The following is a 143533-nucleotide window of genomic DNA, read 5'->3' as shown; positions in this document are numbered from 1 at the left end:
TGCTGAAGTATAGTGTTGAGATATACGATCTTCATTCATTTTGCCATATGATCCAATATGGCGCACGTGCTCTTAGGTTGTGTTTTATGGTCATTTCTTGGCCGTTTCTTTCAAAGCATTTACGCGAACATCACAACTTTTCACGTGATTTACCAAATGATCGATAAGGTTTCCAGACAACCACGTTTTCAAGACAATTTTGAGACTATATCTACATTATTATTATTATTATTATTATTATTATTATTATTATTATTATTATTATTAAAAACTTGTTTAAAGCGCACTACACATACGTCTCAGCGCGCTGTACATGACTAAGAAAACAAAATACATGACTAAAATGAGAGCAAAGGTAGTTTTTAAAATAAAAAGTCACAAATATCGCAAAGAAATTTGGAAAGGAAGTAAAAACAGCGTAAAATGAGCAAAATGGCTAAAAATCACAGTTGATAAAACTCAGTAAAAAGGTAAGTCTTCAAAGCACGTTTAAAACATTCAACATTTTTTGCAGAGCGAATCTCTGATGGCAATGAATTCCAAAGGAAAGGAGCATGAACAGAAAAGGCCCTATGGCCATAGGACTTATTATACTTCCCTTTAGGCGGGACTAAACGTAGGACCGGAGATTTCTTGCCGGAACATACAACTCAATTAAGTCGCTCAAGTACATGGGTGCAATACCATTAATAATTTTATAAGTAATTAACAGAACCTTGAATCTTATCTTATCTATATGAACCATTATTTAGATAATTATGATGCGGTCGCTTTCAACAACGTCTGAACAGTATACGATATAACGCAAATCTATCCTTTTTGCCTGTTAAAGATCTACATTTCACGCCAGGGAACGAAACGGTATAGACAGCTTAATATATGAGGGTGCTTTAATCTATCCACGAATGCAGTGCGTTTGCCATTTGAAGTCAGGAAAGTAAAGTCATTCTTAGTTTGAAGTCCCTGGGTTGAAACCACAGTCACGCAGCGGCTTTCATCCACGCTTCGCAAAAAAGACAATGAAGTCTGATTACGCATTGCTCACATGTTGGTACAGACATTTCACGTGCATGTGATGCAATTTCATTTCAATAAACCGAGTCGAAGTAAACGAGAGTGAGAGATGTCATTAACAGACATCTGTCATCGAGGTCAGTGCAAATTAGATGGAAGGGACTTTGAAATCAATATTGCCTCAGCAAGAATCTGATCAGAACAAACGTTGTCTCTTAAGTCTTTTGATGTTTGGATACCAGACTCTTTAATGTAAGACTGATGCTTTATTTTCAGATATTTTAGTGTATTACCCCACACCATTGGTAATGGGAATGATGACCAAGACCTGCCTATATATGTAAACGGAAATTCTTGTGTGATAACAATGAATTTAGAGGCACTTAAAAAGATAAAGTATACATTCTATACAATAATGGCATAACTGTTTTCCAGAACTAAAACGTCGACAGAATAGGAAACAATCGACAAGCTAGCCATATAACAAACAAACTACCAACTAACTAACTAACAAACTAACTAACCGATTACAGAGAACCTAATTAAACAAATGAATTACACATAACGCAATTCCACCCATCTATCAATCTATCTACCTATCTATCTACGTCTATTGCTCCAGAAAGGCATGTTGCTTGCTGTTGGTAATACTTTAAGTCGGGGAAATTCGCTACGCCTTACTGATTGGAAAGCCTTTTCTAAGCCATTCTCTTTTTCCTCATAAATTTTTCATTTCTCTTCTTTGAATGCCCCGAGGTGACATGTGTTTGACAGCACACGACAACGCCTGACGTCTTGTTAATATTCTGACGAATTAAGCTCTCCGTTGAATGGTTAATGGACGGAAGTTGGTGCTGACATTTTCTCCTCATTTGAATAAAACACAAACAAGCAAAACTACTTCTAGCATTCGCATGAACTGAAGAAATATCTCTCTGCAAATCATAGACTCAGCATATGTTGAAGAGAGGTTGATCGATGCCCTCTACGACATGGCACGGGAAAATTGTTCTTCCACTTTGATGCCAAATAAGGGACTGGTCAGTTTCTTCGGCCTGGGGGCTGGTGGATTCATGGGGTGGTCACCCTGTTTTTGACTTTGGTGATAGGGGGATCACCATGTTTGTTAAATGCCCAATAGGGGGATCAGTGCGTTTTTGAATTTCGACACAGGCTCATCATTGCCTAAAATACATTGTGTCAGCCTCAAATTTCATCATTCAGTTGCATTTTTCGGCGCGCCCTTCGGGCGCGTAACTTTAATAATCAGACATATTTTTCAGCACGCCGAACTTTAACATATCAGGCATACATATATCAGAGATATCTGTATGTTCAATATTTTTCAGCATGCTCTTCGAGCGCATTACTTTAATATATCAGACATTTTTCAGCACGCCCTTCCTGTGCATGACTTTAATATACAAGATATATATATATCAGAGATATCAGGATGTTTCATATTTTTCTCCGCGCCCTTCGGGCGCCATACTTTAATAAATCAGAGATATATGCCAGAGATATCTCAATGTTTGCTAAGTGAAAGTATACCGTTATGAAATCTGCATTTCATATGATAAGCAAGACAAATTCCTGATACTTTTCTGTTCTCTCTATGAGAATTCAGTATGAGAAAGCAACAAGCACAAATATATCACAATGTATATTTGATACAGTGACTTATTTTAGAGATAGAAAAATGACAAGATATCTTTCGTTCTCATTGATGCAACTGTTTTCCTTTGTGTCTCAGGTTTTCTGTAGAATGATGCTTTTTTATTACCAAAATAACAGTTAAAAAGGCAGTTTTTGTCATTATTAACTGTGGTTTTATTGTTTCAATGTTACAAGAAAAGGTCATCTCATTCTCAGACACTGCACACATCAGATTTAGCTAAAATGCCTCTCTATGGCTCCTCAGGAGATTTAATTGGATGGCTGGTAAGTCTTTACACCCATCAAAATTTTTGATTTATTGCTTTTTCCTCTTTGATATTAATGATTGACATCCATTTCTGTACAACAGTTCAGGACATCTGGTTAAGCATAGAAAGTGTGAAATACATTCACAGCTCATTCAAAATGTACTGTATTCAAACTTTAAGATTTACACTTTGAAATTCCTATCTTACAACTGACATGTCAACAATTTCTTTAAAACACAGAATGACTGTTAAAATATAAATGTATGTAAAATATTATATATAAAAAATTGTGTCCACCTTTTGTTTTACAGTTGTCGCGTGCGGGGGGGTCACCCTGTTTTCGAAATTTGGAATAGGGGGGTCACCCTGTTTTCGAAATTTGGAATAGGGGGGTTTGCCACTTTTTGACGTCGGCAAAAAATAATCCACTGCCCCCCCCCCCGGGCCAAAGAAACTGACCAGTCCCTAAGCTGTCGTGCGCTACATATTGGGAACAGCATGTCAGCCTACGATTTGAACTGATCCCTTAGCTTAGTTTTTAGCTCATCCGAACTGTATTCGTCGGACGTGGATTTCAATTCTACATTGGGTCATTTTTTCAAGCGTCGAAATATTTAGTGAAGAAACGATCAGATATAGTTGTGTGAGTTTTCTAATTCATTTATGTAGTGGACCTACTAATTTCAACGCTACGATACTCTTGGGAAACATACAATATTAGTATTCATGTAAATCATGTAAAGTTGACAAAGGTGTAAAGTCTGCTGATAGTTTGTCTTTAATTATAGAAAGGCTGATTTTGATCATTTTAGAAAGCAGCTGCAATTGATTCCCTGGAATATCTTAAATTCATTCGAGGTAGAAGACTGCGTGCAGATCTTCTATGATTTTCTGTACGCAGCAATCAAAGACAGCGTTCCTATCTCCAGAATTCGTTCACGTAAATACCCACAATGGTACACGACTGATATGATTCTCTTGCTGCGCGAGAAAAGTAAAGCTCATTCCCGTTTTAAACGTACAGGCAAGCATTCTGACTACCTGACCTTTTCTCGTTTACGTGCCCAATTCAAAGATCTACAGCGTGCTACTTATGCTGAGTTTATCAACAACATTCAGGTGTCGATTATCGATAATTCTAAACGCTTTTGGTCATTTGTTAAATGCAAACGTAAATGTTCTTCTTTCCCCTCAACTTTATGCTACAACGATTCTCATTGTTCGACCATCGATGATATCACGGAAATGTTCCGTTGTTATTTTTTGAGCACATATTGTGCAGATTCTGATCTTACCGATGTCCCATCCTGTCAGGTTTTCAAAAATGACACTTTTAGTAATTTGCACTTTACAGTTGACGAAGTTTCTAGGGCTCTGAAGACGGTCGATTGTAGTAAGGCATGCGGCCCAGACAAAATTCCGCCCACAATTTTATTACAGTGCACAGATGAGTTAAGTGTCCCGCTCTGCATTATTTTTAATAAGTCTCTCAGTGCTGGCTATTTTCCGTCTGCCTTTAAAATCGCGAATGTTGTTCCGATTTTTAAGTCTGGTGCTAGAAACGATGTCACAAACTATAGACCTATATCTCTTTTGCCACTTTTTAGCAAGATTTTTGAGGGTTTGTTCATAAGTATATTTACAATCACGTTAAAAGTACAATTCACGATTCTCAGCATGGGTTTCTTCCGCGCAGATCAACAGCCACTAATCTTCTGTCATACAACAAGTTTATTACTGAGGCTGTTTCCACTGGTCTTCAAGTAGATACCATTTACACCGATTTTTCAAAAGCTTTCGATTCAGTTAATCATAAGCTTTTGGTTCACAAATTAAATTATTACGGCATACATGGAAACCTACTCTCTTGGTTTTATTCGTACCTAGAGGGTAGGAGACAAAGGGTTGTCATCGGTGGGCACGAGTCTGCGGAGATGTGTGTTCCCTCTGGTGTTCCTAAAGGCTCACTACTGGGTCCGCTTTTATTTATTTTATATATCAATGACCTGTCCCATGTCTATCCATCATTCGACCATGTTTCTGTATGCCGATGATTCGAAATTTTCTCGGATCATCAAAACTGAATCGGATTGCAGACTATTGCAATCAGATATCTCTCTTGTTGGTAATTGGTGCAAAGCATGGAAAGTGAAACTAAATCTTAAAAAATGTTTTGTTATTTCATTCTCGAACAAGCGTATTCCAGTTCATTCCAATTATAAGCTTTATAAGCAATCAATCACACGTGTTCACTGGTTGATGTCATCAAGGATCTTGGTGTTTATTTCTCCAAAAATCTAAGCTTTGTACATCACATCAATTGCACAATCAAAAGAGCACATCAATTGGTCGGTTTTATTAAACGGACTTGCTACGACTTCACTAATACCACTGCCATCAAAAGTATTTACATTGCACTTGTTAGGAGTATCCTTGAGTATTGTTCAGTAGTGTGGTCTCCACACCAGAAGTCGTACATTGACAAAATTGAACGAGTTCAGAAGAAATTTATTAAATTTCTTTGTTTTAAGGAGGGTGTGGAGTACAATGTTGATAATTATTTTACATTATGTTCTTATTTTAAACTTTCGCCTCTTTTTATTCGTCGTCAAGTTTTAGATCTTGTTTTATTCACAAGTGTGTCAATTTCATTACCGATTGTCCAGATATTAATAGCTCCTTCACTTTCTTTGTGCCCCCAAGGCGTCTCAGGTCTTCTGACCTTTTCCGGATTCCAAATCACCGCGTTAACCTGTCTAAATATTGTTTTTCGTCTCGGGCAATGTCACTTTTAAATAGTGTCTATCGTTTTGATATTGATTTGTTTACCAGTCTTAGTGCTTTTAAAACACAAGTGTCATCTGTTTTATTATCTCTTGCTGATAGTCATTTTACTACCGAGAGTTTTTGATGTTTGTCAGTCTCTGTTGTTACTTGTTTAGTGCCTTTTTTAAATTAGTTTCTGCATGTTGTAATTTGTCTTTTTCATGTTTTAATTTTTCTCTGTTTGCATCCAGTTATTGGGCTATGCCTGTTGGATGTCAGAATGAATAAATAAATAAATAAATGATTAGGATTCCTGAAAATAATGACTCTGTGAAATAACAATTGTAAAATGTGAGGTCTCTTTCGTGGAAAGAACCTCAACGGGACCACACACGTCTGTCAACTTGGACTGATCCGTTAGTTCATTGGGTAGAGTATCTCAACTGAATTCGGGAGACGTTGGATGGCAAAACCTACATGATGGTTCATTTTTTAAGCCAAAAAAACATTTAGAGTGTAGAAACGATCAGATGTAGTTGCGAGATTTCCTCATTTAGTTTATACAATACTCTCAACGCTGCGTTGCACTTCAGAAACCAGTCAGTCAGAGATAGATAGATAGATAGATAGATAGATAGATAGATAGATAGATAGATAGATAGATAGATAGACAGATAGACAGATAGACAGATAGATAGATAGATAGATAGATAGATAGATAGATAGATAGATAGATAGATAGATAGATAGATAGATAGATAGATAGATAGATAGATAGATAGATAGATAGACAGACAGAGATAGATAGATAGATAGATAGATAGATAGATAGATAGATAGATAGATAGATAGATAGATAGATAGATAGATAGATTACACAGCACTGAAGTCATGTAGGCACAAAAATTTACTTCAGTATACAACAATTGACAAATCAAAAAGCGGGAACAGCAACAGGAAGCAGGGCATCAAATGGTCATAACTTCCAAAAGGATATCAAAATGTTTTGCATTTTTGTTACAGAAAGGAAGTTGAAACTGCGGTCGACTGAAAAACACGGCCTGAGCTATTAAATCGCACAACAACTGCAAGAACGCCTATCGTCAAAACGGAATCGGAGAGTTAATATACAAGACGTAGGAACATTCTGCAGATATCAGATTCCATGTCTGTATTTTCACTGTTACGAGTATTGGACCATTTGATGCTGTGTGCTTCCTGTTACCATTCCCGTTTTTTGATTTGTCAATATGCACTGAATTTGATCTCTGTGCCTACTTGACGTCGATGCTCCGTAATGTGGGTATTTGTCTATCTGTCTATCTATTTATCTGTTTGTTTATCACTCTATCTGACTGACTTGTTTCTGAAGTGTAACGCAGCGTTGAGAGTAGTGTACAAAGTAAATGAGAGAATCTCGCAACTACAACTACGTCTGATCGTTTCTACACTCCAAATAATTTTTGGGGCTTCAAAAATTGAACCATCATGTAGAATGTGAAACGTCTCTCAAATTTAGTTGAGATGCTCTACCAACTGAGCTAACGGATCAGTGTCATTTACAAGGCTGAAGTCTCGATAGGAGTCAAACAGTGAAAATGGAGAGATTTTACGTATAGACCTCACCACTAACGCCATCAAGACATGCTTCTACTCATCACATGAAATCTTTTCGTAACAAGGTATATGAGAGAACAACACTGAATTATCAAGATTTATTTCGACTCTCAAGAACAAATGACTACAGGCACTTGATACTTGATGGTCCAGAACATCAAAGGCAATGAATAACTCTTATATAAGCGATACAGTCGACGCGAGTCCGTGCGAAAATTACACTAGATCATGTTCAATTAAATGACCTTCGTTACTCTCTGCACTTATGCAAGTAAATTATGGTCGCTTAATGAGGCCACAGGAGTATATTTATTTTACTTCACACTAGTAATTTTTTTCACGCCAGTAATTTTTCTTCTTACCTGTCATTTTATTTCATACCTGTCACTTTTTATGTCTGTCATTCTTTGATGCCGGTAATTGATATTCGTACCTGTCATTTTTTCATGCATGTATTTTTTCGTACGTGTAATTTTGTTCAAGTCTGTAATTTTCATTTCATACCTTTTTCTTTTTTTAGCTTTTTGACCTTTGAACCTACTACTACAGATCGATGTCAGCCTGGGTGAGAAGCCTCCTTTTCGCCCGAATTTTGACATTCTTTAACTCAAAAAGGATCTCTATCTACATGCGCTACTCAACTGCCCTCAGAATCGACAGTATTTTTATTCACTTCAGGCTGAAAACTTGTTTTCGGCAGGGTGCTATATAAATGAGTAATGGCCGCCATAGATCCTTTATAAACTGTCGTTATCGACCCCTTTTCAGCAAATTTCAAATTTCAGACATGAAGTTAATAAAATACTGTCGATTCTGAGCACGTTTAAGAAGTGCATTAAGACAGAGATACGATTTGGGTTCAAGAATGCCAAATATAGGGCGAAAAGTAGGCGTTTGACCCAGGCTGACTACTATCTGTAGTTGTAGGTTCAAAGGTCACAAAACTAAAAAAAGATTACAGACATGAAAAGCGAGTTTTGTATTTCCTGCGTGTAATTTTTTATGCCTGTATTAAAGAATTTAAATTACAGTGATGAAATTAGAATTACAGGTATGAAATCAAATAATTGCAGGTATGTAAAGAATTACTCCTGTCGCCTCATTAAGCAACTGTAGTAAATACCAAACGAAATACCTGGTAAATATTTTCAGGTGAGCCACGATCTTCAAAAAGTTTTAAAAATTGAACAAAATATTTGGCTTCATGGTCACAATGTCGCGTGGTACACACAATTTTGGAAGTTCAATTATTTGCATGCTCTTTGATCATGGTTCGGTTATAAACTTGCTTTCCAAATGAGTGTAGTTCTACGTCAAAAAAAAACGATCTGTAAATCACTTATCTTGTGCTTGTTCGCATCTTCTGCCCACTGTTTTCGATTTCAAAGGTCGATATTAGCCACTTCAGTGTACGTGGGAAAAAAACCGTGTCGACGAAGAGTGGTTGATACCTAGCCGAGCAAATAACGAAGAGTTCTGTTTGAGGTCAAGGATTGGACTGTCAGTTGACGCCAGCCGCCGGTTACCAATTACCTTTCTGACGATAGCGCCCTAGGACGAATAATATAACCTACTGCACGTCTGATCCAGACGAGACGTTACAGCTTCGCGATGTAATATCTTAAGGGTTGAAAATTAGACAGCTTCTTCCAAGAATGGTGTCGTGTTTGTCATCAGTGTAAGCAATATAATTAATGCAAATGCCCTTTGAAAGTAAGGAAAGGACCACATACTGGTAACTGTCCTCATATAATTGTTATTGATTACGCATGTCATGTCATCATTTTCCCCTGCCTCCTCTGATAATGAAGCAAACTTTAGTATTTCAGCCCCCCTGAAAATTCGTGTGTGACTTCATGTTCACTAGGTCAGTTTATGACCAGTTTTCCCCACTCATGTTCAGATTACTGTAATGAACGTGTCAATTTTTGTCCGTCTGGTGTTTTAGTTATAAAGTAATGAAAGCAATATGTTTTAATAAAATGCTTGTAGTTTTCATGTTTCGGTAAAGTAAGGCAGCTACTCAAGTTGCCCGTTCCCTTCACAGCGGACCGATCTTTAAATTGAAAGGGTTTATACAAGATCGACTGCTGTCAGGCACAACACACTCCAAACGCTATAGATTTATTCTGAAAGCGATCTGAGGTAGGGGTAGTCAGAAATCTCACTCGGTCGCTGTAATTCATATTTGCAAAGAACTCTATTGTCCCGAGTCATTGATTGGTGTTACGTGTGTGTTTGTTCTGTTTCTCTTTCTCTCTCTCTCTCTCTCTCTCTCTCTCTCTCTCTCTCTCTCTCTCTCTCTCTCTCTCTCGTTTTCACTCCACTCAACTCAACCTCCATTAAAACCTAAGCTAACGCCTTTGGCACATAGTCTCAAAAGAGTGTGTTCTAAGTCCACGCTGGGAATTTAGCCAGGAAGTAGGCCATCCATCGAGCCACAATTATGCGAAACAGTCACTAACTTTGCGACGTTCTACGTTTGACAACCAGCTTACGGCACTCGGATGGGCTGAATATGTCAATTTTCGTGGATCGTCAAAAGTAGTATTTTATTAAAACAGGGCACGTTTTCCGCTGTCGCAGTACGTGTGGCTGTACGTTTTGCGGTTCACCAAGACCTTCTCATTTGCTCGCCTCTCTCTATTTTTGATCGCTTAAAATTGAATTTACATCAGTCCATCGGCATTGATCTATCTATCCTTTCATCTATTAATTCCATTTCCTTGCCTCTTTAAGTTGCCTTTGTGCCTCCTTATTTATTCCTTATTTGTCTCGGGTATATCCCTTGGCTTGTTCAACGATCGCATGTTGCTGAAAATTGCGCTGAATTCAGCTGCAGGTATATTGAGGTATTGAGTTACAATCGTGTCGGTAAGAGTGCCACAACATATCCTCGTTGCAACCCGGATCAGAGTTTATTCAAATCCTTGAGGCTTATGCCAGCCTTATGGCAGACAGGTAATTGGAAGGAGCTTGCACCGTATCAATCAGGTGTTAGAAGTTTCATCTAACCGACAAGTTGTTTGCGCAAGTCACCTGTGACTTGATACTGTAACAGCCTTGGGGTTTTTTTCTTCCATCTGACCATTTCGCGATATAAATATACTGATTGCACAATAGTCGATGATCTGTGGATAGTGGAAAATAGCTCACTTGCGATAAAGATTCTTCACTTGGGATGAAAATTCCTTACTTGAGATAAACATTCTTCACATAGGATGAGCCTACATTACGTGGTGAGTTCAAGTGCAAAGACAACCCAACTTTTTCTGATTTAAATTGTTTTTATTATTTAAGACATGAAGAAAAGGGAGAATCTTAAGTTGCAACTGACATAGTCACTCTAAGAATTGTTGCTGTACCAATGTTGCATTTCGGTAGACATTGTGTCGTCAGAATTTTGTTGCCTTTTTGTTTCCATTTTATCGCGATCTTTGGGAAAGTCAAGTGGTAAACTATCAAATGAAATAGTCATTTGAAGAAAGCTTTAAACAAGAAGGTATTTATAAACATGACTAAAGTTGCGTGAAACAATGAGAATACCATAAGGTCAACAGTTGTGAATAGGTCAAATGACATTTAGTACGCTTGTACGCATGTACACTTCTATGTATGTATGTATGTATGTATGTATGTATGTATGTATGTATGTATGTATGTATGTATGTATGTATGTATGTATGTATATATATATATATATATATATATATATATATATATATATATATATATATATATATATATATATATATATATATATATATATATATATATATATATAATATATATAAAAGAAACTGTAGGAATTCAGGTGATCCCCAGTGGAGCGTGGAATGGGGTGAAGATAGAAGAAACTTGGGTTGAAACACACTACCACACCTGGTTGTTAGGTTCCAAACGTATTTATTATACCTCAAACACAACGTTTCGCTCTAAATTTAGACCTTCTTCAGGTGTTTTCTACAGTAAAAAGTACGAACATGAAAATTACAATGGTTGAATTGTGTAGGAAAACGAGCAATGTAGAGTTATAAGTCTGTGAAAATCTGGAAATGTACATGAATGACAGGAGAGACTAAAAAATTACAATGGTTGAATTGTATAGAAAAACGAGCAATATGGAGTTACAAGTATCTGAAAATTTGTAAATGTACATAATATATATATATATATATATATATATATATATATATATATATATATATATATATATATATATATATATATAATTCCTCCCTATGTACATTTTCAATCTGTTCTATCTCTGAAATAAGCGTTATTGTGTAAATTATTTTTTTATATATTTGGCGCCTCGTATAAGTACATTGTCTGCATCTTTCATATTGATGAAAATGTGTTAAAAAGACTGAAGGAGTGAAAAGCAGTTTGGTCAGAACAGGAATAAAGCCATCGAATATTTATTGTATGTTTCTCTATCGTTGTTCATGTCGCAAGGTGAGCATTGTAGGTCACTTCTTGTGCTTTTTCAATAGCAAAGGTGAGGCATTTCGTGACTGCTTACGTACTATCACTCTTGAGACATTGTGACGTTGTCTCCTTTTCATCTTGCGTTCTGTTTTGATGAGTTGTCGGTGATTCTCCCCAAAGATTCACGCATGCACTGATTCTTTTCCTCACGTCTCCGGTACAATCCGTTCTACTTATGCTTGAGCTGTGCGTTTTGACACTTCGCAATGCCAGGGGTCAGGAAACCAAGCTTCGAGAAGCATGAGGTTAGAAAAAACAAATCACGTGCAGTAGGTTAAAAAGTTGGAGAGTGGTAAACTTTTAAAACGTTTTGGAGCTCACGCTTCCGTTGAAATTCCTTGACAGTAAATTGTGCTGATTTGTTCATTATTGACATGATGATCGTGTTAACTGTAAATCAGTTTATTATTAACTAGTCGTTCTTTCTTTTTCATTCTATATGTTCATTACCTTGTAGCTAGGAATAGGTTTTTATTAAAGAAGAACGATATCTTCTTTGACTCATGTTTTGTAGTGCTTACGTCGTACATTTGTTTTCACATTTATTGTTCGATTTTTAGGGGTTGCTTTATTTACTGTGCCTAGAAATGATTGCAGAGTTTTTTCATGTAAACATTGTAAAGCCATCGATTCAATGCCGGCTAATGCCATGTCATGTGATACTCACTTTCCTCATTGAAATTCCATGCAGTTGTCAAGCTGGCAAACGTAACTCAGTCGCCAATAAACATATCCATTTGGACTTGTTTTGCCACTCGTATGTATTCATGTGTCACCATGCTTAAATATTTACTTTATGAATCCTCCATCTGCCCAACACATTCCGTGAGTCATTTAGTTGTATATTTGGTGGGTAAACTAGAAGCGGTTTTAATTATCTTGTATCTTCATTCTTTATTAACTAACAATCTTCAATATTTTTGGTGAAGAGTAACTCTCTCGCGAATAATGAGGTGTGTTCAGTACAGTACCACGGTTGAATTGCCGACACGTGTTCAATGCAAGTAACAAAGTCGAATATCATATTGTTACTGCTTGATAAACCGTGAGGAAGCATCATGGGCCAGTGGCTAGTGCAGTGGACGCACGATCACTGGATGGTGAGTCTCTGAGCAAGGCACTTTATTGCTCATTGCTCCTCCCCACCCAGGAGTGATGGGTACCTGGTAGGACAGTGGTTGTAATGTGTGCGTTTAGCTCTGCTGCACTTATTGGCTGCACATCATGTGAGCTGTTGTTTGCTCCCCAGGGAGTTGAGTGGTATTATATTAGTGACCAGGGGTAATAATAATTGTAAAGCACCTCGAGCACATGTACTTTTGGATATGAGCGCTATATAAGAACCAATTTATTTTAACAATTTAAATCATGGTCTTTACTTAATGATCAATCAATATAGTCCATTTCAAACTTGTCACACAATTCTTCGTTCGTTACACAGCTTCGAATCTCTGACCTACAGAGCCTTCAAATTGCCACAAACATGTCTTGTTATGCCAGCCTCACGGCAGGCGCGTTGCCATGCCGCTCTTATCCGTACGCTTTAATTGGTAAGGACGGATACATTGTATGCACCTTTCATATAGGTGACACTGTGTCAAACAGAATGGATTTGTGAATACAGCCATCGAATATGTATTGTATATTTCGTTATCGTTGTTCATATCACAAGTTGAACGTTCTGGGTCATTCCTAGTGCTTTTCACAATAGCAAAGGTGAGGTTTTTTGCGACTGCTTACACAACATTACCATTGAGGCATACTGTGACGTTTCAAATTCCCTCGGTATCTTACATTATTTGTTGATGAATTCGCACAAATACTCCCCAACGATTCACAAACGTACGGATTCTTTTTATCATGTTTCCGGTACAATTCGTTATTTTCACTCCCTAGCTTTCTGTTTCGACAGGGGGGTTTCAACATCATTACGAAACCAAGCTGCAAGGAGCATGAGTTCAGAAAAACAAATCAAGTGCAAGAGGTTAACGAGCTAGAGAGTGAATGAATAATATGCAAGGAGCTAGACTTTCAAAATGGCTTAGGGCTCATGCTCCGTTTGAAATCCCTTAGCGATAAACTGTGCTGATTTTTAATCGTTCACATATTATTTGTGTTCATTCTTAATTGGTTTTGTCAATTATTCGTCAGTTAATTGTGTTTCAATGTATTTTTCTCTAATTCGTGTAGAATAAACACGATTGGAACTAATTTGAGATAATGGGATGGCGAAGTAATGTCGGTTTCAGCTGCAAATGTTATGTCATCTGCTTTTCCCTTTACAATATACACTTGTTTATAGCAATTTGTAATGTTGCAACAATCAGCTATAGGGCATATAACACTTTTGAGAAATTTGAAAAATATGAATGTCAAATTATACCAAATTAGTTCCAGTTGTGTGAAGGTTTTTTTTGTTAACAACGATTCCTTTCGTTACTCGTGTTTTGTACCGCTTGCGTCATTCATTTTGTTTGCACGTTTACTGTTCACTGTTTTTTACCGTGCGTAGAAACAACTGCAGGACTGGTTTGACAAACACGTTGGAGCTATCGATTCAATACAGGTTTATATAATGTCATGTCATACTTACTTTCCTCATTAAAATTTCATATAGTTGCCAATTTAGCGCATGTTACTCAGCCACCAATAAACGCCTTCATTCGGAATTCTTTTTGCCCTTTGGATTTGTTTATGGGTACTTTATGAATCTTCCATCTGCCAAACTAATTCCTAGAGTCATTATTCTGTATCTTTCTTGGGTAAACTTTCCTTTAATTGAAGCCATTTTTGTCATCATTTATATTATTTTCTTGCGAACCATAGTCTACAAGATGTTTTTGAAGAGAAACGTAACTTTCATTTCGTGAAGGAAGAGGATAACCTTTTTAAGGTTATAGGCATCTGGAAATAATAGCTTTCACAATGTCGCTCAAACTTCCTTAAGGTAGAACGCACCTCGGGGACAGAAATTCAGGCCTTCAAATTTTATTACTTTTCTTCTGACCTACCACTTGTGGGGGCTCATTTTGAAGCTCTTGGCGAAAGAAAAGTTTTCACCGTCTTAGTTTTTCGAAAATCGAAAATTTTATTTTTTCTCATAGAGTTAACACAGGGATGGCGGCCATTTTGGATTTCAAATATCGAGAAATCACAAGTTATTTGTCTCTCTAGTACCAAAGTTCGCACGGTGACCCCTGATTTTTATTCTTGCTTTGGTAAGAGAATGGTTGAAAGTTTCACTGAGGAAAGTTTGAGCAAAAGTTTAAGTCTTTCACTTTCGAGGTGCATATTACCTTAAACAACCGTTAAACATGGTCTTTCATTATCAAACATAAAAATAAATGGTCACCTGCAAAGTATTGGGTGAGAAAAAAACCTAAAATCACCGCTGTAGTCTGTGCTAACCTTACAGGAAAAGATAAAACTTTCAGTTTCAAAAAAACACCATGAAGAATTTAATTACTCCATAGGCTCAAAACTGTGTCCACAAGAAAAGTTTTGACAAAAATTGAGTCGGAAAACACGTCCCCACGGTTCATTCTATCTTAACTATCCACATTTTCATCGATACGGAATTTGTATCGATGTATTCTTTCTCCTGAATACGAAGTGCAATTCGGATGGATCATAAAGGCACGGTCCCTCTAGGGAAAGAAAACACAATATTTGCATATTATGAGACTATAAATGGGAAATGATTGGCCAAATGTTTAGAAACCGGGTAAATAAAACAATCGCTAAATATATTGCCTTGTGTTCAAGTTGCCATTACAGTCTGTGTGTGCCTATAATGCAAAATGTTGTTCTTGGTGACTTATGTCTAGTCCAGACAAAAATTCAATTTTCAGCAAATCCGTCGCATGTTGTATACGATCTTTTGGGGGTTTACAAGGTCGGTTCTCTGTAAGGTGCTTTAAATAAAATTCTTTGTTTACCGTCCGCGTGCTGGTTGGTTTTGAGAAAAAATTAAGAAGACAAACTCAATATTAACACTATTACAATTAAAAAAGAAACCGTATAAAAATGAGTTAATACACTCGTGTTTTTGTCTGTTTTTGATCTTTTCCGTGCCTGGCTGATAGGTTTATCAAAGATCCAAGGACGGCAAACAAAGAATTTTCTTTATAGGTATGGCCTAAGCCAATGTGTTTAAGGACAAGAGTAGAAAAATGCATTGTGATGACATAGATTTCTTTCTTTGCTTCAGGTATATCCTTCCATTCCCGCAATGAACAACAAAAAGGCATTAAAATATAACGTGTGATTATTTCCAAAACTATCAGACTTATATTTCATATGCATGAAGCCAATCTTCCGCTCTCATTCGTAACTTATGAACTAAAGTAGTACACGTCCCAAAAATTTAAAGACTTAAACCTTTCCTCAATCTTTCCGTAATAAAACTTTTAACCATTCCCTATCAGAAATCTAGAATAAACCTCTGGGGTCACCGTGCAAAATTGAGAACTAGAGAACAAATCTAATTTTACCTACATTTGAAATTAAAAATGGCCGCTAACCCTTTTATAACTCAATGGGGAAATTCTATTTCGATTTTCTCAAAAATAAGCCGGTGAAAGCTCTATTTCCTCCATGAGCTTCAAAATGAGCCAAGACAAAGAGTAGACTAAAAGGTTTGGTAGAAGTTTTAGAGTCGAAATATCTCTCCCGACTGGCAATCTACGTTAGTGTGTCTCTTCGGAAGGTATGCTTTAACATAGACATTTAGGAAGAAAACGTAAAATGCACACGTCACATTCTTTTTTACTTCGGGGGCAGATATTTGGACTGTAAAACTTTTCAAATGCTTTTCTGATATACCATTTTTGGAGGTTCATTTTAAAGATCTTGGTGTAAGAAAAAATTTTACCGTCTAGTTTTTCGGAAATCGAAAATTTTATTTTTTTCTATAGAGTTAACACAGGAATGGCGGCCATTTTGAATCTGAAAGATCGGTAAATCTTGGGTAATTTGTTTCTCTAGTACCAAAATATGCACGGCGACCCTCTATTTCTATTCTTGAATTTGAAAGAGAACTATTGAAGGATTCCTTGATGAAAGTTTGAGCAAAAGTTTAAGTCTTTCACTTTCGAGGCGCATACTACCTTAAGACAAAGAAACTGACATGGTTGATTAGTTTTATCTTATCATCGTAGTGAATTTCTCGTCATAAGGAGTTGATTGTTATTCCATTATATAACAAGCTTTCTGGAGAGTGCTTCCCAAGGACCCTCTCCCAACAAATCATTTTGATTTAATTATCTCTCCCCCGTGCGCTTGCGCTCAGACGACCAGCATGGGTTTTCCAATTCGTTTTCTTTCAAATCCGATAATTCGCCGAAGAACATTCCTGCATTTGTCTGGACTGTATTAACACTCGTTGATCACTACAACTGCAAACCACAAAGATGTACCGATTGCATGAACATCAGTCAGTCCTCGATAGATACGTTGTCAAAGTACTTGCTTGTCCTCTGACCATCTCTTAGTGTTGACCCCAAAATAATTTTCAGGGGGAACCAAATTAGTTATCGTTTTATTAAAATACTCTTCGGTCTGCCTTTGTCCGCTTAGGCCAAAAAAAAGCTGTTCAACGGGCGGGATGACTTCAAAGTTGGGTAGGTAGGTCGGATTTTTTATTTATTTATTTATCTATTTTTTTTTTTTTTTTTTGATTTTTTTTTTGGGGGGGGGGGTCTTAAAAAGAACATATAATATAAACACTATACCAAATTCTTGGCAAACAGATATAGTGAACCCTAGATCAACATCATTTGTTCTGGTATCATCACTACCACTGATGAATAACCTGTTTACCTGCCAATCTGTGGCATCTCCTATCACAGCAGTAACTGTTGTAGAGAATAAAATATATAAACCACAAATCAGCTTCTGTTACAATTATTATTTGATGCGATTATTTTATTGCTGAAAACATTTCAAGTATCCTTGAACCTTTGAAATAAAAATGTGCTCTACATTTCCCATAGTCTGACAGGATGAAGCAATATTGAATGTATCAATAAACAGTGGGGTCATATTCTATCTGGTGTAAAAAGAAACCATTGCCTATTTCATGAAAATGGAAATTTATATTATAAAAACGAAAGGTGGGCTCATTCTCCAACCAAAATTTAACATTCATGATTGATAGTTTATTATTCGGCCCAAACAGGGGTCGAACATCGGTATCAGCGCACATGAGTATTATCATGCCACAGTTTCACTACAATCGTGCGCAGTTATTCATCTGACTTGCTTGCAAAGAAATCTTCATTGAGTTCTGTAATCGAGCGACCATGAATTCATGATCGGTACACATCAGTGCTATATACAAGCACATGTTATTGATTTCAACAAGTTTTCATCGCGACCATCAAATTTTTCCAACTCATTAGATTAACGCTGTATCCAAAAATTCCACATACCTTTATCCAAAAACATCGCCAAATGTCATAGATTTTATATACAGTCCTAAGATTTTACAAGAAATCAGCACGCTTTGTCGATTTTCAATAACAGTCACCGACAAGTACAGCTCAGACACTGCGGAAGCCATTTTGCAATAATGAATGCTAACCTGAATTTGACCGTTGAGGGCGCACTGTCATTGTCGCATACCTGGAAACTCTCAGCAAACTAGGATGTGTAAAGATTTCGGGAAAAGAATGGGTCGGTCGGTCGGGCCCGTTGAACAGATAATTTTTTCATCTAGTGCAATTTCCGAGGTGTAAAGTTCTATGCAAATGAGAACAAGTGTAGCGAAGTGTAGCGACGCTAAATTAACACTATACTTGAAAACTTAATGTGTTAGGAGTGTTGGTTTATATTTTATAAAGCATTCTGTAAAATTTGTACATTCAGTTTCTTTGATGTAATGTCAAAATAAAGCCAAGAGTGGCGTACTTGATTGTTTGTCATGGAAGGATATGCCTGTGTAAAGCGGACCTACTGTCACAAACGCTAGGTGACCCCCGTGACCCGAAGATTGTACGAGGAATGCCCAGGCGGAACTCGCCGAAGTCACTTCATTATGCGGCCCCGCGGTCGATCGCGTATGAGTTGCGTTTGTTACATCGTACTGCAAGTCTCACCATTGTAGGGTAGCAGCTGATGATCACGTATTTTCCTCGACTGGCGAAGTCCTTTCTTCCACGTAAGTAACAGTATGCTGCCGCTTAATATAGCTCTCTGCCTGGCATAGCTCCCGGGGCATAGCTGCAGTACAGTAAGTTCGAGGTTTTGCCTGGGTATTTGGGTCGGACGGCAAATCTGGTTTTGTCGTCCAACCCAGATACCCAGGCAAAACCTCGAGCTACTGTACTGCAGCTATGCGTGGCACTGCTGTAGCAGTGGTGTGTAAAACTGCATAGTGGCTCGAGGTTTTGCCGTCCGACCCAAATACCCAGGCAAAACCTAAAGCGCGAGCTGCTGTACTGATACTGCAGCTGGTCAGCCTCAACACGTACAGCATGCCACGCAGAGTTGCTGTATTGATATTGCAGTGAGATCGCACTGGTTTCGGTGTTTTGTCAATCATCATGTGTTGTTACAACATACAGTCACACGAAACGTACAAACGTATACTATATTGTCAGTAGACGCCTGCAGAGAAGACCACTTTATTGCTGAACCGCCGAGAAACGAAAGTTCTGCACGCAGAGGTTTAATAATCACAGCATGGCTATAACTATAGCTCTGCGTGGCAGGGCGCTGTATGTGTTGCCGGCCTTTTACGGCCGTATAACGCCGGTAACACACCCCAGGGCTAGAAATTAACTTTTTTCTCTTGTAGTCCCTTTGCATTGGGCTACCATTTTCTTAAGTTGGTAGCCCAGTGACAAGGTCTGGTAGCCCATGCATGAATGAAGATTTTTTTGTGAAGGATATTTTTATTTATATCTAGACAATGAAAGATTTATTTTTCATGATTCTATTCAGGAAGTGAATTTTCTAGTCATTTGACATCAATACCCGTACCCGCAGATCATCATAGCCTTAGGAGAACGGTGACGCCTCAAAGTTTGACAACCTATTCACACATACGCAGAGCTTGTATGCAATTTTTGCAGTGCTGTGGTGGGATCTGGAGGCTGTGTTTACAAACATCAGGGAAGGTGACAAGCTGCTATTGTAATTTTGAAATTTACTGATGCTACACAGGACTGGAGATTCTCATGATTCATTATGATAATTGTACCGCTGTGATTCCCCGGGGAAGGCAAAAATATCCCCCATGTTTAGACAGATTCACAGACTGTTGTAAAAATTCTGAAAACATGTTTATAACACCATTCCTCTCTATCCCCATTTTTAAATTAGTTGGAAAATTATGCTTGAGTAAGATTGAGATTATATGTCATGCATATTTATTACCTGACGTCATATGAATTATTTATCGCTACTGAAACCCTGCAAGGTTTACAAGTCTGTGGGGAAAAGCATTCACCCCACTATCTGAGCACCAGCCCACCACCTAGCCTTGCAGTCTGCAGAAGTTTATTCCTTCAATTTATTAATTTTTGATATTTATATGCCCACAGACTTGGAGCAAGTCTACAGAGTGCAAAAATGTAGTCAGTTTTGTATTGGAAAAAATTGTTCCTTGTTCTATTGGCAGCCTTGTATACATGGAGTGCATTTGGGGAAATTCCAAAATTTAATTTCTTGTACATAAATGCCCTTATCACACTTATGTTAACCATATTAATTAATGATTAATGTAATTAATATTTAGAAATAATGGTGATGCCCTCACCATTATTATTCATTTAGTATGGCCAAGGGCAAGCGGAAAGTCAAGAATTAACAAGGCTTGGCGAGCATGCTTATTTTGGCTTTCAGTCTTGCCCAAGCGTATAGATAAATGTTAATGGTCGAGGCAGAGTCTTGTATTTTCATGATATTATCAACAAACCCTAGAAAACCATCAAGATTTACAAAAATTTCCCATGTGAAATAAAGCACACCTAGCAATGGTATACCACGAGATTTTGACCAGTTCACGACATATATGCACGAGCGATAGCGAGTGTATATATGGAGTGAACTGGTCAAAATCTCGTGGTATACCGTCGCTGGGTGTGATTTATTGCTATTATATCATAATAGTATATTGAAATTGTGGTGTGGAACGTCAAAAAACGGATTTTTGCTCAAGCTGAGAGCTCGAGCGTGTGCCAGCCGTGGTATATCGCCAATATACCATGGTTCTTTTCGCGTCTCGACCAATCGGATCGCTGTATTTACACCATCAATATACTGGTTTGATATAATATAATATTGCCTAAATAAATGGGTTTATGTGCCCGAGAACAGGTGACAATATTCCTGACGCCAGGAGGGCAAATTGTCTCCTGCTGCGAGGGCACATAAACCCATGTATTCAGGCAACAATATTTTTATTACATGCCTCTTCATGGTTACAAATGCTATATGACATTTACAATGTAGTTATATGCAGGACATTTTCAAACAATTTTACCATTATCGACCAACATCAAACGGATTTTAACGAAAGTAAAAAAAAAGTGTGTGCATGTATATTTTACATCTATCATTAAGCGTCTACTTAGATGTAGAAAACATTGAAGTGCTTCACTGGCCTGGGTCACCATGGAAACCAGTCAGTACATCGTTAACCGACCACTAACTACCCAGATATTCCTTTTCAAATCAATTCACTGATTTACACTCACATCAAGGCATGTAATAGGCAATGCACGGTCATGCCCACCCTAAAAATTTGGCAAATCTGGAGATTTTTTTAAAAGTATAATTTGGCCCACAAGTGCTTCATTTTGTTTTTGTAATTGATTATTAGCTCCCTATATGCATATGTATATATGCAAATGGGAGGTATTCTTGTATGGTGGAAAATTTCGTCTGTATGTATGTATGTATGTATGTATGTACGTATGTATGTATGTATGTATGTATGTATGTATGTAGTATGTATGTATGTATGTATGTATGTCCGTCCACGTCAAAACTCCAAAACCGTAGCACCTGCTGTCTTAGGAATTTTGAATTTTTGGGGCAACTTTGTGAAACTCTCAGTTTTACTGGGATATCTTTCATTTTGTATTTATAAGATTTTTTTGGTAATTTTATACCTACTGGAACTAAGAGAATATAATGTGGTTATTTAGTAAGCATTTGATATGGTAAACTGTATTTGGTGTTGAAATGCAGTAAAAAAATCCTGGCAGATTTTGAAAAAATTCCAAACAAATGCCAATAAAAAATTCAGCCAGAGAAGGTTTGACAAAAAGAAAAGGTGGGAAGGTGGGGAAAACAGAATGTACAATGGATCGGATAAAAAAGATAATGTACCTCATCAGACACCATCCCTTATCAAATGGTCCACCCCGATGTATTTTTGCACACAATTAACCATGCAGTGTATTTTAGTTTAAGATGTCAAGTTAATTAAGGATTTGAAAGGAATAGTCAAGTTCACCACAGTTTAACTTTATCTCTTGTGTCATCATCCTTGTGTAATTGGTTAAGTTTGTAAGTTGTTCCATATGTGGATGCACCAGCTGTTCTGGAAGAAAACAATGTTTACTTTTCCCTGTAGGGTTTCTGAGTTGATGATTGTATGTTGAAATTTCTCCATGTACATGTATCTGGTGTATGGGCAAAGTGTAAACATTGGTTGCATGTTATGTATTTCAGTCTATGTCAAATATTGTAAATGAAAAATCAAGAACAGTTTGCTGTGTGCTTGTAAAAGATAGCATATTTGTCAATACATAAACTGCCTTGCAGATTGATTTTCTTAAAGATTATCACAGAAGTAGAAAAGGAAAAGAAACTAATCAAATTGCTGTAACATATTCACTCTCAGTGCCTGAATAGGCCTATACTTAACTATTTTATTATTACATTCAGCTGTTTGTTATATCTTTATCACTCTCCATGGGCCAAGGCACACTTGGGGTCATGTCATCACTCTGTGCCAGTCTGTGTATGTCAGTCTGTCTGTATGTATGTCCATGTTTCATACAATTGTTGACTTGTTTTGATAACTTATATGGGAGCGAACAGTGATGTTATCAGTATTTTGATCTTTGTACAATTGACAATTTACATGTTTGCTGAAAAGTTACAATGTTAGCATTATCATTCATTTTCACGGACATAAAAACAAACCATTGCTGTGTATTTGTGGTCATCACATGGTTCAGCTCGACCAATTAAATGAGATGTATATAGCATGGTAATACATAATGAATGAGTGAATGATTTTACTAATCATTTGACCCATATATTCATGATTATAAAGTTGAGTATCCATTGTACAGACAGTGAGGAATAGGATTATCTGCAAGATTCTAATTGTATTCATTGATACATGTATTTGCCTACAGCTGTAAGTATACCTCATGTACCCTGGTCGTAAAGCCTCAGAGGTACATGTATGTGAAACTTAGAAGGAACAAGAAGCAAAAGATGGATAACTGATCTTTAATAAAATCCTTCATCAGGTAAGATTTGTTTTAAATTTTTGATTATTTTTTATTTTTAATTTCCTGCACATGTCTCATTCATTATCAGTTAAGCTTTTCGCATGCTCTGTTTTATTTGGCGGATACTTTCTTCAACATCAATTGCTTTGTACATAACTTATGTAATACATGTAAGTATTTTAGAATATGCGTCTTTAGTGTGGTCTCCTTGGCAAAAAAAACAACAGGACAAAATAAAGCAAGTGCAAATGAAATTCATGAAGTTCCTTTGTTTCAAACATAGCATCCTTACAGCCGAAATAATTATGAAGAATTCTGCAAGCGTTTGAACCTTTGGCCTCTTTATCATTGGAAATTATTTATATTTTTTTAGAATATAAGAATAATGTGTATGATTGTCCCCAGTCATGTTTCATATTAATTTTGATGTTCCTCAGTAAACTACATGTACTAGAACCCGCATTGTTTTTTAAAACTCGCAGTATAAAACTCAATGTATTTAGGTACTTGGCTCTTCAAAGATATATGGCTACTCTAAATGAATTGTGCATTTCCAGCCCTGCCATTGACATCACTTTATCTTGTCAAAGTTTCAGATGCCTGGTCAGAATGTCATGCTTAAATATGTACATATTTTTAATGGTTTCATATAGTTTGTTGTGTTGTTTATTGTTTTATTGTACCTTATGCATTTATATTTTTATGTATATTTTATGGAGCCTGTTAATGTGACTTGTTCCTGTTGGTCTTCCTTTGAAATAAATATATAAATAAATATATTGCTACTTGCTTGAATACACGTCTTGACCTACATTATGTACCTGTTTCCTTTAAAAAGGTCCACAATCACCAGTGAATACAATGGGTTTGGGGCAAAGTTATAGTTTAATTAAAATTACAGAAGTCATAAACAATCAAGTTGTCTTATCTTGCATATAAAAAGCCATATTTTAGAATGAACTGATGTAAACTAATGTCAGCAACTTGCAGGAGATAATATTTACATTGCATGCTTCAAGTTAATGTTTTCTTTTCACCTAATCAGATTCAAGATCCCTTGCTGAGACAGTGCACACTGGGCAATGACAACCAGGTGAAAAGCAACATAGTGACAATACCATCCTCCATTGCAAAGGAAATACACAGTGTGTGGCTATGCAAACAGCCAAAACTGAACAGGGATCGTGGTGTTGACATCAATGCAGAGCAAAAACCTGTGGAATTGAGGGAGTCTTTCATCAATATATTTACTTTCCTAAGACAATGGGTCCTTGCTGTGGCACAGGTTTGTACTTACACTGTTCAGTGTTTCCACTGGCTAAATTTTCCCCTAAGCCATTATGGCTAATTGAGACCAAATTGATTAGCCAGAACTATAGCCATCAAAATTACATGTAATTGCATTTATGATTTTTATCCAACTGACAGTTGTATACTCAGGTGGGTCCTATCAGTTGCTACAATGGCAAGATGACATTAAACTAGTCCAATAATCATTTACATTCAAGGTAATACATTACCAGGTCCATTTGTGATTTAAAAATTTAAGTAGGACCATCCTGAACGACTGATAATCAGTGGCAATGTAAATAAACAACTATTTTTTATGGAACAAACTGCTTTCTTAACAACATTCACAACAAATTTTATTTCCTGTGTGCCAAACACTTATTTGACTTGCACTTTTGTAAATGTATCAAGATGTATCACAAGTATTACATCATTGACAGGGTAACTTCAAGATGTTTCCTTTGAAAGATCCATAGCTTCTGCCTCAGTCATCAAGTGCTTTCAGTTCTCCAATCACAGAGTCTAATTTTTACACCAACTGTTCACTTTAAGAAGGTGTACTGGTAATTACATTTTGTACACTAGGTGTAAACAGTCGCCTCTTCTATTGGTAGTCCAAACAGTGAATGCTTTAGTTTCAAAATCAAACTGGGTGTATATGTTAAAATGTCCTGTCTGGCTACATGTCTTACAGAAAAAAAAGCTGACTCTTCTCTTATTCAAACACTAGCCATGGAAATTCAACGAACTATTCCTGGCACACTTTCTTTTTTTTGTAACTACTCCTACCCTGCAACTCTGCAGCCTGTGCAATTATCTTTTTTGCTTACTTGTACTCGAACACGACTTAGCATGTCACAGTGTGCTGCTTGTTGTTCAGCATTGTAAACATTCAACTGGACAACATCCTAGTTATATCTTCATGCAATTTTATGACCTATGCCTATCCACAATACAGTGTTATATTCAGTACTTTTACACATCATGGCAGAAAGTGACCCCTGCCTATATCCACAAATACATGTACACGGTATGGAAGATAACCCGGGCCTATCCTCAATCCAAATGCATTCACATGGTATGGAAGATGGCACAGACATATCCACAATACACATAATATATAAAATGCAATGGAAGATGACCTAGGCCAATCCACAATACACATACATGCACACAGTATGTACATGTAAGATGACTCAGGCCTATGTAGAATACAAAATGGGAGATGACCAAGCCTATCATCAATACAAACAGTCTGTACCTGTATCGTATTCAGGATAGGCGTGGGTCATTTTCAATAAAATATGTACCGTTATTGTATTCAGGATAGGCCTGGGTCATTTTCCGTAGCAGGTACCTGTATGTGTATTCTGGCTAGCCCAGGGTCACCTGCGATGCTGAATAATTGTTTTGTGGATAGGCCTAGGTCATTGTATTTGCATAGGTTATAACATTTACATGAAGTTAGGCTCAGGACGTCATCCAATTGACAGTTTACCATGCTGCACTCATTTATAGCTGCCTCTGAGGTTGCCACAGAAGTGTTTTAAGGTGCCGGTTTTTGAAACACTGGTTTCATTCTGTTCACCACCCTTGCTGTCATTGGCTGCTGCTGTCTGCTTAGTTTTTTGAAAATACACTGCAATCAGTGTTTCCTGACTATGATAGAAGCATCGTTTACAAAGCACTTGTCATCATAAAATAACAAGGTCATTGCATGCAGCCATCTGAAAGCATGGCATATCACTTGTTACTGAATATAACAGTTTTCTGAGACTGCACACTAAAGCGAGGAAAGAATGACCACCCAGGGATGTTGAAAAATATCTCTGCCTTTTAACTACACTCTCGATCAGCCCCCCTGAAAAATAGCACTAACCAGTTTTGCGAAGGATAGTTGAAAAATATTTCCCAATCTGCAGACATTTCATTTCCCATTTCACGCTCTTGCGAGTGTCAGCGGAAACACTGCTGTTGTCATACACAGTTGTTTAATCAGTAATTTTGTTGTGATAATCATGGCTTACACATTTTTGGTGAAGTTATTTTCTCTTTTTTAGCTGAATTTGCTAAAAAATTTTCTTTAGACTTGGCACTCTATGAATTGCCTAGTGAAATGCAGATGATATGATAAATGCACATGACTAGACATTCAATACATGTAGCTTCATTCGTAGGATCCATAAAACTGTTATGATGAAGTATATTCCAATGAGAGAATACATCTGGTATGCACACGTGATTTATAACGTTTACATGTGTGTAATGCTTATCATCATGAGGGTTAAGGACATACACAGTGTTTACAATTCATCCCAGCAATACATCCCATCATCAAATGTATTTTAATCATTCCGGTTATCATTGTCATTTAAAGAGTTATAAGTAATCATGAGTCTATGTGTTTACAATTCAGGATCAGCAGTGAATGCTGCAATATCAAGGATGAGAAATATCATTGACCTTGACAAAGAGCGTTAAAGACAAAGTGGAGGGCTTTGAATTGGACTTGGACCATGACATTATAACGAAAGATGAATGGAAATGATCAAACAACAGGTAAATTTTTTCCATTTCAGTCCTTGCACCCAAGTATATGTACACAAGTGACTGTTGCAAAGATGTGCTGGAAGTGGTATCTTGTAACTTGCACAAAGTGTTTTATGTTAGTTGTCTTTATATAGCTACACATGTATAGCATCTTTACAATTACAAGAATACTAATTAGAAACACAGGTTCACAAAAACATAAGTGATACATTGCTGTATTTTAATTGACATTGCCAGCAGCAACTATGCAGGTGCATCAGCTTAACACTAATCCATCCAGAATTATACACAACATGCATGTGATAGCAATCCTCATTCTTAAACTGTGCAGGACATTGGTTGTAGCCAATCTATTACATATGACATGAGCAAGAAGGAAAAGTGTGGTTGAGATGTCTAGGTTAGAGAAACATGCATATAGCGGAGACAAAAATAAATTTATTTGTTCTTTGTACACAAGAATTCTTGGATATGTAACACACAAATAAACTAACTTTTTTGTGAAGAGAAATTATTATCTTCCATGATTGGTCCATGATTGTCTTCCATGAGTTTATTATTATTTCTATGTTAGGGAACAGGTGTGTATATCCATGCAGAAGAGGAAGCAAGATAAATCCAAAACCGACTTCAAGGCAGCATTTTACCACACAAAGAAAGGAACCAACTACCAGGGACAGTTGTCTCAAGATGAAGACAGTGGGATTGCATCTCCATTTGGTAGAGGATTTCCTATTAGTCAGTATGGTGGACAGACGTGAACCCTTACACTGCTCAGCACACAGATTGTATGTACATGTATGTTGGGATCAAAAACTCCTAAACCACTACACCTACCACAGACAAACAGTGGGCAACTTAACAGATATAACCCGCAATACTAAGCATCATCATATTACAGCTAGTACACAGAACTGTTTAAGGTAGTCCAGCTCAAAGAGAGGAAAAATTCAACTTTCAGAGCACTGAGAAAACACAATTATTATTTCATGCCTCCCCTCAGTATCATGGTGATCTCTGTAGTAAATAACAAACCTGTAGGTAATTGTCACTTGTGATGATTGTTTATAAACATTCCATTATCACTTTTTCTGCTCCAGAGGTGTACATGTCAATCAGGACCCAGATTTACATATACTGGTCAATAACATTGCAATGTGCACATGTATGATATATATAGGTACTTTGTTTCCCAGTAAGCTTTCAGAAGAAGAACAAGAAACTAGAGTTGATATTATAAAATTTGTGAAAAATTCATCAAAAGATACAGCTACACTGCAGCCAAAATTTCATTGGAAGCTGTCATTATTTACAGCCTAAGGGGGTGGGGGTGGGGGGGGGGGGGGTGGGATGTTGGAGGAATTTGTCGGAAACTCTAAAATTCCAAGTACCCCCCCCCCCAAAACCATGATGAACTTGAGTAACCCCCCTCTCTTACATGGAAATTTTGACTGACCCCCTCCCCCTCACTTTTGAAAACTTCAATTTCAATACATGTATTTTATATAATTTACATAAATACAGCAATAGTAAAGACCATTCAATCCTAGTGTACCCTGCTAGATAATCATTGGTTATCTCATGACGGTTGAAAAAGGTGAAACCAACAAAATGAAATTCCAAGTCACAACAAAACATAGATGTCAAAGGTCACACTATAACCAGTATACAACCACATACAGTATTGTTTAATATGGATGGGTATCATAACAGGGTCCTCACTGGGATATCTGATAGGGTAGACTTTGAAAGTACTGATTGAAGAACATGCGGAAGGCTGATGGGGAAAGTGTCCGACGGGCTTGCTCATCTCCCTTGCATGGAAAAATTTGAGAAATTGTAGTGTGCATTGGTACAGTTTGGCGTAATCTCAGAGGTGTTTTCAATGTGTATTTTACTGAGTAAAAATTTTTAGAAATTGATGTGTGAAGTGGTGCAATCTGAGAGGTACGTGTTTCAATACATTTTGCACCAACGTTTCAATACATTTTGCACCAAAAATTGAGTAACCGCCTTCTTTCTCTCAACATTTGAGTAACCCCCCCTATAGCTTTCAATATTTTGAGTGACCCCCTTCATATTCCTCTGACCCCCCCCCCCCCCCCCCCCCCCCCCCCCCCCCCCCGGCTGTAAACAATGATGGCTTCCAAGGAGATATATCTTCAAGCTTGTGCGATATGGATTTCAGGCAATGTCAACTTGTGGACAGAGATTTATGTTGCAGATTATTGCAAATTGGACTAACTCGTGAATACAGTACATGAAGTCCCATTCCATTATCAAGAACAAAAGCTGAAAACTACATCTGAAGCTTGCTTTGGAGATCAAAATTATTGCTTGTAATAAGTTAAAATTCATGTTATCAGAAAATCACAAGCACACCTTTAGCAGTCTGACAAGCTTATGAAAAATAGAGATTTACAAGTATATATGTTATCATTACTTGTGTTTACTTGTATTCCAAGGAATATAACTTTAAAAAGAACAGGAATCAAATGGTTAAATTCTATTTTAGCTCTGCAGTTAGTGTGAATGAGCTTATTTTTAGCTACTATAGTCTATAGAAGCTATTGGGATGGGTATACATCTGGCGTCCGTCTGTATGTATGTATGTACGGTATGTATGTATGTATATGTATGTCTAATTGTGAGGCGTCCGTCCTCTCAAATATCTTGAGAACCACCATACTTACTGATTTGATATTTGTTGTGTAGATGAATAATATGATTTTGAGAAACCAATTTTTTCAAGTTTTTGATATTGTTGAAAATATCCAAATTAGTGCCAAAAAAGGCGTTTTTGGTAAAAAATCTTCTTCTTAATAACCGCTGGTCAGACAGCTTTATTATTTGTTATAAAGATCCCTAGGGATAACCCAACTTAGATTTGTTCAAATTGTGATGATATATGCAAATCTGTATTTTTAATGAATTTTTTGTTATTTTTGGTCAAAACCACTGCATGAAAACCCAATAATTCAGATAAATTCACATTAATGAGTTGCCTGTATTATAGTGTAATACACGTGAATTCACATGAATCCACACGAATACAGGCTTGCTGAATACAAAAAGGATTCTTGACTGTATTCATCTGTATATGCACTCTTCAGCTAAAATACAGGCAATAATCCATGTTAATACAGTAAGTATTATAGGGTTTTTATGCAGTGAACTTTATTTCATCAAAACCGCTCATCTGACAGGTTCCTACAGATAAACTGAATATGATATATTGAATATATGAACAAATCTGCAATTTTGTTTTTTTGGTGCTATTTTTGCCATTTTTGGTCAAAAAATGTGTTTCTCAAAAACTACTTGTCTGATGCCTTTGATATCAGGTATACAGGTTCCCTAGGGATTGTCTTAGTGTGATATATTGAAATTTGATGAAATCTTCAATTTTCGTATTTTTTCGTCAATTTTTGCCATTTTTGGTCAAAATATTTGTGTTTCAAAAGTTACTCATCTGATAGCTTTGATATTTGGCAGACATGTTCTTAGGGATGATCTTAATGTGACATTGTGAATTTTTACAGCTGTCGTGAATGAGCTAGCAAAGATTTCCACCCTCTTCATCAATAAGTGTCAGAAATAGTCTCTTACACTCTACATAACACAGCTGAGCTCTATCCACTGCCATTTCCTTGCTTACGATGAACTTTTAATGCTACCAATATGTCACAAACCATTAAAAGAGAGGTTCCATGTTGTTCAGAAATGAATGTATTCATGACATCAATTGTCAATTGGAAAAGCCCTCCACTATTATGCCTGTAAAAATATGCAGCCAAGTATTAAAGCTGTGTATTGTGAAATTCTCTTGTTACACAGTAAAGACTTTTATCACAATACTTAATGCTGATTTACATGGGATAATGATCTCATCCCCAATTGGCAGGATTGACATTGTATCAGCTGTACACTGATGTATACTTGAAACTTCCTCACATATGTAAGATTTAATTGATTCCTCCAGTAGTTCAAATTACATTGCATTTGTAACCTTTGTAATTGTGGAAAATATATGTTAGTTTTTCCAAGGCCTGCATATGTAAAACACTTGGTTGATTGTGTATCACTCTTTTACAATGTAATACAGATATTTAATGGTAAATAAAACCTCCTAACAAGCTTTTATACAGCATAACATGTATTTCTGTCTCTATCATATCGTAGGATGATCTACCGGGTATGTGTGTCTCTAGTGTTTTTTAAAATGTATTGAAATATATTCAAATAGATGTAAGCCATCTTGAATATCACATTCATACACTGTGCCAAATGGCAAGTTGATCAATCTTGAATCCCACCAATTTCAATGTGTCAGAGATATTATGCGTATTTTATCATAGAAAGCATTAATGTTTTCAAGAAAAATTTAAGTAAACGTTTACGTGTCATGAAAATGTATATTCTCCAAAAAAATATCAGTTATCTTCTATAGTTACTCATGTTAAAACTATATTTTCTATATGATATTTTTCCAAAGAAATATCACATATTAGAGGTCTTGTTGCATTGTGTACACACATTAGTCCCACGGAGGTAAGTTCAGAGAGGGACTTATGGTTGCATGAGTCTGTGCATTTGTGCATGCAGGTATCTCAGACGTGCCTGAGCCAATTCTTTTCATACTTGGTACAAGGACATAAAACTATGAAATACATATGCAAAACCATTGTTTTTGGCGTGGCGTGAATAATTAGTACTAAATTGCATGATTAGTGAATTTTGAAAAAGCTAGGTTTCTAGAAAGATGGTGACGAAATTTAGTACTGGTGTTTCTCACACAACTCTGATAACAGACAAAGATTTACATCAGTATTTTGTCAATTAATTGCTAATTTGCATATTTAATGAATATTTATGATAAGTTTAATGTAAGGAATCCTGCATCAATTTGACTAATGTGGTACAGATGTTGATCTCCTAGGACTACCATAGTGTGCAATGGCATTTAGCAGTGTTAAGTCAATTACTTGCTAATTTGCATATTTGATGAATTTTCATAATTAAGATGATGTGTTTAGAAATTCTGCAAAGTTTACAAAATCTAGTCCTGTAATAGTGTTCAAAGACATTTACCGGTATCATGATAATTAAGGTCTAATTTGCATATTTAATGAAATTTACTTATAAGCGTAATTAGTTAAGAAATACTGCATCAAATTTGATAACACGTCGTAGCATAGTTCCTAAAAAATGATGTACAGATGTAGATCTTTCAGTGTGGAATTTCACTTGTTGAATTTTTCAATGAAAACAGGCAAATTTGTTGCAATTTTTCTAAGATTTTCAGGTTTTTTTAAATTCAAAAAGCCATGGTTTTCAGGAAACAGAAACATTTTTACCTCACATTTGGTATATATATAAATCAATGAGAGGCTATCTTATAAAGATGAATCAGTTCATTTGCATATCTGTGTATGTATGTATGTATGTCTGTCTGTATGTGTGTTTGTGTGCGTGTGTGTGTGCGTGTGTGTGTGTGTGTGTATGTATGTATGTCAATTAAGATTAGAAACTCCTTAACCGCAGCACCTACCATCTTAGCATTTCACGTACAGGTGCACCAAGGGGTGTAGTTGAGAACATGTTCAAATGTCAGTGCCAAAAATATGCAAATTAGGGGAATAAAGGAAAAATGCGGCAGCTTGCTAAAACTCTGTAACCTTAGGTCATATTGGGTTGAAACGTGGTGTACGCAGGTTCCTTTAGGTATACTAAGTAAGTTACAGAGTAAGGAGTGTACAAATTGAGGTGAAACATGTATGTTTGCATTTTTGGGGTTATTAGTCGTCCGTGGGGACTTATACATTGGGTCATGTCTGTCTGTCAGTCTGTCAGTGCGTCCGTCTGTGCATCTGTGCGTCAGTCCGTTAACGCAGATATCTCAGACATGCCGTGGTCAATTTCTTTCACACTTTGCACAAGGACAGTACCCTACCCCATACAGATGCACGTCGATTTGTTTCACAATGCGATCATTTTTGGCCGTGTTAGAGGACTTTTTAGTTTACAACTCCATAGACTCCCATGTATAAGGCAGCTCTCCATAGACTCACATGTATAAAGCAGTTCTACATAGACTCCCATGTATAAGGCCAAGAAAAATAAAAATTTAGTTTCTCATCGTATTCATATTGCAAAAAGGATGGAGTGACACAGTTTTTAGTCCCCCCGGATGAAGTCAAGGGGGCTTATAGATTGGGTCATGTCAGTCCGTTCATCTGTTCGTCCATCCGTTCACGCAGATATCTCAGATATTTTGACAAAATGTCACGTGACCTCAGTGACCTTTGACCTGAAATATACATATTTGTCCATAACTTAGTAACCACAAGTGCTACACCCTTCATATATGGTGTGATGGGACACCTTATGACGCCACATATTGTACCTCATTAATTATGCGCATATCTAATTTTGAGCGAGCCAATAGAGCTTGATGTCTGATTTTTGGTAAAAAGGGATAACTTAGCAATACAATTTTTTTGACAAAATGTCATGTGACCTGAATGACCTTTGACCTCAAATATACATATTTGTCCATAACTCAGTAACCACAAGTGGTACACCCTTCATATTTGGTATGATGGGAGACCTTATGACGGCACATACTGTACCTCATTAATTATGCACATATCTAATTTTGGGCAAGCGAATAGAGCTAGAGGTCTGATTTTTGTTATGTAGGGATTAATTAGCAATACAATTTTTTTTGAAAATGTCACGTGACCTCGATGACCTTTGACCTTGGTTATACATACACACACACACATATAAATATATATATATATATATAAATAAATATATATATATATATAACTCAGTAACTGCATGCAAGTTCTATACCCTCCAATTTTGATAGGATGTTAGACCTTCAGATGTCACATCTTGTACCTCATTTATTATGCACATATGTATTTCTTGGCTGGCCAATACAGCTAGAGGTCTTATCTTTTTCCCGATTTAGAACCACAACTTAGACATGCCTCATGTGTTTCAAATTGGAACAACGACATAGACCTATGTGCCACTAGATCTCAGCATATACACCACAGTGATACTTCTTAATGACCCCATTCCCCTGCCCCATCAAGACTAATACTCCTTTTACAAGTGGGGACTATGTCATTGTCAATGACTTGTTTTTTTTTTCAGTGTTTAGTCAAAAAATTTTCCCTGAGACGGCTTGTCCGATTGCTTTGGAAGTTGGTATCCATGTTCCATGGGATGACTATAGTCAAGTTTATCAAAATTGTAGTGAAATTCTCTTGTTGGTAATATTCGGGGATTTTCTCCAAATTTTGGGTCAAAAAACTACTCATATGATATCTTTGATATTTGGTATAATGGTTCATAAGCTTTATCGAAATGTGATGTATTGAAAGTCTGATGATATCCACAATTTTGTATTTTGGGGAAATTTTTGTCATTTTTGGTTTAAATAATTGTTTCTCAAAAGTACTCGTCTGATAACTTTGATATTCAGTAGACATATTCCCATGGATGATCTTAATTTATATGTCAAAATTATGATGACATATGTAATCAAGTATTTTTGCAGCTATTTTTGCTATTTTTGGTCAGGCTAGCCTGCAATGGTTGTCAAAGATGTCCTCCTCCATCAACACATATGTCACAAAGAGTTCTCTATATAACATAAGAGGCTCTAGCTTCAGAGAAATATCTTCAATTTTGTGTTTTTGTGAAGTTTTTTTCGGAATTTTTGACGGGAAAAAATACAGAAATAGTTCGTTGTATTGATTGGAAATTAGGTTTGCAAATCCCTACAAATGTTCTCATACATACATTGCATGTTAGAATGAGATAAACAATTCTGATATTTTTATTATTTTTCTTTGTCGATCTTGGTAAAAATATCCCTACAACAATCACTTCCGATGCTGGTTGAAATTTGGCATGAAAGTTCCATTGAGTGCAGTACCATTATATATTCAGATTGTGATGACGTGAATAAAATTAATAAATACTGTGAAAAAACTTGTTCTTATTTTATACCTTCAGGAACATAGAGTATACAATGTGGTTATTTAGTAAGCATTTTATATGGTAATTTGAAACTGTATTTGGTATTGAAATAGCAAAGCTGAAGGTGATTTTAGCAGGTTTGGTCTCCAAGAAGTATATTCCATAGGTTTTTCGATTCTCTCTCTCTCTCTCTCTCTCTCTCTCTCTCTCTCTCTCTCTCTCTCTCTCTCTCTCTCTCTCAGGGATGACGAGATCGATGTTTATGTGTATCAAGGTTGTAAATAGTTTACATATTTTACATTTTCTGCCATTTGAAATCATAATTTACATCAGAGACTTCCGAGTGCAAAGATAAGGAAAATACAAAATTTGACTTTATTTAATATAAATACGAAAGTTAACAATAACAAATGAAATCTAATCGAAGCCTTTTTTCTTAAACTTATCATTTAAAAAACTACGTAACTGCGCTTTGAACTGTGGCAAACTTTCGGTATTCCTATATAGATGAAGGAATACTATATCCGATTGTAGAAGTACGTTATACAAACTACATATCTTGCTGCTGTCTGAAAAGTTGGAATGTACAAATCAGCGTTGCCAGAACTCCGAGTATTGAAGTGATACATCTAAAAACGTGGAAACTGTAAATAATCACGTGAAAAATCATTCATTATTTTAAATGTCTGAACAGCGACAAAATAATTAATAAGTAAATCCATACATAGCCCATTGACGTGAAAGAAGGAAGCGAGAATAAGAAACCGTAACATGTACTACCAATATAACCCTCCCAGCTCTCTTCTCAAGTTTGTATAACAGTCGTTTATTTCCCATACTGTAATAGTACAACAATAAGTAAGTACAGTAGGAAATTAAAAGTTCCATTATTCCATCTTTCTCCTATTCCTCTTCTGTAAAAAGAATAATCTCAAGTGAGGTTCCATGAAAGGAAATAGACGCATTTCATTCTATAAATAAACCCATTGAGTCCTGACAGTTGAACAGATGAATGAAAACTCGTTGCTTGAGCCAACGTTACAGAAACATTGACGCTTTTATGGGCGAAAACATTGGGGCTATATCCTCCAACTTGAATAACGCAAGAAACGAAATATTATATTCGCCTTATCCCTTACACACAATGCGTATCTGAGGGTGTAAATCTTACATGAAAAAACGGAACAAAAGCCGTTTTATTGTACAAGTAAAATAGCAAGGTTGCTTGTCAACTCGAAAGAACGGAGACCATACTTCGTTTTTCTAACCCACTGACGATGCTCGCTAAACGCAAGACTAGACTCTGAGTGTATAGGTTTGAAAACCATTTAACGGCTGGTTTACTGTGTATTGTGTTAAACGAAAGAAAGAAAAAGGGCAAGCGCGCCGAGTATCGAATCCGTGGAACTTTGCAGTCAGTTCATTTTCTAATGTAGCTATTCAATTAAAAAAATAAAATGAAGGGTAATTATCAAAGTTTGATTTAAAATATTTTAGGCGAGCAGATGAAGAGGATTTCAGCCTTTTTCTAAATATATTAAATTTTGCCACAAGTTAAAGTGTGAGAAATAGGGAGGATGGTACATTGCGGCAAATCAGAATTTTGCTTGGAAAACTTCATTCAATATTTGAAAATCATATCATTTCAAATGCTGCTTAGCTAACACCTGATTATTTTCTTACTTTCCAAAAGTCAACCATATCCTAATTTCTATTAGAGTTTAGGCGTGGTCTATTGGGAATTCCCTCCGGAACGTAAATAATGGACACCTCGAAACAGCCAATCAGATTGAACCAAACAGTGACGTTGACATATATCACTAATAATATCAACCAGTGTGGTGGCTATCAGGTGTGCTTGGATCTAGTGTGGTGTCATCCGTTTTGACTACAAGTCTGACCTCCCGCAAGTCAATTAATGTTTCAACTTTCGCAGACTTGATTTTTTGGTGAATATTACCGCTCAGTAGATGATAACAGCGGAGTGTTGGCATCTCAATTTCGACAGCCAACGGTTCAACGTAAACCGGGAGGAGCAGCAGGAATTCAGTCAAGTTGAACATCTTTACAGTCCCGATGATAAATATCTTGACCGTCATGGCATTTCAAGATAGGAAAACTTCCTGTGGCTGAATAAAATTATTTAAATTAATGTTCTTGGAAACGGTAGCCGACTGGTTTTGTGTGAGGCCGAGCAGCTAAGGCGATGTTGCCGTGAGTGTGTGGGGGTTCGAATCCCATTGGGTTATAGTAAAAAATATATTTCTAAAATATGTACAATTTATTAGTTCCCTCATCACAGTAATAGGTTACGAAAGGAGCGCTAGTATTTTAACGAAATGATAGACCGCGGCCCGTTGATCAACTTCATATATTAATTTTGCACCGGAGAAGTTGCATGAGCATACCGGTGGCGAAAATGAACAATTCAATTATGTCAATCCTTTCATTTATATCGGATATACTTCCAAATACGTACACTGTCGGGAATAGGCTGATTCATAATTAGGTGTCGAAGAGCCAGGAATGTACAGTGAAACATTCATGAAATTGTGATTAGCTTAATCGTAATATTCGCGGGAATGCTTAGACATCAATCTAGTTGTCATGATAACTCGTCTCGTGCTCCGCCTCTTCTTAGCATAGACCACGCCTAAACTCAAATAGGAAGTCGGAAAATGGCAAATTGGAAATAAGGTCCCACCTGCAGTTTTGAAAGGTGATCGGCATCACACAAAGTTATCTAACATCAATGAAAATAGGCACTTTTCTAAGATAACTATCATTTACAATGACATTTGTATATGAAAATACTGACTGTCCGCAAAGTACCATCTTCACAAGAGTTTTTACCAATTTCTCAAAGTTTCACCGGCGTTGAAAACTTGTTCATTTCGAAAAGGGCCAAAGCGCGCTTCATCAACGTGAAGAAACGTTTGAAAATTGATGATTAGCCTAATTTCTAATTTCTATTTTCTATTTGTATAGATTATATCGCCTTTTCTACGACAAATGCGACATTGCAGACGCTCGACAGCATGACTCATTATCAAAGAAGCTGGTCAACCATATAACTTACCGGTCGATCGGTTAATCAATGAATGCTACCGAGGTGTGAAAGCTGTCATCTCACATATATTCAATCTGTTTATGAAATGGTTTATTTCAGAGGCCGAACATCGCCCTAGTCGTAGAACGGAGTCATATTCGGCACACCACGGGTATTCCTGTTCCTATCCCTTCCATTCCCTCATTTGACATGGTCAACCCACCTTTATAATTTCAAGTTGTACGGAATTGAGTATGTTTTCAGCCCCTTTCAGGATCAAACTAAATTTTTTGGACACCAAAAGATGAAAATGCTGTTTGCAACGACAGTTTGCTCATACGACATTAAGACTACAGCGAAAATACTTTCTTATTTTAGAATTTTTTATTACTATTAGGATTATGTTTGTACAATTGCCTATTAGTTATGTCATCAACTTGGTTCAGCAAACTAGCACAACAACAACATAAAAACAAATGACAAACATTTTAAAGTCATAGAGCGATCACTCCCTACGTTTATTTGTATACCAATTGATCAACTTGGCTTTTCCTTAAACAACTTAGGTTTGCCACCCAGTAAGGCTATATTTTGGGAAAATGTGAACAAATCTTGTGGCTTTTTTTATTAATTCTTTCTTGTTCGAACTCAATTTCATATTTCTTGAGCCATAACATTAATATCTCAGAAAAACTGTCATAGACCAAACCTGCATGTACACTTAAAATTAAATTTCAAGCTATTGAGTGCTGTTGTTTCAGAGAAAACAGACACTGAGCAGGTAAGGAAACACTGAACAGCTAATACCGATCCGTGTACCACCTTCCGCAATGTTTATGATTTTATAGAGAAGTTTCATCTTTTGGTGCACGGCACTCTGATCTGAGGCTTCTTGATGTTTTCGTTGTTTTACTGCAAAACAGCTGTACATGTATTTTCCTAATTTGTTCAGTGTCTGTCTCTCTGTCCATCGTCGATGTTGCATTCTCATTGTCATTGTTTGAGTAAATTGCAAATGAAATATATATTGGAGAGCCGATTCATGACGTATGAGTGGTATTTAGGAAATTTAAAGCGCAGTGGTCGTCGCGCTGCCCGTGCGCGATTTTTTTGTTGATAAACATAAATGTTTGTAAACATAAGTCTTGCCAACTTCAATTGGAGTGAGATGGGGCGGTCCCTCACTTTGTTAACGCCTTTGTAAGACTCAACATCATGCACTAGTAAAATATTAAGATCGGAAACGAACTTCAGTGGTGTATTTCTATCTATAAACTCATGTAAGGCTACGAACATTGAGAGACTCTGCACATTATGTCGCCGAGTTTACTGCACGCAGTCACAGTGAACAAATGGGTTTGATCACGCGGTCACGCTGGTTGTACACAATGCTATGTACAGCACGGTAAAAATACATCACTAAAATGATCAACACTGTATATATATGAAGACCAGGAACAAGCACAATGCTTAAACACAAAAATTACACTCAAGACCACGATCGGCAAGCCAGAGCAGCATAAGGGAGGTGTTGTTGGCTTCGATAATGGAGAAGGTCACCGCGTTGACGTTTACTCAGCTCCATGGCTCGAGCGAGGCCCATTCAACTGATTCAAGGAAATCATGATCAAATGTGATCTCAATCCAGCGTGTAATTACTGTTCAATATTCAGAAGATATTTAACTTAGATTAATTGACCTTTTATTGCGTGTTAGATTTGGAAAGGTGGTATGCTTGTGACAAATCAGCCGCCATATTATCGACAATATCGCAAACATACCAATCAACCCGTAACCTCATGCGGCATTCTCGGATATGTTGTCAACGGGGGGGGGGGGGGGGGGGGGGGACCCTCAGGAGCATGCGCAGTGCGACGACCACTGCGCTTTAATTCAGTTCCACTTGTTGTTCTTGATAAAGACGCCATTTCTTTAAATACGCGGTTTACTTTGATGATTTTATCCTCTTCAAGTTAATCACTGTCACAGTGCAATAATACAATAATATCCTTTTCAAAAGCTGCTCTATGTCACAAATTTTGATGAAACTATCAGTGTTTTCTGACAAAAATATGCCTTATTGAAAATGCTCTTCCTGATAATATAAGGGCATCGATACTTAAGAACCAATTTATGCACTTACTGTCGGAAGGCTATCTGTTTCACAATTTACCGATGTATAAGTTAGTTGCTGTGTTTGTATTTGCGTACTATATGAAGTGTTTTTGTTAATAATTACGCATGTGCGAGTGCTCGGTGAGCTTCACAGTGCCATGCCTTCGCGAGGTTAAATAGCTCCGTACGAAGGTTACAGAATTTACCTAGGATCGAGGGTTTTGATCGAAGAAGAAAGAATGACGTTTTGGGGAATTTTCTGTTATTTGAATAATCTAAAAAAGGTTCTATATAGAGGCTACAGGGCACTATACAAGTGACAATTTTTCAAATTAAATATGTTCGAGTAATTTTGTAAACATTTTAACAACACTCTGTAACTTTTTGTTGTATTACTTGAATTAACATCATGCAAACGCAGCTACATTCTTAAACCCCCTCTCCCTCCAATGTTCAAGAAAATTAAATTCTCCACACTTGGTTAAACTTTGGTAAAAAGTGACCATCTTACAGCCCCTTACACCTCGCTACACTTCGTTACGTTCGCTACACCCCCTTCTCCAATTTTCACAAAATTTTACTCCTAGACTTGGTTACACCTCGCTACATGTTCTTAACTACGCTACAAGATTGGTGTCTCTCTGGCGAGTAAAAAGTGACCATCTTACAGCCCCTTACACCTCGCTACACTTCGTTACGTTCGCTACACCCCCTTCTCCAATTTTCACAAAATTTTACTCCTACACTTGGTTACACCTCGCTACACGTTCTTAAGTACGCTACAAGATGGGTGTCTCTCTGGCGAGTAAAAAGTGACCATCTTACAGCCTATTACACCTCGCTACACTTCGTTACGTCGCTACACCCCCTTCTCCAATTTTCACAAAATTTTACTCCTACACTTGGTTACACCTCGCTACACGTTCTTAAGTACGCTACCAGATGGGTGTCTCTCTGGCGAGTAAAAAGTGACCATCTTACAGCCTATTACACCTCGCTACACTTCGTTACGTCCGCTACACCCCCTTCTCCAATTTTCACAAAATTTTACTCCTACACTTGGTTACACCTCGCTACACGTTCTTAACTACGCTACAAGATGGGTGTCTCTCTGGCGAGTAAAAAGTGACCATCTTACAGCCTATTACACCTCGCTACACTTCGTTACGTCCGCTACACCCCTTCTCCAATTTTCACAAAATTTTACTCCTACACTTGGTTACACCTCGCTACACGTTCTTAAGTACGCTACAGATGGGTGTCTCTCTGGCGAGTAAAAAGTGACCATCTTACAGCCTATTACACCTCGCTACACTTCGTTACGTCCGCTACACCCCCTTCTCCAATTTTCACAAAATTTTACTCCTACACTTGGTTACACCTCGCTACACGTTCTTAAGTACGCTACCAGATGGGTGTCTCTCTGGCGAGTAAAAAGTGACCATCTTACAGCCTATTACACCTCGCTACACTTCGTTACGTCGCTACACCCCTTCTCCAATTTTCACAAAATTTTACTCCTAGACTTGGTTACACCTCGCTACACGTTCTTAACTACGCTACAAGATTGGTGTCTCTCTGGCGAGTAAAAGTGACCATCTTACAGCCTATTACACCTCGCTACACTTCGTTACGTCCGCTACACCCCCTTCTCCAATTTTCACAAAATTTTACTCCTACACTTGGTTACACCTCGCTACACGTTCTTAAGTACGCTACCAGATGGGTGTCTCTCTGGCGAGTAAAAAGTGACCATCTTACAGCCTATTACACCTCGCTACACTTCGTTACGTCCGCTACACCCCTTCTCCAATTTTCACAAAATTTTACTCCTACACTTGGTTACACCTCGCTACACGTTCTTAAGTACGCTACAAGATGGGTGTCTCTCTGGCGAGTAAAAAGTGACCATCTTACAGCCTATTACACCTCGCTACACTTCGTTACGTCCGCTACACCCCCTTCTCCAATTTTCATAAAAATTTTACTCCTACACTTGGTTACACCTCGCTACACGTTCTTAACTACGCTACAAGATGGGTGTCTCTCTGGCGAGTAAAAAAGTGACCATCTTACAGCCTATTACACCTCGCTACACTTCGTTACGTCCGCTACACCCCCTTCTCCAATTTTCACAAAATTTTACTCCTAGACTTGGTTACACCTCGCTACACGTTCTTAACTACGCTACAAGATGGGTGTCTCTCTGGCGAGTAAAAAGTAACCATCTTAAAGCCTATTACACCTCGCTACACTTCGTTACGTCCGCTACACCCCCTTCTCCAATTTTCACAAAATTTTACTCCTACACTTGGTTACACCTCGCTACACGTTCTTAAGTACGCTACCAGATGGGTGTCTCTCTGGCGAGTAAAAAGTGACCATCTTACAGCCTATTACACCTCGCTACACTTCGTTACGTCCGCTACACCCCCTTCTCCAATTTTCACAAAATTTTACTCCTACACTTGGTTACACCTCGCTACACGTTCTTAAGTACGCTACAAGATGGGTGTCTCTCTGGCGAGTAAAAAGTGACCATCTTACAGCCTATTACACCTCGCTACACTTCGTTACGTCCGCTACACCCCCTTCTCCAATTTTCACAAAATTTTACTCCTACACTTGGTTACACCTCGCTACACGTTCTTAACTACGCTACAAGATGGGTGTCTCTCTGGCGAGTAACGACGCGACTGCTCTTTTACAACTTTACCGTTCTATTCCATACTTAATATCTACATGCATCACCTCAACATATCTTGAAAATTATCATGTTTTAGCTTTCATCAATCACCAACGTACCCTAGTATAGTTCTTAAATTATTTGTAGGGGTCCCCGGTCGTTCAAACGAAGTTCCGATGACCCTCTCTCTTTTACTACTCTCAACTTTCTTTCTCTTCTTAAAGGCATAATTATTCACGATATGTAAATCGATGGCAAGACCGAGCTGTTCCATACCAGACTCTCTATGTTAAAATAGTCCCATCTAAAAAGGCTGCGCATTGATATATTTCACTGTAATTAGACTTCTTTTCCTAGCCTTCGCTACACTCGCAACACTTAAATACGTAGCGAAGGGGTAGTCTATAAAAAGTTTGCACCTCGGATCTTGCAGTGTATAAATTTTTTCTTTTTTGCCTTACAAGAAAACATTAGTTTTCCCGATTATACTATGTAACTACCAAGCAAATAAATAAGGGCGTCTGCAACTCGGCGCGGGATGCGATAGCCTAATGTAAATTAATAATTTTTGAGGGGTGTTGTTTGATAGAAAAATTATCTTAAAACAAGCAACACAGAAAAATCCTCAATGGCTCTTTTACGCACGTCTTTTAACATTCAACGTAACCCATTTTCCCATTTCTTTAAGAACGTCACCAATAGCTGAATTTCCCAGCTCGTTTGACGAGCTATGATTTTATTTGACATGATACGAAAATATTCCACTACTATAGTGTATAAGAATTAGAAAACCCATGTAAGAAATATATCATGTCACAATACAATAATAAAAATTCCAACGTGCAAACATGTACATACATGCTCGCATACAAAATACATATTATATTAAAATACACACATAGTTTCATACACAGCTACATAAATACATACATACTCACATACATACATACATACATACATACATACATACATACATACATACATACATACATACATACATACATACATACATACATACATACATACATACATACATACATACATACATACATACATACATAAAGATAAAAACACGTGAGAAAGCTTCCATTATTTGCAATATACAATTATTATTAAATATGTAAATAAAGACGTACAGCCTTGGATGATATGTGTTTTTCGAAATATGACTTACAATCTGGCTAAAACAAGTATTGTTTGAAAATAACATCGAACACTTGTTAATATAACTTTCTCGAATCACATTAACAAATGAATACTGGTCAAGAATTGCATTGTATAGGATGGCCCGTCCTCCCAGTAGCACATCATTAGCAGGTATAGATATCATTTTATACAATTTTGCAAAATTAAAAAAAAAACAAACAATATAGATACATAGGAAAGAATGAACACATTGTTAATTGGTCAACTACAAACAACCTGTTATAAAAACTATCCTTCTAAATATTACTGATTACTGATCTCTCTCTCTCTCTCTCTCTCTCTCTCTCTCTCTCTCTCTCTCTCTCTCTCTCTCTCTCTCTGTATGTTCGAATGTTCATACAATATGTGTGTGAGCATTTGCCATCAATGTATCTTGAAATTGAGAGTGATTTCGTAAATTATAGATGTGAGAAATCTCACAAAGTCGATCTCCACCAAAGTCGCAAAGAAATATATTGTCCTGAGCCGTTTGGCGACATATGTGTAAAAAGATCGTTACAAATTTCCCTCTCTCTCTCTCTCTCTCTCTCTCTCTCTCTCTCTCTCTCTCTCTCTCTCTCTCTCTCTCTCTCTCTCTCTCTCTCTCTCTCCTATGTACGTTCACACATGCACACAGGATGAGCGTCCGGCGGGTGTGCTTGTATGTATAGTACATTGCATATATGAGTGTATAGTCGTGAATATTTTTCATATTCATATTCATACGTAGAGATAAATAATGTTTGTGTAATATTACAAGGCGAATTATTCATTATTTATAGCATGTTACACCCCCTCCCCCTCCCCCTCTCGATCTCAAGTGCACTGGCTTACAACCACGTCGAACTACCGATTTGCTAAAAGTAGGACAACATCAATTTGGCTAAGTAGCTCAGCTGCCTGCCGTCAATTAGGTTGACGGCATCTTCGCTTGCCAAGGTCTCTTGTCCAGGTAGCTGGATGCTTCCCGAAATGGGGAAGTAACGGACCCGTGCGAGCGGACGTTGAGTTGACGGGAGCTGCGTTGAAAACTGGGGGACATTTGAAACCTAACGTAACGTATGCTTGATTACATACTCCTCTGTCTTATGGAACCGGGCAAACACGGCTCTATTTATCCTTCGTGATAATAGTGTGCAAAAAGAGCAAAATGGTAGATTTTGATCTATACCGTTCATCTGATTCACAGATTGCAATACTTCAAGCAGTCGAAATCCATGTGAACAAGGTGAATAAACGTAGCAAGACTCAGAGAAAGCCGCAGTCACGTTATCTCGTATCCTTCATAAATGAGAGTTCTATACGACCCACACTTGCATGGGTCGCCAGACGTATCTCCCAATCGTTTGCCGCCTAACTGCTGCTATACTCAAATCCATGGTGTTGTCTGAGGTCCGATTCCGTCACAATATCACTTGCAGCGGGCATTTGAAAAGTACTGAAAATATTTCGGTAAAAAGAATCGTGGCCAACGGTTGATGGCGTAGTGCGCCCATCATCCACGTCTGACGGAAAGCTCGCCTCGGCCATATCACGTGACCAAAAGATTTCCACATCGGAGACGTCATACGACCCATAATTACTCCCGCCAAAGTCACTCATCTCCAGAGAAGGCGCTGTGCCGGTCCCGCTAACAACTGCAGAATCCCTTGTGCTCCGTCGGCCGACCATCCAGGTTCGTTCGAGCGCCTGCACTTCAGCGTCTTCATCTGTTGAGCCGATTTCTTCGCCCTCAAAAATCTGAAAGGCTTCGTTGAAATATGGTTGCCAACTCGCGGAGTATTCAGATTTTCTGAAAGAGAGTATTGGATCAAGTTATTGTGGAATACCATTTGTGAACAGACGGAGTGTTTAAAGGGGCAGCTTATTTATCAGCTACATCTAAAAACATATTAAACGATTGGATGACAATTTCAATGGAAAAAGGGCTAGCACCATGGTAATACTCAATGTCAACAATGACTAGTGTGAGAATCCGGGATTCCGGACTGCCCCTTTAAGGTGAAGTACTACGAATTACGTCAAAATTAGGTTGTGGTGTCATTTTCTTGAAACTTTGCACAAATATTCTTGGAAGTTGTGCAAGTGCAAAAATGAAATAAAAAATGGGGGTCACCTAGCTCGTTTCCATGGAAACGGACGTTAAAATGGCGTCGTTAGAAATAAATAAAAATGATATAATTCACTTAAACTAAAGAAAGCAATTATAAAACGCTTAGCAAATGAGTTAATTTTAATATATACCAAGAATTAAGATCCATATCTATTGAATGTATAGTTTTCATGATGTTTGTAAAGAAATTTTAACATAAGTATCGATTCCAAAATGACGATATCGAAATTATATCACTACATAATTTTCGAACTTTCTTCCTGTCGCTTTGAATGGTGTCATTTTGACCAAACTTGGCGAATAAAATCCTGACATAATACCATTTAGTTTACACTTTTAATAAAAGGGTGTCACCACGCTACTTTTTACAATATCTCCAGGTGAATGGGTAATATGCGCCATGTAAATGGGAGAGAAATGTTAATTTTGCGCTCATATTGAATAAAAACCAGCTTCCTAGGGGGTCAAAATATGACAAGGTTAAAGGTCACATGTATTTCTAAGAGACTGGATCAAAAAATTAGGTAAAAGCGCAATTTCAACAATGACAGGTGATGTTAAATACATGCGCTACAAAATAACCCATTTGCGGCAGGCTGGAGCTAAAACTGCGCAGAAACGTTCAATTTCTAAAGCGTGTGCGCGTCCGAATTCGTCGCCCTTTACCTTAACACAGTGTTGGCTATATACATAATCCTACAAAACTAATGCATCGTATCTTGTTGGTTGGGATTTGTGAAGAATTTTCCATTCTCTAGTACTTTTTGTCAACCACATTTTTTTCATTTTACTATTCGGACCAAATTGGAACTAAAATCATCGATTTACCTGACAACAAAATTAGTATTTAAATATTATTGCTTTCAAAGGTTGATAAGCTATTTGATACTCCGAGCGAAAGAATTTGTTTCTATAATAGTGACCATAATGACGGAAGGTAAATCTAAGAGAATTATCAGAGCAGATTTTCATGGCCGCAGCAGTCAGATTCTTATTTATCACTCACTTCTGCTAGTTTACAGTCCTACCTGGTCTTTCCTTTTTTCGCAGCATACTCGGCCTTCACCTGTTCGATGTCCTTCTGTCTCCGTCTTAAACAACAGACAACAATCACGATTATGGCCAGAAACAGGGCTAGTACAACACCGCCGAAGATGGCGAAGCCGTACCAACGATACCATAGTTGTTCACACTGACTACCGAAGTAATACCATCCATTACCAGAACGGCATCTGTGAAATTGATTTAGAGAAATCGCAATATAATAAACTAGCATTTGTACAATGTCTGATATGTCTGATATGTATGTATGTATGTATGTATGTATGTATGTATGTATGTATGTATGTATGTATGTATGTATGTATGTAGTATGTATGTATGTATGTATGTATGTATGTATGTATGTGTGTGCGTATGCATGCATCTATGTATCTATGCATCTATCCATTATCTATCTATCTATCTATCTATCTATCTATCTATCTATCTATCTATCTATATATATATATATATATATATAATATATATATATATATATATATTATATATATATATATCTTGTTTTAGTTTTTCTATTCATCTACATGTATGATGTATCTTGGTATCTGCGTATTTTAAAAAATGACATCGCACAGCTTCGATCAGCCATATTGTTGTAGATCACCAATAAACCATGACAGTTTGCAAATGAAGGGTTTGTCATCAACCTTAGCAAGCCAACGGGAGTTTTGACCGATATGATTGTGAACTACTTTAATTAATGAAGTTATTCGCTAGAGAATCAATCAGTATAACTAGAATAGCACGCCACCACACCAATGCGTGTAAGGACATGTTGGCAATTAAACCGCTGTCCGTATTATTTTGATGAAATCACACCCAAAAACGTGACGTAATTGGAAACCCCGAAACATCGTAATTTGACGGTGTAATATATACATAATATTAGAGAGTTTCCACATTATACGTACGTGCACGCGATGCCTGAATCGGGATGTTCACATATACCGTCATTTTGGCAGTGTCCATATAAACAGTTCGATTCGCAAGTACAGCTAATTCCAGTGTCCTTAGGAGTCAAGTCGGTTTCGCATACTGCGCTCCCGCACCAGTCAACTTCCAGTTCTAGCAGAACAACATCAAAACATCATCAAAACAAACACAGGATAAACAGCTGAAGTCAGAATATACTTATAAACATTAAAAAGACAACAAATCCGAGCACAGCAGTATGGCAACGAGCGGTAAGATACTTTTCGATGAACTGACGTCGCATTATCGTTATTGAATCAGAGAAAATGTGTCTCTTGCTATGGAACCAATTTGATCAGATAATACTCTACTAATTCTCGGCACTTTCCATTCACGTCTCTTCCATTTCTCTTTTGACCATTTCTGGTCTTAGTAAGGTCATTCTCTTGAGGTAGAACGCCCCTCGGGGACAGAAATTCGGGCTTTCAAATTCTATCAATTCTCTTCTGACCTACTTCTTTTTGCGGGACTCACTGTAAAGCTCTTGGTGAAAGAAAAGGTTTGACAGTCTTTGTTTTCAAATATCGAAAATTGTATTTTGCGCCATAGAGTTAACACAGGGATGGCCGCCATTTTGAATTTCAAATACACGAAATCATAGATAATTTGACTCGCTAGTACCAAATTTTGCACAACGACCCCTGATTTTTATTCTTGCTTTGGTAAGAAAATGGTCTAAAGTTTAATTGAGGAAAGGTTGAGCAAAAGTTTAAGTCTTTCACTTTCGAGGCGCATATTAACTTAAGGAGCTTGGCCAATGAAGAGCGCGGCCGCGACACTTGGCGTAAAACACAGAGGACCCAAAGGGTTAGACGTTGCCTTATAAAATGGGCAAAAGTACTTCCTTTTTCACGGAGTTTCCGTGAGGATCTGAATGCAGGTCTGACCGTAGACTGTAAGATCCGTCGCTCGAGGGCGCTCTCTACGCTCCCCCTCAAGGGGAGGGAAGCGTAGTTAATATATAGAACGTCCTCAGGCGACGGATCTTTTAGTCTGACTGATAGCAATCTCCAAAATACTTCCAATTTTGAACGATCCAGCATCACGGTCGCCGTTCTCTCCACTTACCACCGCACTCCGAGTCACACGGCTGTTGAACCACAGTGAAATTTCCCTCGATGGTGCCGTTGTCGAGATCTTCTCTCAAGCCGGACATCTCGTAGATTTCATCCGCTCTCAAGTCAGCTATTTCACTTGTGGCGTCGTAGATGACGTCATAAGAAACAGACACGTTCTTACTGGATTGCAGGCTGGCGCTCGATCTTGCAAAAACACTTGCTGACGTGACACTTGGGGAAATAAATCGAAACTCATGAAAACCTTTAATGAATTATCAAATTACCCAACTGAACACTCTATTGTCAATATGAACAAAAAACTAGACACCAATCTCCTTCATGCCAAATGTCAGTGTCACAGGCCTTGCAAATTTTGAGAAGAAGATTTTTAAAGCATTATTTTTCATATTTTTCTGTGACCTTGGACCTTCCCTATGGGGTAAACATCTGCAAGCTATCGGCCAAGAACAGCCTTCGTAGTCTTCTAATCCTCTGAAATATTTTTTCTTCTCCACTCTCCCAAGTAATGCATTGTTATTAATGACATAAATTATTGATATAAAAACAGATGCGCCATCACACAACACATGACTTTGCTAACGACTGAGAAGTTATAATCAAAAATTATTTTCGCACAGAAACTAATCACAGCTAATTCGCTACGATACGTTCCGTCACTAAAGAGATTTAGTTCGACCGCTATGTTTTTTAATCATTTCGAGTAGTTACTTACTTTGTGACAAAGCAGTCAATAAAGGCCTGCAACTCAGCTTTATATTCTTCGTAATAAGGGCAAAACTAGAGAGAGAGAGAGAGACAGACAGACAGACAGACAGACAGACAGAGAGAGAGAGAGAGAGACAGAGACAGAGACAGAGACACAGACAGAGAGACAGACAGACAGACAGACAGACAGACAGACAGACAGACAGACAGACAGAGGCAGACAGAGGCAGACAGACAGAGACAAAGAAATAACAGAGGAAAAGCGTCAAAGTAGAGGTAGATACACGGGAAAGAAAACAGATAAGCTAAGAGGTATAGAGCAAAACGTGTGAGCTGAAGAGACAGGGAAACAGTACTAGTAGTCGAGACGATAGGAAAGAAGATGTGGGATTATGAAGAAGTGTTTACAGCCAGGTACAATGTCTTTGGCGCCCTTTACCCGTCGTGATGCGATACGAGACCCTTTCGAATGTCGATTTGTGAAAAGTTTCGACGTTTCGATTATGAAGAAGGGGTTTTGCACATTTGAAATCACAGAAAATGTCTTTGGCGCCTTGGGACAGCTCGTGATGCGATACCAGACCATGTCAACAGTTTCTACATATCCAAGTTAATGATACCCAGCGACACGATTAGAATTTTATCTCAGCAATGTTTTGACCTCATGCTACAATGGTTGCAACTCTCCTTCCTTGGAGTTTTGATTTGTACGTACGTCATTCAGGATTTTGCACCTTAATACAACGCGGAATCGGCAAAACTGTATCATTCAGTTAGCATTCGTATAACAACTAATTGCACACATCCACAACAGGCGCGTTATCTAAGGAATAACTCATCGCATTGGAATCAAATCTTCCACATATATAGGTATTCCCTCTTCATAGTTAAGGTCATGTCTGAGTCGGTCCTGGTTTTAAACTACCAATGAGAGTGCGAAATGTCGTCCTTAGTCGGCCCAGTTAATATCTAATTTGCATATTCAACAAGATTGAATTGAATTCGAAGCTATACGTAATCTATTATATGATCGCACCAAATTTGACGAAACTTGGAACAGATATTGCCCATTAACAAATTGAGTAAACAGGTAGAGATTTACAACGGATATTTCAACAACTTATGAACTTTTGCCTGTATCTCTTGAATGAGATTTGACGAATTTTGCTTGTGATGTTGGTCATAAGAAAAACATTTTGAATTTTTCATGCAAATTGGTCATTAATTGCATATTTAACGAAATTTTAACATCCACTTGTGACAATAATTAAAATGTCAGAGAAAACGAAACTTTCACTTTACAAACATACTGCATACACTTCATCGGCTGAAACCGAAGAGCGCATTCAGTTCACTTATGTTGCTAAAAGAGGTTGTTAATTAAAACCCAAACTCACAATTTTTTCGACGTCTGTCTTCACTTCTTCCTCGCTGACATCGGCGGCATAATTCAACACCATGTCATAAAAATAGGTCTTCTGTGGTTCCTCTCCCTCTACGGTTACAGAAAAAAAGGTTTAGTTTAAAAACAGAGAAAAGAGTAGACCCAGTTCCAGATAGTGTTTATTGCTTCTGGTGTGTACTTTTTCCTCATTCGGCATTTTCAACATCTGCGCGACCTCTTCGAAATCTGCGACGACATGAAAACATATATTTGAAGCCATCGCAAAATAGTTTCAATATCAAAATTTTCAACAACACTACAATCAAAGCAATATAATATGAATAAATCGGTGATTTTATTTTATCCTAACTATGTTTCCTTGTAAGTCATTCCATCAGAGTGTACGTGTCATGTAGTTCGACTGTCTGCAATGCTGAAATTATTCCGACTTGCGCTTCCATTACGGGAATCCGATGTAGCTGGTACGTAACCGACCGAAATCATACTATTGGAGGCAAGTTTCAATCACAGTAAGATTATAAGGGCAAGGGAGTGCATCTGAAAACAGGGACAAACGGGACAAGACAAAAATCCATGTCAATTCACACATTACCATTTTCTCTCGTTCCGGCTTGGTCAGGAGGTATACTCACCAAAAGTATCTCTTATATGCGACTGGATCAAGCACTGAAATGACTTATTTGCATTTTAACTCACCCCCCCCCCCCTCCCCGGGGGGGGCATTTTATATAAACTTTGTAAAATAACGTAATCCTCAGTGTGCAAATAGTTGCTCGTGGCCGTCTTATACATGCTCAACTGTGGATATTCACCCTTTAAAGTGAGTTGAGATTTTGGCCCAAAGTGTCATTGAACTTGGCAGTTACCTGGATAATCTGGCTCCTCTTCAGGCAGTGGCCCGATCACATGCGCTCGTGTCGTTCTTGCTACTGTTGTGACCCTTCTTGTCGTTGCTGGAGAAGAAGATATTTTGATGTCAGTTGTCCTGTGCGTGGTGTCACTCGTTACCGCTGAGGTCGCTATTGATGCCGTCGAGGAGAGCGAAGTCATTGTGGATTCCAACGTAGGGGTCGCTGTCGACTGTGTCGATGTTGGCTCTGTCGGGCTGGATTCCATCGTCGATGACGCTGTTGCTGTCCCTGTTGTCGTCTGGTCTGTTTCCATATCGGTCGTACTTCGCGAGACAGTTGTCGTCATTTCTGTACCAGTAGGTTGTGTCGTGAGAGTCGCTGTTGCCGTTCTTGTGGTCGTCTGGTCTGTTTCCATGTCTGCTGTACTTTGCGAGACGGTTGTCATCGTTTCTGTACCAGTAGGTCTTGTTGTCATGGAAGCAGACGTAGTTGCTGACCCTGTGGGTGCATCTGTCGTGAAAGGCGCCGTCCGCGACGTTGTTACGTCAGTTTCCATATCATCGGTGGTGCTATACGCGGTTGTTTTTGTGACTTCAGTGCCGACGCTGGTGAATTCTGTCCCCATTGAAGTTGTAGTTTCTCTCGGTGCACTCGTCCATATTTCCGTCCCGTATCGCGACGTTGGCGTTGTTGTCATCAATGCGGACGTCACATCAGTCTCGGCGTATCCTGTTGACACATCTTGCGTGCTCGTCATCATGTCTGTCCCAGTCGGTGGTGGCGTTGTGCCGCCGAAAAGCGCATTCACATTTGAAATCTTTGATGAAAATTGTAATTGTCTTGTGTAGTCTCTCTTGATCCTCCTTCCCGTTCTTGGAGGACTATTTTCTAGAATTAAGATACATATGAGTGGTATTAGACGATATGTTTAAGTAAGCGTTTACTTTTTATCAAATAAACGAACAGGTAAGCGCATAGGTAATAATTAAGAATATATCTTAATCTTCATCCAAGATCTTACATTAGTTTATTTGATTTGATGTCACTTGCTTTGATATGATTAAATTTCGTTTGATGTGAGGTTTGTTGCAGGGTAAAATGCGTCACAAATGTACTTAAATTAATTAGCAATGGGAGGACGACATAGATGGCGTTTTCGCGGTTTTTCTATATCATTATGTCTTGGTTCTCTCTTTTTTCAGATTGGCCACAGGCAAGGAGTGGATTTGCGGGGCTTTGACAAAGAAGACGCACTTTCTTATGATGTACTAGTATCTGTCATGATACTACCATGTTGCAACATGACAAACTGTCTATTTGCATGAACTTTAAAGTTGAAGCGCCTTTGGTACATTATATTCGGACTCTCAAATTTTTACAATACTTTTCTGATCTACCACTTGTGGGGGCTTATTTTGAAGCTCTTGGAGAAACAAAAATTTCACCGTCTCAGTTATTCGAAAATCGGAAAGTTCATCCCCCTTACAGAGTTATAACAGGGATGGCGGCCATTTTGAATTTCAAATGTCGGTAAATATTGGATGATTTGTTTCTCAAGTGCCAAAGTTTGCATGGTGACCCCTGAAATTTTTCTTGACTTGGTAAGAGAATGGTTGAAAGTTTCATTAAGAAAAGCTTGAGCTAAACTTTGGCATTATGTCAACTTTCGAGGCACATACTACCTTAATAGGTCATTTATGACAAGTGTAAGCACTTGCAGGCACGTGTTGAAATGTTGGCCTTCATAGTACCAATCAGCGAAATACACTCCAATTTGTCGTTCGCGAGTCGTGTATTCAAACGAATGTGATTTGAGACAGCTTTCTACGTGCATCATGTTGTAGAAACCAGGAATCTATGATATTGTGATTAGATTCAGCGTCGAGATTTCAAGTGCACCAAACTTACGATAGTGCCAATGCAAAGTATAGACATGGAACACTGCGGTACGTGAAAACGACCACACGTTTACGTGCTGACGATTATATACTGGACCGATAGTACTAACCCAATTTTCATATTTAGTTAGTATTACATATTAGATTTATTATTTACATATTGGGAGTAATACACTGAGTCCACAAAGTGATGACCTTTAACCTTGCGATCTAACCGTGATACAGTCATTCATGCATAGAGTGGGCAGCAATTCTTTTACTCAGAAGTGACAGAAATCGTTTTTGTTTGATCGCATATACAAACAAAATTTCTGAAAAAGTTGACAGCTTTTTAAAAGTAAATATGATCCCTGCTCCGTTCGGTACAGTGGTCAAGTATGCACTCAAACTTAAGGTAGAACACGCCTCGGGGACAGATAAGATAGAACACGCCTCGGGGACATATACTCGGACTCTCAAACATTTACAATTCTTTTCTGATACACCACTTGTGGGGGTTCATTGTGAAGCTCTTGGTGTAAGAAAACTGCTCACCGGCTTAGTAAATCTTAGGTTATTTGTTTCTCTAGTACCAAAATTTGCGCGGTGACGCCCGATTTTTACTCTTGATTTTGAAAGAGAATAGTTGAAAGATTCCTTGAGAAAAGTTTGAGCAAAAGTTTAAGTCTTTCACTTTCTAGGCACATACTGCCTAATACTCTATTTAAGTCGGTGATCTGTAAGGAAAAGTACATTTGATTTTGTTGTAAGAGGGGAGGGGACGAACAAAACTAAAAGAGTTCAATTTAGAAATTGACACATATACATTAAGATTACCCCTTTACCTGGTCATTGAAGGCTAAGCTAAATCTTCGCAATCAAATATTCGTACATTCCCGCGACGCAAATAGTGTATTATTTGTTCATGGTTGATATTTTTTAAGATAATCTGAGTCAAAACACAGAAACTGCGATAAGAGTTTCGCCTTTCATTTATATTCAGAGTTTGAGTAAAATATGCATTTCATCGTTTCTAAAATGTCATTATTGTCTCTACGAAATGCCGGAGAGTTTGCATGGATCCTATCGTAAGTGACATGACTGACTCTATCAAAAACATAAAATTGTACCGACAATGACGACAACGATACAAATGATATACAACAATACAAACAATACAAATATAACAATCTTGCTCTCGAAATGTTCTTCATCTATTTATATTAGGTAGGAACACTTCAGATACATATAACTACGCACCTCGAAAGTGAAACACCTAAACTTTTGTTCAAACTTTCGTGAATGAAACTTTTAATTATTTTCTTGCCAAATCAAGAAGTAAAAATCTGTGGTCAGCGGCGAAGTTTGGTACTAAAGAAACATATTACATTTACTGATATTTAAAATTCAAAATGGCCGCTATCCTTGTGTTCTCTACATGGGAAAAATTTTCGATTTTCGAAAAACTAAGACAGTGAAAACATTTCTTACTCCGGGGCCAAGAACATTAAAATGAGCCTCAACAAATAATGGTAGATCAGAAAAGACTTTGAGAGTACGAATATCTGTACCCGATGCGCATTTCATCTTAATGCAACGCAAAACTTTATTGAATTCATGAATGCATACATGACCTGAGCGAAAGATTTTGAGCCTATATGACAGGAAAGACTTAAAATGATTCGTTTTATTTGGTAATTTAGACATGTATTTTACAGGTAGCGAAGAGTGTCAGATAGACTGTTAATCTTGTTTTGCGAGTGCAATGTATGAGAATGGACATGTTCATAAATTTTCAAATTAAATGCAGAAGTATTCTGGCATTAAGTAATGCGAAAACGTCAGAACCTTTTGTCTTAAGCTTCCGAAGCTGCAGAGCCGTGATTGCAATAATTTGGGCTTGTGAAGAAGATAATTTGCATACTCGTATATTATCATTGATTATCATGGATTATCATCCATTCTCATTGACACATTGATAATCATTGATACCTCCGCTGCACGATTTACTGGGACACGCGCATAAATCCCGGTATATAGTAAATCACCTTATATTATTCTTTCGTAGTATTTTATCTTGAGGATTAATAGATTGGTTTGCGCTTGTGAAAGGAGTCGTTTCTTTTGGTCGAAATTACAAAATGCAATGCGAATTTGAGACAATGTGAAAGTTTTCACCGCAAGATAAGGACATATCAAATCCCAGAACGCTGAGGTATACCGTTGTCTTAGTTTCTGTCTTTCCTTTTTAAAAAGAATTTATAAAAAAATAATGAGCATATTATGTTATGAGTTGCACCATAAGGTCAAAAACAGTTCTGTTTCGTATCCTTGCGCGCGTCGATCTAGCTGACCATCGTCAGACTATTTTTCATGCTCATTTGCCAAAAAAATAAATGCAAAAACATGAAAATTACTCTACACACGGCAGGAAAATGGTAATATCTGTTTGATCAGGTATACACACTTGTACAGTTCTAGTTCTGAACAGTCAATTTATCATCATCAACTACAGCGTGTCAGAATTACAATGTCGACATTTGTGTGTTTGTTCTTATTTTCCTGTCTGTCTTTGCATTTCTTGACCTCAAACAAAAAAGCGTGACAACGCATCATTTCTTTACTGGAATTTAGAATGAGAACTTTTTTGCCTAACTGTCTTTTGGCCTACTGCACTTTTATCCTAAGTTGTAAACTTTTTTCTTTACCTGTAGCGGTCACCCTCGATGAGCCAGTGCCGGTCACTTTGAATACGTCAGCAGAATATGAAGACAGATACGTTAAAGTTTCCACAAAGACTGGAGTGCACACTTTACCTTTTTTATTGGTCTACCTTAGAGCATGATTTTCACGAAAGCAGCGATAAATTTGTCTCATTGATCAAAGTCTTGTTGTATATCGCGTACTTTGGATTTGACGAATAAGCTTAGAATGTCTATCTCAATTTTACAGGTTTAAAATCAACCATGAACTGAAAACAAATGTTTATACATGATGTGAACGTAACTCAACGATCTTTGTAATCTTCGGTCATATTTAAGGTTTGTCAGTGCAGCAACATTTCGGATGCAAAACATGAATTAGATTTAATTTCCACTTCTTGATCTGTTCTGCCATTGGGCCGTATCGAAGGTGTGTTTGGTCCTCCACTCTTTCAGCAAGTTTCAGAAAATGTAACTCGATTCTGAAATCACATTAGACTGATTAAACTGATATCCAAAGCAGCGACCTTGTCCCAATGAAGGTCAAAGTATCACTACAGGTTTGCCCTTATGACATTGAAAATGTATCTATTCACGGGCGCAAAGAAGACATAACTTGTTCACCAACCGACAGAAGAGGTTCAGATTTTGAAATCGTCTGTTCGGAATGCATTTGAAAAGGGAGAATATGACACAGTCGTCGTTATTCTTTCCAACCGGATTTGATGTGAAAGAAGTACGCAACAGTTCTGAAAACTAGACGTGGTGATATTATTAGAGATGAATGACGTCATCGCAGTGTCTCTTACTAAGTCTTAAGACGGAAAGTTGTATGTAGCATCTAGCTGCGTGTCCAGCATGCCTGCGCGCGCACATGCTGTCGAGAAATGTCACTTCGATGGATCTTTTGATAGGCTATCTTTACGAGTGAAATCAACATCAAATATATTGCTTGAAATTATGTTTTCCCCCGATTTTTTTTCAAAATTAGAAAGCAATTTATGTCAACCAGTGAACGAAATGTTCTTCACTGTTGATGTTGCCATACCACTGTCGCACTGTTATATGGCTGACATATTCTATCACCATAAGAAACACGCCGCGCGATGGCGTGGTGTGTTTAGCCGAACACATGGAATGTCAGTCAAACAGTTACATGGTTGACTTCTGAAAAACTCAATTCCCCTTTGAAGTGTAACATTTGGTGCGTTTACAAGCGTTTTTTTATTTGTACAAGACTCTATCTTATTCTACGCCCCAAAACATGTCAAGTGACTCGTATTCAAACTGAGAAAGCAGTCTGTATGTGTACGTGCTCGATGTCATTGTTGTAACTGAATTTCAGTCCAATAACAGTACGGCACACCATACTTGTACTTCACACTTCTGGACAAGAAAATACCCATGCTTTGTGTGTAAAGAAACAAAGGCAATATTATGAAAAGTCAATGCTATGGTTCTCCTTGAACTTGGCGGCGGACTATGACATACCAGTTAAAAAATCGATAACTTTAGCTTTTTATGATATTTTTTTTCATTATTTGTGTTTTATGTCAAATGCAAATTCTTGTTCTGTTCCCAAGAGCATTTTGATAAAACCACCATTTAGCAAATACAAGCACAGCGTCTATATATGTAAAATGCACTGTTATTGTTTACATTTGAATTCTAGTCCGGACCAGAATTCACTTATCGAGAACAACACTGCAGTCTGATCATTCATAGGCTGAGTTTCAAAACTGAATACTGTTATGGTTGATATTAAAAAGGAAAGGGTGAAAAATATCATCAAGTCAGAGTTACTGGCCTCTTGACGGCAAATTAAGCAGGCAGTAAGCCGGGCTATTAGCCAGTGAGTTCACTGACGACAGTGAGACTAAGGCTCTCGTCTAATTCAACATGTTATCAGACAGCGGATATCGCTCGTTGGATGAGTGCCAATGTGTATGCACAGTCGCATCTTGGACACGAGTTTATTTATGCACTACTAGTCATTCCCAAAATAAAGCTGATTGCTACAAGATGAACTTAATCTGAAGAACTGCAATTATGCAACCACTGAGTTACAGAATCGCACACACATTGCCGCTCGGAATTTGTACTGAACGCTCAGTGCGTTGATCTTTGTGAACTATACATTTTAAATTTGTTCGGTTATATTTTGTTGTCAAGGAGAGCAAACAGGAAAGTATATGCACTTTTATTGTTTCTATAATTTACTGTTATTACTCAGAATGTATTTACATTATTAAGTAATCGTTGGTTTCGTTGCTGTATGCCTTGCAATTTCCTCAACCCCTACCCCTAGGTAGTTTACACACTCTATCATAAATGGTGACTGATTGTTCAATTAGCACGCATCGAGCGAGTGTCGCCAGATCCGCTGCCTGATTTCATGTCCAATAATAAAGTTCTTCGACAATTACCAATCAAAGTCACAATATAGTTCGTAGTTCTAGTAATGGTAACCTTTACCCACCAATGTTTAGGACAAGCATGGGTCAAAGATCATTTGTATATCGAGCTACTAAAATCTGGAATTCCATTCCCCCAACTATCCGTGACTGTGAAGCCTTGTCGACGTTTAAATCAAAACTGCATTGTTATCTTTTCATGAAATATTGTAATGAAGGCTCTGACTTAGACTAGCCTATTTTTCCTTTGTCTTCGACATCTTCTATTCGTCTATTCCATACGTTTTTGTTTAATCGATGATTTGTTTGTGTATTTTGCTTTCTTTTCATGAGGGCTCTGATGGAAATTACAATTACTTTACTGTAATCAGATTACCCTCTTTAAATAAAGTGTAATAATAATAATAAATAATAATAATATCGTCAGATATATTGGAATTTGACCTGGTATTCCCAGTGACTCTTTTGCCTGCCATTCCCTTGCCCTTGACAACTCAACTATCCCAAAACTTGGCACATGATTTATTAGCGTCGTGTACGGCAATACATCAAGAGAATGTATTGGTAAATATTGGGTACTGATCATCTTGTTAATGTTTGCTTTAACTTTGATAAGCTTTTTGTGTTCCTGTTCAGTGTTTGGCCATCGTTGTCCGGAGCACTTGACCGAAACTTCTGGGTGTGGCCCCCTTCTCAAGTCCAAGAGTCATGGGTTAATTGGGACGGGAACATCTGATGAAGCCGACCGAGCCTTATCTCAAACGAAACGGGCATTACTGATGCATTCGGTCGCGTCGAATGGCGACAAAAAACAGCGTTACAGTCTTTGGAAGTGCAGTTTTGGTGCCACGCACCCCTTATTGATGGTTTTGAGCAAGGGCGCTCCGCCGAATTATTGATTTGACGGGCATTCGGAGAAGTAACTGTGAACGAATCGTACGGGTTGTTACCTGTGCTGTGTTTATGTATTTAAGGTTGTATGCGTCTCGAAAGTGAAAGACTTAAACTTTTGCTCTAACTTTCCTCAAGGAATCTTTCAATCATTCTCTTTCAAAATCAAGAATAAACATAGGGGGTCACCGTGCAAATTTTTGTACTAGAGAAACAAATTACCCAGGATTTACCGATATTAGAAATTCAAAATGGCCGCCATCCCTGTGTTAACGCTATGGAGAAAAATAAAAATTTTCGAATTTCAAAAAACTAAGCTGGTGAACAGTTTTCTTTCACCAAGAGCTTTAAAATGAACCCCCACATGTGGTGTATGAGAAGAGAATTGTAAAAGTTTGAGAGTCCGAATGTCCGTCCCCGAGGTGCGTTCTACCTTAAAATAATCAAGTAACCGGGTCAAAATCAAGTACCACTATAATATAAGTTTAGTGCCATATCATCCAATAGCACTTTCTGTAAAGCATTGTCCGTCAACTTGACCCAGAGGTCTTTTCGGGACAGCACAAATCTGTGCCATCACACGTGCCCTTGCTGCCCGGTAACTGTAGCGTGCCAGGCGCTTTCTTACTGCACCCTAAACGATCAAATTGGCGCTTTATGTTTAAGCTACACATATGGGGGGTTTTGGGAATTTCATATCAGCGATTTTTCATGCTAGGTTATTTGTTTTCAGGTTGGAAATTTTGATTAATCTTCTTCTCAGACAATAAATGCCCACGAATTTTGATGCGTCACGCTGTGATTTTTTATCTCACGGGGCCATGTCGGAGCCGGGTGAGAACAATAAAGAACTCTTGTCAAAAGACCATTTATCATAACGAATAGATTTCATACAAAAATTATACACATAGTTCGCAAAAGTCAATAAGTCACCTTACTGTAGGGTCCGGGATGGTACTCGCGAAAGGTTTATAGGAATGGGCCGATAAATTATTATAACACGTCGACGGGGATTTGAGATGAACTTACTTAGGTATTTGCCACTAATAAAAATTGCAGGAAAATTCCTCTGGTCCCCGGTAGAACAAGCAAGTGCCACAGGTACCATAACGATTCATGCTGACATCCAACTTGACAAAGGCAAACGCCACGTCGTCTCTTGATGTATGTGGTACGGCTGATTTTGATGAGATGCCATTTTGATAACTTTCTGAGCGACTTTTGCCAAATCTCCTGGCTCGTAAAAAATGTCGGCATGGGTGTGATTTAAAGGGTTGGCTTAATAAAGTCAGACCTGCATAGGCTGGTACGGGCTTCTCTGCTGTCCAGCTTGTCGTCTCAAATGGGCATATAGTTCCATGCATAGATTCCTTAAACTGTCATTAAGTCCCCATATTGGTTGACATAAACTCCCTCGTTTGTGACTGTAAATATGGCTGGGCCCTCATTTTGCTAGAACGCGCCTCGGGGACAGACAAGCGGACTCTCAAATTTCTATAATTCTTTTCTTATCTACCACTTGTTGCGACTCATTTTAAAGTTCTTGGAGAAAGAAACTCTTTCGACGTCTTTGTTTTTCGAAAATCCGAAATTTAATTTCCCCCCATAGAGTAAACACAGGAATGGCGGCCATTTTGAATTTCAATAATTGCAAAATGTTGGGCAATCTGTTTCGCTAGTTCCGAACCTTGCAAGGTGATCCCCGATTTTTATTGTTGATTTGGTAAGAGAATGGTTGAAAGTTTCGTTTAAGAAAGTTTGAGCAAAAGTTTAAGCCTTTAACTTTCGAGGTGTATACTACCTTAACTCAAATATGATTGAGAGCCAATTTTTTGAAGTTGGAATGGCAGAATTCCAGCAAATAAAACTGAAGGTCGGCGTAATATTGATATTACAACAGCATCGGGAAATATAATCTTCATTTTGTCGACCACATTTACCTCATCAACGTAAACTACTGGTTTGTACAAGGGGATTTTACGAAAATACGTTTGTGTAATATTCAAACCTCGGTTCGGACTACCGATAGACCTACGAGTAAAGTGTACTCGCCTACGTGTGGGCTAGCTGTCTAAGATGTCCGTCATATTCTATAAGTAATGTGTTTTATCAGTGGGAATAGGCGTATACACTACAGTTCCTGGTAATTCTCAGCTATCGTCACTGCGAAATTGAATGGTAGTTTACACGTTTCGGGGATTGAAGTTGGATGTGTCTTTTCCGTCTCTGAGGAGAATTTTCCACAGTATTCCCGTTAGGCTGCTGTCTTCATTCATTGACAGGACCTGATAAAAGGTCAGTCCTGAGTACTGACTCGATATCGGATGGCGATACGATCGTCTCAGCTGCTAACATAGTGAGATACCGGCAGCTGTCGCATCTATCTATCGCTGGCCAACCCTTCTTCGAATCCGCATAACTCATGTCTGTATTGTCACGCTGTACTGTAATGCAGGTATAACTACTACCCGCACACACGCATGAAACACCAAAACTTTTTAGGTCATCACTTCTCCTGAACTACAGAGTACATTCAATCAAATAATTATATTGAGTGTTCAGAGACCTACCTGAGCTTTATGTTTGATATGTGCCAGTGTTGGTACGTGAGTGTGATTAGACTTACAGTTATAAAAAATAAGTACATACTGACAAGATGGCGAGGAATACACTTATTTACCTTGATTGTCCACGGCGTCTGCTGTGAGGATGGCCAAGCTTAATATACACCCCAGAGCCAGAAAGTTCACCGAGAATGGATTGATTTTCATGATAGAATAAAGATTGGTCCGTTGAGCGAAACGGTAACTGTCATGAGACGTGATCCAGTCTTTTACTCGGTACGAGGAACAAAATCACACGACTCGGAGGGGAGCATAGCACAGGGTGTTGGTCGTATCCGGGCGTGAATTTCGGGGTACTTTGGCCCAATTCCTCATGAGCGCACAGTGGCGTTCTGCATATAAGTTGGGCGTGGTTAGGTTCGCTCAATGTGTGTAGAGGTTACCAGGAAACACACCAGAACGCGTACATCTGCAGTGCATATAGCACGGCAGTGCATATAGCACGGCAGTGCATATGTGTGACAGGTGTTGAATTGTTGATTAATTAGGGAAGGATGCGAAATTATAAAGGAATTACAGTTGCTAAGTCCATAAATACTCGAAGACGCTCGAATATCAATACCGAGTCCCATCGATTCTATCTTGAGAAAGATTATTTAGCAAATTAAATTGTTGAGTAAAAACAAAACTGGGCTAGGGAAAATTCGTTAAAGAGAAACTCCGTAAAGGAGTTAATAATGCTACTCACATTTAAGGTGACGTTGATGAGGATGATGATGATGAGGATGAGGATGATGATGATGATTATGATGATGGTTATGATGATGATGGTATTGGTGGCGGTGGTGATGGTGGTGGTTGTCATAGTGATAATGATGAAGACGACGACGATTACGAGTGCGACAAACAATAACAACAACAATAATCGTTACAAAATCATCATCAGTGTCGTCATCGTTTGTATCGTCAAAGCAATTACGCTAAAAAGCAGGCCAGTAATGAAATCGCTATTCTCGGGGACAGCTGCGTGAAGCATCGGTTGATTAGATTCCAACGAGCTGCATCTTTTTGATGATGAGTTCAAATAAAACAAATATCTGGCAAACTCACATATTGTTTGAATTTTACACATAGAACGAAGCAGCCGTTCACTGCACGACGAGACCTTTCAATTGTGACACGATCGGTATGTGCACACTTGAAAGATCTCACTCCATTTTAAATTTACCGCTATTTTCAAAAACATTGTCATGAACAAAAGGGCCACAATATTCAAGTGGAGGACGCCCAGCGCCACTCTCCAAAGATTCCAATGTTTGTCTACAGCGTGCATGCCATATTTGCATGCAGGCCGTCAAATTCAATAACGAAACCCGTTAATTGGTTTTCTTGTTCAAACGAATTAATACATGAACACATATCCTACGTGTGGATTTAAAGGTATACTGTCACCTGATCCAAGTTTTGCCACAGTTACCATGGAAAGAGAAAATCTAACCAATCACTGATATTAAGCGGGTGGCCGCTTTTTAAAAACAGCGCCCTCACATGGCATTTTGAATACAAAGGAACGCCCCTTTTACCATATAATGGGCATATTAGATTACAGGTGACTGTATACCTTTACATAAAACTGAAACAACGAAAGCAATATCAAAATTTGCTGTTGATGAGCTTCTAATATTTATAGAACACAAGAAAAATACGACATCGCCATTTGTAATATAGTCATCATTTATTTATAAAAAAGGTTTGATATGGTCTTAATAAATGTTAACACTGGTGTCTGTAGTATATCACTTGGACATCAAAAATATTTACAACAGCCCCTTTGTGAAATCGCGTTTTCTTACCGCAAAAAATACGTCAAAAATAAGTCACGACGCGCACTTTCCAATTTAATTCAAAGGATGTAAATACCTGATTTCCTGCAATGATTGGGGACAATGTACAACGCCTCGCCTCAACGCCTCGTTTGTACGTATACCATTCGGGCACCTGGTGAGCATCTGTTGGCCAACGTTGCTTCCGCGAAGCAATTGCCCATGTCACAGACCACACGGCGAGACCGCCTCATATTCGTCTAAAATCTCCGTTCGTTATTAGAAAATGCTCAAAATATTAAATATACAACACCATCTTAGAAATTTATTCACCATGCCATATCTCTTAACACCTTGAACTTATTTAAAGATTGAATATATAAATAAATATAAAGTTGCAGCCTCGTCCCTATTGGCTAATATCATATTCCATAGACAGTCTATAAGTTCATATTGAATAAAATACTAGTAATCATAACCATCTCGGCGAAATGCCAGACTACAGGCGTTAGAATGGCTATTCAGAAGGCCAATTACAAGAATGAGAACAATTTAGCTGACAGTGAAAGTTTGAGGACTCTCATTCGAGTGGAAATCGTCCGAGTCGAACGTGACGTCAACGATGACGACAAAGGCTGGGGTACATGTGTGACTTCGTCGCACCGTAGAGTTGAGTCGACCCAAGGCATTCGTGAGATGATTTACAATTTTTTTGAAAACATGATGCAACTTGAATGGATTTTTATCCCAACCGCGAAAATTATTGCCAAGAGCGGAGGTAAAGGTCATTTTGAACGACAACAATACGTGGATGATAGGTATTTACATAACCCTTTTTAATCGCTGAGTATTTCACATCCGGGAATATCCCCTATAGGGTCCTTCTGCGATCAAGCTAGCCTTGCACACACATTTTTACGTCAATACAGGTGTTGACGACATAAAGGGTATTGTGAATTTTCTCTTCTACTACTGACATATCTCTGTTGACGAAGCTTGCTTTCTTGTAGTAGGTCCATATTTTCCTTATGGTCGGCAAACTGAACTTCGATGCCTGTCCCCGTGTTGCGATACAATGATATAGGCTTACGAAAGCTAGCATTATTCGGTTGTTATCATTAATTAGGTCTTTGTTGTGTACCGCTAATGGGCAAAGTGCGTGTATATTCTTTCCCGTGAATACCATGTGTAATGTAGGTCCACGGTAGTCATCTGAATTGATATGGTTACATCCGAACAGGAATCAGATACTGGCATAATCAGGATTCACGGAATAGGAGGTTGAGTTTCAGGATATTGTCCGCCGCTGTTGGCCTCAGTAGTTCTGCGGCTGTTGTCTCACAGTGACACTTGGTCTTTGAATACGAATCTGAAAGCAAAAAGCGATCAGAGAGTGAAATGATATCCCCGTCACCTTTCAAGGGGCAATTCATGCAAGTATCCCAAGTCAACAGAATTCCGGTGTAGATGGATTAACACCTGGATGATCATCGCTTTGCGTTCAACTTGGAAGAAGGTCGCCTGAACTACTTGAACTGGTTTTAATATTAATCCCGCTTTTAACCTTTGCATCAAGCACTTTACCCTGGTCCGATACTTGCTAGCATACATGTATGCATGCATGGTATAGGTAGTTAGGTAGGTGGTAAGTAGGTAGGTAAGTAAGTAGATATTTAGGTATTTAGGTAGGTAGGTAGGAAGGTAGGTAGGCAGGTATGTACCTGCATCTGTATGTATGTACGTAATATGTATTATGTAAAAAACGTGTGTGTGTGCGTGTGTGTGTGCGAGCGCGCTTGTTTTTATATATATATATATATATATATATATATATATATATATATATATATATATATATATATATATATATATACGCAAAGATACCACTACATATCTCTTAACACCTTGAGTTTGGCATATATATATATATATATATATATATATATATATATATATATATATATATATATATATATATATATATATATAACAGATAAGTCGAAATGTGTTTACCTCTATGTGCGGGTCAATATTGCTCACTGTTGGTTTGAACTCAAATCGTTGGTTGCTTTTCCGTCTACTCATGGCAGACCGTTGTTTCGATCTTGTATCGTCACCATCATGATTCCGTGTCACGTGTCTCTCTCCGCTGTCCCATCCATCGATGATGGAGCCCGTACCGTAGACAATGTTACTGTGTCCTTCAAAAGTGCCGAGGCTTGTTTCGGCGAAATCGCTAACGCCCCAGCCACCGGTGTCAGGGACCTGGGACGACTCAAAATTCGTTGAGCATTCACTCATTCCGACTGACGACAGCTCACCGCTCGACTCTTCGTTGCCGCGTGAACCTCTCTCATTACTCCCGTTTCGTAGCCACGTCGCCTCGACGACCTTCGTTTCGTCGGTGTCTACCGATTCCGCCGGCGACTTGAACGTGGCGTTGAAATAATCCAACAGGCTATCTCGTGATTGGCTGAAAGTTAAAAGCAATTTTAATTATTCTGACCAATGTTTTTATAATATGCATTTGATTCATTTCATGTGTTCTGGAACCAAGGCTGTGAAACTGACATTTAACCGGCTGGAATCATGATTCCAGCTATTTTAAATTGTGATTTATCTTATGCAATATTACTCGGGACCTTTTTTTAACCCGGGGGTTAATGGTACGCGACGTCATCCGATTATAATGACAATACAGATATGACAATCACGCAGACAAACAAAGTCTTCTTTAAACTGGTATTAGCTCATTCTCAATTCCGGTCGGAGTCAAACGGACTCAAAGGATGCCAATAATTGACCTTTAGACTGAATGTTCGGGCAGAGAAGAGGGGAAATCCCTGATGGGGACAATGGTTTTATGTTTCCAAATGCACACCGATATCTGATTCATTTCTTTGATTAGACGTCCGGTAGCCAAACTCACGGCAGTGTTAGCGATATGGTTGGCCGTCCTCTAACCAAACACACCGACGACCCGATGCTCGGTTCTCGGACTTACCGTAAAGGCCATGTGTCCCCGGTCTTATCAGCTATCTTTGACTGTGCGCGCTTGACGTCCCTTCTCCTCCTCTTGATGCAGAATACCACGATGACAACGACTACAATCACCATGGCAACGGAGATGGAACTGAGAATGAGAATGGTGTAACTGCGGTACCAAATCTGTTCGCACTGAGGGCCCAGGTAGTTCCATCCATCGCCGGATCGACAGCTGACGAGGACAAAGGAGAGAGCAAAGGGAGAGAGGCGAAACGTTATCAGAATTCAGTGGTGGAACAATGCAGACTCCCTGACTTTGGAATGATGATGATGATGATGATGATGATGATGATGATGATGATGATCAAGATGGCGATGACAGTGCCTGTGTCGCTTATTTGTTGAGCGCAACAGCGATATTGTCTTCGATGGGAGACATTTTCACTTTGCATTGAGAAATTTGATGAAATATGTCCAGGATTAAAATTATGAATGCGCGCTGAAAATATAATCCCGACAAAACATGCACAATTTTCAATAAAGTAAATTCAATACACATACTGGCGCCAATAAATGGCAATGGAACATCCTTTGTTTATCTAACAACTCAATTTAAAATGAGTGACAATCGTGGAGTCTTGACAAACAGCCGAAGGGATCGAAGTCTAATGCATCGAGAACCTTACAAAAGTTGAAAACTAATGCTGTTTTATGCGGGCATTTGTGATTATATCATCCGTATTATTTTTAACTCACAAACAGGACATCTACTGATAAAACCCGGACGTCACGCATACCTGCAGGAGACGCCCGAATCTGAATGTTCACAAATACCATTGTTCTTGCAAAATGCGTGCTTGCAGTGTGACTGACATACACAACTGGTTCCAGTGTCCAGCGGTGTGAAGTAAGGCCCACACATGGCATTTTCACACCAGTCCACTTCTTCTTCTGCAATGGAAACACAGAAGTAAATTTACTTATTTACATATATATATATATATATATATATATATATATATATATATATATATATATATATATATATATATATATATGTGTGTGTGTGTGTGTGTGTGTGTGTGTGTGTGTATGTATATATATATATATATATATATATATATATATATACACATATACCTCTCCACATTCTGCCTGTCTATCTACCTACGGCCTACTATCTTCTATCTTCTAGTCTATCCTATCTATCTATCTCTCTCTCTAGCTAGCTATCTATCTATCTAGCTAGCTAGCTAGCTATTGTTCTATCTATTGTTCTATCTATCCATTTATTTTAACTACAAATGTACAGAAGAATTAGAGCAATTGTGTGCGTAGTATTTTACCGTATTTCTCAGGAACATTTCCATACATGTCATACTGCTTGTGACTTGCAACAAATATGGTGTTTCTGACTTTATGAATAAACATTTTCAGTAATACGACGATGGTGCCTAACTGACATCATCGGATAAATGGAGTGTCCACATGAGTAGTTACGTACCACCGCAGCCCTCTTCACACGGTTGCTGCAGGACCGTGAAATTGGCCTCGATCGTTCCGTTATCGATGTCATCTTTCAGACCTGATTGCTCGTAAATTTCTTCCGCTTTCAGTTCGGCAGCCTCGCTGGTTGCGTCATAGATAACATCGTAAGATACGGACACATTAGTCAGAGTGTCGTCACTTCTACGGAATCTTCCGGAAGGTCCATCAAACCTGAGGAAGAAGAGCAAAGTGCAATCAAGATATGTGAATAAGTTGATTTGGAAAGGAACATCAACGTTGGCGGCGCTATTGAGAGGTCGAATCAAGGGACAGCAGCTGACACATGTTAATTCATTTCGTTGACTTTTACTTCTTTTGGCTTGTTTTTGTATATCGCTTTGTTTTATTTTCACCTTTTTAGCAGCTGTACATCTATATCTTTCCATCCACTAAGAAGTGAATGCTGAGCTATTTATCAAATGCTGTATATTTACAGAGTGCTGCGCATGTGTAGACCGACATACATTCATTTTGACAGACTCAGTAAACTTACAATCATACTCAAGAATCTTGCGAACATTAGATAATCGAAAGTGTTCCATAGGTTAATTCCAGAAGTACACTAGGTTAATGAATAGAATGTAATGAACTGTAACAAATCCAACGAGATATTGTCAATCGATGGATTTCCAAAGCCGATTTTCATCAAATAGTTGTGCATTCTGGCTATTGGAATTGGAAACGGAATTTTGGAAATCAAAGAAATGACAGTTGAGGTCGACGTCTCACGTTTTAGTTTCTCTGTATCTTCTGATTGCACACATCTGGCAAAAACGAAAGCCTATCCTTTGTTGCGTGACTTTTATAGGTTTCAAAACAATAATATTGATCTTCAACGGAATAAACCAACCTTGAAATTTCTTGAAGTTATCATTTACATGACTTGTAAAAAGTGACAAAGCAAATATATGTTCATCCCCAATTTAAAATATTATAATATCCGTACATACCTAATTTGCGAAGCTTTGCAGCCGATAAAAGCCCTGGGGAAGAGTTTCCTGTAGTAGGGACAGAACTAAATATACGAGAGAAAGACAGCCAGACAAACAGAGAAAGAGACAGATAGACAGGCGGGAAGACAGACAGACAGATGGACAGACACAGACAGAGAGGCAAAGATGTAACGTTACAGGTTTCTGGTGAGCTGCAAACTTTGCTAAAAGCCTAGTCTCTTTCAATAGATTGTTTGTGAACGCTTCCTCAGATGTGCAGAATACAAGTCCAAAGGTCAAAGATCGCACATACTGCAAAATGCTTGAAAAGTGTTGTAATCCACGCGGTGGCAGTAAAATCAGCACACGTTTATGAAGTTATCGATAACAATCTGTTATGGCAAAGTGCCTATAAATTTGCCAGCCGGACATGCGGGTATTTGGTTTTCAAACTTAGATTTATCACATGCCTTTTTTGTTTTTCAATTACAAGAGCTTGTCCAATACATCAGAAGAAGCAGTGCATTCAATATAGTCACACATAAATATAATTCAATAAAGTCACATATAAGGAATCAATCTCACTTGCGTGAAGGGTGTAATAGTGTACCATGGCAATAGACTGGGGGCATATGTATGATTGACATTTCGAGCCAACAGGAATTTTGAATATAACACATGGTCCAGGTCTAGTCCATGATAGAGAACATCTAACGCGTTGCGTCGATTAAATTTATTGATTTGTTTAAGCCGTTGCCGCTGCCACGTCCATCTCCTGACAATCCCGACATGCTGTGGCACTGCACCCGCAAGAGATATTAGAATTTATACACATTTTGGGACTACTCAACGTTAAAACATGTAGCATACTCACTATTTCCTCGATGTCTTTTCTTATTTTTTCTTCCAAAACCCTTGCCAAGTATCTCAATATCAAGTAGTAAAAGAATTTCTTCCTCGGTGGACCAGCTTGACACAACGATAGGGAAACAGTACAATTAGTGTCACGCCAAGTATTACTAGGTGGTGAACTTGAAATTATCAAATAAGCAACATACGATAAAGACGGTGATTGTCTTTCTCGTTACCGTGACAAAAAGCGAGGAATTGTTTATTAAGAAGAGAAAGTTCATGTTTCTTTGTGTTTCTTTACAGTTGTAAGAGATTTGACTGATTACTGGCGACGGGACAAGTTTTTTCCCGAAAATCAGAGCCCTGCATGGTTAACATGGACCGTGCGAGATTGTTTGCCAAGTCACCGTCAAAGCATCAAGAAACTCAGCAATTACTTTGTGACGAACAGTGTTTTCAACAGTACATGCTACAATGGAGCAGGTTTGTATTGGTCTACATGATAATCACGACTTCGTTTCGGCGAAAACGTGTTGCAAGATTATTAGTTTTGTGACGTTGTCGAGTCCCCTTGAGGGCGTAACTTACGATAAAGAATGGAGTATGGCAAATTCATTACAACTAACTTGTAGTAACTTCTAAAAGGTAACGCTTCTTTACTCCTATTATTGAATTGAAGAATTGTGACAAGAGGATAAATTCTGCACAAAAGGGAAAGTGTTTGAACTTTCGTTCATGAAATTGTATTCTTATACTGCTCATACCTGGGTAGTCCGGCTTTTCGTCTCCGGGTAGCGGGCCAATCACATTTGGTACAGTCGTTCCACGCATGGTTGTAATTCTTTTGGTCGTCACTTGAGTCGTGCTTTCAAACACTGACGTTTTGTCTTGTTCTGTTGTCGTTGGAGTCACCGTCGTGGTTTCTTCGTCCGTGGTCGTGATTACAGGCTCCGCTGTGGAGAGAGGTGTTTTCGTTGTTGGTTCAATCGTTGGCGTCGCTGTTGTAGTTAGGTCGGTGCTCTCGCCCAATGTGCTTGGCGTTGCTGTGGTCACAGGCCCAGTGCTGCTGTCCGCAGTTTGACGAGGAGACGTCGTTGCCACCGGTGAGGTCTCCCCCGTATCAGCTGTTGAACTACCGGTAGCGAGGGTGACGAACGTAGTCCATGACGATTTGGTAGAGGATGATGTTGTTGTCATCTTGGTCGTTTGATCAGTTTCTGTGTCCTCGGTAGTTGATGCCGCCGTTGTTGCCATGGTTACGGGAGTCGTCGATCTGACAGCTGTCGTTGCCGTGGTTACAGGAGAGAACGTGGAGAGAGTTATCCTGGTAATCGTTACGTCCGTTTCTGCATCGATCGTTGTTACTGGCAACGGTTGCGTACTCGTCGTCACTTCAGTCTCTGCAGATTCAGTTGTCGGGAGTACGGTTGTCCACGTGACTCCCCTTGGTGTTGTCTCTTCCGTTGAACTTCCTTGTGTAATTGTCGTCACTTTTGTCTCCGTAGGTTCGGTCATCGGGTGGCTTGTCGACCCAGTTACATCTGGCGTCGAATCTGTTTCTGTGTCTTTCGTAGTCGATTGTTGTGTACTCGTCATCACTTCTGTCCCAATAGGTTTAGTTGTTGGTCGACTGGTTGTCCTAGTGACATCGTGAGTCGAGTCTGTTTCTGTGTCTTCCGTAGTCGATTGTTGCGTACTCGTCATCACTTCTGTCCCGACAGGTTTAGTGGTTGGACGACTGGTTGTCTTGGTGACATCCGGTGTCGAGTCTGTTTCTGTGTCTTCCGTAGTCGATTGTTGCGTACTCGTCATCACTTCAGTCCCGACAGGTTTAGTGGTTGGACTACTGGTTGTTCTGGTGACATCAGGAGTCGAGTCTGTTTCAGTGTCTTCTGTTGGATATTCTTGAGTACTGGTCATGATTTCGGTGCCTGTAGGTTTGGTTGTCGGACGTATGGTTTGCCTTGTGACTCCCGGCGTCGAGTCAGTTTCTGTGCCTCCCGTAGGCATTTGTTGTGTTGTCGTCATCACTTCTGTACCAGTCGGTGGTGAGGGTGTTCTCGGTATGACGGGAGCTGATAGAACACCGGCCTCCCCGTTCTGTTTCGATTCTTTCTCACGGCCCCCGTTTTCTTCGCCGACCACGCTCTCGACCGCATCGACGCTACGTCTAATTCTTCTATGTGGTGTATGGTGAACTCGGTTGGCAAATTCTTTACGGAAAAAAGATAAAATACAAAATTACATGTAACACGAGGGGGTCGATGAAACAACTCGTACCATCATTTTCGGTACTTACTAGCAGTCTCTGTTTCATTTGATTTGATTATTTGTCACAGTATCAACCAAGTCACATACTAACGATCACAGTGAACTTGATATATAAGCATCACTCTGTCAGGATAGGCCAATAAAATTACAAATATTTCCATTCTCATCCCATAAACATTCACTAACTTCCTTGAAGTTTGAGACCAGACTGGAAAATCCGTCGCTGAAAGGCGCTCTCTACGGGAACGTAGAAAGCGGCCTCGAGCGACGGATCTTTCAAATGAGTCCCTTTCAGAAAATTGCGCTGCTCCGACGAGCTACATTACGTTTTGCAAATTCTCATCGGGGTTCATTGAACGAAAAGCGGTGTAAAAGCCATGTTTTGTCCGAATTCCGTGTGTTGGCTTGAAAAGAAGTCTACGACTACGGGGAAGGGATGTCGAAAAAAAAGTTATTTCGAATAAAGTGCTCAATTGCCTTTCATGATCATGGAGTCGGGTCTTTTTTCTGCTCTAGTAACATGTTAACTGAATGTTACAGATAGAATTGAGAAAAATAATGACTAGTATGCGTTTAAAGATCATATAAGTCATGATATTGTAACATTTACCGGACATATAGGCATGTACGAATTACTTCTCCACAATGAAAACTGAGAAAGCTCTCGGATAAATTGGAAATAAAGAATCATGTTCTATCAATCACTTTCAAACCAGGTTCAACTTTCCGACACTGCTTCACGACTGCCAAAGGATTCCTTGCAATGCGGCAGATTTTCCCAAATACGCGGCTTTTCTGTAATGTTAGATTCCCGAACATTACGCCAAAAGACCAACGGTCATGGTCCATCATTGTCCCTCGCTATTATGGCACATAAGTCAAATTATAATGAGATTTATTTCAGTGTATTTGTGTTTCGTGAAAGCAACCGTAATGTTACAGCAGTTTTTATTATCAGCATACTTTTGTTTGGCATAACATTAAAATACTTGTAAATGACCAAAATTTTATGTTCAAACGGATTCAAAACTCTATCGCCAATAAACTGCTGTAACAAGAAGCCGGAACCTGTATGAACAATATCAACGGAAACCATCCTCCACGTATATCCATATACATTTGACAAACTTAGGACATACTTCGCTTACCAAACGATGATTACATTTTATCAACGACACACAGAAATGTTTGTATGTTCCCGATAGAGGAACACGTCTTTTAAAATTTAAAGAGTCAATAAATCACCCGGTAGCCCTCCTTGAAGTGAACAAAGTGTGTATTACAACTACGACGGCCACGGTGAGATAAATGAGGGCAGCAGTCTCATCAAGGAGCAAGCGGTGCAGCTCGCTCCAACTGGCATTGACAGTAAACTGTTGCTCTCATGGAGCGAGATATGTTATGAGAGATATATAAAAGTCTGCGGTGCGAGAATTCTAACCGTGCCCCGCTCTGCCACACCCTTTCGAAGTTCATGATACCCGTTGCTGATAAGTATCAGATCTCTCCGGCAAACCTGCAAAGGTTAAGTTCGGGCTTGTCAATATTTGTCATTGACCTACATTGGCCCGGTGATGTCGATTGGCAGAACCATAAACCACCAAACTCGGAGATAAGATAGCAACGAAAACGCGTTGCCTTTACTTCGCAATGGCCGCAAAACTGCATCGGCGTACTTTGTCGTCAAAATCGAGAACGCTAAAAACCTGGCCATTTACCTTGCATGGTTTTACCATGAATGTAATAACATGTATTATCAGAGACGAATAAGAAATCTGTGTTCATTGTCACAAACTTTTGGAGAAATTTTCTCAATCGTGAAAAATAAAAAGTGTGGTCTTAGCGCCTGACAAATGAAATCCGACAACCAAAACATATTTCGGCACTGTATCATTATTTTGAGCTATTTATGGTTTAATATATGATGTTGAATAAGATTTACATTCCTTTCATATTTGAGTGTTTTGATTTGAGAAACGAAGAATAATAAATTGCTATTGTCCCATTTGAGGTTGCATGTTAAGAGTTAGGCTGAGATTATTTATAAAGCTATGATTCATCTACGGATAAACTTATCAATCATCATCTCAGAGAGAGAAATTTTCACCATTCTTGATGAGAAATCGCTGATTTAATCAATCGAATTAGCTGTCTCGTCATCGTCTTTATCGTCATCATCATCATCATCATCATCATCATCATCATCGTCGTCGTCGTCGTCGTCGTCGTCGTCGTCGTCGTCGTCATCATCATCATCATCATCATAATCGTCGTCGTCATCGTCTTTATCGTCGTCGTCGTCGTCATCATCATCATCATCATCATCATCATCGTCGTCGTCGTCGTCATCGTCGTCGTCGTCGTCGTCGTCGTCATCGTCGTCATCATCGTCATCATCATCATCCCAGCAGCATGCTTGAGTCTCAATCTCGCCATTCTCTGAGAGCGAGTCCACAATCCCGGGATCTCGAACTTGCCATCCCCTCGGCAATCATCGTTAAACTGCAAAGTGCAAAATCAAGTTTACTCTCCCGATGGTTGCAGACACTATCGGGCAACTCAGCCACTGCAAACATGAAGTTCCTTGAGTTTGTCTCCAGAAACAGAGATCAGCCGCGTGTCCACGTATCGTCCGTTCTCTGTCCCTAAGTGTCATAAAAGTTCAGCTATTTGTTACAGCTGGCCGGATCAAACAGTAAAATACCCCATTTTTCATTGCAAACATATAGTGAAACCACAGTCACTCGTTGGCAGCAATGCCGCTCTGCACCTACGCGGCCAATAGACGTGTGTATTGACGTGTATTACAGTATACACACTATGGGCCGCGCAGGCGCAGAGTGGAATTGCTGCCAACAAGTGACTGTGACTAAAACACATCTCCAGACATTTAAGCTAAAATGATCTTCGATAACAGCGCAAGATGAAATGTAGCAAGTTGTTAGTTATGGTCGCCGAAGTGCCTTCAATATAGTTACTCGTGATTCACATCTCCCATCTATTGAACCGATGAGCAAAAACACGTTACTTCCCAGTCGTCCTGTTGTATTTGTGATGAGTTCAACATAATAAGCAGTGTGTGAAAGAGAGCCGTCATTATTTACTGCCTGGGGGGAGGTCGGAGGAATCTGAGGGAGTCACTCAAAAATTTAAAGTTATAAGGAAGGATTTTTAAAATGTGGAGAGAAAGAAGGGGGGCTACTAAATTTTGGTGAAATATAAATTGAAACACCTCTCAGATTGCACCATTTCACACATCAATTTCTCAAAATTTTCCATGCGAGAGAGGGGCATCCTCCTCTTGTGCTCTCCTCCTTTTGACGTCCTAAAAGTTTTACTTAGTAAATAAACAAACAAACAGAAAACGCCGTTCAGATTGCACCAGACTGCACGATTGCACACATCAATTTCTCAAATTTTATCAAGCAAGAGAGGGGACACCACCTCTGGCACTTCCCACCCAGTCTCTCGTGTGTTCTCCCCCGTTACTTTCAAATTGAGCCCAGTCAGATATCCTAGTGAAAATCTTGTCATGGTACCCATCCAAATTAAACAATACTGTATGGTTGGATACTGGTTATAGCGTGAGTTTTTATATGTCATGCTGTTGTGACTTTGTTGGTTTCACCTTTTTCAACCGTCATGAGAAAACCGATGATAATCTCGCAGGATATTCCAGAATTGCTGTATTTTTGTAAATTTACAAATGCATGTGTTGATATGTAACTTTTCTGAGTGTGTGTGTGGGGGGGGGGGGTTCAGTCAAAATTTCTGTGTTAGAGTCGGGGCTACTCAAACTCACCATGGTTGGCAGGGGGTTAGTCGAAATTTTAGTTTGACATGAAATTACTCTGATTCCTCCATGGCAGTAAATAATGATGGCTCCATAAGGAAGATCTCTCAAGGCAGAAAGCGCAATGGGGACAGATATTCAGACTCTCAATTTTCTTCAATTCTTTTCTGGTCTTCCACTTGTGGGGGCTAATTTTGAAGCTCCGGAGACACCATCTTAGTTTTTCGAAAATCCAAAATTTATTTTCCCCCATAGAGTTAACACAGGGATGGCGGCCATTTTGAATTTCAAATATCGCCAAATGTCGGGTAATTTGATTCGCTAGTTCCGATCTTTGTTGGATGACCCCCGATTTTTATTGCTGCTTTGGTAAGAGAATGGTTGAAAGTTTCATATAGGAATGTTTTAGCAAAAATTTTAAGTCTTCCACTTTCGAGGCGCATAATACCTTTAAGCTGAAAAAATAGTTAGCAGGATTTACTGCCCAATCTGTTGAAGCTATTCGACTCAGATTTCATTTGCGGTGCTTACAAACTATATGAGGATGACAAATTGAAGAAAACCTGCACTATGCAGTGTTTAAACAAGCCTGAAAATACTCCAGTATCGATGCAACAACAGCACGTAATGGGACCGTTAGCTGCAAGATGGTAACCTCTGAGACCGCTGAGGCACAGATTGCCACGCCCGCAACGGTGGTATGTTATGTGAAAACATTTGCCCATATTTCAAATCAACTCTTTATTACAGGCTAGTGCAATAAATAGATAAATTTAAAAGCGGGACTTTGTTCGGCCCTATACGACAACGCCTCGTTACTATTTTTTGTCACATTTATGTATTTCTACCTTGTCAAGTAGCTGAAATAGCGGAGTATACTCTTTTCATTCTACGATACCTTGACTTAAAAATTTTGCGAGTCTGTTAGGTAATCTTATACATTTTCTCAGTGTCTTCTGTTTGATTACTTGCCATGCTTTATTTCTTGGACTTGTCTTGCAAGACGTACATCTACGCCGAAATAATATTTCAAGACTCTTTTCATTTCCCTGAGGGCATCAGACCAAACAAATCGTTCAATCAAAAAGAGAAACGTTTGTACAAAAAAAGCAAATTGTTAGATCTTGATGCTGTACATTTTAAAATAGTAAACAAAATCACGGAATTCCATTTACTATCCATGTTCAAATGTTCAGGGTCAAGGTTCCAAACTTGGAATGACTCCTAAAGTGGGTCATTTTCGTGTTTTAACATTTTGCTCATATATCTAAACTTACTTATGGAATGATACAGTTAAAGTTTACTAGCAGAAATCTCTAACTCCCTCCCTCCCTCCCTCCCTTCTCCTCCTCTCTCTCTCTCTCTCTCTCTCTCTCTCTCTCTCTCTCTCTCTCTCTCATATATGTACCTTTCATGTTACTCGTTTGAGTCCCTCAATTGAATGTAGAACGCTTGGAACGAGTAGAAAACACCAAACCACAAACACAATATCATAATTGATATTAACAACAGAGAAGACGATACCATCGACGGCTGACTCACAGAGAAGGGCAAACATCATAGACGGAATGAGCAGAAGATATGACAACCACCAAGGTCAGAGTCAATAGGCCAACAGAGAACAAAGACAGAAATTGGAAGTTTTCGAGGCGTTTTCGATTCTTCGTCAGCCTTGCGTCACTGATGTTGGAATTTTCGAGGGGTTTACCGAAAGCGCTGTCTTTTGTCACCCGCCGATTGGCAGCAATTGAAAAAATATTCTGAACTTGCGTATTCATTGTGTACATTAAATCGTGCACTACTTACTGTGAACTGTCAAGGTCGTGAAGACAACGGTACACAGAACGACAAGCAGCAACAGGTAGTTCAGCGTAACTTGACCGCTCTTCATCCTCTCTCGACGGGTAATATTTTCGTTTGACGATGTGCGCATTTTCTGCTCGGGAAAAATATCCACACTCAATCCTCAGGCCACAGATTCTCGACCGTCCCAACACCGTTTATGACTGACATCGACTGGCACCTCCAAATTCTCTGCACGCGCGTGATCTGGGCGGGGACTTTACTGACTGTTAAACTTATGGAAAGTTTTGCAAGCCTCCGGTCTTGCGCAGAAGAACGTGGCAACGTCAACAGTCTTAAAATTCAAACTAGCTGATTGCCAGCACAAACATTGTATCACCTGATAGCAATCGACGAATACTCGCATAGGCGTGTCATAGATTACTGACATTTTATGGCCGTGAAGGCCAATGTTGAATATTTTCTTGCAAGGAATTGCCACAGGGGAAAATATACTCCTTCTTTGCTATACAAGATAAGCCTAGCAAATAGAAACTTAATCATTATTTATTCAAGGCACGCCGTTCAGCGATAAGAATTTCTAGAAATTTGTTCGACTGAGTTCCGAGTAATTTTGTATATACATGATCTGAAAGACACGACTTTTGTAACTGTTTACTCTTCCGTCAGATTCCTACTAATTTTGACATCCATTCTTGTATGACTCACTATACAAAGTATTTCGACACATTTTGTAGGCTGACGTCGTCTTGAGTATAGTTTTATTCCATTTTGCATGGTAATAAGAATGCTGATAACCACTGTACTGATGAAGATGAGGATCGCGATAATCATCACCATCGGCGCCAACATCGTGTGTTCGAAATTTCCTCAGCTTTAACCGGCTAATATCAAAAATAACATTCAGTAATTTATTGTGTGATTCATACATAGCCTTGGAAGACATTAGGAGGGGATAGGATAATCTGTGAAATTACGTACAGTCACCGTATTTGCACGAAATTTTCTACGAACCGATCGAGGACATGTCCACAGGCGAATTGCTTCGTCGAAATCAATCTGATTAAAATCAGTAGAGTAGGGCGACGTCTATTTATGCGGTATTCTCTTGCTGTCGCCTGGTAGTGAGAGGCGACAGCAAGAGAATACCGTGTACGCTAAGTAGACGCCGCCCTACGTCGTAGACGTCGCCCTACTCTAACATCTGATTGCGTCGAAATATGCATGACGGGCCAATCTCCACGACGCAGCCGTTGGTGTCAAGATATCTATCGCGGACATTTCATCCGATCTTTGGATCATGAGAAAGGAAGCAAATATGCCGCTAGCTAGATATACAATTTTCAAACATGCGTTTACCGCAGGGTTCTCGCTTGGGGAGGTGACAATTTCCCATATGCACATACCATGCTTTACCATCGTAACTTAATTTCATTTCAGTACAAGTCTGATTTTAATTTTCACTGGTTGTCGCCGGCCTCTTCAAGTAGGTTGACTATCGAATTCCTTACATTTCGGTAGTTCAGCAACACTGCACAAGAATTGCCATCAGATAATCTACCCGGTTACGTCTAAAAGGGCTCTTGTCAGTCTTTTGTTGCTTGGTTCATATTTCGTTCTTCAGAATAGTGGGTGCGGTCGTGCATGGTCATAAACTATCTGACACACCCGTTCTTAATAATGTGTTGGAGTGTTTACATAATTACATTTTGTCTCATCAACACCTAAAAGATGAAATAGTGCCTTTCAAAGTACACAACGGACGAATTATAGCCATGTTTTTGGGACTCTTCATGTGTTTTACACTGGTTTTACAACACATGAACGTTGCGTGATTTCGAACCCGCACGTCCCACAACTAGACAGCCATAATTGTACTGCCAGGATTTCCGATCCCAAAGCGTAACACATCACAACTTCTAACGTAAGCTTATTCAAGGCCGAGCATACAGCTCGATATATAAAGATGGCATCAACAGTTACACAAGATCAGAGTTCCGTAACCCGTTTGCATCGTGTCACATCCTGGTTTCTATAGGCATGTAGTCTTTCAAAAAGCACCCTAAAGGTGTGCTCTGCGGACAGTTCGAAAGCACAAAATATATTTACAATTTTGCATAAAAACAAAGGTTGGTTCAGAAGTCTACTTTTTTTGCCAAAAGACTGGCGTCAAACTCTCAATTTTCTATAAAATGGTAGGTCAAAATCGTGCTTGAGGCAAAATGTCGGAACAAGAGTCTACATTTTATCAACATATATTCTGTCAAAAATCTACATGAAGCGAAAGGGGAGGCGGGGCGTCAGCGGCTGTACCATGGGGGCCTCAGGCTCCGATGATGATGATGATGATGATTAAACATTTAAAAATGAAGAAAAATAAAAATATGTTTGGACAAAGTAAAGTTGTTGTTGTTGTTGTTGTTGTTGTTGTTGTTGTTGTTGTTATTGTTGTTGTTGTTGTTGTAGTTGATAGTATTTGCAGAAAAGGACAAATTATGCGCTGCAAAATTCAATACAGCCTCACTGTGCACATGGAGGTAAGCTACCTCCATGCTTGCTGCGAAAACGAGCCCTGCCACTCCTTGACATGTTCTTTCGGAGTGGGGCCACTCCAATGACCAAGCTACCCGAGTGGCAAAGGCTACGGATTCGCAGCAACCTCCATGCTATACACATGCGCTGCAAAATTCAATACAGCCTAACTTTTGCAGCGCATCTATTAGGTCATCTCAACTTGAAAGAAATCTATTAGATCAACTTCAGGCCAATCAGGCCACTGACGACCAACGTCTCGAAAAATACTTCATCGGTTTCTGAAAAGAAGGTTTCGGTTTGATTGGTACCTGCGATATTGCGGCGAAGTTGACACGAATCATTGACCAATATCCGCCTTGGAGACACACGTCAGTGCTTGGTTTGGGTGATGATGTTTACACAAGGTGTACGCAATAATTTTTCAGGGTATTTACGTAATCATTTCTACGAAAGCAAAGGACATTTCTTTGTAACACTCGGCTCAGGGACAACTTGAAGGGAGGGTGTTCGATACTGGTGTTGTGCCGAGGTCGCGAGTTCATTGAGTCGGCCCATCTGTCTCGTTTTGACTAAGACAATTTTTCACTCCTCTAGTCATATGACGGGTTCATATCATAACACATGACACACTTTGCACTTTACTCTTATCTCTGCCATGTGACAGTGAGATACACCATATGTGCAATAATTAGAGAAAAGTTTGAATGCGCCTCGGAGAACGATACACTCTCTCAATTTTTTTAATACTCTTCTGGTCTACCGTTTGCGGGGCTCATTTTAAGGTAAAACGCACCTCGGGGACAGACATTCGGACTCTCAAACTTTTACAATTCTCTTCTGATATACCACATGTGGGGGTTCATTTTAAAGCTCTTGGTGAAAGAAAACTTTTCACCGGCTTAGTTTTTCGAAATTCGAAAATTTTTATTTTCCCCATAGAGTTAACACAGGGATGGCGGCCATTTTGAATTTCTAATATCGGTAAATCTTGGGTAAATTGTTTCTCTAGTACGAAAATTTGCACGGTGACCCCCTATTTTTATTCTTGATTTTGAAAGAGAATGATTGAAAGATTCCTTGAGGAAAATTAGAGCAAAAGTTTAAGTCTTTCACTTTCGAGGTGCATACTACCTTAAAGCTCTCTAAATAGACAAAAATATATTGTCGTCTGAGGTTTTGAAAATATTACAAATTTTTCCCCACGGGGTAATAAATATTAGGTGATTTGTTTCTCTCGTACTAAAATTTGCAGGATGACCCTGATTTTGTTTCGTGATTGCGAAAGAAAATGGTTGAAAGTTTCGTTTAGGAAAGTTTGAGCAAAAGATTAGATAAAGTTGTTCACTTTCGAGGCGCATACTACGTTAACGGGTCAAACCAGACTGGACACAGTGGGCAATGGCCCGTATATACAAGACTCGCCCGCGCCCGTCTGACTTATTAAGTGACCAGTAGGTTTGGCAAGAAGGAAACAGCTGAACTCCAATGACGCACAGATTTGACCTTGTTCATACTCAATTCATATTCATAATTTACTGTAATATTTTTCTTGATAAACTCTCATGGAACGAAAGACATCTTATGGACCTGTGTATTTTATGACGTCATCAAGATATCTGTAAGATATCAATTTCAAATACTTTTGTATCGTATCGAAATTTCCCCGAAAAAATTTAGTTTCTTGATCTCCGGTTCTTGATATCCGGTTTTAACCCTTTTCAGAGACGACAGCTTTAGTTTTAAGGGCATAAACTGACGTCATCATTTGTAATGTTCAGTCACAGCACAAACTTCGAAACGCACGGGGTGTGTGTTCTGTTATTGCCAGTTCAAATAGGTTATCAGTGCTCTGATAACAAAGATATGATAACAGATCATGTTGCAATCCGCAGGCCTGTTCAGTGAACAACGCGGAGTGGAACAGACGGAAAAGTACTGGCTAAATTATGACTTTACTCCTTCTCTGTCAAGAAACTGACAAATCCCTAAAAGCTCATACTATAACCAGTATCCAACCATATAGTATCGTTTAAGTTGGATAGATATCATGACAGGGTTTTCACTAGGATATTTGACTGGGCAGAATTTGAAATTACAGGGGGAAGAACACGCGAGAGGCTGAGGGGAAAAGTGTCCGACGGGGCTGTCCCCTATCATGCATGAACAATTTTGAGAAATTGATATGTGCAATGGTGCAGTCTAGGCCTGGCAATCTGAGAGGTGTTTTTAATTTGTTTTTTACTAACTAAAACTGTTAGAATACCCCAAGGGGAGAGCACGAGAGGGAGGTCCCTCCTCTCGTTTCGAAAATTTCGAGAAATGGAGCAATCTGAGAGGTGTTTCAATTTATTTTGCACTCGGTAAAACTGTTTGAGAATGACATTGAACACTGGTATTTTTATGCATTTGTTGCGTGATCAGTGTTTGAGTCACAATATTCAGCAACCAAACAAAGACAATACATTTTGTAAAAAACAGTTTTCAGTTTGCCGGAGATCGAAGACCGAAGAATCTACGGGAATGGAAAATATGTGACTTAGTTGTGTCATTTCTCCAGCTGCAAGTTTCTAATGATAAGCGTGAATATGGTATGGTCAAATGTCAAATGTTTATTGAACTGAAGCCAATTAAAATATGTTTCCGTGATAATAAAATATGGATTCACAACAGTTTCTGTGAAAAAATTGAGAAATCGGTAGGTGCAATGGTGCAGTCTGGTGCAGTCTGAGAGGTGTTTTCAATTTCCGTTTTACTAATAAAACTGTTAGAATACCCCAAGGGGGAGAGCACGAGAGGGGAATGTCCCCCCTCTCGCATTGAAAATTTTGAGAAATCGATGTGTGCAATGGTGCAATCTGAGGTGTTTCAATTTATTTCGCACAAAAAATTGAGTGACCCCCTTCTTCCTCTCCACATTTTGAGCAACCCCCTTTGAAGTTTTCAATATTTTGAGTGACCCCCTTACATTCCTCCGACCCCCAGGCCGTAATTAATGATGGCTCCCTTAACTAGTAACGTTTCTATGTTTCACCTTCGTCCCTCTTAATCTTTATGGTGTGAAAGAGAAAGCTTTTAATTTTCCATGAGAGAAAGTAGGCCTATAACCATTTCACCGGCATAGTTTGGCCCAAACCCGTTGCCGCCAATGGGGAGTGTGGACTTATTCACTTGAAATGGGAAAATCCTTCAGTTTTCAGTGTAGTGTGTTGCTGCAGTTTCGTTGCCCCGCAACTCCCCTCCCCTTGAAGACTCCCCCACACAAACAAGTCTTCAAGTTCAAGGGGAGTTGCGGCGCTACGACACTGCAGCAATGCAGTGTGGCGCTTCCTATCTTACAGTATTTCAAGTTGCTACCCGTACCGTCTCTTCTCTGCTAAGCAAGCCAACAACCAGACCGCTGGACATCATATGATTCAGCACCGTGAGCAAATGTTTGTGCAACAGTCTGGGCAGCCGGCCGTACAAGTCTTCGGAAAGAGCGGTGACATGCGCAGTTATGTCTTGTGACGTCATACGGTGGCGCTGTTCAGAACCGAAACGCCGCTGGAATACATGTCAGTCAATGTAGTGGAAGTGGGTACATTCCGTGACGATTCTGGCGTTTTGAGACCCCTTTCACCAAGGTCAGTAATCTTATTACTGTGCAGGGGTAACATTTTACCTTTTAAACGGATCTGAAGACCAAAGTCATTCTCTAGACCTATTATTACAGGTGCAATGTTACGGATAGTCGGTAGTTGTTTACCTTGGAAACAAGAGTGTCAGTGCAGCAGTACTGGTGCTATCGCCGGGCGAAGCAAAGGACTGCGGATGAGAATATGCAGGCGATTGTACCTACCATGTAAAAGTCACACATTATGTGTGGCTGCAAGTCTGGGAAAAATGCGTAGACAGTTGAAAAAAGCGCGCTTCTACTGTGTTTTACGTGTTCTGGTCCTCACACAATTTGGCAGTTAGCTCTACCGTTTTTAAGTGATAAATCTTTCGTTTGTTTTCCACAGGTACTCTGTCTGTGCACCATGGTGCTAAGCGTGCTGACTCTACCTTAGCTTTTCGTCCGAGGGAGTTGCCTGTGCTTAGGCGAACGCTGTTTACTGAACAGACTGCCCGTTATTAATCTGGAGATTGTCTCGCCGACCATGATTGTTTAGAAACTTACACTAAACCGAGTCACCATGCTTTCGAAAAAAGAAGCACAGAAGATACTGGACTCTGTCGAGTTTCCAGGTAATGAAACCAGTGTCGTTTACATGACAGCATGGAGCTAAAAAAAAGGACAGCACATATATGCATGGATGGGTTTCTAGACACTTTGCACCATGCCATCTCATCTCATACCATTTCCAAAACCACCTTGCACCAAAACAACCTCGTACAAAAAAACTCTTCCCAGCAGGAGTCACATTACCCAAAACCATTTTGTCCCCAAAATAATGACAGTTCAACCAGTAAAGCTGAAAATAAGCAACCACTGCCCTCGATGATTTCAACACTTATCTATCATCCCAGGATTGAGGTATTGAAAGTGTACACACTTTGATAAAATGACATATAACGTAATTCTGTGCAAGGCAGCAGTTGTAGCTTTAAGAAGTTTGCTGCTTTTTTCTCACTCAACCATTTATGGTTTTGTGCGAGAATAAATGGTTCATGGCAGTCAAAATGTCATGAAACAGTAATGCTTCCAACTCGCGTGTGAAAAACGGCACTATGATACATTGCCGTTATAGGATGAGTTAGAAGTGTGATGATATTATATTTGTGGCAATGTGGTTTTAGTACAAGGAGGTTCTTTGGGTGAGGTGGTTTTGGTACGAAATGGTTTTGGGAGGGAGTTGTGTGGGGCGACATGGTTTCCTGTACGAAGTGTCTGGACCCTTATGGATGTACTGTCCACAGAGCAAAGACGGAGAGTATCTTTGCATGGCAGGGCTGTGTATTATAATATTACCAACTGTGCTTCCAACCTCATGTGCTAGGCGGCACAGCTGGTAACAACACACAGCCCTGCCATGCAGACTCCACGGGGACAATTACATTGCTATTATTGTTGGTCAATAGTAAGGCAAGTCAGACTGTGATCCCTTCTCTTCCACATTACTTTCAGTATTCAAAAATATTGCTGGGCACACAACAGATATAGAAATAGAATGTCCAGGTATGACTGCAGTGCTATGTCACCATACACGACTGACTTTTATGTTCATTATGATATCATGATTGAAGACATGGTACAGATGGAATGACCATTAGACAATTTTTAATGACTTATACAGAAGCAAATGTAAAATTTACACTCTTGTCTTCACTGAGCATAAAATAAGCATGCGAAGCAGAAAGCAACAGGTTGTTCGGAGATACAAATGTAATATACGAGAACCCTTCAAGAATTACCCATGTCTTGTGTTGGTCCAACAGGAGAACTAAATGTGGTTGAATTTTGTATATCAGCCATACTGAAACAAACTCAAAAATATTACTTGAGAAAACTCAGTGTTTCTGTTGTGGATGGTAAGCGGGTAAATGTTACTGGGATTGCCCTTGGTAAATGAATGCAACCAGATTAATAGGGGACAGCAGAAATGTTATCAGGGTTTGAAATTCCCAATATTCCCCAACCTTTAACAAAACGATGAAACTGCTATCAAATGTGAAACAACTGAGCCATTCAAATTATACTGATAATGTACAGTACAGATATCAGGACAACCAGAGACACCATTGTTAAGTGTTGTTAGGATTAGGATAAATCCATGTTATATGAAAATGATAATCATAAACATGTTACTTTTCAATTATCTGAACAGTATGCAGTGGTGATAATGACTATTGGTGACTGACTAGTATTTTGCATGCTCTTGAGTTGCTGATACTGACATTGAATTTTGTGAAATTTTTTTATTCCCTCATCAGCGTCGCAAACTGGCAGTGAGGACACAAGTCTGCGTGATTCCAAATTAGCCGCTGCACCCAAATCGCTGCGGAGAACCCTCATTCAACAGAGTGGCGGCAGTTCGGAGAAGAGGAGTGCAGCTGCAATCGAGGTACAGAGAATCTGGAGAGGGTATTGGGCAAGGTAGGATTTTGATAGTTATCTTTTTGCACAGGCAGCATTAGATGGTGTTCTTTCTGTTGCATAAAAAAGTATTTGTGGATAGAAAGGATTTTCAACAGTTCTGAGAGGTTTCCCTTGTGATGGATAAACGTAACTTTGGTGAAATTAAAGCTAAGCAGGGACTATATCTACAATTCACTGTACCATAGGAAAAATCAACTCAATTTCTCAAGTTTTGCAGCTGACCACCCATAGGAAGTCTAAATGAGTGTTGAAGTTGCAAAAACTTGTGAAAGCATCTTAGGCAAATGAGAAAATTTAGGAAAGACAATCACAGAATCTTCTGATGTGATCATGTCTGAAGTGATTTAACACAAACTGTACCGTCAACACTGCCCTTCAGAGAGGTCCTTACTCATCTAAAAAAATGATTAGCTTTTGGGCAAACCATGGTGGTTCAATGTACCAAACCATGTTCAAAGTCGTAATCTTCAGTAAAAAGCATATTTACGCTGCTTAAGGAATCACTGCATACTTAAAATCCTACTTTCTGTTTTTTCATTTGTTGAAATGGTATTCTAATATTCTGTTCAACAGATGTAGGGTGTTTGCAATTGTTAATCCTCGAGTGAGCCGTCAAGCGAATCCAACGTTCAGCCAAGTCAAGATAAGTCAGCAAAAATATGACAAAACACCATCCACCTCACCTGTTAAAGAAGGCCATTCACCAACGGTGAGTACTTTCACACATACATACCTCAAAGATTATAAACCCACACATCAACATTACCTATTCATTTGATACCTTCTGAAAGAATCTACTGTTCCTTTAGCCATGTACACCGATTCCCTGTAAAAAGGTCCATGATCACCCTTGATAACATTGAGTTTGGGCCAAACCATTGTGGTGAAAGGGTTAACCCCATGACTTTCTTGAATGCCCGATATTTCCGATGGTACAATGATTTACTGTATGAGGAATGAGCACTGAAAAATTCCAATTAAAGAGTCAGTGGGTTTCATGTAAATTATATGCAAATCATATGCAAATTCACCATCCCCTTATTTTTTTATCCATGGAGAACACTGTATATGTGTTCACAGTTTGTTTGGTATATCAATTTTACCACATTGCGGTAGTCTAGAAGTTAATGCTTTCTTTGAGTCAACAGTCTTCCTCTTTTCGCCATGACCAGAATTTGTGTAGGTCTCACAGGGTGTAATGTGGTGGTTGGGGAAAGTTGCTATCTTCAATCATAGGCCATAGTCTACTGCCTATGCTTCAACCCTTCATCTTCGCCACCTAGTCCATATATTTTAGTTGAACCCAGTTGTTTCATTTCACTGGCTGGCCATATCTTCCAGAAAACACATGTGAGGATAAGAGGTTTAAGTCATGTGTTAAAGGGGCAGGTCTTGCATCAGCTTTTAGCTCTAAAGAAATTAATCAACTGGACACAACCCTCATATGTCAAAAAAGGAGTTCAGTAATGTAAGGCCAGGAAGAATAATTAAATTGTTCCTTGGAATCGCCGCTTTTACTTTTACCAATTTTGATCGATATTTTTTTTGAAATTGTGGCAAATACATGTATGCATGGATACTTCCGTATTGCAGCTTTAAGGGCATCATAGTTGTGTTCAGACTTAGTTCCGTCAACACTGCCTGTATACGCAATGCCAAGACTCCAAGTCGTCAGTAGCAATGTAACTAGTGAGAGAAATTCTATCAGGCCCACACACAGGCAGTGTCAAGTCTGTCAGAATTGCTTGTTCTAAAAAAATGAAAATAAAAATTTCACTCCCTGTCTTTGTAGCTTTGCCAAAAACATCCAAGGAACAATTTGTTTTTTCTTCTCTGACGTAGTAGCCAATGCCAGCAAGTCCTTATTTGAGAACCTAGTATTTAGAACTACCACTTAAAAACATTGGCAGGCTCTGTTTTGAATGGGGCATTACATATTCATATATGGAGTCTGCCCGTGTGGATGCTTTTACTGGAACATGGCAAAAATGAGTCAATAGTTTGCAAAATTTTCAAGACGTTACAATTATTTTTATTTCAGAGGTCTAGAACTGGTGCACGAAAGTCAAACTTGCAAATGTACTATAGAAGATATTGTGAAACCAAAGAAAAGGCTGGAGAAACTGATGTGGTCTCGTAAGTGTAAACACATTTTCATTCTTTCAATTTGTACGGGAACATGTGTTCTCCACGTACATGTACTTGAATAGGACATACAAAGCATGCTGATCTTGTCTGTGTGTACTGTGTACATGTATTTTGCTGTATATTGTCAGCTCTGCGTTTGCTACCTCTGTGACACGATGTCTCATCTTTACTCCATTAACAGTAATGATTACCACATGCAATAGTCATAATCTTTGTCCTGTTTCTCAGAAGAAGCTCGATTCTGAATTGTGAAAAAAAACCTACACTACTGCTATATGGTAGTGCAATTGAAAAGTATACATTTGTTTTTATAGCCAGTGGAAAAAAAATATATCCATAAATTTCGTATTTTGGTCAAATTGAAAATGGCAGATTAGTGACTATCGAATGTAAAGTTTTTTCACTCGCATTCATGGGACAAGTCTTTCGTTCTTTGTGATATGAAATCTTTCTATCGTCTCTTCACAGGTTTGAAGAGTTCTGTGCAAACTACATTCAGAACTGGTGGAACCGAGTCAAGCACACAAGGTTGAAAAGACCGCCGGGTTCCAAGTCCTCGATCCGATCAGGCCCATACACAGGCAGTGGAAAGTCTGTAAGAATTGCCAGTCAGCCAATGATGGCATCTCGTCAAGGCTCAACTGCCGTGTCTGAACCCGTCTCCAAACAGTCGACAGGTTTGAGAAAACCACGGACAGAGCCACCAGATAGACTAGAAGCTGCAGTCATCATACAGAGAGCATGGAGGAGACATATTGTAAGGGATCAACCATCAGATTTTGGCAGCGATGGTCATTATTGGAATAAAATCTGCATAGCAACATTGTGAAAAACTGTTGATGCAGCCATGCCATTTTAGTGAAAAATATTTATGTGAAAAAGGAAAAAAGTTGCAAAGTCTGGCAAAAAATTGCACTGTCTGCCAACTCCTGGTTTATTCTTGATTTCAAAGAGAATTGTGAAAAGTTTCATGAAGGGTAGTTTTAGCAAGTCTTTCACATTTGAGGCACATGATACCTAAACTACCACTTAAAAGGAATTAAAGCTATCAAGACAACCTACAATAAATTGGTATACTAGTATTTGAAAGATTTACCTATACACTAATAATAATCATCATTTGCATTACAGTTATACTATTAATAGTAGCACTTCCCTCAATTCTGTGTGCATGTTCCAAAGACTATATTTTCCTCATGTTGTAAGTTTGAATCCTATTGAGAAATTACTGAATTTATCTCTATTCTATTCTAGGATATTCAAGTGTACAGGTACTACAGAGACCTTATTAACTTCCGTAACCGTGGAAACCCATCCATGATGTTGCGCTGTATCAACCCAAAGGAGGCCCAACTACTTGATGCAGCGGCAGGGGTCCATATCCGATTCCGGCTGGCCGGGGTAAGAAAAAAATCCCATTTGTGTCAGAGTTCCAGAACCTTCAGAATTGTTCTCTTGTAGCCTTATAAGCTGTAAACCTGGAAATCTCTCCTCAACATCATATTTTCAAGACCTAACTAGGATTATTCAGAAACGATTTACTTTCCGCGATTTGCATTTTCAATATACACATAGGCAGGAAACGATCTCCTTTCACATACTTATTGAGCATAACTTCTGTATCTTGGTATATCAAGTTTGTACATTGAAGTCCCAACATATTATTAAATCAGGAAACACAACAAAAATGGGACTGTGAGAACTGGATAAAGTTATTTTCAAGTGAATATTCCCTTAAAATTTGTCAAAAATTCATGACTGATAAATATATCAACGGTTCGTACATTCCACTCATGCTTAGTGCATAAAGAAAACTAAACTCATAAAAACAAGCTGTTTGTCATTACTGACAAGCTATGTCATTGGTACAATCAACAAGACCTAAATTATTGTTCTTTGCAGACAATCAAAGTGTTCCACTCAGCCAATAGTAGGTGTATTTCAGTAAAGGAGTGTTCCTTGTCATGCCTGTACTTTTATTGAGGGAATACTGTTTTTATTCTCTGTATGCACATATAGATTCGGTAAAACCTGCAGCAGTGCAGCTGATCTATGTTGTTAACCTTTTAAGTTAGTATGCACCTCGAAAGTGAAAGACTTAAACTTTTGCTCTAACTTTCCTCAAGGGTTCTTTCAATCATTTTCTTTCAAAATCAAGAATAAAAATAGGGGGTCACCATGCAAATTTTGGTACTAGAGAAACAAATTACCGTTAGAGTACCCAAGATTTACCGATATTAGAAATTCAAAATGGCCGCCATCCCTGTGTTAACTCTATGGAGAAAAATAAAAATTTCGAATTTCGAAAAAACTAAGCCGATAAAAAGGTTTCTTTCACCAAGAGCTTTAAAATGAACCCCACATGTGGTATATCAGAAGAGAATTGTAAAAGTTTGAGAGTCCGAATGTCTGTCCCCGAGGTGCGTTCTACCTTTCTAATAAAACAACTTTTATTCCATTATCTTCAGGAGAGGTTTCCACCAAATATATACTACAAGATCTTCACTCACAGACCGATCGAAGACATGTGTGCGAATAGTCCCAAGGACTACACGCGACCAGAAGCCAAGCGCAAGGCGGCTAAAGACATGCACAACAAAACGGGCAGGAACAAATCATCTCGTAAGATTGGTTGGTACGAGAGAACTGACAACAATGGGTGGAGACTTGTCTCAGACAGAGTAAGCAAAGTTTTCACTGTGTATCTTTTACCCCCAGATTTCAGGATTTGGAATGACATCACCAGGTGTGTCGAGTTAAGGTAGTACATGTATGTGCTTTGAAAGTGAAAGACTTATTAACTTTGCTCAAACTTTCCTCAACAAAACTTTGAACCGTCCTCTTACCAAATCAAGAATAACAATCAGGGGTCACTATGCAAAGTTTGATACTAGAGAAACAAATTACCTATCAATTACCGATATTTGAAATTCAAAATGGCCGCCATCCCTGTGTTAACTCTATGGGAAAAAATAAAATTTATGATTTTCAAAAAACTAAGATGGTTAAAACTTTTCTCACTCCCAAGAGCTTTAAAATGAGCACCCACTAGTGTTAGATCCGAAAAGAATTGTGAAAGTTTTAAAGTCTAAATGTCTGTCCCTGAGGAATATCCTACCTCACTGATTGATATTCAAAAGAAGAAAAGAGAATTTACCAAAGGCAATTTTTGAGATCTTGCCCAAAAGCTTGCATGATGGCTTGAGGACTTGATGGCTGGTCAACTGATATATTAATCGGAAATGCAACATTAATACTACATTGGTCATTCACCCTCCTTCTCCCTCAAAAAAAAAAAAAAAAAAAAAAAAAAAAAATATATATATATTATATATATATATATATATATAATATATATATATATATATATATATATATATATATATATATATATATATATATATATATATATATATATATATACATATATTGAGCGCCAAAGTTTTTTGTCGCCTTATATATATATATATATATATATATATATATATATATATATATATATATATATATATATATGAGCGCCAAAGTTTTTGTCGCCTTTACAAAATATTACCCATCAATTTTTCAGATTTTTGCCAAAATTTTGATAAAAAACTCTATGCAATGAAATGTGATGTCTACATGGTACAAAATTATAAAAAAAATGCAGATAAATTGGTACAAATTGATAAAATGTTGCACCAAAATTTTGGTCGGAAATATTGCAGCTCTCAAAGGGTTAATCAGTTTCAAATAATGAAATATAGGTTATGTGATTGCCACATCTTTCGTGTACTTAAGATTGTCTCCTAAAACCATATACCATGTTGTGCTGATTCCAAATAATGTCTCGGTTCCTTTGTTAATATTCAAAAATAAGTATGCGTCCACAATTTTTTACAAGATCTTCAGAAATTACAACAATTAGTAGGGTGAAAGCGGTACTTTGTTGCCACCAACTCTATGATTTAGACTACCAGTATAATGGCCAATGTCAAAAAATGGAACCACAAGTTATGGTACTGGTAATAAACATCCATTTACAAAGATGCAGTGGTTTGCCTTGAACCATTGGCTGTAGAAGAACTAGACATACCGGTACTGGCTAAATTGAGGAGTTGCCAACTGTGTCAGACATAATTATCATCTAGGCAGTAATAACAGTCGACTGCTAATAAATTAACTCTGCAAAAATTGAAACATTATCTGGAAGGAGGTAACGCATAGTCAAAACAACACCTCACAGACATCACTCTAACTGTCCAGAATGCATAATTTGCAAACGTTTGTGCGGATCTAGTGATGCTGTTTCAACAACGACTGGCCTCCGTCCAGACAATCAACTTTCCCAGAGTCAATTTCTCTATGATCGACTGTTATAATACCACTAGACATTTACACCCGACAGTATTGGCAACTCCTCAATTTAGACAGTGTCTACATGTAGTTCCTGCATTGCCAACGGTTTAAGGCAAACCCCTGTAAACTCTGTCAACAGTTTTGTTCGCAGTAACCAATGTTACGCACATGATGCTATATTTAGTAACAAACCTACGTCTGTGATTAGGACTCGCATCTCCACCGCATTCACACTTGTCACTTTGTATCAATTTCACCCCACCAGCTGCTACAGAGGATCGACCAAGATCCCATCACTTGGGAGAGCTCACACAGAAAACAGGTTTTCCATCACGACAAGCTCAAGAGGCGACAAGATGTGGAGAAGAAGCGAAAGCAGAGGAAAGTTCAATGGATGCAGAAGATGTAAGTCTTTCTTTTGGTCATCGTTCCATCTCATATACTCTATATGTATTCTAGCAAATACATATAAGTGTAGAGTCAAATTCCAATGCTGTGTAACTGTGAGTGTTTCTGTCCTTGTTTGTGTGGTTCCCCCACCAGTAAAAAATCTTTCCTTCTTTACTGAAGACTTCAAAAAATTTTGATTTGTATAAATTCGCAAATGACTTTCTAATTTTTTTATCAAATCAAACCTAAAAATGTCATGCATACACAATATTTAATATTTTTGATAAAATTTGGCAAAATCAGACAAATGATTAGTAGTATTAGTAGATAATCAAAAATTGCAGTGAAAAAGCAAAAAGTGAGGTGGCTACCACTTGTTTCCTTCAGATATGCAAAATCGTAATTATGCGATTTTTTTTGGTTGTTTTCTTTCACCTTTAAAGTTTCAAATCTCATATTGCTTTATCACAGGTATCGAGAGGGCATGTTGAAAGCCCGAAGCAATGACAAAGAGACCATAGCCCTGATAGAGGGCGCTGCACAGGGGATGGTGGAAACCGTGGAAGCAGAGGGTCCCGAAGCCCTGGAAGAGTGGGAAGTTGATGAGTTACTGGACTGGACCAATGCTCTCAACTTTGATGAGTGAGTACTCAGAGTTGCCTCACGTTCCCAGGTTGCTTATGCAAAAACAAATTTGTACCATATGTCTGCCAGGATATAATTGATTTTGAAATCTCTGTATTGAGTGTCCAGTTACTTTGGAGTCAAGCTGGAGATTTTAAAATGACATCCAGCCCCCATCAATCTTTCCTAATGGAATACACAAGATGTAGTCTGTTTTCAGTGAGTGCTCAATCTGTTTCTCACAGTGGGCAAAATATAATGTTTCAAATCTTTTTTTGGTGTGAAAAGGCGCATTATCATCCGTATGCTGTTCAGATGTGTAATGGTGCTATTTTAAGACCGTAAATGAATGTTGAAGTTCACTTGTGGTGTTCCCGTCAAAAAGAAAACATATCATGTTCACAACTTCATTTGTGAAATGTTATTGTACGTCTTGGTTCCCCTTCACGGCATGGGGTCTCCTTGTCTGTTCTAGGCCCATGCCAGCTCTGTGTAAAGCTCATTGTGCCTGTAAAGAACATTGCCAGGGCATATTCTTCATCATCAAAACACTGGGGGTTTTCTTAGGGGACCTCCTTGCACCTATTTTAAGCAACTGGACCACCTAGGATGGTTTTAATTTGTAAAATTTCCCAGTGTGGGTCCAGGATTCTTCAGTCTCACCGAAAAGCTGAGTTTTGCGATATACGGATGAGCATCTCATTCTAACCGAATTCAGTTTGAGTATGTCTCTACCCTCATTGTACAGAGGGGTTACGCCCTTTCTTGATAAAAATACCTCCATGGACAGAACTCAGAATAACATCATATTTTGCATTCTATATTTAACTTGGCTACAAATGATGTCGACAGGGGTCCCAGCAGAAAACACAGATCGCCTTAAATTTTCCCTTTCATGGTGTGTAGCTTGTTTCCTGGCAACAGAATCACCGGTATTGACCTGTAGTGGCCAGATGACGTCATTACAGTGTTTATTTTCACCATCGCACAGCTGAAAGGCAGAATTGAGGACAAGGGAGCGAGTTTATCAAATGTCGGATCATAAAGTTTCATGAACTGTAATTCCATCACAGGGAAGGTCCAATGCACCCTCTGTTTACGGTTTAGTTCCTCCAGTGAGGCGAGTCAAGAGTCTGTCTTGCAGATGTCCGGTACCAGAGGTCAAACAGAGATTTGACCTTTCCCATTACCAGATTATGTGACAGTGTGCACACAGAGACGGCCTGGCAAGCGGCCATGAATCCATCCTACGATTAGAATGTGCTGAATAGCTTTGCAAGAAACTCTCAGAAAATCTAATTTCCCATGTACCGAGACTAGAAAATTCTGAACGTCCTAGACAGTTCATCCTAGGCCAGTCAACCAGGGATGAGCAAAATTTTTCTGATCAGAAAAACTTCATGAATGCAGCAGCAGTAGACTTGAGAAATGTCTGGCACAAACAAAAAGTGCGGTTCACAAATATCATGTGAGATTTGAATTCATGTCAACCACTTTTTGTATTATCAAATGACCTTTTCTGCCATAACTCGGGCAGGAAAGGGGTTTTTATTTCAGATGGAATTCATTCAGATGACTAATATTTGAAACATTCTTCAAGAAGAAAGGAAATTGAAAAATTTCCATGTTTTACATCCACTTTCACCATTTTTGGTACAGCTCACTTTCCCCCCAGAACTATCCAAACTCTGTTTTTTTTTTTACGAGATCACAGTGGCATAACAGTTTCTGTTTCTCGAATCATATTTTGCCGCTATCAGTTTCAGAAATGTAGCTCGCAAATTTTCAATTTAGAGTTCAGGGGGAGTCGTCAAGACTGTGAAGGCACCACCTACAAGAAGTTTTATTTCCTGTTACCATGGCAACATCAAAATTTAACAGTCATAGTACTTTATGTAAAAAATCCCAACAGCTGAGATTGCAAGGGTACAAACTCCCATGGATGATCATAACCCTTAGTGTTTTTTTTCAAAAAGAGATAAGGCACTGTTTTGTAGTTCCTGGTAATCATCTAGTGTTTATACACCATATATTAGCCTTCAATTCAAACCCATTAGTGCAAGATGGAGAAAGGCCAGCGACAACTGTGAAGGTCATTGACCTTGCACTCAAACATTGAGATTATCCACACGCTCATTCCTCTCTAACTACACCAAGGATAGGCGCTGATCTTAAATTTGGAAGGAATCATTAAAATTAGAATTAAATTTATTTTGGTACTTGGGAGGTCACCATTTGTGCAGTTCCAGTTGTCCTTGTATTTTTAGATCGGAACACAGGGACTTATGATATATGGTTCTGTCAACCTATAACCCTTGTACTGCTGTCAGAGTTGTAATTTTAGTAACATCAGCTTGTGCAGGAGCAAATTTAGAATGCAGTGGAAAATTAAAACCATCATTTATTCGTTTTCTGGTAATAAATGCTGTCTATTTATATCCTTCATGATTTATGGAAAGTGCAATGAAGTTTCAAACGTGGGTTGATAGATTGTCAGGCATTCACGTTAGCATAGACAAAATACTGAGAAAGGCATTTGACTTTAACAAATTAACATCTTTGAATAAATCTTTTACAGTATAATTGCTCTTGAAGAATGGCAACTTGTACCATTTCATCAGTGAACAAATTGCTTTTTCATATTTGAATTAACATTTTATTTCCTCTTCCAGGAAAGAGATACAATCTATAACCTGTTCACCCCAATTTCCAGTAAACAGGTCCACTCTCACGGTTGATGACTATGGGTTTGGGACAAACCATTGTGGTGAAAGGGGTTAAAAGTCATTGTTTCGGTGGTACAGTTTGTTATAGCAGGATTTTGTTCCTCTTTCAGTTATCTTTCATCATGGAAAGAAGTCGCAACCAGCGCAAACTCTGAACAAAGTGCCCGTGAGTATGAATTCTGTTATACATGGCTTTTAAAATAAATGTGAAAATTAAACTGCAACTCTGTTGGAACGTACCGGTAATTCACCATAGTATCTTCTGACAGACTCTTTTGCACTTCTTATTGTGATGTACACTATAATTAGTGATTTTTGTCACATCAGAAAACTTTTAACAAAGTGAACTGAAAAGTCAGCTTTGAAATTGTCAGTTCCTTTAATATTATTTTTGGCTTGTCGGAAAGTGCCCCATGTGCATATTTAGAGACAATTTGAAGTGCATTCCATAAATTCCTTTTTGAAATATTGTGCTCACATTCAAAAAACTTAAAGCTGCCATCCTGGTCACATGACTTCATAGGATCAAAATACCACTGTAAAAATGTGCTGTCTCTCTTCTGTGAAGGAATTATATTAAGAAATTACTTTATTGAAAATTTAATTTTCAGTCCAAATTATCAAAGGTTTTCTCATGCTACAAAAATATCCCAAAAAGAGGGTATACAATATAGGGTGAAGTGGGGTCTTGGATAAAGCAACTAATAGGGCATAAGAGGGATTGACATACAGGACTGCTGCTAAGAATAAAATACTCAAAGTTGCAAGAGGTTTCATAGTACAGTGCAAGATCATACATCCCTAAGACTATAACGTTGTGGTAGAAACCACATTGTTTTCATTAGTGTGTATCGGTCAGAACACTTTGTTTAGGGGAGTTCTCTATGAAATAATCATATTTCTGTGCTTCGTAAGTGACACAAGTGTGACGCTTTGGCAATCAAACATTTCTATATTACATATATAAAAAATCAGTAAATTTTTTTTAGTGGGGTGGAGGGGAGGGGGATTATTTTGTTTATCAACTACCAAATGGATGTAAAAATAGAACTGTAAAATGATGACAAGTTCAAGTTCTATTAAAGTAATGTGCATTCTCCAAGCAGAACGAAAAAACTCATGCTATTTCATAACTCATAATTAACATTCCAAATATTTATTCTGCTTTGTTTTCAGAGGACAAGGTCAAAATCTATGCAGGCAAGAGTGACCCGTATGAAATTACTGTAACTGGTGAAATGACCCCAACGGCGCCCTCGCCATCACGTGTGACGACTCTCAATTCGCCAACAGGTCGGCCAACGCCCGTCACCCCACTAGGCGCAATCAGATAAGTGTTGGTAAAAGCACCCTGCTCGGCCATAATGGTTGGCAGTTTCTGTGCAACCTGAGATGATTGTAATGTGCTTGCATTGAAAAAATTGAGGACAAGTACACCGAGAGATGTTTGCCAAAAAAAAAGGATTCCGTCCTGATGTAATATTATGCTATCTCTCCATGGAAGGAAAGTATGCCGTATCGCATCTAATCATGAATTTTTTGCATTCTCCGGGGCTTGATTTACGACCGTCACTGACATCGTCATCTCTGAGATGCTTCGTGTTTTTCGGCTTAGTGAAGTACAACTTTCTAACCTTGGAAGATCAGTCCGGAACTTCAAAAGAACATTCCCCAAATTCCATTCCGTCTTATTGATTTTACGAGTGAATATTTTTTTTATTCGATTGGACATTATGTAAGAATAAACAATATTATATTCTGTATATCTAAATTATCATTCTCGTGTCTTGTCTGTGAAAGGTTATTCCAAATATGTAAGAGGGAATTCAAATATATGAACTTTGAACTGTGAACTTTAGAAAATACCCAATGTAAGGATGGATGACCCCTGGCCCTGTTTTCTATTTTGAGGTACGCAGGAACAGTATTCAGGTATGGTAGATATAAGGAGGTTCAGTCTATCCGAGTATGTTTTGTTTCTCTTATATTTCAAGTATTTGTTTTCACCATTCTGCATATAATACTTGCCATCAATTTTGTGGTATATAAATTTAGATTTTGTCGAAATATTGCCATGTCCATCCAAAGCCTGATTGTTTTCAGGTCTTACAATAAAAGCACACAAGCCATTGAATTTTGCAGCATTTTCATGAAAACTATAAATTTTCGACTGAAAGGGGTCCTTTCACCTTCGAGAAAATTCTCTCTTCATAAGGACACAGGTTTCACGTAACTTGATCTCAAACTGAGTCTTAAAAATGACACCATGTCACATTCCAGCATTCTTACCTTGGTGTCCACAGTGTGTCAAGAACTGTCAAATCATTTCAGTTCAATAAACACAGTGATTGAAATTATGCTTTCAAATGTCTAGGCTTTCACTCTGCGGTCACTGAAAATATTTTCACGGCAGTTTGAGCGCACACCGACCTAATCAACGAAAGTATCATATTTTCTGCGTTGGAAAACACGGCGAGATATTGCCAGTTTGACGCAGTGGTTTTGATATTCCAGTGTGTTTTATTTACATTTTGTGAGGACGTATCGGATTGACTGAGAGCAAAGTTGACTTTTTTTGGACATATTTGACATCACCAGAGATAGTGAGTTAGATTTTAGTGCATGTATCGAGTCAAATCAAAAGTATGTGCGATGGAAATATTAGCCAGAGTCGAGCACCTAGGGGAGATCTAGCATTCGTTCATGTGTCTTGTGTTTTGGATGAGTCAGATAAACAGACAGACATTATTAGCAATGACGGGGAAAAACATGGACAGATGCAGGTTTGTCAGATGCAGACACAGAAAAGATATAGTTTTCTAGTCTGGAACCAAGACAGGTATTTTTTTAGCTCCTGGGTTTTGCATAGCTGCAAAATGACTGAGCAGATTCTAGACTTACCGTACTCACACTTTGGTCTCATACCAACATAACTCGATACGTCACAGAAATAAAGATAATTTAAAAAATGGCTAAAAAATTCTAAAATTATGACTGTGTGTTTTGGTATGATTCAGTGACTGCATGTTCACACCATGGAATCCTAAGCTATGAGTATTCCTCTAGTATGGAGGACAAATTTTACGAGGGACACTACCCTGGACATCTGGTCCAGTCTGGTGAGATTCCATGCGTGGTTAACCACTGTCTGGATTCTGCCCGTAAAGCCCTGGTTTACATTTATTTTCCAGACATACGAAAAACAATGATTACATCAGCACTCGGTCAGGGATGAAATTCATCCCATATGAGGTCAAGATCAGATATCTGTCCCATATGAGGTCAAGATCAGATATCAGTCCCATATGAGGTCAAGACCAATGTGTTTTCTTTCCAACTCCTGATATCTCCCATTTTGCAAAATGTTTAGGTCCATCACAAATGGGTATAAAAATCAGACTGTCTTAATATTTTATGCAACATGTCCAAAACCACTGGCATAAAGATATCAAGCTTTTGTTTACAAATCGTGTTATTGGTGTCATTAACTTAACCCTTTGAGTGCTGTAATTTTTCCCACCAAAATTTTACTGCAACATTTTTACCAATTTTTATGAACTTTTCTGTAATTATTTTTATAATTTTGGACCAAAGGGAAATCACATTTCATCGGCTACAGTTTGTTATCAAAATTTTGACAAAAATCTGAAAAAAATTGACTGGAATATATTTTCTAAAGGTGACAAAAATTGACTTTGGCACTCAAAGGGTTAATTATGTTCACCCCTGTTGACCAAACTTTGTGTCATCACTGCTAGTCGATCAATGTGCCTAGTCTAGTATCTATCTTATTTGACCTTTTTGAACTATGCACTTTTGAAATTCAAACAGACTGAACGATACTAGGCTATCTCGATCATTGAAGATTTCGCCAGTTTCTGAATACTTAATGTAAATCTAAGAATTTCTTTAAATTTCCTTGTGGCAGCCATATACATGTAACGGATAAAATTTTTGTTGACTCAACAGGAACTTTCTGAGTCAGTGGTGTGTCAGTTTGACATGTAGTGTACGGGGCACTCTGATGGCCATCTTAAACATCATGCAGCGTACTCATTATACCGGACTTGTAGACTGATATACAGCTCAAAAATACTAAATCAGTCAATCTGCAAAAAAGTTCTCTAGAAAACTCACAAAGAACCAAGCCCAAGATAATATTTTGTGTCACACTTTATACAGATGTAGGGCAAACAGCCCCAAGTGCACAGGCAAGGTCAAATATTGTAACTTGTGAGCATTTCCTAAAACACTTCTGTTTCTTTCATTACTTCACTGCAAGGACAAACTGCACAGCTTACTTCCCTATTCCCAGACAGAGTTTCAGTGCCCTGGGGGAAAATCCAAATGAAACGGTAAACACTTCTCCTGTATTGAAAGCTGCTGAAATTTGTCTTGTAGTTTGCCAAAGTGCATCTTGGGAGTCACTGATCCAGTGATCTGATGGTGACAAGTATGCAACCAATTTGTAATGTTTCACACATTGATTGATGTCTGTCATTTCATGATTGTAACAAAAATATTGACCATTGCTTTTATTACATCTTCAATCATCATAAATGTGTGACAAGGGCGATGAAGCTCACTATTGAAAAACGTTAAGTGCATCATGATATTTTCAGTTATCTCGATACCAGCATGACTACATTCAATTATTGGTTTCAACTACCAGTAGACAAAGTTAAGGCAATACCATTACATTCAATATATGTAGTGTTGCAAATGCTGGCGATATTCTAAGTATACACTTGTGCACAAGGAATTTTTTCAGTGTTTATGCTGGTTTTCTACATTCTTTCGACACCTCGCGTTGTTAACATGTTTGAAGATACATAAATGTAAAAAAAAAAAAAAAAACCCAAAACACAGTCAGTTTTCATATAACAAATTTAAATTGCAAATCTTAAAATTCCAATTGTTCACAGTTTCCAAATTTTCTCAGCACTAGTGGTAAAAGCAAATGCAGACCTAACAGTACGACAGTGTACTGTTCTGTACAGTGTGTTTAGATAATCTGTTGATAAGACCTTTGCTTTCAAAAAAAGCCAGGACAGACAAGTGAACTACCCCTGTGATGGCTTGAACAGGCTGCAAGATTGGAATACAGCTGTTTATAACCAGATGAAGCTACTATTCCTGCCCCGGGGAAAGCAATCAGGACATACTGGCAACTTTTCATTTCTGTCTGACTCCAGGGTAGTTTTGCAAAGCTAATCAACACTTCATTCCAACAGACTGTGGCATGGTCCATCACAGCCTTAATTGACACCAGCTATCAACTTCAGTACAAAAATATCAAAGAAATGTTTCTAAAAAAATGGTCTTAGGGCCTTTTGGTCCTAAATGCTATAAAAGAAGGCAAAAAAATTCCTCATTTTGACCATTTAGCATGTCTGGTATGAACTTTACATACCATCGGCAAACAGATGAAATTCCAGCTAAAATTATCCACAGTAGAATTGTACACATCTTCAGAAAAACCGGATGGATGTATCTTCTTGCTTGCCAGTGTATGATTTCTCTAGTCCAGTTTAACTAGGTCAAGAAATCCATCGGTCAAAATAGCTAGTTTCTGATTAAAACCTGATTTATGTCCATCGCTCGCATTCCTTTGGTTTCCATCATGGCCAACTCTTACCGCATTTTTCTTATTTTGTCTTTTGAAGAGCAGGAAAAAAGTTGATTTGATAGGCAGAAGTAGGCTGCCCATTGCTGCTATCCATTTCAGAGTGGTTGCAACGTTAGACGGAATATCCTGTTATGAAAGTATACGATTGAGCAATTTGTATTATAGGAAATGTGTCCTGCCTTTACAGCTGCCCCCAGATTCCTGTCACGGTCTGTCTTGAAGTACAGTCAACCTTTGTATGTCTCTGCTAATAGTAAACATAATATTAACATACAGAGTGGTAGTAAAAAATCAGAAAATATTAAAATATGATAATTTATATATATATATATATATATATATATATATATATATATATATATATATATATATATATATATATATATATATTATATATGATATGATAATTTATTCAGTATCTTAGGCCACCGGCCTTTCATACAATAGGTTGAAAAATAAATATACAGACAAGTATAGTGGGGCTTCTAGTGAAAGAACTACAATGGAAATTGTACAGAGATAAACGTGAACAAAGTCAAGTTTTCTCTAAAAGGCTACCCCTTAGTTTGAAACTATAATAAATAAACTTTGCCAGGTTTAATATGGTATGAGTATTTTCCGAGCTTAAAAGGCTAGAGTATTTCGTCAGTGATGGTTGATCATAATATATATATATATATATATATATATATATATATATATATATATATATATATATATATATATATATATATATATATATATATATATATATATATATATATATAAATATCATTTTGTGTTATTATTTATATCGCTCTGCTTTCTGCATTGAGCACTAATTTTCCACAAGGACATCTGTATATATTATATATATATATATATATATATATATATATATATATATATATATATATATATATATATATATATATATATATATATATATATATATATATATACAACTTTTGAGCACAGTTATAGTGATTTCCAATGAAAATAACAAACGTTTTATATTTTTATTTCTTATCTTGGCACCATTGACAACACATAGAAAAACAGTCGTCAAATATGGACAAAGGTACACACTTGAAATCAAAATTTTTCTAGATTTTGTGAACAGAGGAAGAACAATGCCAATTGTTTTGTACAACCAGAAAACAATTAAAATGACAAAACCCAAATGACACTCCAGAGTTTTTTTTGGCAACAAACTTTGACCTCATTTTATTCCTTATCAGAACTTAAATTAAACCCTCTCCCCACCCCCACCTCTGTCTAGTTCCCTTTCACACTGCCGATATTTGATTCAGTAATTTTTATTTCAGACACACATCGGGAAAAAAAATTGATTATTCAAATAAAAAATGAGTACATTGTACATCTACTTGCCAATTATCTATGTTAAAGTACTCTCTATAGAGGTTAGACCAGACAAGACCTGTCATGTTATCACAAGATAAATTTGCACCACACACAACCACTAGCTTTGTGTGTGTTTTTCATGCCTCTTGTGAGTGAACTGCACACAGAGATTTATAATACCATGCCAGTTCACACAGTCAGGCCCATTGTCTAGCCCAAGTAAATCGACTCCGGATCAAACTGAATTAACCCCTCACCCCTTCAAACTCTTTCCAGCTTCCCTCGGCTGAGTAACTGAGACAAAACAGTTGGATCATGCTGGCATCTCATAAAAAATGGGCGGAATGAAAAAAAGAATCCTTTATATCAGATGTGGAGAAATCTGATCAGCGGTTCGCAGTACTTTGTAATTCTACACAATGTTAATGTGTCATGCATTGTTCTCCCTATGTTCACAACTGTGCCTGCATATGACCTTGCCATGTCAGGTCATGAAGGAGATTTTCTGTGTGGTGTGGTGAAAGTTCGGGACACTTTTGACACATTCTCACGAAACTCGCATCAGTTCGGTCATAACAAATATTTAAGAAAAGTCGGTTTCCATGGTAACCAATCATCACGCCCAGTCAAGTTTGTCCACACCTGTTTACAAGTTTTAACCCTTTGAGTGCTTTAGCCAATTTTGGTCACCTTTATAAAATATCCCCCGTCAATTTTTTCAAATTTGGCTAAATTTTGGTAAAAAAACTATAGCCATTGAAATGTGATGTCCATTTGCTCCAAAATTATCAATAACATGCAGAAAAAATTCATAAAAATTGGTAAAATGTTGCAGTAAAATTTTGGCAGGAAAACTTACAGAACTCAAAGGGCTATTGTAAGACTGAAATACAAACTAGAGGATTGAGAAGAAAAAATTAAACCAATCTAATGTTGAAAAAAAAAATATTTCAAGAAAAATAAATCCTGTTCTGAATGTATTAGCTGCAAGAGGATACTAGAAATATTATATATATAGCCCAAACATGGGACTATGTGCCCGAGGGTAGGTGACCATTTGCCCGACGTAAGGAGGGCAAATGGTCTCCTGCCCCGAGGGTACATAGTCCCGTGTTTGGGCTATAATGTTTTTATTACATGCCTCTCTTACTCTGTTTGCACCAAAAATATTTACGTTTATTGGCAAATTATAGTCAAATGCTTTATTTTCATTTTAGACGAAAAAACGGTAAAAAATAGAACGATTTTCATCATAGAATGGCGCATTGATATATTTAAACTACTGTTATGCGGTTTATCAATATTTTTATGCGAAATTTTCCAAAAACCGGATTTTCTGTGCAAAACATGAAATTTCAAGACTTTTACATCCAAAAGTTTTCAAGTTGAAAATAGTTCCGGTTCACTTTCAGTCCAGTGATGACTATGCGGCCCGCGACGTCATCGGCGAGTTACCATTGAATCCTATGGGGCGCGCGACGTTCGATATACGAGGCATGTAATAAATTGTTGTGTGTAATGCTTCAAGGTTGACAGCAGTCTGCCCGCTGTTACACATTACTCTTGTTCAATCATCAGTCTGCTGTACATGGTATTTCTCAAGGATGGAGGCTGTAGCCCTGTACTATCCATAGTTAATGTTAAACAGTCTGTATCATTGTTCACTGACCACGCACACAAAACTTTCTTTGCTCATTCCAGTGATCTGCATTAGAAAGACCCATTCTCATTGGTCAATTCTTGCGTTAAGAAGACATCTGATTGGTTGTCAATCTGCTTGGTGTAAAATTATGATTTCATGTTTCATTACACTGAAGCAAAACCCTTTATGACAAGATTTGTTCTCATTCAAATTTTAATTAATTCATAACTATATTGCGACTTTTGGAGAAAACGTATTTAAAGTAGTGTGTGCCTCGAAAGTGAAGGACTTTAACTTTTGCTCAGACTTTCCTCAAACTTTCAACCATTCTCATACCAAATCAAGAATAAAAATCAGGGGTTACTGTGCAAAGTTTGGTACTAGAGAAACAAATTACCTGACATTTACTGATATTTGAAATTCAAAATGGCTGCCATCCCTGTGTTAGCTCTATGAGGGACAGTAAAAGTTTTGATTTTTGAAAAATTAAGACTATGAAATTTTTTCTCACACCTAGAGCTTTAAAATGAACCCCCACAAGTTGTAGATCAGAAAAGAATTGCAAAAGTTTGAGAATCCAAATATCTGTCCCCGAGGCGCATTCTACCTTAAAGTTGCTTGTCTTCCATTGTTAAATTGTGACTGTCACAATAGAGAAGAGGCAGAAAAAACTTATTAATGTACATTTAAATTTAATTTATGATTAGCAAAAAATTTAAAAAAGTATTAAAATTAACTGAAAACATGAAAACTTGGGGCAATTTAAAATAATGAATAATAAATTGCTGTTTGCTTAGCAAAATTTATTAAACATCCATATTTAATTCTCTATTGTGTTAGAAAGTTGGAAAGTTTACTGCCTCGTCAATAAAATTTTTACGTATTTCCTGCATGGATAAAATTGATAATTAAACATGCTTGGAAAGGGCCAAGTCCACAGGAAAAAGTAAATAAAATTGTATGATGCATGAAAGGATATTTAAACAAGGTTGTTAAAGTGGCCGACTCCGTGGAGAAAAGTGAAATAAAATTGTATGACACAGTGTATTTCCTTTTAGTTCATGACATCATAAAACTTGATGACAAGTGGATTTCAAATGTAAGATGTTTGTTTTTATATTTTGTGGATATCATGTGTCAGACAGTGCTCTTTTGCACTGTGTTAGAATGGTCATTAAAATTTGGCAGTTTTGAGTATTGTGTACTCATTACTTTCTGTGTGACCTTGATTGTGATAACAAATGTAACTTTTTGTTCTTTTTTAAAAAAATTCTGTAATTTATTGCTCCAAGAATTTTTATTTAACGGTTCCTCCACCATGTAGGTCATGAGGGAGAATCCAGGTTTTCTTGTCAGCAACTTCTTTCAGAATTTAGAAAGTTGACATAATTATTTTGTGATCAGTCCTTGACACTGTGAAACCAGAATGTGCTCTTTACCGAAGAGTGATGTCAATTTTATGTGAGCTATTCTGTTTGAAGTCCTAAATGTCAATATGTCATCATCTCCGCCCATACTGTTTGTTCTGTGCGGCAGCTGTCTGCGTCTTGCCAAGATAACGGCCCTCATGCTTTGCATGCCCCCTTCGAGAAAAATCCCATTTATTTTGACAAGAAATGATATAAACTTTGTGTTACCAGAGAGTGTGCCAGTTGCTTTTGCACTTGTGTAATCTGTCGATACTTTTAGTTAAGATGGAGTTATACCAAGAATCTGCTTGAAGTACACTAAGCTACTGTATATCCAGAGAATCTGGTTAGATATGCGACCAACACTTATCACCCGGCATAATTTGATGGACAGCAATTCTGTACAACTTTGTGAAACATTTTGTTATTTTTTTCCCGAGGTTGACAGCGGGTCAAACCACCAGCATCAGTTACAATCTCTTCTCAGATGTATCAAAGTCAACCGCTATGCCATTCACTCCTCGACTGGCACATGCCAATCCCAGAATGCTCTGCTCTGCAAAGCCAATGAAAATGTTATCATCACTGAAGTTGGAAAATGCTGAGTCATCAATAAAATGCTGCTTTGATAACTTAACACATTACACACCTACAGAAGCATTGCTTATTTCAAATACATCAATCCTTTGCATTTTCTTTCTTGTGAACAAGATTAAAATGTCAATTGTGATTAACTGATTGTCAAGAGGTTTGTAATAGACAGTAATTAGCTTCTATTACACTGTTTTGACCTTGAATTTCCTTTAACAAGCTTATTAAGTGACCTCTAAATTCCCATACATCCCGTAGCCAATATCATATCATTTTTGGCACGCTTTGTGGTTTTGTTCCCCCTGGGTACCTATATATGCTGCTGCAGTGCTTGTTCCATCCCTTGCAAGAGACGTGCTGTCTTCTAGTGTTTACACGCATTGTACAACAGATCTCACAGAGATGCGGTCCATAATCATATTGTTGCCTGGCAGATTTCCACAAAGGGATCATCACTGTACTCAGCAAAATATTCACTATCAAAAACCTATCTTGTCAAGACAAGATTACAACTTATTGTCTCAGGTTTGGAAATGGCACAAACTGCCAAACACCCGCACATGCAAATGATTATATTTTCAAATCATGGTGAATTTTTCTGCGTTCTATAATTCATAAGCAACTTGTAACTTTTTGTTTTCTTCCAACCTCTGTATTCACAGCCAAAGATGAATGCAAAACAAATACGATCTACAACTCTAAAGAAAATGCTGTGATAGACACTGACAACAAGCATTTTGAAGCAACTTTATAAATCAATCACCAACTTTATTTAGTCATGGTCTTTTTGAAATAAAATGAAAAAAAGTTATTTATGTGTTGACAACGAGCCACTAAATTAAAATTAATCTGAAATAGTCTACCAACACTTAGAATTTTAACAGTGAAAGCGACTAATACTTTTTTTGAATTATCCATGAAAATTACTGATAGAAGAAATTTTAACAGTGAGGGAGCTAGGTAGAAAAATATGCACTGCATTCAGAGGGGGAAATTCATTCAAAGTTTAAAACTGTAGGGTCAAAGGTCATAGATGCTCAAGAATTTTGATGGAAGAACAAGGTATGATCAGGAAGTTTTAATACTCTCATAAAGGCAGTTTGAGTTCTGTGATGTTCATCATCCGAAAAAAAAATTTAAGAATGATTTTATATTTGGCAATTAAATGTTAAATTCATCAAGCCAAACAGATGGTGTTGAACTATATTATATTTATAGGTTTTTAGTGTGCACCGTTATCATTATTATACGAAGATAAAATTTTTATAAAAAAAGTTTAAAACTCCATTCTATACTATGATGATGGTTTCTGTTGAAAGTTTCAAAAGCCGACCCATGTGAAAAAATGCTCTGTATTCTTAGATGAGTCAGCTCTGAGAAACTTCTGGCAGCTATCCTACCGTCTGTTTGTCTCAGGTCCGTCGTCTGCGTTTAACATTTAACGTTTAAGAAAAAAAGGAAATAACATAGCCAGCATTCCATCATCAAGAAGGCTGGGAGTTCAGAGTTCACGGGAAAGGCTTGACACCAGAGATCTGGCATTCTTAACCATAAATGGGTGGAGGATCAGATCTGGTGGACTCACGGACTGCTTGGGGCATCGTGTGGGAGTTTCTTTCCTGCCTTCCACTGTATAGGGCATAAATGCTGGTTCACATACCCAGCCCTTCAACAACCTTTTCCTTCCGAATACAAAGTGCCCACACATTTAATCCCACACATGTCTAATTCAACCTATCCAAAGACATGTAATTCTTTCATTGTTGAGTCAAATAATTTAACATATCCCAGAATTTTGTAAATTTATACTTGATTCGGCAGCAGACTATTTTTAGTATTAAATGTCTGCGTGCTTCAGAACATGGCATCTGGCATTACTTCAGAATTTACATACATTTGTCTGTTTTGACTGACGCTCACCTCTTGTTTATTTTCTGTCAACTTGAGTCTGTTGTGTGTTAATTGGCTGTGATAACACTAATTAAGAGATTCTGCTTTGTGGTTTAATTGTGTTTGGTAAACATTTATCCCGATATATTAACTCTCGTCAGCCCCCAAGAAAGTGGGGCACGTCATGTCACTGCATTTAAATAAAATTGCTGTGGACTAGAATGAAAAATGCCATTGTTTATTCTTTGTCCTAATTAATGCATCCTGTGCTTGACATTGCCTGCTCGGCTTACAAGCTGCTCCAGTTGCTATGGAAACATGCAACAGATGGGAACAGTGGTGCGATTATTGCGTAGCATCAAATGTAAGTTTAGAAAGTGTAAACAAACGACCCTGAAAGAAGTCATTGAATTGGCCATGAGGGGTATATCTCACGCCGGTCACACAAACAGTGCACAGTGGTATAACGGCAAAGGTGCCAACACAGAAGTCCAACATACATCACAATTCCTTTTCTGGAGTCAATGAAATATCCATCATTTATGCATGATTAATAACCTCAAACAACCATCATAGTTTCGTACGGATTATCTTGGCTTGTCTGTATGATTAAGAACATCGCTATTACAAACTTCATAAGCAGTGTATTTACTAAGATGTTTGACATAGCACGGAACTTCCCAACTTGCAACCATATGTTTATTCAGACAGGAGCTTAAAATAGCAAGCCCAGACCCCAATTCAGGCATTAAATATTCATGAATCTCATTAACATGCAAATCAGTTTTGAAATCCTGTTTATGAATATTCAAATATGGTAATGCTCCGCCCACAAGTAACTGTTGGACCAATCAGGTGCCGCTCTACCCCAGTCAATCAGTGTGCTGCAGTGAAATCAGATCTTCAAGAAATATTCAAGAGCCTTTGGGTTTGCTACACATTCCAGTCAGGGAGAGCAAGGGAGAACAGTTTTTTTCCCCCAACAAGCTTGGCTTTTTTCACTCCATTCTCACGCTGTTCACCGAGTGTTTGAATAATTTGCAGAGATGGCAAACAGACCTAAGGGATATGGAATGAGCGCGCAGGTTGCCGCCAAGGTAAGCCAACAAACTTTTTTTCCCGCAAAATTTCCACTTTCTCCGAAACCTTTGTAAAAAGGAGCAGCCATCGCTTGCCCAGGGAAAACTCAGACACCGTTCCAGAATCTTCGGAACCTAAGTTGTCTGAAAGTACGACTCGTCAGTTCATATTGGTACATTGAGAGTCAACTTCTTGTCAAACAAATAGGTGAAAAGCATAGAATACATCAGCTGTATACTGTTATCCATTTGATATGTTTCCAACAGTTTTTCTAAACCTACAGAAATTTTGTCAGATTAATGGATTACTGCTAAAATAAAACTAAAGAAACTGAATACTTTAGGCTAGCTATCACATATCTTTCCTCTCGTACTCTGGTCACGAACATCCAATATAATAGCCACACAAAGATTTATTCTTATCGTCAAATTTATTTTGATATGGGCAGGCAAAAGTTAAGTGCATCGTTTTTATCGACTGTGAAAGTTTACAAAGATAAAAATTGGTTGGTGAAGTCAGCGACATGCTGAAAATATCTTGCTGGGCTCTCTGCGGTGATCTGTGGATTTTTTATCTTTGACCTTTCATGGAAGGGAGGGTAATTGATACCAACCTAACACCAGACTAGCATAAACACCATCCCAAGTACTGTGCTCTCTTCAACATTAGAAAGTGGCCATTTAAAAATAATGTCAATATGTTCGTTTTCTGTATAGTTTAGGAATTATAAAAAAAAATTGCATCATCGTCCCCATTCGGATGAGAATCAATTTGACATCTAAGGAAAAGTATTTTTTCAATGTCTTGTTCTAGCGGTGATCAGCAATGTAGATTTGATGCCAGAATTTGTAACATGTAGAAATGCGCTGTATTTAAAGCGCATGTAGTGTCAGGATAATTTTAACATTGATTATAAGTGATATCTAAGTTTGCATTTTGCGTGATGGTAACATGTGTAAGAAATTATATTCCCTGGGTAATTTTTCTGCCATCAATACTTCATGCATTTAACATCTTGGTAACGGACAAGATCTGAATCTGACAAGTTAAGTTTTATAAAAAATGTTGAAGGTGTTTCTAAAGCTCTTCAGTCGTGATGCTTTGCTGCATCACTGGAAAGATTGACAAATTTTCACCCGCATAAAAATTATAAATAACTTGTCTTGTCATCACCAAATAAGGGTGTTTATTTTTATTGTTGAGGTAAACTGATAAATTAAGTACCTGCAGTCATGCAGTTTACAGGTAACTAGAGGTATGGCACCTGGAAACAGAATTAATTAATTTACGATGACAAGAAATCTCCACACCGCCAATGAAGAAAGGATAAAAAGAGACACATTGAATGTTTAGCCTTGTGAGATTTATTGCGCAAATTTTTTGCATAACTTTTGCAGATATTTCCCCTGTAGCACGCAACAGGTCAGATGATATGGAGAATTTTCACAGGAGGCAGTGATGTGTTCCCAGGATGCACCTCTCCAAATTCTATGCATACCAATTAACCCAGTGAGGGACATGCATATATCCTTCACACTAATTGGGAAAAAATTGATGTTGCATATCGGGAACTATTGGCTGTTTTTCTCAGAAAACAAATGGCGTTTGTATTTCCAAATATATTTTGCATTCTGAGTTTCATAATCATTATTGTATAGTAGTCGCTAATTTGCCATTGCTGAGGTTGACTTTTGGTGCAAAAGTTGTTAAATGGCTGGTTTCTCTTGACATAATACAGGCTGCAAGAATTTGTAGTTTTTATATTGAGCACAGCTGGTTGATAGATTGGTATAGATACAGCCAACCCAAAGAGTGAGGCTATATAATTGTTTCCACACAACCAAAGGGAAGGCCTCTGTCAACAAGCTGATTGTAGATCAAGGCACAATATACATGGCACGGTATGGTGTCAATTAGAATAATGAGATTTATCCAGCCCAGACTAAACAGACGTCAAAACAAAATAATCACACACACACAACACAAATACAACGATCGAATCAGGTCATTGGGTTTATCAGCTCAGGACAAAGTTCTGTTTCCATGGCAACAGTTATGGCATCGTTACTCAGAGAAATTTGTTTCTTAGTTTCCTCCAAGATAATTTATCTTGTACATTTGGCCACTCGGGATATGTGTGCATGATTAGTTTTGAGAAGGTGGAAAAACTTCAGAGATGTATGTCAATTTACCCATAATCCTTTAGGGCTATATGAAAGTTTTGGTACACCATTTTCTCTCGAAATTTATAAAAATTCAGAATGATATCTTTGGAGGCCTCCCGCTAAAAGCTTTTGGCACAATTGACCCATGGAATTTTAGTTGGAAACTGTAGACTAGGTTTAAACTTGGGAAACAGGATTTGTTTAAGAAAACAGTAATTTATGACAGCAGTGTAGATGAAAATGTCAAGAATGTTGCAATGTACACTCTGATATAATGTGCAAGACAATTGAAAATGGCTTAGTTCATGCCAATTTGTATTCCAATGGAACATTGTGAAAGCCATGTTTTCCTTTTTAATAATAAAGTATGGAAGGCAGCGACAGTACTATGCCAGAAAGGAATTCAACTGTAAATACTTCAGCTGCAAATGTTGATCAAGTTCATATTTTTTGCTTGGAAAATTTTGAAATGGAAAATCTGCGATTGCCCCTCCACCTTGATATATAGACACATTCATTCCATTCATAGTTCGATAGGTCAGGATGAAAGAACCCTTTGCCATCTATGCTTAGCTAAAGTACAATATAACACAAACCTAAGGGCTATATTTGTATGTATTCATCATGTAAGGCACCCTCAGGCAAGCACTGATTAATACCACAGTCGAGATGGGCCATCATTCTTCAGTTTTTAAGGTAGAATACACCCCAGGTACAGAATTTCAGACTCTCAAACTTTTACAATATTCTTTCATCTTACCATGTGTGGGCATTCATTTTGAAGCTTATGGAGTAGATAAAGTTTTCACTAACTTAGTTTTGTTAAAATTGAAAATTTTACTTTCCCCATAGAGATAACGCAGGGAAGGCAGCCATTTTGAATTTCAGATATCAGTAAAAGTTGGTAATATGTTTCCCTGAGTACCAAACTTTGCATGGTGACCCCTGATTTTTATTCTTGATTTTGAAAGAAAATGTTTAGCAAAATTTGAAGTCCTTTATTTTCAAGATGCGAACTACCTTAATTGAACTTCTGAGCACCCTGTCATATTGTCTTATATTGATTAATAATTTTTCGATGACAGGTTGCTTTTCTTAGTGTGACTGCAGAAAATAATATTTTTCATGTGTACACTTTGTGTAACAGCAAATCAATCATGCCACGTTTTTTAAATTCAGTTGGCGTGATTTGAACATAATTTTCTCATTCTGAGGTGCTTGAATTACCACAATGAAAGTTGTCATAGTAAGCTATATCAACTTGCAGAATTTGAAAAACATAAATTTTTAGAACTTATTTTTAAAAATCCTGGCAGGGAAATTTATGAATTTGTAGTTATTTTTCTGTCTTCTGCATGAAAAGTACTGTATGCACATCAAAATATTGAAAATCAAAATTTGGAAGAATTAATTTTTATAAAAAGTGAACTTTTTGTAATTTAAGATTAAGATATATATGATGCCAAGGGAGGTCACTGAGAGACTAGATCACACTGAGCATGTGCAGAATAGTCAATGACCTCAAGAGTACAGTCCGAGACCTAGAATTCAACTGTTTAGCCATTGAGGTTGAGCATGTTTAAATTTATGCATTGCAATGCGATGAGTCAGAGATCTCACTGACCATTCCATATTTAGTCAACCGATTCAGCTGCCGGGGATGTTTCCTTACCAAAGCACAGCCAGCAGTAATCTGCGGTATTCCTGACTGCCGGGTTTTATTTTCCACCTGAAGACGTAAACCAGATGACCTAAATTGCTCCGAATATGAGGAATGACATACTTGGAACTAAATATAGTCCGCATCTGGGAGCATTTAAAACTCAATTAAAATCTGTACAAATGGGTGCTGTGAAACCACATACTAAAAATGTTATCACTGGTTTGATAGCTATGATCTTACTTAGGCTTGCTCAATGCAATAATGTGTACTTGAAGGAGATATCTGCAAACTTTGAGATTTTTTCTGAGTTGGAAGATTTCATGTCTCATTCATTCAGGGGCAGGGCAATGAAAATAGAGGGGTATTATTCAAGGGCTGAGCAATAAAAATAGAGGGGGACAGGCAATTTCACCATGTGAGGTACAGGTCAATAACATTTATACCTGTAACTTAAAGTTTTTAACACTTAATAGGAGGGCTAATGAGAGCCACTCATGTGAAATACCACTCTCTCTTACTTGGGAGATATGTTACATGTTGGGCAAACAAAATTTTGGAGGAAAATATTTTTTCATCACACTGTGATAATATTAGTAAAACCTCTACAACATAAACCCCCTCATACTCTATATTTTTCTAAAAGCAGAGAATCTTAAGTTTAGTATGGTAGTAATAATTTACTCAAAGGATGAAGGGGATAGAAATATGGGGTAGAAAACCTCAATTTTGGTATTAATGATAAAAATTAAAGTCAAAAACTTTGATTCCACTTTATGGAACTTAACATCTCATGTTAAACTGGGGTATATATGGAAAAAAAACGACAATTTTCTTTTGCATTATCTGTTTTCATTCGTAAATGGCAAAAATTGAAAGACTAACATTCAAAAAAGTGATTAAAATCATGATAAGCAAATTTGAAATGACTATTCAAAATGTAAGAACTTTATTGCCAAACAAAATCGTCACTTTATCATAGTTCAAAATTTGACCCTGCCGGAGTGGAGTTAAATGTTTTTGAAATATTGTTTGCGGAGAAAAAAGGAGCCAGGAAATTGGGTGATTTGTATAAATTTGCATGTATTTACAGTTCCATCTCACCCAACTTATCACTGCTAGTCATGCTAACAGCTGAATCTATATTGTATTCTTAAGGTTAACAAATTCATGAAAATTTAATCTGTCTTTGCAAAAAGTGACTTTGGAACAAAATACCCTATGTTAGGTGCAGCACCACCTTAATGGTGCAAAACAAAATTTTAGAAAAAAATGGCAAACCATAGTTTAATCATAAATATCATGTGTTTTGCAAACTAATAGTTTCACATTTACTGGCAAATCGAATATGTGTTGTGGTCTGACTTTATCATGTTGCCTCCTGCTTGTCTTAGATCGGCGCCAAGCGTGACCCAGAGCAGGAGCAGCAAGTGAAAGATTGGATTGAGACTCTGACTGGAGAACCGTTCCCAACACCAGACTATGCTGAAGCCTTGAAAGATGGAATCATCATCTGCAAGTATGTCTACAATATGAATCTCAAAATAACAGCGCAAAAGAAATCATTCTTCTCAAAGAATGACAATGATCAGTAATCTAAAAGGGCCAGTCATTGATTTTTTCTCTATGGTTTTTTTTATGTCAGTTGCAAGTTCTTGTTTTAGTCCCCAAACCATGTTGAAACACCTACTTTTTAGCCTTCAATATAGCATATATATATATAAATGTACTGTTACTATTTACATTTGAATTCTTGTCCCGACCAAATTGTCATATCAAAAATAATGGTGCATTCTATGTAAGGGCTAAGTTGACAAGCTGAATACTGTATCTAAACATGCTTTGAGTAGTAGAGCAAGAAAGTTTAGTTGACATTAAAAACAAAAATGAGAAAAAAAACATCAGAAGTTACAATTACTGGCCCTTTAAATTTCATTTTTTCATTTCAGTCTTTACATCTGAATAAAGGGAAAAAAGGGCATTTGTCAGTCATCCTTGTTACTTTAGGTTTGCTTTTGTCACTGTGTACCATATTTTCTCTCATAGGTTGGCAAATGTGCTTGAGCCCGGCTCCGTCAAGAAAATTAACACCAACAAGGGACAATCATTTAAACTGGTGAGCACATTCATGTCATATTCATTAGAGACAAAAATTTATAGTTATGGAGAACAAGTACTGGAAACAGTTTTATGCATTTTCTTATACAGAGTCATTGTGTTCATGGTTGGCAGAGACACTCCAATATTCTATCTATCATTTAGTAAACAAACAACTAAATCAATAAATAAGCAAATAATTAGTCATTAATTTTATGATTAGCCACAGGGTGTGCAGAGTACCTCTTCTTGCATTTCTAGCTCTTGCCATCCATGTGTCTGTCAACTACCCAGTTCTGTTCTGAAACCGATCCGAACATCCTGTTAGCTAGCTGATATATGGGTTCTCATGCAGACAACCTCTGCCTTTGACTGTTTAAATGATTCCTATCTATGCAATTGTATGCTAAGTCAGTTAGTCAATTACTCAAACACTATATAAGCTCTGATACAGCTTGTCCGATATTGGATTGTACATACCATAGGACTTTGTTGCTTATTTTTGTCTTCAAACTTCTAATACTATGTCTTTCATAGGTTTGAATTGTATATATGTTTCAAGGCAGAACCACATTTGTTTAAGGAAGGAAATTTTCATATGTAAATGTCAAGGTTGATTTTGCCCATTGTTGGTCAAAATAATGTCTTCTGTGAAATTGCCTGTCTGGAAAGGATGACCTTATTTAAATGTGTTCAAATATCCCATCACATTTGCATTTGTAAATTTTAAGTTGAATTTCACTCAACTTTGATCACAACATCATATTCTCTGAAACTGCAAATTCAATAGCTTTCAATGTTTGCTTTTATAGATCTCGAGATATAACCTCATTCTGATTTGTTCAAAGTATCATTTAATTTGCATAATTAAATTTAGCGGGCTTGTGGCTGGTAAAGCCAAAACATTGAATCTAGTATTAGGTGTGCAACATTTGATACTGGAAGTATTTATCAAATTTAGCCTGGACCGTCAACAATCTAACAAAGCAGTTCATTCTCAGAACAGCCAGCATTTTTCCGAAGGAATGTGTTAATGAGCCCAGAATATATTGCTGTAAAATTTCCTGTCCCCCCATGTATACCAGAGATGAAACTTTCATAACTGAGGTACACTGAATGATTATGGAGCTCTCAAGACTGGCACCAACCTTCCAACTTTGGTGAAAACAATGACAGTGCTTGACACTTTTACTCATTTTCAGAGAGAAAACATCGAGCAGTTCCAAAAATTTGCAAAAAATTATGGCGTCCCAGAAGTAGATGTCTTCCAAGTGGTTGACTTGTTTGAGAAGGGAAACATTGCTCAGTTTACTCAATGTATCTTTGCTGTTGGACGTCTGGTGAGTATTTTCATTCTTGTTTTACATCATCAATACATTTTTAATTCCCAATAAATAATCGCAATTCTTCCTTGGATTCATTGCAAATGAAACTCAATTTACTTTTGGGGAGACGCAAGTCTTGCTGTGCTTTGATTTTGGGTGCAAATTCACACTCACTATGAACCATGGCAACACACGATGAAAACTATGTAAATGTTGCATATTATCTCATTCAGAATTTGTTGAAGTGTTTGTGTTGTTCAGAAACTTGTCACAAGTATAAATTTCCAATGATCCGTCACTGGTTTAAACATTTATTGGCCTGTTTCACTATATTAGTGTGTTTCTGGTGAGATAAAATCATAATTTCACCATCAGAACACGTACTTTGCTCTTCCAATTTATGTTGGGAGGGGGTGCTATCAAAGCTGAGATCATGCGCTGTGAGCCTTGTTTACGATAGGCATATTTTAATTGTCCGCCATCTGTAACAGTGACAATGTCAATCCCACCGCTGCCACCAATGTGACGTGACCGGGGTAATATGATTGCTTTGTCGATCGCTTATTAGCGTGTCGGGGCTGCCAGCTAGAGGGCTGGTATTCTGAGGTTGGACTGCGGTTGCCTGTTACAATACAACAGGATTTTCATTGCCACTGTTCCTTCAGATGAACAAATACAAAATGAATTCTCACACCGGCCCTGACTATGAAGAGGAAATGTAGAAAGTAAAATATGCTGTATTATCACAGTGGCTCTCACCGCAAATCTTTTCCTGTTAACACACACAGGCACAAACAAAACCAGGCTACTCCGGCCCAGCACTCGGACCCAAGCAAGCCATGGAAAACAAGCGGGAGTGGACCGACGAACAACTCCAGCAACAGAAGCAAATGAAAAGCGAGATAGGTCTACAGATGGGATCAAATAAAGGCGCCTCACAAGCCGGTCAAAACTTCGGTCTGGGAAGACAGATCAACTACCAAGATCCAACAAAGTAAACAAATACAGAGGGGAAAAAACTTAGTATTAGTCTGTAATGCATTCTGCATCAGGAACAATAACACAATAATTGTAAAAAAAAACAGAACAAAAAAAAGAACAAAATCTTAGCTTGAAGTTAATATGAAGCATGTAGTCTGCATTTTATCAATCTGCGATAATGGCTCTAGACTTATCATGGTATAAACGAAATTACCCGATACCATCAAGTTCAATATTGAAGGTAGAAAAATGAACCCCTCAGTCCGATGTGGAAAGACACAAGAGGACAATATTGATATTAAATGTTTCCAAAATTCTTAAACAAAATTTCAATTCATTTCATAATCATCAAGTTATGACACTTGATGTCAAATAGGAATGTGGTGCTTCGGGGAAAAACGGCAAATATTAATTAAAAAATACAAATTCAGTCACCTTTGAAATGCTAAGGACTCAGAATGGCATATTTCAAGATCTGCCTTTTCATCAGTGAACTTCATGTTATTATTAAGGTTCTTTTTACAGCCAGCCAAAATTGCCAAGATAGAGGCCTACAAAGAATGCCTTTTATCGATGAATTTTTAATATGGAAACCAGGTCAGAGGTCAAATGCAAATCTTCATGGTTGATGTTAATATTAAACAAATTGCATGGCTTCAACCAGAATATTGTTTTTTTTGTAGACAGAGAAAAAAAATAAAGGTGATGTAGAAAGAAAAATTCAACAGTGAAGTTTTCAAGTTCCCTTTTAATTTCAATTCTTTCTTCTCCTCTCTTTTGTCTCACTTCTCAATAAGTGACTTCATCTTCATTAGGATATGCTAATTAGCTCATGAATATTCAGTGAGGTCAGAGAGCAGGCTAATTAGCATATAACACAGTAGCTGCCACGATAGTTCTAACAATTTACTGAGACACCGAAGTGAAAATAAACAACATTTTAACGATTGGTTTTGTTTCGGAAAAGTGCAGAGAAAAGCCTTTTTATAACTAATCACAAATATCTGTGCCATAACACAGAAAAAAGAAACTGCTCTCTGTTGTGCCATTGCAAATAAAAACCCTTTGTGTCAGAGATAGCACTCTCCCATCATGCATCATGGCTGTCAATCAACACCACAGATGTAGATGATGAAGTCACTTTTTCTGTCTCTCTTCATCTCTCTGTTTTTCACTTTTTCCTGAATTTTTTTCTTGACGTGAGAAAAGAAATCTTGAGTGTTCGTAGCATGCTTGAGTGTATGTGATATTTAATTTAACAATAACTTGCAGTAAAGAATGCTGTTTTTTTTGTCTGCCAAAGTACAAAAAGAGTCTTCATAATCTATGTTTTGACAATGGTCCACTGACTACATGATCATGAACCTGCTAGCTTGAATCAAGACAAAGATGATGAATGGTTTTGAAATATAAAACATTTCATTTCTCTTTGCAGTCTGATCAGCCAATTTCAGTTCCAAGTCTGATATGATAGCGTATTTTGTTAAAAAATTATGAAAATTTTCTACCGTTACATTGTAAAATGTACCTGTATTGATGGATGAAAAGTTAAAATGGAGGTCGGATGTAAAATTTGGAATATTCTAATTCATTCGGAGTAAAAATCTTACAGGAAAGATGCAGCTCTACTGATTATTTCGTTTCCAGTACCACTTGAAATTTAAAACCAATGTGGACAAATTTTTCCAGTTTTCTGCTTTATTATATGCTGTTTGTGTGCCAGTGTGTCTCAATTCATACTAACAGCTTAATGGTTTGCCAAAATTTTGGATTTCGTTTCGATAACGGAAATCTTGAACTAAGGATTGATCCCACAGCATGGCATGAGGATGAATGTGGTTTCATGGCATTGATAAGCTGTATAGGTCAAAGGTCAGATGAACAGGTATTTTGCATATTTTTTCTTCATCTTCTTTTTCGATGTAGATTTTTCTAGAAGATGTAATTTTAAGTTTTCAAATTTGTTAATATTCTTATGAATTCATTGTACACCATGCCCAAGTGGAAGAAATAGAAAATAGAATATTTGTAGAAATTAACTATTTCAAACTGAATGTACGTCTTGCGTCAGAGATTTCTCAAGTGGAGAAAGCCTGAATTATTTGATGTTGTGAGTGTACGTCAGATATGAAAAAGTGAACTCCTTTCATTTGTTTGATATAATATTGAGCTCTTAAATTAATGATGCTCAGAAATATTACGGAAATCCTGTTTTTTATTTGAACATTTTGAAAAAAGTGCAAGAAAATAGAGGTATTTTCCAACAGGAGGTCAAGTGTAATACATTGTAATGTTCTAATATTCTCTTTCTTTTTCCCATTTATTTTCACAGTGAATAAGCCAAGAGTTAAGGATTGGAGGAACACACTCTGACTGGAACACTGTTGCCATGGAGCCATTTTCAACTCCATTTTAGCATTTCGTAGGCTACGATAGTTTTTGCCACAACGGTTAAAGTTCATTCAAGCAAAAAGAAAAAAAAAACGCTAAAAAATAATAGTATATAAGCATAGGATCACATATTCACTGGTCAATTCCTTTCTGATTAGCATCACTTGTATCTGTCTCTCTCATTCTTTCTTCTTCATCTTTAAACTTCCCTCTCTCACCTATACCTCTTTTCTTCTCAATCTTCCATCTTTGTCAATATGTTGGAAAAGGTTCCAGTATTTATCTTTCATTTAACCCTTCCAGTAACAATCATAAGTATAAGAGATATTTTCAGACAATAGAGGGCGCTGTTTAAGAGACTGGTGACCTGCATTGCACCGAGGTTCGTCATTCACCTGCTAGTTTACGGAACAAATATTAGAAATCCTGATCAACAAGTCTTAACAGTTGGACACAACTTATAAAACCAATCTTGAGTGAAATTTCTATGGAGGGTAAATTATTACTACGGCTTCTAGCTTCAAGACTGTATAAATTCGAAAAAAGGGCATTTCTCAAATTCTCGTAGTCTGAACAACTTTTGTTCCTCTAGGAATATGAAGGAATGGGCAGCTACTCTGTTCGCATGATATTAAAACAAATTGAGAGAGAACTTGCTTGCTTCACACTCTGTAATATGATGTAGATGACATATTACACATGGTAATAAAGGAAATGTTAAGGTAAAATTGATGCTGTGGGGAATGTGTTATAGTATCATGGTCTTATTGGAGGCTTCCATGACAATTTTTCACACGACGTTTCCAACCCATGACATCTCAACAATGTGACAAAACAAATTCAACTTCAGAAAGGAAGTGGCAATATAAAGTTTAAGGTAGTATATGCGCCTCGAAAGTGAAAGACTTAAACTTTTGCAAAATTTTCCTCATCGATATTTTCAACCATTCTCTGACCAAATCAAGAATAAAAATCGGGGGTCACGCAGTGCAGAGTTTGGAACTAGCGAAACAAATTACCCAACATCTTGCTATATTTGAAATTCAAATGGCCGCCATCCCTGTGTTAAATCTATTGGGAAAAAATAAATATTGGATTTTCGAAAAACTAAGACGGTGAAAGTTTTTCTCTCTACAAAATATTTAAAATGAGCCCTTACAAATGCTAGATCAGAAAAGAATTGTAGAAATTTGAGAGTCTGACTATCTGTCCTCGAAGCCCGTTTTGTACCTTAATTTTTGCATGATACAGATAAATATATCCGTCTTAAGATTATTGATTGACACGAAATGGATAACTAAATCTCGTCAAAGGGGACTTTGTTGGAGATTGAATGCAAGTGAAATTGAATCTGGTCATTCTGAACTGTGATCTCTGGAGAGATAAAATATGATGACAGTAGCTGTAACATTTTGCATTTTCTTTACAATGATCCGCAGCAAGCACTGTCATGGTTCTGCGTATACAGGGTTTGTGAGCGTAAAAGGATGAGCTGACACGCCGAAATTTCCGTATCTCAAAGCGGTTGCAACCCCACTTTGCACGTGTGAATCGACAAGCTAAGCGCCATTTTCGGTATCTAGCTGACATGCAGTACAAAGAACATTATAAATATTGAAAGTCGGAACCAACACTGTTCCTTGTATTTCAGCCATAGAATGTCACTCGGGAAAGGTCACAATTTTGATATTCCTTTGGTATATTTATTATCATCAGACACACCCTACGGTCTGCAATCTCAACATATTATGTTATCGGTTCTGAGCGTGAAACAGTATATAGTCTGTTAAGACAAACCTATACAGCTAGCCGCTGTAGAAGTGTTTGCCACGGAGTAATTTGTCAAATGACGCGTGTGTGTGTGTCTCTGTCTATCTATCTGTCCGTCTATTTTTCTGGTTCAGTGTGTGATTGTAATTCTGAAATCTATCTTGTTCATGTATCCAAAATTCTGTCAGTACTGTGCTCAAGTTCTTCAATAGAAATGTAGCCAAAGCATAAAGTTTGACAATTTGCAACTATTCAAAAGGTTCCTATACCCTTGTACCTTTTTCAGTACGTGTCAAAATCGTAAACTTACCCCTCTCTTCAAACAAACTATCAATATTTTGCTTGAGTAGAAGTTGGTCAAATATTACTGTATTATTTGTCCCCCCTTTGCCGTGCTGCTCAATAGATTGTGTGATGTTTGGAGTAAATTAATGAAGGCATGAAAAATCCAGTAGATAGAATGTCATTTCCACCTGACTCACAAGCAAAGTCTGCTAAACCAATGGTTCCCTGACATAGCGAACTGACCAACATTCTGCTTGCCAAATCCAATGTTTTCTCTTCCACAATGCTATGAAACGATCGAAATATTTTTCTCCCGTCGCGATGCATGGTAAGAAATTCTCAGATCTATATGTTGCCTTGTCCGCTCTCCCCCGCCCCTGGCGTCTTGCGAGTTCTCTCTAGGCCTGTACTTTAAAATTCCCCCATTTCAGACATCTTAGTGAAAACCCTGCCTAGGTTCTTGCCAGGAACTGCAGCTACACTTGTACATGTACTTCTTCTGATATTCTGTCTAGGGTCTCTTAATCTGTTCACCCAAATTCCCTGTCAACAGGTCTGCGCATTAAAGTTATGATAATGGTTTGTAGTCAAACAAATCATTTCGATTTGAAACTAAACAAGACGCTCGTTAGATCCAACAATACAAAAAATTAAGATTCCCCTGTTTCGGCGTAATTATAATGGACAGTCATTTTTATCAGGCAAACAAGAAGAAGTGTGTGCCCATCATCTTCAGTTTAACCAGGGCCATGTTGCCCAGACGTAAACATGGACATAATATATAAGGCCATACGAGAATGGCTTCCAATTCGGTAACAGATTCTGCAAATAATCCAAAAACAGACTTCAGACTATTTCACACGTTCACCACTAAATGACTGGTCATGAATGTGTTTGGTAGCGAAAACAATATAGATGTATCGTATCAGACACATTCCTTCCACTTAAATTGCTCAACAAAAGCATACTCAATGCATTTTTTAACGAAAAGTTAGTATTTCAATATCTGAATTGACAAGTTAAATGATATATTGATTGCACTTTCCGATAGTTTCTTTATACTTTATTGCCAAAATACGTTCGGTACAGGGAATCAGTTGCCCTGTAGTACCAGGCCGATGTCTATTTGTGTTTGTAGGGGGTGCTTGTGCGTCTCTCTCTCTCTCTCTCTCTCTCTCTCTCTCTCTCTCTCTTCTCTCTCTCTCTCTCTCTCTCTCTCTCTCTCTCTCTCTCTCTCTCTCTCTCTCTCTCTCTCTCTCTCATGTACTTACCTCAGTGCTTTTTTAAAACTCTTTCCCTGCTTCAGCATATGTAAATAATAACTTTATTCAAGAAAATGTGAATAGTCCTTTAAAAATAAACTTATAAAACATCCCGCACATACAAATAAAGAACCGTAACGAATAATGCGAATAATGTTTTGTGAAAGAGAAAAACAAAGGCCTTCGACCCAAGCCTTCGACAGAGGGCGTAATGCAGCGCCATAATTTCCCACAACCCATTGCTGTCTCACACTGTCCTACATCGAGTCCTTGTTTGTCGTCGTGGGATTTGAACGCAAAACTCTGCCAAAATGCCGCGTATTATGATAAAAGGCGGTGTTTGGAGGAACACTGAGGTAAGTGCAAGTGTAACCGTGTGTGGAAAGAACAATCTAATAAAGCAGCTATATGATTGTCAACATTTCGACAGCGGTGGTGCTCGAGACAACATGGATGATCACGTCCGAATGGTTCACCGACCGGTCCAGTGCATTTGAGCTAGACGCAAACAAACGTCAGCATTACGTTGCTCCTACACGTACACCATCTCGCTAAACGTACCGAAATTAATGAATTTCCATAATGTGAAGGCTAAAATTTAAATTTTGACTGCACCGTAGCGTAAATATTGACGTCAAGTTGACAATGTCTAGCTAAACAAAAACAATGGACAAGTATAGGGTTAGGGATTTCGAGGACGTAAACAGTGTGTGTTCACACAGTAAACCAAAACCGTAGACAACAAACCTACATCATGACATATGACAATATGATAAGCTGTGTAACGGCTGACATTAACGTATTAACGCTTGGTCATGTACTCAAATAAAAGCAGTACCTCCTTGCTACTAGTAGTACCTACACGTTAAAATACAGGGAGTGACCAATCCTGACTTTCTCTACTTTCTCCCTTCCTACACAGCTAACACTGAACTTGCAGGGACAGCCTGAATATTCCAGGGTGCATTTAGTTAGGAACTGTCGTAATTATTGTAATGGGGTTGGGGGATGTAGCATGTTATGGGTTTAGCATTTTCTGTTGACGTGATTCGTGGTACTTGTACAATAAAGAAATTTTGTTCGGCTATCTGAAGTGCAAGATGTAAATTTGATTTCCCACATCCATGCTTTAAGTCCAGCTACAGTAGATCTAGGCTAAACTAATTTTTATCAGATTTATCATTTGCCTGACACAGGTTGATTTAACCCTTTCACCACCATGGTTTTTCCCAAATCCATTGTTTTCTATGGTAAAGTTGGACCTGTACACAGGGAACTGGGGGTGAAAGGGTTAAACACCCATGGATTCCCTGTGCAACCTTGAATATAAAATTAGAATTTGCTTTTAAATCAGAAAGGAAGGGTTAACTAAAAACAGTTCATCTTCCACCATACCCCTGCACCTCCTAATAAAAATGGACTCCCTTCCAAACTTTCTTATCCGACACAGCTCCTATGCTTTGCTGTACGGTGATGCCACTTGAAAGGTCTAAGCTTAGTGAACGTACAGAGTGATCAAGCATCTTGTTAAACATTTAGGCGACTCAGCATTTATTGTAATTAGTGAGCACTTATTCTACAGGCATAGGTGATATTGTGAAGCCAATGAAGAACTGTGAAATTTATACATTGTAGTTTGTCAGGATAGATATGTGAAGGCAATCTTTAATACTTAAATAGTGATGATAATGTTCATAATAATTTCTTTCAAACTGGCAGGATGAGATCTTGAAGGCGGCTGTGATGAAATATGGCAAAAACCAATGGTCTAGAATTGCATCATTGTTGCACAGAAAGTCGGCCAAACAGTGTAAAGCCAGATGGTAAGTAATAATTGAACAGTTAGATATTTGTACTTTGTTTTGTCAGGTATTTGTAGTTCTCTTTGCGTGAGACTTATCAGTGTCGCTGACACGCAGTACCATATATGTATTGATCTTAGTCTGTAAACTGGTCACAACAAACCTTCCACACCTTCTCCCTATTTCAAATCTTGGTTAACCATTGCAGTTTCTGTGCTTGCAACACTTACCTCAAAACTTGTTTGGATTTTCCTACACTTTTTGGGTCAGGTCAGTAAAGATCAGTGGATAGGAAAAAAATGTAGCTGATAATTTAGTGGTTTTGTCAGTTTGTTGCGGAATAGAAGCGTCACCTCCAGACACTGTCCATTTCAGGTAACTGAAATGGCAAGCCTGACACCTCACACTGTAAGCTGTAGTCATGTAAAGCTGTTATCCTGAAGAAGGCAACTAGTGAGTTGCCGAAAAGTCAGTTTTTCATCAAAAAGCTTTTAAAGTTTTGAGCTGCTGGTTGCATGCTGCTGCCCTCTTTTCACTCTCAGTCTCACTGTTATGGTTGATTCTGAGGTGGTATCTCATGCTCCATTGACAACTTTCATTGTTGTAGCTCGACTGATTCTTTTCGACATACTGACAGAAATGGCCTTCTCTCATAGAAGTACAATGTTCTTGTCACACGGAAATTGACTGATAGACATTACAGATGGATCGAGTTAGTCCTCTTTTTACCAGGCTCTATAGACAAACCACAGAAATAACTACAACTTGGGAAAAAGAGGATTAACTTTGGAATCGATGTTGAAAATTGATAATCAGTCACAACTCTTTATTGGCTGTATACATCAGACAACAACAGTATTTTATCATATTCAGCGCCTACATTTGCTGAGCTCACAATGTCCACCATTGCTTGAATTTGCATTTGACACTTGTATGAGTGATTCCACGTTCTCATACAATGTATCTGATTTGAACTAGGTATGAGTGGCTGGATCCAAGCATCAAGAAGACTGAGTGGAGCCGTGAGGAAGATGAGAAGTTGCTACATTTGGCCAAGTTGATGCCAACACAGTGGAGGACCATAGCACCAATAGTTGGCAGAACAGCCGCTCAGTGTCTGGAACGATATGAACAGTTACTGTAAGTAGTGCTTTTAAAGTGAAAGACTTAAACTTTTGCTCAAAAGTTTCCTCAAGGACTCTTTCAGCCTTTCTCTTTCAACACCAAGAATAAAAATCGGGGGTCACCTTGCCAATTTTGGTAATAGAAAAACAAGTTACCCAAGATTTACGGATATTGATTTTCAAAATGGCAGTCATCCCAATGTTATCTCTATGAGCAAAATGAAATTTTAAATTTTCAAAAAGCTGAGACGGTAAAAGTTTGTCTTACTCCAAAGGCTTCAAAATGAGCCCCCCACAAGTGGAAAATCAGAAAAGAATTGGAAAAGTTGGACTATTGTGTAACCTACCTGCAGTATATTAATAGCATTCTACATATACCAGTACTGTACATGAACATTGAAATCCATTCATCTCTTATTACAGTGATCAGGCACAGCAGAAAGAAGGTGACACAGACGCAGATGATCCCAGGAAATTAAAACCGGGAGAAATTGATCCCAACCCAGAAACTAAACCTGCTAGGCCGGATCCCATTGATATGGATGAAGATGGTAGGTACACTGTAGGCATGGCAACTGCATCAGACTGTTGGCATGGCAACTGCATCAGAGAGCTACTATGCAGTGTCACTTAACGTGTACATACAGTTGCATTTGGATTGCAGTCTTTGCTCTGTCCCTTTCATCAGAGGAGTGTGGCACAAAATATAGAATATGACAAATTGATGATAATTCATGCCAAAAGAAGCACTCTTTCTTGAATTAATGGGTTCAATTGCTTTCATTTCTAGTGAACATTAGTTTCCCGTCTGTCATATTTGGTTCATCTTTCTCAACAACAGCAATACACGTAATCAGATTGATCTTTGTGTTGTTCTGTGTGTTATGACTGCACACACCTGGAAATTGAAAGGTGTTAACTTTTGCTCAAACTGTCTTCAACAAAACTCTAAACCATTCCCTTTCGAAATAAAGAATGAAAGAGTAGGTCACCATACAAAATGTGATACATGAGAAACTAGTAACCCAATTTGATATTTAAAAATAAGATTGTGAAAATGCCAAGAAAGTCGATTAAAACGGTATTGTAAATGTTTTGTAGTCTGGATATCTGTCCCTCACATGCAGGTGAATTCTACCTTACCCTAGTTTGAAGTTTACCGTGACTCTGTGCAGTCATTGTCAAAGTCCTCCTGTGAATTGGTCAGCTGTAAATATAAATCAAGCAAATATATACACATAGCATCCTAGGTATTGTGAGTTTTTAATTACCTTCTCGTGTCTATTTATAGACAGAGAAGGCATTAGAGTTGAAAACCAGTATGCTGGTGTCAACTACTTCCGTCTGTCAAGATTTCCGTCTGTCAAGATCCGTTGACGTCATGCCATTGTGATGGGTCATATCATAAACTGGTGGGGGTGTTCATGGCTCAGGTTGAGGTGTGGGAGAACGATTTTGAGCTGTGACAAAAATCAAAAGGGACTTAGCGGCATAGCCACAGTGTTAAGCCTTTCTCCAAGGTTTCTTAGTTGACTACAATCTATTACAGACTACTGAGCTGACGTTAGGGGTACTCACTTTGTGTTTGCTCACTCTGTGAGCGCTAGTGTTTGGTACTGAGTAGCGTGGATATCCCTCATGGCCTCACGTGATATGGGCCTGTTGCATTATCTACAGAGATGATCATATGCCTCCGAGTCTGAAAACGGTCATTGTGTAAGCCTGTCGGCATTTTCCTTGCATTTTTTCTCATTTAATTTTGCAAAATATCGGCGAATACTTCAATATTTCAAGATAACCCTTTCTTCCCAATCGTTTCCTGGAGTTTCAGAGTCATATGAACGAAAATGAGTGAAAGTTTTAGACAGGAAAATCGGACGTCGGCCATGTTCAATGTTTACAGTACAATCAGAAGTTTATGTGGAGGAATTAACCAACAAACACTGTTCATGATGCCCGCCCTCTAGAGGCAGACCTTCCTATATGAAGTACCACATTTGATGCTTGTGGAAAGCTTGACCACACAATGGAGCATTTAAACTTTTAGAAAATGACAAACTGAATAAGAAGGTATTCTGAAAATGTCAAATACTGAGGAAAAATGCGCAAATATTCAAAATAAACATGTTAACTGATTGGTCAGCTATAAAAAACAATGAAAATGTTTATGATCAAAAGTTTTTGAGATGTGCACATTTTAACAAATACAGAAATTATTAACATTATAAATATAAGACAAAACTATTTTTTCAGGGATGGGACAGGTTGGAAATGAGGGGTGAGAGACAAAGGCACTCCTATTGCTGCATGTGGATGCAGCCACACCATTTCATTTACAGCATACTTATTTACTGTGTTGTGTTCAAGTTCCATATTGTACCTGACTGTCATACAAGGTTAACATAAGCAAATCAAATCAAATTAGAAAAGGATCAATGCTGTTGTGTGGATTTTGCTGAACATGGCTGATTTTAATATTTCGCCCTATATATTTGGTATCCAGCAAAGGCATATTTTGATGTAAAGTCAAAATTAACACTACATTGCTGACAATATATGTTACCGTTTCTGCATGAACTTTTCTTTTTTAAATTATGGTATAGTAGTACTTCGAACAGATTGACAATTATCGTGATGTCAACCCATAATTTTACATCACAAAGACTGTAATTCTGCCATTTTTTTTTGTTTTTCAGTCATTTTATAAATTTTGCACTGCACAAGATGATTGAACAAATTGCAATGTTTGAATTTGTAAACTCAAAGAATAAAAATCCTTTGGTCACAGATTAAATTATTTTTTGAAAAGAAATTTACTCTTAAAACACTTTTGGCATATATTCTTTACGCGGTCATGTATTTCAAGGAAAATATGCCTATTAAAAACAGTAATTTCTTCACTTTCAATTTTTTCAATACTATGACAATTATCAGCCATGAGGTTATACAAACACAAGACCAGATAAGCGTTTTTCATTATTTCCACAGGACTCTTTGGAAAATCCATTAAAAACAGTTAAAAGTGACTTAAAATGATCACTTGGTATACATTTAATTTACAGATGCCAGGTTTTGTATTTCACATGCACTCAGGTCAGTAGGGAAGTGCGTCATTACTATTTTGGACTGTTAATTCTTATTTCTGAATTATTTAACTTTTTTTGCCACATTGAACTATCTTTAGGCAGTTTATACTGTAGCTTAGAATTTTTTTGATTGATGTATTTAATCATCTTTTGGGTTCTTTGGGTCCATATCCCACCTCATGCCCCTACATCGTCAACTATTTACCAACAACTCCATGCCAACAACCAATTACCTGACCTGGCCACACATTAGAGAAGGTACAGCGTCATTGACGGTATTTTTCTGAATTGTAATAAGAAATTTAAGTCCTAATCAAGTTTTTTCTTGATTTTGTATTGTAGGTTGATTGCTGTTCTTAATCAATAGCTGACTCTTACTTTTTTGTGCTTGTCATCTTTTACAGAGTTGGAAATGCTTTCGGAGGCGAGGGCTCGTCTGGCCAACACACAGGGTAAAAAGGCAAAGCGGAAAGCCAGGGAGAAACAGCTAGAGGAAGCAAGAAGACTGGCAGCACTGCAAAAGCGTAGAGAACTCCGAGCGGCGGGAATTGAAATCCAAAAACACAGGCGGCGGAAACGGGGCGTGGATTACAATGCCGAGATTCCGTTTGAAAAGAAGCCGGCACCAGGATTCTACGATGTATCCCAGGAAGTTGTGCCGGATTTAGATCCAAACTTCAAAAGGTTAAGACAGCAAGACATGGATGGTATGAGAAGGGATGAGATTGAAGAGGTGAGCTAGGCTGCTGACCACAGACAGTTCTCAATAGCAAATTTTCACAACAAGGCTTGCTTTGTACGGGCAGAGTATTTTTTTCTGTGGAAATGCTACACAACAAATATCTCTCAAATAAGATTTAAAAATTCATAAATTTTCACCAAAGGGATTGTGTTGTGTCAGCATATTTTTTTCTGTGAAAATTTAATGGAATTTAAGTCTAATTTGAAAGATATTTGTTGCGTAGCATTTTCACAACAGTGTTGTGAAGACACCACTAGAGGGCGCCCATACCTTGTTACCTGACACTCTGACAGGTTGTGATTTCTTCTTAGTGTGGCGCACCAAGGAAACAATGGAGACAAAGTCTACTTTTTCAAGCCAAGGTCTCTATTTCACAGTTGTGCATTAAACATTGTACTGCCAGATCGGTCACTTGCGAGCGTGTTGTACCCTGTACGTCATTGCAGATCAAGTCAGTAAAAATCACGTTTCCAGTATCTGTGGTTTCAGGATCCTTCAAATGTCTCAGGCTTTGTCAAAGCATAACGAATTTGAAGTGTAAAGCCTCAGTGGTTTTACACTACCAACTTGACCTGAACTTGACAGACGATTGCAAGATAAGGGTCAAAAATACTACATGTACTTCATCTACTTTAATTATCAACAGAACATTCTATCATGTGAGATAGATATGGAAATTATTTTTAATTCTTCTGAAGACAAAAATAAAATCATTTCATGCCCTTCAAGTTAGATAATCTGATCTTTTGTTTCAGAGGGAGAGAAAGAAGGACAGACAGAGACTGAAGAAGAAGAAAGAGAATGACCTGCCTTCTGCCATTGCTCAAACTAATAAGTACGTGCTAATGCCACTTTTACATATTTGCCTCTTTTCTTGCTCCCGATTTTATACTCTCTGTCAAATTCAAGAGCCTTTACTTGAAATGAGTGAATGGAATACCAGGGATCGTAAAGTGGAATTCAGTGGTTGATTGCTAATGCACAAAGGATGAATAGTTCTCAATAATGTAAATATGACAGTCAAAGTTTTCCTGGAAAGACTTGTGATTCAGTTCCTGTTTTGAGACTTTTCAAAAAATGTTTGTGTCTGCAGAGCGATTCTATAATATTAAAAAAAAATTTCTGCTTTTCTGCAGATTCCAAGAACCGGTGAAGAAGCGTAGCAAGCTTGTTCTACCAGCTCCGCAAATTTCTGACCAAGAATTAGAGGAGGTGAGACGTTATTTGTTGCTCAGATCAGTTCAGTGTGCTATACACACGATCCACACGCTCCTGGAATTTTAAAGCCTCCTGGAAAAGTCATTGAAAATGAATGTGTGTACCATTTTCAATATTACAGAAAACTGATAATTTTTTGAGAAGTTCCTGCCTTGAATTCTTCCTCCGTATTATCAACATGGCGTGGTTCACAACTTCAGACAAAATGTCTTGCATATATGGAAATTTTCTCACATATTTCCTCTACAAACCACAGAGAAAGTGCTTATCTATGATCTACTCCTTCCAGTTCCATTACTGGGTATTATTTTGTGTTTTAATAGTCCATCTAACACTTGCTTGACCTGGTAAAGGCTAACCGTCAAACAAAACTCTGTAGCTACATCTAGTTAGGGGTTGCAAAGCTCAGCTCACCACCATGTCATGACCCGACTAAGTTTGTCCGCTGTTACTAGGATTATCAAATGATAGATAGAAGCATGAGGTGTCTTGTCCATCGCTTTCTCTCACAGGTTGTTAAGCTGGGTCAAGCCAGTGAGAATGCCAGACTCTCCGCTGAGGAAGGTGGCACTGCCAATGGTCCATCCCAGGCACTGCTGTCTGACTACTCAGTCACACCACAGATTGCAAGTCTCAGAACACCAAAAGTCCCGGCATCACAAGATAACATCCTACAGGTGAGAAAATGCAAGACAAGACGGTAACATTTGCAACTTTATTAGTTAAATACCAGGCTACATACTTTTGTCACACAATGTTGTTTGCAACTCTCACAGTTATGATGAAGTTGTAAAAGTGAATTTGGAAATTCTGTTTCTGATAACTCATTTTGAATACTTCTAATTATTACTGCCTGTTTTATTTTTAGTCCCCACAGACAAAGTCATAGATTTAGTCGTGTCCATGCATCTGTCTGTCTGTCCATTCACACAAATTTCTCAAAGACGCCTGACACGATTTCTTTCAACCTTGGTACAAAGATTACTCCCCTATGTCATACATATGTAAGTTGATTTGTCCTGTGATACAATCCAATATGACCTTCATTTCTATCAACGATTTCCAAATTCATCAACCAAGTGGGGACTATGTCATTGACAATGACTTGTCTGTGATGCTATGTGATGTTATCCCCATAAAGTAGGTAGAACAAGCTTCCATCTCGGCTTTTTAGCAAACCAAGGGACTTAGAAGATAGACTGATTTCAATGATGCCAGTGATTACTGTTAAACATGTCTTTTTAGCTAGCATCCTTTAAGGTAGAGCGCGCCTCGGGGACAGACATTCGGACTCTCAAACTTTTACAATTCTCTTCTGATATACCACTTGTGGGTGTTCATTTTAAAGCTCTCGGTGTAAGAAAAATTTTCACCGGCTTAGTTTTTCGAAATTCGAAAATTTTAATTTTTCTTCATAGAGTTAACACAGGGATGGCGGCCATTTTGAATTTCAAATATCGGTAAATCTTGGGTTATTTGTTTCTCTAGTACCAAAATTTGCACGGTGACCCCCGATTTTTATTCTTGATTTTGAAAGAGAATGGTTGAAAGATTCCTTAAAGAAAGTTTGAGCAAAAGTTTAAGTCTTTCACTTTCGAGGCGCATACTATCTTAATAGCGAATTTAGCTGACTCTGTTAATTTGTTAATAAAGATGCTGCTAATTTAACACGTTTTCCTAAATATGGTTAGGATGTCTCTTTTGCTAATTAAATATCTGCAGATTGCAGTGAAAATTCGATTGTATTAAATAGGCATATAGCTGGTACAAAGTGTTTTGCAGAATATTTATGGCTAAGTTTAACCACTTCTGTCATTGAACATGACACTGACCGAGTGAATCAAAGATATTGTAATTTTGTAGATTCTCTGTCTAAAAGTCTTTACCAAGTGACAAGTCAAGGACAGTGAATGGGTTGTTTTTGGGGGCAAATAAGAAACCTTTTTACCGTGTGATGTCATTGCTAAAAAGCTGTATTTCTGTTTGACAAAGTTTTTTCCCAATTTTCTGTTTTCAGGAAGCACAGAACATAATGGCCCTGCAGAATGTTGACACACCATTGAAAGGTGGGCTGAACACTCCGGTACATGAAAGCGATTTTGACGGCATTACGCCAAAGAGACACGGCCCAGCCACTCCAAACACAGCCTTCACAACACCCATGAGAACGCCCTCACAAGATGGTAAGTGGTAAGGAGTATTATCGTATGCAATGAGTGGTATACTCTTATGATTGTAAAGATGCTTTGAAAGATAAATTCATATCAATTACAACGAAATTTATACTGAGTTGTTTATATGCATGGCTCACTCTAAGGATTTGTAGTCATAATAGGTAAACACCACTGCAGCAGGCAGTCTAAATGTTTTTATTTGTAATATTTCCTTAAACAAAGATGACTTGGAAGATGTTAAAAAATTCTGTATTAAACACACATGATAACTGCTTATGTATGTTTGCAAAATTAAAGAAGAATTCTAAAGGCTGTTTTAGCTCAGTCAATATTATGATTTGTCAGATACTTTTTGACTCAAGTTTTCTAATATGGATGCGTGTCAAAAATGGTATTATACTGGAATTCTCATGTGTTGGTTGTTATACTGTGTTCACTGTGGGCAATAGTGTTAGCGGTGTCAGAGAACCACCTCACTTGGGAGTGTAACATCAAGGGTGTAAGATACTGGCATTTATTAGTCCTATTTGTGGTCTCTATCCTCTCAGGGATGACACCCAGGATGGGGATGACGCCCAAGGCTGTTACAGGTACTGGAGTGACTCCCGGCAGGACGCCAATCAGAGACAAACTCAGCATCAATCCTGAAGAAAGCCTGGTTGAGATGGATGACGTGAGATACGCCAAACAGCAGCAGGTGAGAGAAATAAAAGCTAGAGAGTGCAATAATAAACCTGCCTGTCTCTGTCTACTGTAAGTCTTGTACTGAAAACAAGTTTTGATAATTGGATTGAACCTCCAACATGGTTTGGTCCAACTTCAATATTTGGAACAGGTTGTGTATCTAATGAGATCGAAGTTAGTCTTTCACACTGTTTTGAATCAGAAAAATGCAGCCTTATTTCTTTGTAAATATTTATTGAATGGTGTGTTGTATTTTAGAAAAGATGTCGTCGAACAAGTCATCAACCTTAAAATTACATTTTTGGCTTAACCCTATGCAGTAAAACATCCCCACTTTACACAAAAACAATTGAACAAAAATTCTACGTCCCAATTTTCTCTTAGGTGTGAGTTCATATACTTATTAGTCACTTCAGTTCTTGCTCACTTTCAGTGAGAATTTGGAATAACACTACTTCTGGATTCTCAAGTCAAAAAATAATCAAGAAAAATTTCTCACCTTTCTGCAGAGAGAACTGAAGAGCCACTTGAAGAAGGGACTTGCGGGCCTTCCCGCACCAAAGAACGACTTCGAAATCGTGATCCCGGAGTCTGATGACCAGGAGAGGGACGAGTCGGAAGGTGACAGTAATTTCGTGGAAGATGCGGCCGATGTTGATTCAAAGTTGGTTGCGAGGAGAAATGCGGAGCAGGAAAGGGAATGGAAGCGACAGTCGATGGTGATACAGCGAGCACTGCCCAGGCCAACGGATGTCAATACGTCAATACTTAGGCCAGCCAACATCGACCAGCCTCTGACAGATTTACAAAAGGTAAGCATTTACTTTTAAAAGTAACTTCAATTTTTTGAGCAGATGCAGTCATTTCTTATGGTTTGTAACACATATTTCTTGGTACGTTTTCAGAAAAATTGGTGAAGTCGGTATGATGTGGAATAAAAAGCACATTCAAAAACGATAAACAGCTATTATGTGTACACTTTCTCTGAATTCTGTTTAACCAAGTCAAATCCTGTTTTTCTCTTTACACAGTGACCATAAATCTTATTGCCGTAGTTTTGAAAAATCCAGTTCAAAGCAACTTGCAATAGTAAAAGCTGATGTTTCAAAAAAACATTCATGTTCCAACTGCTGCTTGGCATTGAATGGATAATATATCAAATCAGAAGTTTTGAGAAATAGAACTGCAATTTGATTGAATTTTTGATAACTTTCCACTTAATTTTGACCTTATAGTTATGAGAAAGATGATTTGTAAATTTTCTTCCTCAACAGGCAGAGGAGCTTATCAAGCAGGAAATGATCACCATGCTTCACAGGGATTCGTTAAAACATCCATTTGAAGGGGTCAAAGCCAGCCAATCAGCACACCTGCAGTATCTAGACCACCATCCCTTCGAAAACTTTGAAGACACAGAGATTTCAAAGGTAGGTCTTATACTCAACAATTTTGCTGTTGGAGTGTCTGATAGTGTGGTATGGTTGTGTATGTGTGTACCTGTATGCATGTGTATGTCATAAAGTTATGTTTTTTTTACCTGTGTGTATACACCTGTCATTCTTGTGACTTTATCATTGTACTTATAATCAGAAGAAGATACATTACTTGCGAGAACTGTTTTATATATTTGGGCTTTTATTCTATGCATGTATGTGTGAATTTATGATAGAAGATATCTTTGAAGTTTGGAGTTATTTTTCTTAACAGTGACCTTTGTCATTTTTCTCACTACTGTAGATCGTCTGCACCAGTTTCTAAAACTAAAAAGAAAAACCAAAAAGGTTATTGAAACTGAAAGGATTTAGGAGTAAATCAGTAATTTATTCAATCTCTATAAAGTGATTGGCATTCAGTGCGAATTTCAAACAAAGTTTTAGGCACATGTCTTCAGAAAGCCAAACACTTCCACAATGACCCATAATCTTATTGCTTCAGTTTTCAAATAGAGTACAAAGTTATAACTGTTCTTGAACAGAGAGTTAGCAATTGTTGACGACTCTCATTTTAGAAACAAGGTGAGAAGATTGAAGGATATCTCAACTTCTACTTGTATTTGGTATTTTTAAGATCTGAATTTTGAAGGATGTGTATTGTGTTCCAGCGCACAAAAGTTTTTCTCTGTTAGTGTGTAGAGCATGTTTCTGCAAATCCCAAATTTTAGCTAAAGTTGAGACATATTTTACTGTTGTATGTTGAGCTGTGTTTGTAAAAATCATCATTTCACAGGCCAAGGAATTGTTGAAGGCGGAAATGGACATAGTGAAGAGTGGCATGGGTCACGGTGACCTGACCAACGTCGCTTACAAACAAGTATGGGAAGAATGTCGAAGTCAGTGTTTGTACCTGCCGGGACAGAATCGCTACACTCGAGCCAATCTGGCCAGCAAAAAGGATAGGTTGGAATCAGTAGAGAAAAAACTAGAGGTATGTATAATATTGGTGATAGTTTTATATTTCTTTAACATTGGCATTGTCTTTGGAGTTAGCCATGTCATTGCTATCGAATATATGGAGTGAGATATTCACAAGTTCATTATAATATTATTTCAAACAGGTACAAGATCAAATCTTTGATTGTGATTAGAAATCCAGAAGTCAATTATGCAGTTACTCTTCTTGTCACAATTTTCACTGAAAGTGTGGATTTTGTATCGTATGTGCACATTATTCTGACATGACAATTGTACCTAATGGTGACACAGTGTCCACTCATATGGACAAAGGCAGGGGTTTTGCATCCAAGGAATAAGTTAACATAGACTGATGATCCCCTTTTCTTCTTTGGCTTTGAAAATTGTTTTGAGTTCATTACAGCTGATAAAAATACTCTGCTTTAAATTTGAAATGACAATTATTGTGTACAGTTATTGCATGCCAGTCCATCTTATTAACCCTTCCACCCTTACTAGTAAATGCACAGGCCGAACTGCTTCATTGAAAACTATTGGGAAAGTTGAAAATTGCGCAGCAAAAGGATTGAACTGGGAGGGGTTCTTTGAAAATGTGAAATAATTCCCAGCTCTACATATCATGCCCATGTCTATTTATCTGTCGCACAAAGAATCAGTCAGAGACATATTTGGTGTCATCCGAGTTGTGATTTTTCACAGCCATGGTCTGTGTTGCAAATCTTAAACGTTTCTTCTGAATGTTTCCAACGCCAGATAAACCGGTCTCACATGACAAAAGAAGCCAAGAGGGCGGCCAAGATGGAGAAGAAGCTGAAAATCTTGCTTGGCGGTTACCAGTCCCGTGCCCTGGGACTGGTGAAACAGTTGAATGATGCGTTTGAAAACCTAGAGCAGACTTTTGTTGAAATGAAGACGTTTGAATCACTCAAGAGAAATGAAGACATCGCTATTCCAAAGAGGTTAGAGGTAAGTGTTTAATGGATGTTTTCTTCCATTTTTACATGAATGCATGAACGTGAGATTTATTTATTTTGGAACGACAGAAGAATCCTATCATCAGAAATGATTGAAATAAAAAATATCTGTATTTCCAAGGATAGGTCCAGGCAAAGGGGTAATTTAACCTGAAGATTACTTTTATAATTTTTGTCTTTCAGTGACAATGAGAAATTAGCAAACTGTAAGATACTCATGATTATTTCACGGAATTAAAAAAAAAGTTGAGAGTAGAAAGTTTGATATGTATTAGGTTGGGTTAACAGATACGTGTACTCACAGGATTGTATCTTCATAGTCACAAATTGTTTGTGGGTTTTTTTAGAAAAATCTTTTGCTTTAAAAAAATTTTGCTTTATGTGACAATGAGAAATTAGCAAACTCTAAAATTCTCGTAATTGTTTCACAGAATAAAAAAAAAAGTTGAGAGTAGAAAGTTTGATATGTATTAGTCGGGTTAACAGATACATGTACTCACAGGATTGTATCTTCATAGTCACAAATTGTTTGTGGGTTTTTTAGAAGAATCATATTTGCATAAAGTAAATGTCAAATGCGAATCTAAGAAATAAATCTTTTTCAAATATTCCAAGAGTAGTAACACACTGAATTCTAGTCCCATGGCACTTGCACCAGGATAGCTATGCAATATTCCATACGTTTTTGTGAGTTTGCGGTTATTCTGGAATTGTTCGTAGGATTTCCTTGGTCGTGTTACCATGGTTCCCAGTAATGTGTTATATCAGGGCATTTCAGAAGTATTGTTGTAGTTCACAAATCCTTTGTCAGTGTTTAAAAACCAAGGCAAAAATCCCTCAGGGTTTGAATGAACATTTTCAGGGATACCCAGTACCTGTTAGCCGACTCAGTGAATTATCCACCATGTGCATTTCTGTGCCCAGCAAAACTTATCCATTATTAACTGTATCTTTCATGGACAAGTTATTTGACGTTATCAAGTCTAGCCACTGTGATACCTTTGTTCAAGAAAAACAACAACAATGCCAATGTAATTCTATTAGGTTTACAAAAGGACGTAAGTGAGAAATCAGCACTCTTTTGTTCAAATGTGTTTAATACATGAGTGACTCCTCACAATTATGTTGACTTCAGTTGTTACAGGAATTAGGTCCCTCGTTTCATGTTTTTCAGGCTGTTGTGTAATCAGTATGTCTCTTTAGTTGAAACTTAATGGATACATTATCTACTGTGAAGTGTGTATTGTACCTAAGATAGAGATCATAGCAGTATTGTTCCTGAACTGTAAGCCGTTTTGTGTGTACACTTCATGTTCAGGCAGAATACTTGAAAAATTTGTGAACGGTTTTGACTTTTCGCTCACTTGCAGTCACTGAAAGAAGATGTCAGGCGACAGGCGGAGCGTGAACGAGAGCTGCAGAAGCAGTATTCTGAGATCAGTTACGAGAGAGACCAGTTGCTGTCATCCATACATCACTAGGAGCAGCCACTGGACTGTTGTCATCAGAAGAATTGTAAAATTTTTGAAAGAGAAATATCAGGCGGTGTGTTTAGTTGTAGATTTATACAGGACTAATTGAATGGCCTTCACAAAGTTGGGCCGGCTAGTCTCCCCATGCAAGATTTCCTCATCCATGAAGACGGGATACATTTTCTGCAGCAAGGCTAAACAGCTGCCCACACTGAGCAATTTTACAAATCAACACAGTCCTAGGGGGTCCATCTGTTTCAAAAAGCTAAGAAAGGCCCCCCCAATATCCACATATGATTTATTTCAAAAAGTCTGTTTCCTGTGAGACGCGCATAGTCATACTTAGGTCAGTGCATGTGTATATAACATGCAGTGAGCACGCTCACTTGTCACAAAGAATTCTCTGTGAACACTTGTAGAATTGTAGAACAGACTGACCTAAGATATGGTAATTTGCATATTTCATTGAGCCAACCCAGTACGTTCAGACATATAAGGTATTTGCTTATGCAAACCTAGGGATGTCGCAGTGAAGGGTTGTATTTTCGGCAAAATGGGAACATTGCCAGTTCGTTTTGTAAACACATGTCTGTACACTTATAGATGTTTTCTACTGTCTTTTGAAGTATGGTACTTGGGATGAACTTCAGTAAGCTGAGCGTTTATCCTATAAAACTTATGTATCATGGTCCATTGTGTGCTTTGAAAACGAATTTGTTGAGTTTTGCTAGTGACACACATAGATGTTGGGAAGATATACCTGTTTCCACTGGAAATTACTTTTCTAAAGTATTCTTTCATGGCATAAAATTACACAAGAATGTTTATTCCAGAATAAGTGAAATATTACAAATTGATGGAGATCTCGTCTAATGTGATGTGGCGATGAACTTTGTCATGTGATGGAAAATAAACAGCTGTTTTCAAAATAGCAGAGAGTGAATTTTTCGTAGTGTTTGTATTCTTTTCCAAGGAGACGACATTTTGAATGTTAGGTGCATGAGTGATGGCGCAAGAAATGCATTTATCATGTGGTTGTCAACCAGTTTGTTCATGAGAATAATGCAGATATTGGTTGCAGCATAGACAGTAGAGGGTCTTTCCCCTCTACTATCTATGGTTGCAGTGTGTGTTTGCAAGAGGGCAGCAAGCTGCTTGTTCTACTCCCCAAAGCATGTTGAGAGCTTGTCAGTGCGGCCTATATACATGCGTGCAGACTGAATTGTTATTGTTGACTTGTGAATTCTGGTCTTGACTAGGATTCGTATGTAAATAATTACATAGCTTGATGCTACACGCATTATCATGGTGTATACAAGCTGAATATAAATAGTTTGTGTGTCAACATGCTTTAGTGAGTTGAACCACAGGGTATGGCAAGCAATATTTGTCTAGAAGTTATGAATATGATCATTAAATGTCATGTGTTAAACCACAGGGGCTCATAAGTGGCTATTTAAGTCAATATTACAGCGTTTTTCTTTCTTTTTCAATGTTACAAATAAACCAGCTGAACAACACTTGTGTAGCTGTCTTTTGTGTAGCTTGTATTGACATGTATAGTGCGCCCTCAATGGGGAATGTGATCATATTTAAATACGACCTACTGGCCATGCGTACAGACGTCGCTGTGTTTACTGTACTAATATATGAAATTAGTACAGTAAGCATAGCGAGGGCAGGGCAGGAAGTAGGCATGGCTAGAGCCTAGAGGTCACGGAACTAAAGGTCACATTTACGAGGAAGCACTATACATGCCAATACACGCTACACAAAAGACAGCTACACAAGTGTTGTGCTCTTCAGCTGGATTATTTGTAACATTGAAAAAGAAAGAAAAATGCTGTATAATATTGACTTAAATAGGCACTTCTGAGGCCCTGTGGTTAAACTTTTCAGTATACAAGCCTTACCTGTGTCTAGTGTGCCTATTACTTTACCCTAGCTATCTGTGTATAGTATTTCAAAGAAAACAGTCCACATCTGTTAATTGCCCTCCCTAATCCCTTCATTAATTTGTTCTGCCAATCATCAACATGGGAGCCTCTCATCCTGACCAAGTAACTCATTAGCAGCTCATAAGGTACATGTAATAGTCTAGTTTAATACATGACATTTATTGATCATATTCATAACTTCTGGACTAATAATGCTTGCCATACCCTGTGGTTTAAAAAAGAACTTTCAATTGATGTACAAAATGTAAACAAAATTTGTGAAAAAATCGTCAAAATACCCTGCTATAGTGTCCCCAAGTTTAATCCAGCTTTTACAATTTGGCCATTGCATATCCTGTATCATGTGTAAACACTTGAAACAAAAAGCTTTCATACTCGCATATAATGATATAAGTGTGTTTGTGTTGCATTGATTGGTGTATTTGACTGTTAACAGGGAAATACTGCTATCAATGGATCTGATGTGACTTCCAAGTACCCGAGTTTCACTTCTGATATTTTTCCATTACTACTAGGCATTCAATGCTGAAGGACATAGCATGACTACAGATGCAGTATATGTGTCCAAATAATTCAGTTGTTTAGGTATCTCCTTATATCTTTACCGGGAAGCGAAACCTAAAAATATCTCGTTTACAAAAAAGATGTGTTGCAATTTCAAATGCACCCACCGATGTACTTCTGTTTTCTGTGCCATGTTTGGATCAGAAACTAGGGCT

The 143533-nt window shown here is 38.0% G+C and overlaps 5 protein-coding genes and 1 long non-coding RNA gene across 7 annotated transcripts; 4 read left to right on the top strand and 2 right to left on the bottom strand.

Annotated features, from left to right (window-relative positions):
• Positions 1-18883: 18883 nt before the first annotated feature.
• On the top strand, positions 18884-28068 carry LOC139142538 (uncharacterized). Of its 2 annotated transcripts, XR_011554414.1 has the most exons (6): positions 18884-18972; positions 19758-19933; positions 23192-23308; positions 24336-24575; positions 26997-27139; positions 27705-28068. It is a non-coding gene; the product is annotated as an uncharacterized lncRNA (long non-coding RNA). The 2 variants fall into 2 exon arrangements; XR_011554413.1 differs by lacking the exon at positions 19758-19933.
• Positions 28069-44070: 16002 nt separating this feature from the next.
• On the bottom strand, positions 44071-63167 carry LOC139142536 (mucin-17-like). Its single transcript, XM_070712494.1, has 8 exons — positions 62918-63167; positions 52369-53241; positions 51495-51592; positions 50105-50169; positions 49382-49602; positions 48253-48406; positions 47308-47511; positions 44071-45958 (listed from the first exon to the last, which is right to left on the bottom strand). Exons 1-8 carry the CDS (start codon positions 63006-63008, stop codon positions 45520-45522), a joined length of 2145 nt encoding a protein of 714 aa, XP_070568595.1. The 5' UTR covers positions 63009-63167; the 3' UTR covers positions 44071-45519.
• A 1347-nt stretch (positions 63168-64514) lies between these two features.
• On the bottom strand, positions 64515-79069 carry LOC139142535 (uncharacterized). Its single transcript, XM_070712493.1, has 9 exons — positions 78812-79069; positions 71706-73154; positions 70964-71058; positions 70108-70172; positions 69114-69328; positions 68407-68560; positions 67629-67841; positions 66638-67097; positions 64515-65993 (listed from the first exon to the last, which is right to left on the bottom strand). The coding sequence occupies exons 1-9, from the start codon at positions 78936-78938 to the stop codon at positions 65940-65942; spliced, it is 2832 nt and encodes a 943-aa protein (XP_070568594.1). The 5' UTR covers positions 78939-79069; the 3' UTR covers positions 64515-65939.
• Positions 79070-84854: 5785 nt separating this feature from the next.
• Positions 84855-99419, top strand: LOC139142534 (uncharacterized). Its single transcript, XM_070712492.1, has 12 exons — positions 84855-84966; positions 85345-85570; positions 87257-87419; positions 87996-88131; positions 89464-89558; positions 90039-90327; positions 90825-90971; positions 92039-92251; positions 94174-94313; positions 94770-94940; positions 97759-97814; positions 98825-99419. The coding sequence occupies exons 2-12, from the start codon at positions 85519-85521 to the stop codon at positions 98980-98982; spliced, it is 1620 nt and encodes a 539-aa protein (XP_070568593.1). The 5' UTR covers positions 84855-84966; positions 85345-85518; the 3' UTR covers positions 98983-99419.
• Positions 99420-111023: 11604 nt separating this feature from the next.
• Positions 111024-122580, top strand: LOC139142533 (myophilin-like). The gene is made up of 6 exons (XM_070712491.1): positions 111024-111250; positions 116453-116577; positions 117105-117174; positions 118358-118495; positions 119269-119474; positions 121794-122580. The coding sequence occupies exons 1-6, from the start codon at positions 111200-111202 to the stop codon at positions 121798-121800; spliced, it is 597 nt and encodes a 198-aa protein (XP_070568592.1). The 5' UTR covers positions 111024-111199; the 3' UTR covers positions 121801-122580.
• Positions 122581-125378: 2798 nt separating this feature from the next.
• On the top strand, positions 125379-141799 carry LOC139142532 (cell division cycle 5-like protein). Its single transcript, XM_070712490.1, has 15 exons — positions 125379-125525; positions 126889-126992; positions 127950-128111; positions 128519-128646; positions 131586-131914; positions 132679-132758; positions 133060-133135; positions 133654-133818; positions 135159-135324; positions 135864-136012; positions 136509-136811; positions 137274-137426; positions 138226-138423; positions 139164-139376; positions 140755-141799. Exons 1-15 carry the CDS (start codon positions 125481-125483, stop codon positions 140863-140865), a joined length of 2382 nt encoding a protein of 793 aa, XP_070568591.1. The 5' UTR covers positions 125379-125480; the 3' UTR covers positions 140866-141799.
• Positions 141800-143533: the final 1734 nt, after the last annotated feature.

The sequence above is a fragment of the Ptychodera flava genome, chromosome 10 (assembly GCF_041260155.1).
Source record: "Ptychodera flava strain L36383 chromosome 10, AS_Pfla_20210202, whole genome shotgun sequence".
NCBI classification, from domain to species: Eukaryota; Metazoa; Hemichordata; class Enteropneusta; family Ptychoderidae; genus Ptychodera; species Ptychodera flava.
Note: the sequence above shows the minus strand (reverse complement) of the source record. Positions and strands in the feature narration are given on the sequence as shown.

Excerpts from the sequence above, each read along its gene's own strand:
- LOC139142536 (XM_070712494.1), bottom strand. The coding sequence starts at position 63,008 with ATGAAAATCAATCCATTCTCGGTGAACTTTCTGGCTCTGGGGTGTATA. Across the intron at positions 51,593-52,368 it reads AGAGGAGCCAGATTATCCAG|AGGGAGAGGAACCACAGAAG; the intron begins GTAACTGCCAAG and ends CTGTAACCGTAG. Across the intron at positions 49,603-50,104 it reads ATTGACTGCTTTGTCACAAA|TGTCACGTCAGCAAGTGTTT; the intron begins GTAAGTAACTAC and ends TATTTCCCCAAG.
- LOC139142535 (XM_070712493.1), bottom strand. The coding sequence starts at position 78,938 with ATGCGCACATCGTCAAACGAAAATATTACCCGTCGAGAGAGGATGAAG. Across the intron at positions 71,059-71,705 it reads CGAAAAGCCGGACTACCCAG|CTGGTCCACCGAGGAAGAAA; the intron begins GTATGAGCAGTA and ends CGTTGTGTCAAG. Across the intron at positions 67,842-68,406 it reads GATTCGGGCGTCTCCTGCAG|CTGTCGATCCGGCGATGGAT; the intron begins GTATGCGTGACG and ends TGTCCTCGTCAG.
- LOC139142534 (XM_070712492.1), top strand. The coding sequence starts at position 85,519 with ATGCTTTCGAAAAAAGAAGCACAGAAGATACTGGACTCTGTCGAGTTT. Across the intron at positions 85,571-87,256 it reads GGACTCTGTCGAGTTTCCAG|CGTCGCAAACTGGCAGTGAG; the intron begins GTAATGAAACCA and ends TTCCCTCATCAG. Across the intron at positions 90,328-90,824 it reads GAGCATGGAGGAGACATATT|GATATTCAAGTGTACAGGTA; the intron begins GTAAGGGATCAA and ends ATTCTATTCTAG.
- LOC139142533 (XM_070712491.1), top strand. The coding sequence starts at position 111,200 with ATGGCAAACAGACCTAAGGGATATGGAATGAGCGCGCAGGTTGCCGCC. Across the intron at positions 111,251-116,452 it reads GCGCGCAGGTTGCCGCCAAG|ATCGGCGCCAAGCGTGACCC; the intron begins GTAAGCCAACAA and ends TGCTTGTCTTAG. Across the intron at positions 118,496-119,268 it reads TCTTTGCTGTTGGACGTCTG|GCACAAACAAAACCAGGCTA; the intron begins GTGAGTATTTTC and ends TAACACACACAG.
- LOC139142532 (XM_070712490.1), top strand. The coding sequence starts at position 125,481 with ATGCCGCGTATTATGATAAAAGGCGGTGTTTGGAGGAACACTGAG. Across the intron at positions 125,526-126,888 it reads GTGTTTGGAGGAACACTGAG|GATGAGATCTTGAAGGCGGC; the intron begins GTAAGTGCAAGT and ends TCAAACTGGCAG. Across the intron at positions 135,325-135,863 it reads GAGAACGCCCTCACAAGATG|GGATGACACCCAGGATGGGG; the intron begins GTAAGTGGTAAG and ends CTATCCTCTCAG.